Below are 144179 nucleotides of genomic sequence, written 5' to 3'. Positions count from 1 at the left end.
CAGAGCCTGCTTGGGATTCTCTCTCCCTCAGTCTCTCTCTCTCTCTCTCTATCTGCCCTTGCCCCACTCATGCACATTCTCTCTCAAAATAAATAAACTTAAAAAAAAAAAAAAGAAGAAGCTGTTTTTGGAGAAGCTATGCTGAGGACAGGTCCTCAGCTGTTCATCAGCCAAACTGCACCTGAAAATAAGTTTACTTTACAAAAACTCCAAGTCCTACCAAGTCCTGACCTCCTCTGTGCACACCTGAACTTTAACTTCATCAAATTTGCAGGCTCTGGCTACGGATGAACGTGTCTCCATTTTGTGCCATGGCTGGCCAGGTATGTCCCCCATCAGAGATGTCTTCTTCCCTCCCTCCCCCCGAGAGCCACACTTCCTACTCCACATGGCTCACTTTTGAGCAGTTGCAAAGGCTTGGATATAAGAACTCCAGATAAGTAGTGGTTGGCATTGATACTCATGCAAAAGCTAAGGTTTAGCTGCTCGGAAGGCAGCCTCCAAGTGGCCCCTCTCCTGTATGCTCTGAGTTGTATTGGTTAGTTATTGTGGTGTAATAAACAACTCCACAACTCAGAGCTTAGAACAACCATGAATTGTTATTGCTTATGTACCTGCATTGGGGCTGTATGGCTCTGCTCCATTTTTTTCTGATATTCCTCCTACCATCAGTGGGCTAGCCTAGACGTGATCTTCCCACAGTGACAGCGAAAGAGCAAGAGGGCAAGAGGAAACATGTGCAGCCTCTTAAGATCTAGGCTGAAATCTACTTCATTATCCCTTCTACCCATATGTTACTGGCCAAAGTAAGTTTCATGGCCATGCCGAAAGTCAAGGCTCGGGAAAGTACAACCTGCCCACCATGAGGCAAATAAGGGTGTAGATGTGGGGAAGGGTGAGAAATTGGAGCCAATAATGCAGACTACCACAGTCCCTCTGGTGATTGCATTCTCGGGCTCTTCTGATTCCCTCCTCCCCGTGTGCATGTGCCCTAATTAAGATGGAAACTCAGATGTCACAATGAGGCTCAGTTTTCTTGGATCAGGCTATTGAAAGTGTATCTATCGTGGGGCCTTTGTGTAGTGTCAACCTGGATAAAATGGAACTACATTTCCCAGAATTCCCACGCTGTCCCACAGTTCCTGGTTAGGGCTGGCTATGGGAAAAATGCATGCCTGATCTGGAAGGTCAGTGTTGGATTACCAGGCAATGTTGCAGCTCATGATCTGTTCGCTTGCCTTGTTGGCAAGGAGTAGCAACCATGCCTGTAGCTTCTTGAACTTGTATCAGATCTCTTCCGTCAGCTGCTCTGAATCTTGGCCAAGGTACACATGCAAGTCCATGGTAAGAGGCACCAATATTGCCTGACTTATTGAGGTTGGAGGCAGACGTCTGTACCAATTCGTCTTCAAGGGTTCCAATTTGTCCCTGTTACCCGCCCCCCTCCCCTCCACTTCATGTCCATTTTCCCTTCCTAACTGCCTGCACTGCTGACTTCAGCCCTGGCATCAGATGAAGAAGCAATGGCTTTACAAGGACCTGTTTAATCAGCTTTCACCATTGTGTGAGGTCAAATTCTTAGAATAAATCTCATATCCTGCATCGTTCATTGTGGCTCTGTTTTTCTGATCAAACCCTGGTGCAACTATGGTTAGAATACGTACTTTAAAGTAATTCGAAGGTAGATTGAGGCTGTGTCAGTTTACGTGTTCATTTATGATTTCGTTCATCTTTCCATGTATTTACTGAGTATATGCTACCTGGTAATCCTGTTGCTCTGAATGTTACAGGTCTATAATGTAGATTCCGTACAATGGGGTTGCCGTCCAAGAAACAGTGTATTCACAGCAGTGTGATAAATAAAGGATTATAATGCAATATGGTAACTGCTCTATTAAAGAAGCACCAAGCACCATTGGAATCTCTCATACTGCTTAGGGACTAAAGATTTTTTTTTAATTTTTTATTTATTTTTATTTTTAAAATATAATTTATTGTCAAGTTGGTTTCCATGCAACACCCAGTGCTGAACCCAACAGGTGCCCTCCTCAATGCCCATCACCCACTTGTCCCTCTCCCCCTCCCCCCATCAACCCTCCGTTTGTTCTCTGTATTTAAGAGTCTCTTATGGTTTGCCTCCCTCCCTCTCTGTAGCTTTTTTTTCCCCTTCCCCCTCCCTCATGGACTTCTGTTAAGTTTCTCAAGATCCACATATGAGTGAAAACGTATGGTATCTGTCTTTCTCTGACTGACTTATTTCACTTAGCATAATACCCTCCAGTTCCATCCACATTCCTGCAAATGGCCAGATTTCATTCTTTCTCACTGCCAAGTAGTATTCCATTGAATATATAAACCATATCTTCTTTATCCATTCATCAGTCAATGGACATTTAGTCTCTTTCCATAATTTGGCTATTGTTGAAAGTGCTGCTATAACCATTGGGGTACATGTGCCCCTATGCATCATCACTCCTGTATCCCTTGGGTAAATTCCTAGCAGTGCTATTGCTGGGTCATAGGGTAGATCTATTTGTAATTTTTTGAAAACCTCCACACTTTTCCAGAGCGGGTGCACCAGTTTAGGGATTAAAGATTTTGTTAAGAGGTATTAGATGAGCATCAGTTGGACAAGATTGGGAAAGGCTTCAGGAATCGCCATCATTATGTTGGTGGAATGGAAACCACTGCTGACAAGAGTGTAAATGTTTGAGTAATGGCAGTGAGCTTCCTTGCAGAAGGCCTTATTCAATTCATGACTTTCAGTGTGTTGGAAGGTTTAGAATGATTTAGCACCAAGGCATGTATTTATGCATTCCTTTGTGAAAACTAACTCCTTCCCCCCTCCATTCTCTGCTTAGCAATCTGAAGTGTCCCATGCAAACAGAAATAAATCTTAGGGAGTGAAATCACAATGGAGTCACTAATGCGGGTCCAATCATATGGACTCTGGCGCCATAATAGGGAATCCCAATCTGGTGGCCCTTTGGTCCGCAGTGTGAAATGGTAGCTACCATTTGACCTCAGCTGTCCACAGATTTAAGCTAGTAGTACTTCCATTGGAAAGCATTACTATCCCACTACAATGGCACATGCTTTGGGGTAGAAGACCCTAAACTTTGACCTCATATAACTGGTCATGAAACCGGCTTTCTGTCTTAGCAGTTCTTCTGCACTGATGTGTTCTCCTCCAACCCTTACAGCTGCCTTCCATATTTGACACAATCACCGCGCTGCCTGGGCCCTCCTTCACCAATACACGTTCTAAGTTGGCGGGAGCCCATTGTTACCAGCAGATCAACCTCTTGCAGACACAGCTGTGCACTTAATATGGCTTTTATGCCTTTCTTTATGTTCCATCTCTTACTGGCAGAGTAGCTCGAACAAGCTGCTTAAACTCAATGCCTCAATGTTCTTATAAATAACATTGGGATCATAATCATGCCCACATCACAGGATCATTGGTGGATAAAAGGAGTTAACATTCTTGGAAGGATGCCTGACTTATCTGGTGAAGCCTCTAGAAATTTTAGTTGCTACGGTTATAACTATCCTCCTCATCTCTTTTTGTCCTCTGGCTGGCCTGGAACAATGGAATCACACTGAGAAAAGCAGTGAGTAAGTAGAATAAGATATGAAAGAACACAAACGCCCGGAGTCCTGAAATACAGTCTGTCTAGTGAGACAAAGGGCTAATTAGCACTTGAGAGAACAGGTTGTGACACATTCCAGTTTCCTACAGAAGCACCGATTGTGCTTTTTAAATGGTGGCCAATCTCCTCTCTCTTGCCCTTTCCAAAATGCATTATATTTGCCTAAGTTCTTAGAGACCGAATACTCTGTGATCATAAAATATTATGGCATCAATAATGGCCCTAACCCAGAAGGAAACAATCAGTGCGAAACGTAGCATTAAACAGGAGCCCGAGGTACTGAAGGTAAAGCTGGGGGGAGGCTGTAAACTGTGTCAAATAATGGGTTTAACCAAAAGAGAAACCACATGATGAGAAAGATTATAGTGAAGCAGAAGTTGAACTGTGTAAAAAAAGGAAAGGAGAGAAAGAGAGTTTCCCTGACAATGAGGCAAACAATTTGTGGATATTAAAGAGAGAGAGAGAGAGAGAGAGAGAGAGAGAGAGAAAGCCAGGGAAGTGTTCAAGGGCAAACTGAAATTTGAAAGTCACTTGTGGGTATATAAAGGAAGAGGGAGGTCATGGATTTTTCTAGAAATCAGACTGGGAGGAACGAGAAACAGGTCAGCAACAGAGAGCGGCGTAGATGACAACAAACTAGAGGTGGCTTTTGACCCACAAGAAAGGTGAAAAGTGAGCCTTTGATGGAATAGTCAGCATGGAGAGCCAGCCTTGCAAACCCAGGGACTTAGGTACGTATATGGGAGGCAGAAGATGGTTCTAAGAACTCATAAAAGAGGTGTGCCTGGGTGGCTCAGTTGGTAAAGCGTCTGGCTCCAGCTCAGGTCATGATCTCCCGGCGAGTGTGTTCGAGCCCCGCATCTGGCTGTTCATTGTCAGTGCGGAGCCTGCTTGGGATTCTCTGTCTCCTCTCTCTGCTCCTCCCCCACCGGTGCTCTATCTCTCTCAAAAATAAATAAACATTAAGAAAAAAAATTTGACAAAGGAATAAAGTGCGGTGGGAAGGAGGATCTCTCAAAACAGTATCATGAGAAGAACTCCATGAGAATTAATGCTTCCACTTGGCAACATTTATCGGGCACCTGCTGTAGCCCATGTGCTGAGGGATGTGCTGGGCTCAGGAAGTTTAAACAACAATGACACCAACCACCGGAATCGTGGTTAGCGTCCTCAAAAATTTGTCATTGCTAGTGATGCCCAATGGAAAAGTGTTTACTCCTCAGTTGGTTTTCGGGAAGGTATTTGTTTCGGTTCTCCTTACAGCCCCCACAGATATGCTTTTAACTTCACAAACTAGGAAGTCCAAGTCAGGGGCGATGAAGTGAAAGGCCCACGAGGCACAGAGGCTAGACGCACAGTAGGACCGGGATTCAGCCTCCCGACTCCTCCTCCCAGGTCTGTGCCAAGAAGCCGCCCAGTAACTGGTTACCATTTGCGTTGATTAAACCCAGGGATTTTCCTGTGATACTCTTAAATCCATATTTCTGTTTTTACTTCTAGACCATTCTTCTTCTAAGAAGCCGGAGGCATTTTACACATTTTCAATTCTGACTCATTCAGTCCTTCTTGGGAGATAGAGAATGACACATAATTCCCAAATGGCAGGTGCTTAATGGAAAAACAGAAATACAACAATTTACATTTCCTTGTAAAACAAAACAGAACAACAACGACAAAAAACTATGACCTCCTGATAGGAAAGTAAATGCAAATTAGTCATGAAATGAGGTTGGAACTAATAATGCAGTCGGCACATAATGAGAGAATCCCAAAAAAGAACTGGAATATTTGTACTCAAAGCCGTTTGCCTGAAGGGTCCCCAGGCCAAGAACATGAAAGTGAGGCCTGACCACACAGAGCAGTCAAATAAACAGGATCAGAATCATGTCAAGGTTGGATGTCATCCTGGAAAATCTGTCTTCACAACATGGCCAGTTTTTTTCCCCCTTCTTTTTGTAATTGCATTTTTCATGCCACAGGGTATAAATTAATTGATTTGGTTTGTCAGAAGCTCATGTTTTCAGGGTTCTCTGGTTGTAACTTGCCTTCCTAAGTATATGTGTTTGTTTTCACAGGTTCGGTCTGTACTTTCTAAGAAGAACTTGATCTTTTTTCAGAAAAGAAAGTCACAAGAACATGAATATAAGATTCCTTCTTTTCCTGAAAACTCCTGTCTGTGGCTGACGTTGTTATTCCTACAGATGGCAACAGCAATCTGGATTGTTCCTTCCCCTCCTCTCCCCCTTCCCTGATCATCCCCTCCTTCAGGGGGCAGGATGGACCCCTGGATTTCTGCCTCGCTGTCCTCTGCGGGTAGAGGAGGGGCTTCAGAGGCATCTGGTTAAATTCATTCTCCACACGGCCACTTTCCTTAAAGTCTCTCAATGGTTCTTGATTGTCTTTAGGATAAGGCTCAGGTCCCTTCATTTGGTGCACAAAGTCCTTCAATTTCTGATCCCGCTTTTATTGACAACCCCGTTACAAATTCTAATTCATGTAGGGGCCCCTGGGTGGCTCAGTCGATTAAGCATCCGACTCTTGATTTCAGCTCAGGTCAAGATCTCACGGGTTCGTGACCACACCCCTCTTCCCTCCCCACCCCTCCCCCCCAACCATGAGTCAGGTTCAGTGCTGACAGAGCCTGCTTGGAATTCTCTCTCTCCCTCTCTCTCTCTGCCCCTCCCCTGCTCATGCTCTCTCTCTCTCTCTCTCTCTCAATAAATAAATAAACTTAAACAAAAATTTTAATTCATTTATGTTTTTGATGTAGGAACTTTTCCAGTGCTTCCTTGTCTTTACAGCATCAAGTTGTCTGATAGGAACGTCCTTTCCTCTCTTTTCTGCTTCCTTAGTCCTGCGAGCTCCTACACACCCCTGTGTGAGACACCCTGCCTGTTTGTCCCTCATCTCTCTATCATACACAAAACCACATGAGATTTTAATTTTTTTTTTTTTAATTTTTTTTTTCAACGTTTATTTATTTTTGGGACAGAGAGAGACAGAGCATGAATGGGGGAGGGGCAGAGAGAGAGGGAGACACAGAATTGGAAGCAAGCTCCAGGCTCCGAGCCATCAGCCCAGAGCCCGACGCGGGGCTCGAACTCCCGGACCGCGAGATCGTGACCTGGCTGAAGTCGGACGCTTAACCGACTGCGCCACCCAGGCGCCCCGAGATTTTAATTTTTAATGTCCTCATCTGTTTCTTCTTCTACAACACTACTATCCAATACAACGTATGCCATATATATGTAATTTAAAATTTTCTAAAAAAAACAAAAAAAACTTCTAGAAGCCACGGTTTAAAGAGTGAAAATAAAACCCGAGGTGATCAATTTCAATAATATATTTTATTTAACCCAATATATCCAAAGTATTGTCATTTCCACATGTAATAAATATACATTACTAATGGGACATTTTACATTCTTCTTTTCAGTCTGAGTCTTTCTTTGGGAAGACTTGAAGTCTACTTATCCTTCCTAACATTTAGAGTTCAAAAAGGAGACCCACGTTCTCAAGTTGTCCTAAGTGTACTTACAAGTTTCGGTAATGGAAGAGGATCTTCGTTTTTAAATTAAAGTTAACTGGAATGAAAGAAACTTACAAGTTCAGTCCCTCAGTTGCATTTCGATGCCCAACACCCACAGGAGGCTAGTGCTGGGTATTGGGGAGCAGTAGGTCCGGGCAGTAAGGTTCTGAGGGCAGGTGACCCTTCAGCTGTGCATCTCCAGGGACACCCCATCACTGCTTTGTCTGGCAGTGGGACAGCCTTAGGAAGTAAACAGTGTCTCTGCCGTGTCCTTGCCTCCAGAACCCGGGATACAGCCTGGCATACAGCAGGTGCTCAGTATGTGTTTGAACAAAGGGATAGACGAAAATGTGGGTTAGTGGTGAGTGGCAGGCTGGTCCCAATAGGAAAGGGGTTCCGGAAATGTGACAAAGGTTTTACGGTTTCTCTGGAAAGATATGAGAGCTTTGAGCAATTCTGTAATAAGCTTGGAAAGGAAGAATCCGACCATCAAATTGCTTTTGGCCTGGAAAGGGGTTGTGTCAGGATGATGTAGTGGCCGGTGGCAAAGCCACACCCACCTGACCTTCTCATCCCTTGTGCGGCAAGAGGCGTTCCCAGTGCGGTGGCTCCATCACTCCATCAGCACTGCAATCAGGGGACAAGGCAGAGAGGAGAGGAAAAAAATAGGACCGGAGCTTTGGAAAAACAGCGGGCAGTGTGTGGCCAAAAGGGCCGTGGCTCCCCTGACGGTTTATTCAGATCACAGGGTTTATGCACAACCGCACGTATAATTGGTGGGCAAAGACGGAGAGCCTGTCACTGTTCCAGGCGCTGCCGCTTGGATGAGGGGTTTGAACAGGACTGCGGGAGCACGTGGAATCTTGAAAGAGCCGGGCAGTGGGCTTGTCTCTCCGATTTGCCCTTCCCACCCAGCAGCAGCTCGGCGAGGCTTGAGGCAAGATCTCCGTGATTGTTTGCAACTCTTCGAGCCTCCCTGGCAGTCATTCCTGCACTTCAGCTGAGGACAAATCGCTCCTTCTAAGAACAGGAAAGGCAGCAAGGGAGCAAGGAGCTCTGGCCCACAGCACTGCTCCGAGCCACAAAGCTCTCCGAGACTCATCTCTGGTCACCACTCCTGTTTCTAAGGGCAAAATCATCCTCATGCTCTCACGTTTGGGAAACATCTTTAACTCTTTCTTGAAGGGACAGCACATTTCTACATGCCTCTATCCACCAGTCAGCACAAGTCGATGATGGGAAAGGATCCTGTTATGGGGAAGCAAGCTGGTGTCTAGAATCTTTTGCTGCCTCTTCTCCCTGGTCTCACCTTCAGGGCAAAGGCACTCATTCCCCAGCATCCCCGAGGGTTTCCTACTGACTGCTTACGGCTGAATTTCTCCCCAGGAAATGCCCTCAACCCAGTGGAGCTGCCTCGTGGAAGGTTGCTCCCAATCCTTGGGCCTCCTGCATCCGACGGCTGGTCAGTGTGGGGATTCAAAAGTCCGGCCCCACTGATAAACTCCAGAGAGGCATCACAGCTCTGGAGCTTTCCATGGGATCGGCCGAGGTCTTTGTTGAGACTGCATTGCAGCTCAGCTCCTCCTTCTTTTTTTTTTTTAATTTTTTTTTTCAACGTTTATTTATTTTGGGACAGAGAGAGACAGAGCATGAATGGGGGAGGGGCAGAGGGAGAGGGAGACACAGAATCGGAAACAGGCTCCAGGCTCTGAGCCATCAGCCCAGAGCCTGACGCGGGGCTCAAACTCACGGAGCGCGAGATCGTGACCTGGCTGAAGTCGGACGCTTAACCGACTGCGCCACCCAGGCGCCCCTCAGCTCCTCCTTCTGTTGAATCCTACTTCTAACGTTTTCTCCTGTTGGCCCTGACGTGGGTCATCTTTGCTGCAGTTGAGCACCGGGTGAAGAAGTTGAATGGAGGGAAAGTGCACGATTTAAGACAAATACCCATCTTCAAGTATGGGAATAAACCTCATGGGGGAAAGATGCTGGCAGGAACCCAGAGTAGCATATTTAGATCTGCCAAATCGTGCTGACATCCTGTGGCATAAAACATGACACATGGAATGTCTATTGTGTGTGTGGGTGAAGCACGTACGATCGAACCTGTGTGATTCAAAAGAGTGTATGCTATACATTTACACTTAGGTGTATGTTGCCCTCACTAGACTGTGAACAGATCCCTTTCCCTTGAGGGAAGAGATCTGGCTCAGGGTCTGGTGCACGTAGGTGCTCAATTATTTCAACTGGACCCGAGGTGTCCCTTCTTTCTTGCTTATTCTTCAGCATCAGTGACTTTCCCAATAACCTGCTTTTAACTGCCCAAACCCTCTCACTGCCGGTGTCCAATTTCCCCCTCCACTTACCCACTGCGATTCATTATTTTATTTATTTATTATTTATTACTTTTGGTTTTTAAAAGTTTTTATTTATTTATTTAGAGAGATAGAGAGCAAGCAGGGGAGGGGGCAGAGAGTGAGGGAGAGAGAGAATCCCAAGCAGGCTCTGCACATTCAGTGCAGAGCCCGATGTGGGGCTCAACTCAAAAACTGTGAGATCACGACCTGAGCAGAAACCAAGAGTCGGACGCTTAACCAACCAAGCCACCCAGGTGCCCCTCGCTCTTTATTTTCAAAGCTGCTTTTCAGGCATCTCCTCTGTGCCACGCATTTGGGAAACCAAGATGCACAAGATAAACAGTCTTTGTCTTTATGGAGCTTACCTTCTAGAAGGGACTATAGATGATATGCATTGCTATGTGGTTGCAGTTGTGGTGAATTCCTCTAACTACATGTACACTATGCAAGAAGGATTTATGAGAGTAAGACGCAAGCTGATCTGGGAGCTCAGCCAAGGCCTTTTCTGGGAAGTGACATTTCAGCTAAGGCTGCAGGATGAGTAGAAGTCAGCCTGGGGCAAGGGGCAGGGGCAGGAGTGCTCCCGATTGGTGCACACCCTGGGGAGCTGGGTGTGTGGCTGGGCCTGAGGACAGCAGACGAGCTGGCTGCAGGCTACACTGGGGAAGAAAACAGTGCTTTGGCTCTGCCTTGAATGGGACCAAGAGGGCCTCTGGGAGATGAATCAAGGCTACCACAGTTGCCTGAGGAGGGAGATGATGGTGGTGTGAGAGAGGGCAAATTTTAGAGATCTTCAGAGGTGCATTTGTGGGCATTTGAAACCTGGCTGGATCTGGAGAAGGAGCATCTGAAGACAAGCACTTAACATGGTCACATCTGGGGCCATTTTCTGCCAAATGACCGTGAACTTCCAACCCAGAACTTCTCAGGGTGGTGGCAATGACCCTGATGGACCACACAGTAACAAGTCCACATTCTTGCACATGAAGAGTGTTCCCTGAAATTAGAGAGACCTCAGCTTCAGGAGAACAGGGTGTCCACAAAGTTTGAATTACTACGCGGGCCGGAACGATGACCGGAAGAGCACGTGGGTCACGAAGGCTACCTCCGTTGGCTCGCGAGGTCCGTAGGCATGAATGCTAGGCTATGCGGTGACACTTTTGCTCAGGGAAAGACGATGCACCTGTGCAGAACTAATCAGAGTCCCAGAAGTCAGCTGGAGATCAGCCAACTTGCAGTTCCCGTTTTTCGTTTTTCTCATTAAAAAAAGGATTCAGCCCTTGTCTGTTTTCAATATCACTTATAGTCATGAAAATGGACAGGACAAGAGCAACAGTGAAATTCTACTCTGTGTCATTGAAAAGCAGAACCTTTGCCACCTCAAATATACAACTTGCTAAGCAGGTTGTAAAAGTCGCCACTCTGTAGCTCTCTAACTGTGGTTAGCGAGGTCACGTAGACCAAGATAAATATTAACAGTTTGATAGCAGCCTCTTATTCCAAACACTCTGCCCTGGTGCCTCGAATTATGTAGTACATTAATTATTACTTGCATTATTATTACATTAACAATGAATTATTAATTCCAGCGATTAATTATTAATTCAATAGATGTTTATTGAACACGTATGTAAGTGAAAATTTATGAAATGAGGCATAGCATGTACAAGTAAAGCTTCTGAAAGAGAATAATCAGTAAGAACCACACTGTAGGAATTCAGCTGGGGCTCTGCAGGATAAGGAAAATGAAGCTCAGAATGGTGGTAACTCTTGGATCCTTTGGTAAACGGTGGCAGCGTGAGAAGAGCCACAGAGGAAAATGCCTGAGTCCTGAACTGTGAGCCCGGCAGCAATTCCCTGAGACCCCCGTAAGGACCCTTCCATTTCTGGGATTCCGTAAATGTTACCATGAGGTTTGTCTCCTCCTCCGACACGGTGGGGCTTGCACGTGGCAGGGAATGTGCCCCACTGAAAGGCACGGTGGCTTTGGGGGCTGGCGGCACTCCCCTCTCCCCCCGCCCCCTGAAGTATCTGGCAAGGACTTTACAATGTACAAAATCACACGGCTCAAAGAGACATGGGATGGCTTCTATTTCAAACAGAACACAACTTCATCGACACAGCGCTTAGAGACAGTGATTTAAATATTAGGTCATTCCAAACAATCTGTTTGCAAGAATGCACATGATAAAACACTGCTGGTGAAGATGCAGAAAAAGTCTGTCACTCGTGGTTTTAAGGACATTGCTGACACAACCTGAGCTGGCCCTGGGGACACACTATAAACTTCCATCAACCACGGACAATGAGGAATGTAGGGCCCCTCCTGGGCTGACAAAGCCATCGAGCAGTGACCTGGTGTGACCCTCCTTGTGGGGTGGGGTGTGGCCTGGAAATCACTTTGGGGACACCGATACGTGCAAGAACACCCCTTGTGTGATGAGCTCTTAGAGCAAGCGTCCAAAATGGAGTCAGAGGAAAGCATCCCAATTTTCCATTCCTCAGTAGTATTTTGGAATGGACTGTTCCTCATTTGCTCCAGATGTCCAAACCCCAAGACTGATTTTCATGATGTCATGCTACCTGAGCCTCTCATCGAAGGCGGCCTTCCTTCTGTGGATCAAAGTCTGAGGGGGGGGGGACCCACAAAAACAAAACAAAGCAAGACAAAACCTCGTATTTTGGGGGCTGTATGTAGGCCAGGACTTAGCTTCCTCCATAGGCCCATCTGCCTCCAGGACTGAATCTTATCTGATCATTTCCATGGCAACAGCTGTGGGATTAGAATAGGCTGAAGGTTTAGGAAGAGTTGCTGGAATTCAGTCATACACCAGTGAGGATTATTTAACTACACACTTGAGTTACCATGGAAACGCAAATTTACAAATCAGGCAGGATTTTGGTAGCTCTGTAGCACGGTATTATATTCTTAGGGTCGCTTCAAATCCCCAAATTCCATCTCCTCTCCCATCGGGGGGGAAATACCCCACCAGACACATTTAATTATTCCCCAGACACTTTCCCTTCTGATTTTTAAAGCAGAAATATGAATAAGCAGAAGTAAGAATACGATCAGCACCGAAAGAATTGTTCCTAAAATGCCTCTTTATAATAAAGGGAAATTCAGCTTAGTCTAAAGAAAGAATCTCAAACATATGATGGTGGACATACTCATATAAGAGTCAATTAAATAGCACACTGAAATTATGCCTATTAAAAAAACCAGATATTTGTTTGTAGGGACTGTCACCCCTGGACTTCTAATTCATTTAACACCAAGCTAATTTCGGGAAATCAGTCATACTTCATCGTTGGCCACTGTGTTAGAATTATAAGCTACTTTCACCACCAACAGTCACTTGTTTGATCTGAACACAAGCCTATGCGGATGGAGGGGCAGGAATCAGATCCATATCTGGAGATGGGAAACTGTGGTATGAAGGGGTTCTCACTCATTTCCCCATTTCTTTGGTCTGTTGATGGAAATACCCATTATGTCTCCAGGGAGGACTTTATTCAACTCTTACAGGGTTGCTTACAGACTTCCTCCCAAATGGACTCATATTCTCTTTTCTCACCTGTCTGTCCTTCCTCAAATGGCCCATCTTCTTGGAGGAGCTTGTTCTTGGGGCTGGGAAGACCTGGAACCCCTCTCGCCTGTGATTTATGAGGCGAGGTAGCGGCAGTGTGGAATCAGTATGACAGCATCTTAGAACTCTCTAGAATGGGGGTCCCCTGAGTGTAGAAGAATTAGGCAGATGGAGATTGGCCGGCCTGAGTACTGTCCCACTCCCGTGGTGAAGCGGGGGCCTTGCGTGCACTAAGAGAAGGTCCAGTGCAGGAGCCAGATGATTACATAGCCGGCGTGGGGTGACGACAGGCTGGGTGGTGTGGCACGTGGGTTGGGGCCGGAGAGGCCCAGCTGTGGGAAGAAGGCATCCATATAAACTGGGCTGAAGAATGGGCACATTGGGGTCCCACATGTCCCTGTGGTTCGGGGTCTGGAGGCCCGTTAGACTTGCCTGAGATTGGTATCTAATTCTACCAACTGCTAGAAATGTCACGTCAGGTCAGGTACTGCATTTCTCTGTCTCTGTTTTCTCCTCCGTAAAATGGGGATAATTTACAGTTTCTACATCATCGGTTTGCTTAGAGGATTGGATGAGCTAATTCTTACTAATAAGCTAATTCTGATTCTTATCATTACTACTATCAAGTGCTTGGCAGAGTGTGTAAGCCTGCCAAATTGTTAATGAAGGCATAGCCGGTATGATTCTTACTTCATGCTATTTGGAATATAGTAGAGCATCAGAGTCAGAGCAGGGTGATAGAGAAAGTACCCCCACAAGCATGCAGACTTGTTTTGTTTGGCCTAGGGGTATCGGAGCCCTCAGTATTGCATGGCAGCAATCAGCTGTCACTGAGCAGTGGCCGCCCCTCCCCATAGGTTAGGTTTGAGGTCCCCTGAGAGCCCAGTCTCCCTGGCCCGCTGTGCACATGCGGGTAAGGACCCGGCTCCTACAGGCATCTGAGGTTGTGACCCTAAGCCAACACCCTCATTTTATAGCTGAAGAACAACGTGTCCAGAAAAGTTAAGTGCTGCCCCTCTACCCAAGGACCTCCCCCACCCCAGCCCACCCTTGCTTATCAATGTCAGAGCTGAGCCTCGAACCCCCATGTTGGCATGGAGGCTGGAACTTCGTTGGATCAAAACTTAAGGACAGAAAGTATTTTCTCTTCATCTGATGTCACTTCAAGGCCACTTAGGTTAACAAGTATCAAAACTCTAATCTAGCAGGGGCTGGAAATTTGACCCCAGAAGAAGGTAATGTGATGGAATTGGGGTCACTTTCAATAGCCTAGGAGTGTGATATAACTGGATCTGATTTTGAGACGTAAGTGAGGTGAGTCTTTGGTAGCTTGTCTTGCTCTAGTCCACACTCATCCTTTTTTTTTTAAATATTTTTTTTTCAACGTTTATTTTTATTTTTGGGACAGAGAGAGACAGAGCATGAACGGGGGAGGGGCAGAGAGAGAGGGAGACACAGAATCGGAAACAGGCTCCAGGCTCCGAGCCGTCAGCCCAGAGCCTGACGCAGGGCTCGAACTCACGGACCGCGAGATCGTGGCCTGGCTGAAGTCGGACGCTTAACCGACTGCGCCACCCAGGCGCCCCCACACTCATCCTTTTTAAGAGTGACAGACCCATATCAGAGCTGAAACCGCAATCGTTTCAGTTGTATCAGAGCATCTACGGGAGAATCAGAAACGTTCACACTATTATTCTACCCCTATTTTTACTGGGTGCCTGTGCACTCAAAAGTAGCCGTTTAGTTTTATGCCCACCTCCACGGGCCTCCCCGCGCCTCCCTGAACACAAATACTTCAAGCCTCACACGTGGCTCACACCACCTTCTGCCACTGTCATCTCCACCATCGGCATAAGTTGACGTAGCGACAGACGCCATCAGAAGTTAAGTGACTGTCCTCAAGGTTAAGCAGGGATGCGAGGGAGAGCCAGGACCATTAGTCAGAGAAGCATAAAGTCAGAAGATGAGCTGACATGGCCCTTTCTCGGACGGGGCGGTAATAGGCCGTCCACATATTCACCGTGTGTCTGGGTGTAAGTCATGGAGGCCCTGCTCTCCAGAAGGAAAACCGGAGAGAACGGAGGACAGTGGGCATCTCCCGGGGAAGTGGTGGAAGGCTGAGAATAAACCCTTGCATTACAACATTCGTGAAGGATTTCAGCCGGGGCAGAGCTTGGGGTGGTCAGCGCTCTGGACTGAGACAGGGTGGGACTGTCGCAGGCTAAGGGAACACACACTGGCTCCCCCATTCCCTGAGGATGTGGTTGTGTGTGGGGGGGCACAGTCTGGCTCCATTTATCCACATCCGCAGTCACATGGCTTTGACTCCATGAACACTTCCTAGTAATTATCCTACACCAATACACAAAGATGCTTATTGGAGTATCGTTTATAATAGCAAAACATAAAAATCACCCACATGTGGGGACAGCCTAAATACCTTAACAGGGAACTGATTGTATAAATATGGCATAAATATTCCATGAACCCCATGCTGCTGTTAAGTAGACATCATTGGTCTGTATGTGCAAACACGAAAAGGTCTCTGAAATACACCACGAAACGAGACAAACAAGATGCAGAATAAAGTGTGGTCCAAGCTGTGCAAAAATATAGGCACCATATGGACACGGGCTATGAATGTGTAAACTCTTTCCAAAGGGACCCGTAAGAAACTGTTGATTGCAGTTACATCTGAGAATGCAATGAGAGTTCAGTGACGACTAGATGCCTTTATGTCTCATCGTGTGCTTTTCAGTACTGATCATCATTTTCCCACTGTGCACGCGTGTTCCTTATTAGGAAAAATCAGTTTGTCAGAAGATACTGGAAGGGACTGAACTGGGCCAGCAGACCAACAAAAAGCTGGGGAGGGGAGAGAGGTAAAAGAAGAAAGGGAAAGAAAAAGGAAGAACCAGTTTAATTGGCAGGAGTGAAAATGATCTTTAAAGGATCTTTGTAAGAAGTATTTTAACAGCTTTGTTGACATATAATTTACATATCATAAAATTCCATACCATTTGAAGTGCAGAGTTCCAGGGTTTTGAAACATATTGATAGACTCATGCAATCATCACCATAATTTTAATTTTAGAATACTTCACCACCTCGAAAGAAAACTCTTAACCCGTTAGCAGTCACTCCCCACCACCTTCAGCCCTCCCCCTTGGCAAACACTAATTTGCTTTCTGTCTTTATAGATGTGCCTGTTCTGGACATTTCATGTAAGTGACATCATACCGTATGGGATCTTTTATGACTGGCTTTTTTCACTTAGTATAGCGTTTTCAAACATGAGATTGGATTTCTGATTATCTCAGTGTGCATTGGTGGCCACCAGCCCCATGAACCGCTCCAGTGAAAAGGAGGAGGATGATCCCATGGTCAGATAACCTTGGGAAAGGCTGCATGCCCTGTATGTGTCAAAGAGACTGAAGGCTCTGAGAAGTCCTGCTGCAAAGAAACCCACTCAGCTTTGTTGAATTCAGCATTTCTAAACATGTTAAGCAGGGTCCAGGGTGAAGAGCCTCTTGTGTGTGCTGAGGGCAGAGACATGATGGAGACAGGAGATTCATAGCAGATTGTAGAGATGGAAATTTGGAGAGGGGAGGTGAATCCCTTGGTCATGTGAAAGTTCAATTTCATTTTAATCCTCCCATAGAAGTCAAGCCTTGAAGATCCTGTGGGAGGTCAGCTGCTTTCCAATAGTCCGGAAATAAACTTACCTTGATTTATTTTTTAGCAGTTTTTTTAAGTTTATTTATTTATTTTTGAGAGAGAGAGAGAGAGAGAGAGAGAGAGAGCACGAGCAGAGGAGAGGCAGAGAGAGGTGGGGAGAGCGAATCCCAAGCAGGTTCCTTCATGTCAGCCTGGACCCCAGCAAGGGGTTTGATCCCACAAACCACTAGACCGTGACCTGAGCTGAAATCCAGAGTCAGACGCTTGACCGACTGAGCCACCCAGGTGCCCCCAATTTTCCTTCATTTAATAAACACCTGTCCCCTCCCTGCACAGAGCCTGTGAAGCTTCAGACACTTGAACAGACCTCTGCCATCATCTTTGCAGAGACGGGTCCTAGACACGCTGGAAAGGTGTGGGGCTCCAAGCCAAGCCTTTTGCGTCCCTCGGTTGGTTGAACAAACCGTGGGTAGGTGCTCTTCGGCAATTCTGCTGCAGAGAAATGCTTTAAGATGCCAGTCAGCTTGACTCTTGGCAGAAGTCTTCCAACGTGGTGTGTCCGAGATCCAGAGGAGGAATTCTGTACTCCAGATCAAAAATAATGAAGGCATTGAGTTCGAGGTGTTTCCTGCAGGGTGGTCAAAGGAATTTCTTTCCTTAGATGTGGTGTTGCTCTACCTCCTGCTAGAGATTTAGGCCAGGGAATAAACAGACTGCAGCCCAGTGGGCCTTTCTTTTTGTCCTTTTTCCTTTGATGCAGTCATTCAAGGATCATGTCTTATACCTCTCTTTCCCCTGATTGTGCTTAACACTCTCTTCGCGTCATTGGGCATGCTCCAAAATTACACTAGCACAAGTCGGCAAAGATGATGTTTGAGCGCACCCAGTGGGGGATTTCTGGATGTCTGCAACTTTGATTACATTATCGATTAGTAGGCCTCCTTAACTCCATGCCTAGTCATGCTATGATGTACTCCATTTAAGCCTCTTTGCTTTCAGCTGAGCTCTTTAGCACTGTGGTTCCAAAGCATTGCTGAGTGTTGCTAACTGCATAGACGGAAGTCCCTTCCCTCATGAGGCTTATGCCTTAATAAAGGAAAAATGACCCTGTGTTGTGTATGCAGCAAATAAGTACAGGGCCCCTGGGTACACAGTGGAGAAACAGACAACTAAGACTTAGAGGCTTCTTGGGGTGCCCGGCTGGCTCTGTCGGTGGACCATGTGACTCTTGATCTCGAAGTTGTGGGCTCGAGGAGGCCCACACTGGATGCAGAGATTTCTAAAAAATCACATCTTGAGAAAAATATTTAGAGGCTTAGGAAAAGTGACCTAAGGCCCAAGAAGAGTCCTGAGGAACAGATAGGAGTTCCTAATGCCAACAAGAGGGGAAAGGCATTTCAGGAAGAGAGAACTGAGTGAGTGAAGGCTTAAAAACATGAAACAACATGGGGCAGTTGAGGACCTCTGTGCCATTTGGTGCTGTTGGAGCAAAACTCGTCATGGGAGCAGTGACGTGGGTGACCAAAGGAAGCCATTCCTTAAAAACAACCGGTTAGCCTTGAGTTTACTCCTTTATTTGCTCATAATAGCTGTTGCAGATTTGAAGCCCAACCCGTAATAAGCACCCTTTCAGTATTTGTCACTATTATCAGTATTATTAATTTTAAGATTTGTGCTAGTGTCTAATTATATTAGACATTTCTTTTTTTTAATTTTTTAACGTCTATTGGTTTTTGAGGAAGAGAGAGAGAGAGACGATGAGCAGAGGAGGGGCAGAGAGAAAGGGAGACACAGAATCCGAAGCAGGCTCCAGGCTCCGAGCTGTCAGCACTGAGCCCAATGCGGGTCTCAAACCCACAAACCGTGAGATCATGACCTGAGCCCAAGTCGGAGGCTCAACCGACTGAGCCACTGAGGGGCCCCTATATTAGACATTTCTTTAATAAGTAGGAGTTCTGAAATTGTCTGCCCTGACACTGTTAAAAAAAAAAAAAAAAAAAAAAAACAACTTTGCCAAAATAAGTTCATACCACATAAAACGCTTTTATTTCCTTCTTCGGGAAGGTACATAAACACCTAAACGGTCAACATCTAGTCAGAGCTTCACTTCTGTCACTTCTGCCAAGTATTTTTCTCTATGTATTCGGGCGGGAGGGAGGTCTGGAATAATGCATCTCTGAGCAGCCATCAGATCCCTGGGCTTGCACAAAAATACCTGTCTTTTCCCACAAGAGGAAGAGAAATCAGGGTTCCAAATCTGTCAAGTTAATGCTGTAGCTGTCCTCCAGGGAGGTGGTGGGTGAAGCCCAGGCTCTGGAGTCTGAGAGCCCCAAGTTCAAGTCCTGGATCTGCTACTGATGAGCTGTGAGAGCCTGAATGAGTCAGCAGAGACCTCTGAGCCTCCCTGTTCTCATCGATAAAATGGGACCGAAGCCGCTAGGGTTGTTCTGAGAATGAAATAAGAGAATGCATCTAAAGCACCTGTCATGTCTGACATGCTGTGAGTCTTAAATTAATAATAGTTATTATTTTTAAAAGTTTTTTTAAGTTTATTTATTTATTTTGAGAGACAGCACGAGTGGGGTAGGGGCAGAGAGAGAGGGAGAGAAAATTCCAAGCAGGCTCTGAGCTGCCAGTGTAGCTGGCCCCATGTGGGACCCGAACTCACGAGCCACGAGATCACAACCTGAGCCGAGACCAAGAGTCAGACGCTTCACTGACTGAGCCACCCAGGCGCCCCAATGGTTATTGTTAGTATCATCATTCAACCAGTCTCTGCTGACATGGAATAAACTGCAGAAGAACTTGGAGCCTAATGTCCCCTCAGGTTTATTCTTCAGAGCATTCTTTATGGCAGGAAAGGGAGTGCCATGTGTCAGGACCTGTCAGCCGGCCAGTTCAGAAGTGTCTGTTCTTGAACATTTATTGAGCACCTTCTACGTGGCAGGTACTTTCGCAGATATTGTGGATATGTAGCAATGAACAAACAAGCAAAAATTACTGCTCTCATAAACCCTACAGTCCAGTGGAGGAGGGAAGACAATAAAAACTTGAGTAAGTAAAGCATGTAAGATGCCAGATGGTGATAAGTCCTATGCTGAGAAAATACAGGGAAGACTCGGGAACATGTATGCTAGTTTGGAGGAGGGTTTGTCATTTGAAAAGGGGTGGTCAGTGCCAAAAAGCTCTCCGTGGAGGCGATTCCGGATTTGTACTCACAGAACATCCTGCCTAGGACTCCCAAGGGCACCTACAACTCAGAGCAGAAATTAGGAGCCAGGAGGTAAGGGTTTAGGGGACACCCCAGGACAGACTCCTTGTGAGCCACCGGGCTGATGTTTCCCACTAGAGTTTTTTGTTGCACACTGTGGTGGGTCCCTTTAGAACGGGACTGTCACACGCAAGTCACAAATGCCACCCAAGCATGTCTGAGACTTGGAGAGGTCCCGGCTGCCATCTGGAGTGCGCCTGGAGAGGGAGATCCAAGACATGGGGACAGAGCTTCCAGGCACCGCCCACTGCCCTGTGGGATGGACTCCTGTGCCAGAAATCACAATTCTCGTTCCGCAAAGTCCTGGGGAAAGCACGGAACTGTATTCAGAGATGGATCCCGACAGCAGGCATAAGAGAGGAACAGACTCGTCTCTGGTGTATCTCAGTGGGGCTTTTATTCATGGTGGATTTCCCTTTCTGATGGGAGTCAGGCGAGCGGTTTTGCCAAGGAGATAGCACTGTGATGCCTGGCTTTCTGGGCTCACACACAGAAGGGACTTCATCCAGTGAAGAGATGTCTTTACAACATTCAAAACTGCCTTTTCTGCCCAAGGTATTAAATAGAATGTTACTCAAAGCTGTGATCTCTTTGGGGAGAAAAACACTTAGCAGGTAGCTCTTCCCCAGAAGTAGGTTAAATGAACAGGCTGCAAACCCTTTTTTTCCTTCTTTTGACTTTATCAAGGGGAACTATCACTTAGGATCTCCTACTAGGTGCCAGGTATAAACGTGACACAGATATCAGCTAGGAATTCATCTCGCCGCAAGCCACAGGATATCGGTTACCGGTGAATTGCGTGACAGATGCATTTAATTATGGAAAGGTAGACAGTGTGGGGCTGGTGTGAGGCGTAGTGATGTTATCAAGAACCTTGGATCTTCTGTCTTTCCACCTTGCTATCCTTAACCCGTTGAGCTTCTCGGTCCTCAGAGCTTTTGCCTCCGTCGATCAGCATTCAGGGCAGGAAGGAAGAAAAATGGGCAGCCTCAACTCCATCTGTCCTTTTAAAAAAATTTTTTTTAATGTTTATTTATTTTTGAGAGAGAGACAGAGAGACAGAGAATGAGGAGAGGAGAGGGGCAGAGAGAGGGGGAGACAGAGAATCCAAAGCAGGCTCTCGGCTCTGAGCTGTCAGCACAGAGCCCGACGCGGGGTTCGAACTCACAGACCTCGAGATCATGACCTGAGCTGAAGTTGGATGCTTAACTGACTGAGCCCCCCCGGGTGCCCCTCCATCTGTCCTTTTTATTAGAACACATTCTTCCATGTTTCATGGGCCAGAACTGGTACCACACAGTCATCCCTAGCTGTGAGAAAGGCTAAAGTTTGGTCTAAAGTGGTCATTTGCAAAATCGAATCAGTATCAGAATCACCTGGAGGGTTTCTTAGAGCACAGTTTGTTGGGCATCTCCCTAGACATTCTGGTTCAGTAGGTCGGGGGCAGAGCTAAGGATCTGCATTGCCAGCAAAGTTCCCAGATAAACTGTGGCTGCTGCTACAGGGACCTCCTTTGAGAACCACTGGCTTAAAGGAGGTCTTTGACGTTTTTATTGGCACTCTCCTAAGCAGATCCTTATTTGCTTTCTCTGAACTCTTGCCATAACACTTTCCCTATTCTTCCTTCCTTTCATGGCACATTTATTTATTCATATTTGCCACGTTTGCCATGTTTAGTTTCCAAATTCCAGGTCTGATCATATTGTATCTCTACTCAAAACCCACCAGGGAGCCCCACTGCTTAGTATTCTCTGCAATGCAAGGTGCTCCATGATTGAAAACCAACGTGGCTGTGTTTCCAACCACTCATTGTTCACAATCTATGCTTCGTTCACACATGGCCCTTAAGAAAGGTCTGTATAATGACTCAGTTGTATCAGAACAACATCGTGCCGAGAATCATTACAAAATCTGGTTACAAAAAAAAAAACAAAAACAAACAAACAACAAAAAAAGTTGTGTGAAATCATCACAAAGTAGCCAAGACAGCTGGATTTTAGAGGTCAAAATCCAAGAGAAAAGAGAAATGCATAGATCAATTTTTGCAAACGTTTAAGGAATAAAGAACCCCAATGTTACACGAAATCCTCCAGAGAATAGAAAATGGGGAGGGCATCGGGACATATTTTATGAAACCAGCATAACTTTGACACCCAGCCTGATGGGCATATTGTAAGAAAGGAAAGACATTTGCCAATATCCCTCACAAACATAGAGGCCAAAATCCTAAACAAAGTAATAACAAGTTGAAATCAGTGACCTGGAAAAACATAACAGACTACAGCCAGGTTGAAATCCAGGAGTGCAAGCTTAGTTTTAACACTAACAGAAAAAAGGTGAAAAATCTCAGGATCATGTTCATAAATGCATAAAAAGCATTTGATTAAATTCAATCCTCAATCAGGAAAACAAACAAAAAAATCCTTTTTAACAAATTAGGAGTAGAAGGAAACTCCCTTAATGTGGTGAAGCATCTCTACAGAAACTCTTCCATAAAAATCCTACACAAGGTTGAAAGAGAAGAATGCAAATTTGGATGTGAGGCAAGAATACTCTCTATAACCATTTCTGTTTCACATCACATGGGAGGACCCAGGTAGCACAAGAAGGCAAAAGAAAGAAATAAAAGGCCCAATGGTTAGAAAAGTAGAATTCAAATAACAATTGTCCACGGGTGACCTGAGCGTGTATATCAAAATTAAGAGCGTGACTAAGTATTCATGACACGTGTATCTAGCGAAAGATTCCTACCAAACGTACATTGAAAAAAGAACACCAAAAAAATCAATAAGAAAAAGATATCCTGTTGAAAAATGAGAAATTGAGGAAGAAAACTTTTTGGCAATATTGATGAGGATCTGAGGTAGCTGGAACTCATAATTCGCTCTTGGGAGTGATAAGTGGTGCACCTATATTGGATAACCAAGCACAGATACACCCAACAGAAAGTTCTGTATGTTTTCCAAAAACCACAGATGGCAATTTCGTGACATTATTGCGGTAGGTAGAACCTGTAGACAATCTAGAAGTCCGTCGGCAGGAAAATGGATACATGGAAAATGGATACATGGATGCGAACTAATCAGGTGACGGAATACTACACAGCAATGAAAAGAAATAGTCCTGGGTCAACCCCACACACGGGTTGAGCAGAAGAAACCAGACACAAAGGAATATACAACATGGTTTTATCTATATAAAGTTTGCAAACAGGCCAGACTAATCTTCGGTGATGGACATCTGGACAGAGGTTGCTTTTAGTGGGAACAGCTGGAGAAGGCAGGAAGGGGCTCTGGGGACTCGAAACACTCTCCTTTTGGGTTTGGGTTGTGTTAAAAAGGAAACATTTACTCCAAAGACCCATGAGATTTGTGTGCTGAACTGCTCTGTTTGTATCTCGTACTTCAATGAAACATTTACATGAAACATTTACATGAAACATTTAAACAAAACCAAAAATAACAAAAGAAGGAAACAAACGAAACTCTGGCTTATGTTTGCAAGGACTCTTTTGCCAAGTATGCCCTTCTCCCTCCTCTCCCTCCTCTCTCTCTCTTTCTCTCCCTTGCAGCCTTTTTATAACCCCATTCGGCAGCCTACTTCCAATCTCCAGGCTAGAATTGGCTTGGACCGCAATCCTCTCTGCGATCCCGTAGAACTCGGTTGTGATCTCCGCTGCGGCCCTTCCGTCTCACATGCCAGCTCTGTGTGCACGCCTAGTCTTCCCTGGAACATTGCAAACTTGTGAAGACAAGGATGGTAACGGGCATCTGCTACGGTTCTTGAAATGCGAGGAAAACAAAAGTTCCTGACAGTGCTTATGGTCTCAAGAAGAGAAAACATTTATACACATGAAAAAGAAAAAAAGGAAGAAAGAAATCAAAACAACAAAACAGGAAAGACTTCACAAAGTGTCAAAGCGTATGATACGGATCGTAAGGGCAATGGGTTGTCAGTGACAGACCCTGTCTTTAACCAAAGGCTTTCTGCATCTTCTTTCTGACTAGGTTTTGCCCTTGGGGTCTGTCCTTGGCCTGCTAAGTCCAGTTGCAAGGAGAATCCTACTAGATCAGTTTAGAGGAAATTTCCGCCCCCCTCCACCCTTCCCATCTGATCAAATTCCTCATCCTTCCCTCTTGATATTGGACCACCCAAGATATCGGATTGAATTCCATGTCTCCCCCGTGCTCCCCCATATCTTATCACCCTGGCCTGCCTTCAGCAAGAAGCCTACCAATTCAGATTAGCCAAAGTTCCTCCTCCCCTCTGGTGCTTCATCTTTTTCCATCTGGCACCCCCCTCCTTGCTCCTTGGCTGTGAATCCCCCCTTGTCTTTGTTGTATTTGAAATGGAACCCGGTTCTCTGCTGAGGTCTTTCTCCCACTCCTGCAATAGATCCTAAATAAAATATGCCTTTGCTGTTTTAACTTCTGTCTGGCTCTGGTTTTCTGTGACATCAGAAATAACTATGAGAGACAAACGGTTGGAAACGGGACAAGTATAAAGGCCCTGTGTCTGGGAAAAGGCTTATCTTGTTTTGAAAACTGTTGGAAGGCAGAAAAGGGCCGGCTCACCTGGGCCTTCTGGGTCCAGATACGGGGTTTAGTTTCATTCCAGTTGGAAGAGTTGAAGGTAGCGGGGCAAGGCCAGATTTCTTGCCTCTTGGCCTGAGGCCCTGAGCCCCCAGCCCTCTCGAAAGCTCTCAGACCTACGCTGATTAGCATAGATTTCTTCCAAAGAGGTTGGCAGAGCCCCCTATTCTTGAATGAATGATCTGGGTAAAAGCTGAGTGAGTACTGGAATAGAAATGCAAATGTCTGATTAACGTGGTCAATGGATAGGGAATATGCTGATTGCTGCTTTATTATTATACAAATGATTGCCTGCTACTCAATCTGCAAGTATTAATCTACTGCAGAAACACCATGACTTAGTAATTGAGAGCATTCTTGAGGATTCTTGGTCTAGACCGTCCTTACTCAAAATGAGGTCCCCTGGGGACCAGCAGCCCAGTCGGCGTCCCTTGATCTTCTATAGAATCTCAGGCCCCAGGAAGATAGGCTGAACCTGGCGTTGGGGGCCTAGCCCTCTGGGTTTTACCAAGCCCTCCAGGCGACTAGCACGCATTCCAACACTGATCTCGACTGCCTGGCGTTGCACTCTGGCTCGTCACTTAGCACCTACACGATCTACAGCAAATATTTCTATGCCTCAGTTTCCTCATTTGGAAATGCAAGATAATAATGGTTTGTTGGATTGCTGTGCAATATTGGGCACTCAATAAATATTGTTATTGTGGAGTCCTTGCTGTAAACTCAACACCACAAAGCTAAAAAGGTACAGGCTACCATCTCTGGCTTTCTGAGCCTGGCTTCTGTTCAGGGGGACGATACACCACCTTCACCTGGGTTTGTATGAATTCTATTCCCAGGCTCTATAACTCAGAGTGTGCATGGGCTCTCAGCCTCAGTCTCTCATCTGTACAATGGGGACAAAAACACTGCTTCCTGAATAAATTTGTTGGATGAGTGACTGAGATTATACACATTAAGCTCCTAGCAGAGTGCCTGGTATGTTTCAAGTGCTCAGTTACATTAGCCACAAGTATTACCATGTCCAGGGATAACTGGAATATGAACACGGAGTGTAAGGTTCAAAAAGGAGTTTTTAAAAGAACACATGTGGGGCACCTGGGGAGCTCAGTCGTTTGAGTGTCCAGCTCTGGATTTAGGCTCAGGTCATGATCTCACAGTTCATGGGATGGAGCCCTGCATCGGGCACTACACTGACAGCAGGGAGCCTGTTTGGGATTCTCTCTTTCTCTCTCTCTCTCTCTCTCTCTCTCTCTCTCTCTCAAAATAAATAAATAAACATTAAAAAAATTAAAAACACATATTTTCTTGAAAAGCCTGTGTAAGTTATTGCTGGGCTTTACTGCACATTTTTTCTTGGCTAAAAGCCCTGAATATGGATGGCAACCACCAGTTGTATAAATTAAGCATTAGGTTAAAAATAGCTTTCTTCACACACTTCTCGCTATCTGTAAGAATATTATTTATTTACTTGTTTATGATCTTTTCCTCTCCCATTCGATGAAGTGGTAACTCTTGTCCATCACCATAGCCCCATTGCCTATCTAAAATAGGTACTCACCATTTTTGAGAAAAGAAAGAATGACACAAATCCAATCCACATATCTTTTAAAGAAAATGTTTGTTTATTTTTGAGAGAGAGAGACAGAGTGAGAAAGGGAGGGCAGAGGGAGAGGGAGAAGAGAAAGAATCCCAAGCAGGCTCCATGCTGTCAGCACAGAATCTGACACAGGGCTCAATCCCACAAACCGAGAGATCGTGACCCAAAACAAAGAGTGGGATGATTAACACAGATCCTGTATGCAGAGGTAATATAGTAAACCTGGATTTGAGATTGGGAGGGTAGGAAAGGGAGGGAGAGTATTTCATATATTGATTTTTCAACAGAAAAAGCATTGCAGGGAATTCCAAAGTAACCAAACATATACCAGATACCTACCCAGAGCTCCCCATGAACACGGGAGGTGTTGTGGGCACATCAGAAGTATCAATGTGTGGAGGATGGTCTGGTCAAAGAGAGAGAGTAAGGGGCCATCTGATCAGTGGGGGTAGATATGGTGAGTGATCCAGAAGGGCAACCTGATGGCAAGGGTCAAGTTCAACTCTAAAGGTCAGGTAAAAAAAAAATAATAGTAAAAATAAAAATAAAAATTCAGGAAGTCTAAAGCCAGGGCAAAGAGTCAGTAATCAGGGACTGGAGAGTACCAGTAGGCTGGAGAAGATAAGAAGATACAGTCAATCCTTGGGCTTAAACTGTACCAGGGACAGTTTGTGGTCTTTTCTTACAGCAACACTAGGAGACAAATACAGCAGTCTTCAGAGTTTACCCCAGAGTCAAGGAGAGAATTCCAATGCCTAAGTCTGGGTCAGATCTAATCAGCTATGGCAGTGGTTCTCCAAGGATGGTCCTCAGCCAGCAGCCGCAGCCATACTTGGGGGTGTGTTTGAAACACAGATTCTCAAGCCCTACCCCAGTCTCACTGAATTAGAAGTTCTAGAGGTAAGAGCCCCTATATCTGGTCTCCCAAGCAACCTGTGGTGATTCTGATGCACCTTCAGATTTAAAATCCTGAGGAAGGCAAGAGGAAGGTGGGTGGGTTGTAGGAGAGTGGGAGCAAGTTTCATAGAACGTGTCCATGACTTCAGGGGCCCATTTCTCTGAGTGGGTAGGGCTTGATGGCTCTCAGGGAAAGGAACTTGGGCATGGGAAGGAATCCCAGGAGATGCCTTTTGTTCCTCTCCTCCTGAATCTTAAGAGAGGCATCTGGGATTCTAACAATTCCACTGGTGGGGATGGTATCAGAGATCTAATATTTTGTTACTGCTCTTATGAAACCATTATATTCCAGGGCTGGTCTGAACCAGGGCAGCAGAGATTACAGATAAGAATGGGTAACAGAGATAATACAGGAACTGGATAAAAGTAGCTTTACTAGAGTGTTCCTCGGTCTTGGCTACATATTGAAATCACCTGGGGAAGTTTAAAAAATACCGACACCTGCGTCTCACCCCCAACCACTCTGATTCAATTGATCCAGAACGCAAGCCAGGCATGAGGAGTTTTAAAAGCTCCCCAGGTGATTCTCCTGTGCAGCTCAGTTTGAGAAGCAGTAGGCTAAAAATCTATCATCAAGGCTGTGAGCTTTAAGTATCTTTTGAAGGTGATAAGGGATGTGATTTGCTCTAGGTGAGTTTTCTGAGAAGAAATGGCACGCAGTTTGCTTTGGTAAAACACGTTCCATCGGTTTACAGTAGGAGTTGAGGTTCAGCCCACGTCAACAAATATTAATTAAGCTTTCTGTGTCAAGCTCTCTGCTAGGTGCTAGGGATACAGTGCCAAAGGAAAGTTTGTGTTCAGCTCCCTCTTTAGGGCAGGAATCAGGTATACATGTGATCTGGGTTTTGTGTTGTTTACACATCGGTGCTTCTCAATTTTGGTGCTGCAGGGCATTGGTGAGATCCACCAGTTGCTAAAAGGCCGTACGTAATGTGTTACTGACCTTAGCGAAAGTCCCCAGATTTCCAATGAATTTACTCTAGATAAATAAATTATGGCGCATGTATTGCTATCCCCAAAATAATGTCACTCGTCCACTGAAATTCCAGCATTTAATGAGAATTAGAGACAGTTATGCCTGGGAATTGTTCATGACCCCCACAAAATAATCTACACAACCTTAAATTATCTATGGAAGATCCAGTTACATCTGTTGTTGACTAATTTTATCAGTAAATTCAGCTTATCCAGTCAAACTGGTGGAGCGATTTGTCTCAGGCACACCTATAATATATGAGGGGATATCTGCATTGTGAGGAGGAATTGGGAAATATGGATGGACAGAGTGGAAGTCAGTGATTCCACGTAGTTACGTGGCACTGAAAGTTCCATGGAAGCAGATTCTTCGTTTCTGTGTTCCTGGCAGAGCCCAGCACAGAAGGCCCTGCCTAGCACATAGTGGGTGATCCACCATGTTTATTAATGTTGAATTGACTGGCAGGTTTTCTGGGTAATCCGATATCACAGGATGGCCATCACTGTAGTGTATTGGTCAGGGCACTGGTGGCTGAAGATGGCAGAAACCTTCTCAGACTGATGTAAGCACAGCTCTGATTTACCAGTAGGCCATTATCTCTGTCTCTAGGATCTGTGGTTGGCTGTGTTGGCTCCAGATTCTTTCATTGTGAAGGTCATTTGGTCACCAGCTCCTCTGGGTTTATGTTCTATTAGCTCAGCAGCCCCAGGGGAGAAAGAATTCCTGTTGATTGCAGCAATGTCCTGGGGGAATGGGGGAGGGTCGATCCAGGTTGGCCTGGCTTGGGGCCCATGCCCCATAGGGATATGGTTATTTGATGGACAAAGCCATAGAACCAACCCATGAAGTGTGAGGTGGGCTCTGACTCATTGGCTGAGAATAAGGGAGGGGAGAGTTCCCCAAAACGAAAAGTGGGTTGCCATTTCCAACTCTACCAGGAGGTATTATTTGAAGTAGGTATCGTTTGAGGTAGGGATTGTTTCAAGAAACTGATGTTCTGAAAAATAAGTGATTTGCCTAAAATCATATAGGTAGTAAGTGACAGAGACAGACTTCCCCTCAGTCCGCTTAACTCAACAACCTGGCCTTAAGAATAGAGTATTCATCAAAAAAAAAAAAAAAAAAAAAAAAAAAAAATAAATAAGAATGGAGTACTCATGAGGCTAAAGCAAATTTGAGCATTAGGGCCCTCTTCTGATGGGCCATGGAAGGGCCGTATAATAAAAAAAAAAAAAATAGCTTGATATCCTTTTCTCAAATAGTGTTGTGATATCTGTACAGGCTTCCAGTCTTCCCCCAGAATGTGAATTTGATTCCTGCTTATCTCCCTTGTCATACCTCAGTGCCTCTGCTGTCTGCTGAAACAGTCTGCTTTGGGAAACAATTTCCCCACATTTCATACTTAACACCACGTCTGGACTGAAACTTTCTCTGGCTTCCGCAGAACATGATTACTCCCTATGCACGACACCTTCTTTGAAGATCTTCTAGGACATTTGTCATAGGCTCCCTGGTGTTGTTTTTATTGTTTGTGTGCATATTTTATCTTTCCTACTAAAATATAAGTCACTTTCAGGATGATACTTGCTTTCCTGGCCCCCACAGTGACAAGTATATTGCTTTCTCGAGTGTATGCTCCCACTCTATGCATGTTGTATGAATGGATGAAGGATGAATGTATGCCAAGAGCTTCTTTGTGGGATCTTCTTACAATTCCTGGCTTTTTTGTGTGTGTTTCGGGCAAACTCTTTATCTTAGTTTTCCAAAAATAGGAAATTGCTCTCTGTCAATGAGTGTTGAGGATTTTCTAAGTAGAAGCTTTGAAAGACCAGATATCCTTTTTGTTGTTCAGGGGTCATAAAGGATGCATTAAGGGAGTTGCTAGAAATGCTATCTCTTATAATTTTCCTGTGATTCTTCCCTGTGGGACACTTTTGCCACTCATTTGAATGCTTAAAAGGTGGTTGGGTTGTTATCAAGTCTTTCCTGGTAAATATTTAATCAGTAAAAGCCTTCTTTAAGCCTTTCTAATGGTGCATGCCCCAAATAATACAAGAAATAATAGACTTCTCTCAAATGTATCCTGAACTACCTCTAGAAAATGCATAAATCCCTAGATTCCAGAGTGCAATTTTCTACCCATGATAACCTAACAATTGTCTTCTTTGTTAGATACATTTCAAAGCACTCTTTTTTTCTATTTAATATAAATAAAACTTATTTTTACCTATTGAAAATGTAATGCACGCTTGTTGTGGAAAACACACAAAAAATACACGCTAGGGGGAGAGGCCTATATGTATCCTCTCTTTTGTAGATTTCTGAAGCATTTTCACCAAGGTATTTAGTAGAACATCGCTGGTAGAACATCAGTAATTCCACTCTATCTCTGCGTGTGCCCAGCTGAGATCTCAAGATGCTACTTTAGAACAATTGGAGAGGAAACATCACGTCACCAACCAGTAGGAACAGCCTTATCAATCTGTCAATAAATACGATTAAGATAAAGCTAGGAGGCCAGAAAAACAGGTGTACATATGTTAAAGAAGGGGAATCAGAGCCTTGGTGGACCATGCCTTCAGACTGATCTTATTTGCATTCAGGCTCTACTTAAAGTTCAATTTTAATGAGCAGATGATATTCCGAAACACCCATTGTTAGACTTTTGAAATTTATATCATTGTTAGTTTTCTCCAGTAAAAGTTGCTTTTGGAAAATACTTAAGTTTCAGGAGAAATCAGGGAGGTTCTACAAGCCAGGTCTGGTGTTAATGGAGCCTGGACCTGCTCCTGAGAGGTGGGGATCATGTGGGGTCCTCAGAAAGGATCCTGTGCCACTGAACATTTCCTTACCTGCTCTGCCATGGCCGTCAGAGATCTCTGCCATCTCACGGACCACTCACTAGCAATGTGTGGATGACACCCGCATCTCCAGTCTCAACCCCAAGTACCATGCCTGTACTGTGAAAAACCATCTCAATGTTGGCCACTTCCTTCAAACTCAATACGACTTATCTTACAAACATCCTTATTTCTATTGAATGTACCACCAACCATCCTCTTCATATCCTCAGGCCATAACTGTAGTCACTTTTGGATCTTCACTGTCATTTGCCTTCTACCAAAATCTCTCCTCCATCCCTCACCAAAACGAGTAACAGGTTCTTATTAGTCCTTATAGTCACATTTAAGTCTATTATTCTCTTGCTACATGTATTATCATGTCTTTCACATTGGACGGTGGCCATCTTTAGTGACCTTACTGGTCCCTCCACCAATATAACAACCATATTCACCACATTCTATCAATGTTAACTTGCTGTTTTCTTAACATCCATTTTTTAAAACATTCTACAGGCGCCTGGGTGACTCAGTCGGTTAAAACATTCTGGCCCTGCCCTAGCAGGACCTGGCCTCATTTGCCTCACCTTCGTCTTGGTCCTGTTGAATCCTGACTACTGCTCCATTACCAACAGACTCATCTACATCTTCAAGTTCACCAGATATCCCCTTTACGTTCTGACTTAACTGAGAGCTGCCTCCCCTGGAAGAGATCACTTCCCTCTGCTCCCTTCTTCTTAGTGGTGGCTGTTTAGTCTCTCATATCCCATGCAGCTCACAGTAATAAGGTGGGTTTTGTGTCCCCTGATTTCTGCTTCCAGACCCTTATTCCGCCTCATTCAAAAAGTTTTGTTTCTCTTCGCCTCGTTCATATGATCATAGCACCTCTCCCCCTCTTTTTCTATCAACTAAACAGCCTATCATTCCCCCTTGTTGAAGACATTGGCTCCTGGGCTCAAAATCTTCCTCTCCACACCAAGCTTTGCCATTATCCTAAAACGAAGTTGAGGCTGCACATGAAAGATCCATGTGAAGCCCTGGTATCTCAGTTTCTTGGACCTCCAATGGCTTTCTTTGCCTCTCAACCTCATCTGGACCTTCCATGGCCACTTAAAAGTGCTACACCTCCAGTATCATTAATTGAAGTATTCTCATTCCTAGGTTCATTTCAGCTTGCTTATCAGGTACCTACAAAAACCTAATGAAGCTTTCCAGCCAATGGAGTACTCTATGTCTCCAAATGCATCAGCCCTCTCTTTACCTTTATCCCGCTCATCTTTACAATAGAGCTCTTATAAATACTCTAAATACCTCTTTCCCTTTATCTTTTTTGCCTTCTCCATATGGTAAAAGCTCAGACTTTGATGAATCCATTTATCTGTTTCCCTCTATCTATATCTTCACATCTGTGGGAAAGACTATTCTACCATAAAGTCATGATTGCAATTTCTGATGGATGCTGATAACCAAATCAGAGTCCTCTAGGTAACTCTTTTATCCATTCTACAAAGGTACTTCTAGCCATCTTCACTCTCCTCAAAACTGTGACCCACTTATGTCCTCTCTACAAGCACTCACAAACTTCTTAGCATATGGTTTTGTCTGTCCCCTACCTTCCACAGAAAATGGGTGCCATAGATAGGGATGCCCTAAATATCCTACTATATGCCTACAACCCTAATTCTATATTTACCTAGCTACTTTCCTTCCCATTACAGTGGGATTCTCGCACAGAGATGCAGGACACTGAGGCTCTTCTTTCCAGGAAGCAGCTTTATTCGTGTTGGCATGGACTCAGTAGGCTAAGACCCCAAGCACAGTGGGGTATAGCCTTTTATGCAATTTCTACTTCTTTGTCTCTCATTTATGGTGACAGATAGTCTGATTGGACACAGTCCAAGTTATACTTGTGTCAGAGTTATGCACATGTGTATAGGAGTTGATTGGGCCACATTGCACGTTGCCTTCTTTTGTTTTGAGAAAGTCTCCACCACATTCCCTAGGGAGGGGATCTACCACACCATCACCTACAACAAAAGTGCTGTATGGCCTCTTCTCTATGTTCAACGACTCCACCTATGTTTGGGTGACCTCTATTCTCCCCATCTCCATCTTCTTAAATTCTTGGAGACCACTAATTACTGACATCTCCAACTTTCAGGGCGGGTATATTTCTGTATCACCTGGTTGTTTCCTTCCTTCAGCATCCAGACACCTGATGGTATTTTCAAAACCTTTCTACCAAGGTCTATTCACATATGCAAACAGCCCTCACAGACAGGCCCTAAGATGACTCTACTCTGGCTCTCCCTTGTAGGTAACCCACCTCTCACCTCTGGGCAACCCTGACTCTCCCTTTTTGCCCTGAGAAATGCTAAAAGCATGGGTTGATCTCTATACAGCTCCTTCCCATTGCCTTCATGTACTTTTCACAGTCTACTTCCACCAGTCTCTCAATCTTTAGATTTATAAGACATGAGTCAGATCTCAGGCAACTGTTTAATTCCCTACCCAAATTAAGGAGACACATATTCAGCTCTCTCTCTCTCTCTCTCTCTTATGGTGAAGAGGGGGCATCACTACACCTATGTCTTTTGGAAGAGTTGGGATTTCCAGCCTTCCAAAGCTATCTTTAAATATCTCTGTGCATCTTCTATTTGGATTCCTTATTGCCAAGCTTGAGTCTAAGAGACAGAACCCTCATACCTAAAACTCTTACGCCTTTGAGGTAGGTGAGGGGTTCAGGTGTGTAACTAGTTTTTGGTGATCTCCTTCACAATTCTGGATATGGTCTAACAATCTCTTTATAATATACAGTACTGATTGCTTCGTGCTGTTATCACCAGAAACTTCCATTTAACAAAGCAATAGTTATGTAAAAAAAAATTGGAGGGAATAATATGGAGGAAGAGATTCTGGGCATGCAGTCTATAGTACTCTACCCGTACAACCTACACATTTGTGTCTTTGGCCCCTAACTCTCCCTTGAGCATTAGACTCTATGATCTATCTGATGCCTTGACATCTTCATTTAGGTAACTCAAGGTATATCTAATTCAACAAGGCCCAAACCACCCATGATCTGGTTCTCTAAATCTAATCTTATCTTCCCTCAGTGCCCTCTAATGTGGTGGCTAACACCACAATTCAACTTTCTTTCATCCACTCAAACCCATGATCAGGACCAACTTATTTAGTTCCTAAAAACGTCCATATCTCTTGATTGATACTGCTGTCATCTGAGCTCATCCAGCTAACCATCACCTGCCACTTCACTGGTCTCTCTACCTTTACTCCTGACCAGCTCCAGACTGTTCATTGCACTGTAGCCTAAATTATCTTTATTAAATCTAGTTTTCCCACCTATATTAGGGTCCAGTCCTGGAAGAAGAAACCACACAATGATTTGAACAGGGAAGACTTAAATTTTTTTTATGTTTATTTATTTTTGGGAGAGAGGGAGAGACAGAGCATGAGCAGGGAAGGGGCAGAGAGAGAGGGAGACACGGAATCTGAAGCAGGCTCCAGGCTCTGAGCTGTCAACACAGAGCGGGGTTTGAACTCACAGACTGTGAGATCATGACCTGAGCTGAAGTCGGACGCTTAACTGACTGAGCTACCCAGGCGCTGAATAGGGAAGATTTAAAACAAATAACTGTTAACCATCTTTTGCTAATTCATTACTAAGAGAGCATAAATACTAAAGAATACCCTAAGGCTAAGGGGGAGTACCCAAACTTGGGAAAGAGCCCTCCTACCCAAGGTCAGGAATCCAGCTTCAGTGGGGAGGATGTGGGGGTGTGGTTGCAGCCCACTAGATGGCAAGAAGTTCACTGGGTTGCCTTGACCAGAGTTAATTCACAGCTGGGGGGTTGAGGTTGACAGCCAGAGAACTGTGGGTTGGGGCTGGCAAGCTAGAAGTCTCCTGGGGTACTGCCAGACTAAAGCTGGTGGGTAGGAAACCATCTACTGGTATGCTAGAAAAGGCTGTTCATGGTGAATTCTGCTGAACTCACCGGGGAATTGGCTGTGGCATCAGTAGGACTCACTGGAAAGCCGCCAGGAAGCCACCTGCAGATGATACTGCTGTAGATGTTGGGAAGTTGCCTGAAGCATCCTTGGAACCTGGTAAAAAGCTACCCTTGAGGGTCCCTCTGAAACTTTCTGGGCATGAATTCCACTGGTAGCTCTCATGCCAGATGAGTACTGCAGAATCAATAGAGAAATCGCACCATAAGGCGCTTGGATGGCTCAGTCAGTTAAGCATCTTGACTCTTTATTTCAGCTTGAGTCAGTTCATAGGATCGAGCTCCACTCCTACTTGGGATAAAAACTTAAAAAAAAATCTCACCGGTACCAAAAGCCCTTTCCTTCTGCAGTATCTGTCTGCAACCTCTACCAGCAAAGGAGAGATGTTTACAAGGTCCCATCTCTAGTATCCAAGCAAGGACATGAAGGACAGATTAGGAGCTGAGAGGCAACACACCGACAACTGCCATACCACTTGTGCTGAAAACTCCTCTGCTTCCCATTTTTATTGCTCCTTGGCTAAAATCTGAACTGTTTCATACACAGCGGTGGAATGGATGTGTAGATGAGTGAACACGTGGGCCCTTGCATTACCCTGTGGTTGTCATTAATGTTGCTCACGAAACATTCCTGGCTCTCTGCCTACAAGGCAATGGTAGGATGGGACTTCTCCACCCCTTCGGGTTTGGGTTGGCCAAAGAGTTGTGAATGACAGGTGAAGTGAGTCCAGTGGTGCGTTGGCAAATGTTTAACAACTGGTTCTTTGGAGCAGGGAGGGAGCCACGATTTGCAGGGCTTGCCAATTTCTGCAGTGCAAATAATCCCACCTCGGATGATCTCAAGCTACCAACTTGACATCGCTGAGTGTGAAGCTGAGAAAGAAAGGCCCCAACTGGCTCTAGCCCACCACTGCGTGATTCATTTCAGCGCCAAACCGTGGAATGGCTGGTGTGAGACCCTCCGGGGCTTTCTTTTGCTTTGTCAAAGTTTGAGACGGTGGTACCACCATCACTCTATCAAGTTAGATCCCTGTGTGAACATAAAGAACAGAGCTCCCTGTTTCCTGGCAACAAACAGGTCATATGAATACAAAATACACTTTTTTTGTTTGTTTCTTTGTTTTAAGTCGGGAGAGTTTGGGGGCTGCTCGTCTCTTTAGCATAACCTAGCCTAACCTGCCTGATAGTCTAGCTGGTTTGACTGGAGTGCTTTGTACTCCTTCCAATTATTCTTTTATACTACTGCCAAATGAAGTTCTATAATTATGTTTTCTTCATATTTCATATCTAATTAAAATATCTAATGGTCCCGCTCTGTCCCCTGCCTCGCGACAAAAATATAAAGTCCCAACTTTTTGGCATGGAGCTCAGATTTCTCCCAATGTGTCTTCACACTGCATTTTCTACCTTATTGATCATCATTACTTCGTACGAACGCACCATTCCTCAGACTTTTCTTTCCTTTGGCTTTTTCTGGGCTTCACCTTTGCCTCAGCCTAGTATTTAGCACAGTGATGGGAACGTGAGATGTTTGTTGAATGTTCTTTCAGCTTATCACCACTCGTCTTAATCAACCAATTCTGATTTTAAATGTAAGAGTAGAAACATAATTACACAGGGATCTAGAGAGAAAATTTTCTGGTTACCTTAAGATAAATGTGGAGTGTTTCCAGGGCCTGAGGGTGTTCGTGAAGCAGAAGAAATTTCTCTCCCTATGAGCGATAAATATATCTTAAACACACACCCCTGCACGCACACACACACACACACACACACACACACACAGAGTAATGCTTACAGAGAGAAAAGTACAGTGAAGATAAAGTTGGAGAGAAAGAAAGAAAGAAACCAACAAAAAGACAAGACAGAGGAGGAAAGGGAGTGACAGCCAACCTAAACTGAAAAGACTAGGGACAGTGATGAGAGGCAAACTCAATGAGAGTTCCCAAAACCAGTGACTGGGAACAGCACAGTTCACAAAGGAGTGAGTGGAGAAAGCATTAGCAAGGAAGGGTAGTGCAGACTGCAGTGAGACAAAACAAACCACTAACATTGCTAATGTGCCAGGCCCTGGGAAAAGATCACCTTTCCTTTAAAAATTTTTAAAAATGTTTATTTAGTTTTGAGAAAGAGAGAGAGATAGAGTGCGAGCAGAGGAGGGGCAGAGAGAGAGAGAGAGGGAGATACAGTATCCAAAGCAGGCTGTCAGCAAAAAGCCCGACGCAGGGCTGGAACCCATAAACTGCGAGATCATGACCTGAGCCAAGGTTGGGCACTTAACTGACGGAGCCACCCAAGCACCCCAAAGGTCACCTTTTCGAATTCTTACCCTTCTGTGAGGTGCGGGTGTTCGTTCCGTTTTTCAGAGTTAGAAGCGAAGCCTTGAAGATGTTTTGTAATGCGCCCAAGAACTCAAGCTAGTGGACCCTGGTTCCTTCTGCACCCTCCATTCTTCCTTCTTCTTATTTTATTTTATTTATTTATTTATTTATTTATTTATTTATTTATTTTTGAGACAGGGAGAGACAGAGCATGAACAGGGAGGGTCAGAGAGAGGGAGACACAGAATCTGAAACAGGATCCAGGCTCTGAGCTGTCAGCACAGAGCCCGACGTGGGGCTGGAACTCACGGACCGCGAGATCATGACCTGAGCTGAAGTTGGCCGCTCAACCGACAGAGCCACCCAGGCGCCCCCATTCTTCCTTCTTCTTGTAAATCCTCAGGTTTTGCTTGTCCTTCTTCACGGCGCAGGGTGCCTCAGTCCCAGGGGATGAATCCCCACTGGCCCAAGCGGCTCCTGATAATCCCACCCCTCCTGCAGTGACTGCTTAAGGGGTGTGCACCTGACCCAATTCCAATCCAGAACGCACAGGAGGGAGGCTCTGACACTGCCGGGAAAAGATTTGTTCCTTTCAAAAAGAGACCCAAAGAAGAGACAGTGTCTCCTTTTACCGGATGCTACTGCGGCTGACTGGGACATATGCTGTAATGTCCTGCTGTCTCCTAAAGACAAATGCAAAACACTAAGGAGGGCCAAAATGATAATGATAATCATAGTAATAATAATAGTAAGTTATTATTATTATTATTATTATTATTTGTATTACAAAGAATCTGGGTCTGTGATGACTTCCTCAAGTGACAAATTAACTGTCCCTCACTCCTGATTTCTTTAATTTCTTTACCGTGTGAGGTACATGAATTGCGGTTTTATGTTACTCGCACCCTAAAGCACACTAAATGATAAAGCAAAGACTTCAGTATAGGTTTTTTTATACTCCAAAGTCTGTGCTCTTTAGGATTATACATGCCTTGCCTGTATGGGCATTGTCTGATGTTCAACAATTACCCTTGGTCATGAACCCAAGGGTAAATTGTGTCATACATGCTACCTTATATTCTTAAGGGGAAACAAAATATGTGTGTGTGAGAGAGAGAGCGTACACACACACACACACACACTTTTAGAAAAGGAGTTTTTTAAAAACCGATCATGACTTCAAAGGATAAACTTCAATTTCTTAAGATCCACTCACTTAAAAGGGATTCCTCCTCATCCTTCAGGATTCCTCAGATGTTGCTGGGGATTATGACCAGCCCAGATGTATCATTCTGTGAAGACGCCACGGTCCCCATATACTGGATGTGAGTGAATTTTAGACATTTAGTAAGTACCGTGAAGTACGTCAGTTCCTTGCAAGATAAATGTGATGTGAGGTCAAAGTAACATCATTCATCAAATTGAATAACCTATTATAATGGCTTATAACGGTGATGATTTATTTTTAGTGCTCCCTCAGTTACTCTCCACCTCTGATAATAGTTCAGATGACAAGAGTAGAGTGTAGTTGATATAATGTATACATCCAAGTGGTTGACTTGATGTCTCTTAATGGTCAAGAGTCATTATGGTTATTGAAGAAAGAGATACTGAATGTATAAGCAGTATGAATTTTAATTTATAACTGTATGAGGGCACTGAAGTAGATGGGTGGCTTTAAAAAAAGTAGGAAAAGGGGTGCCTGGGAGGCTCAGTCAGTTGAGCATCTGACTTTGGCTCAGGTCATGATCTTGCAGTCTGTGAGTTCGAGGCCCCGCGTCGGGCTCTGTGCTGACAGCTTGGAGCCCGGAGCCTGCTTCAGATTCTGTGTCTCCCTCTCTCTGCCCCTTCCCCGTTCATGCTCTGTCTCTCTCTGTCTCTCAAAAATGAATAAACGTTAAAAAAAATTTTTTTAAAAAGGCAGGATAAAACCTGAGTTCACATTTTGAAAGAATCAACCTGTTTATACAACTCGATCTCTCATCCTAAATGTGAACACTGAAAGTTCCCTCGGTCAAAAATGTGGAGAGACTGTAAACCAAAGAACTAGTAGTGGAAGACAACTTTCTTCCTCAAGAAAGATACACAATTAAAGATATGCAAGGTGTGTGCATGACAAGACGTGGGCCATGAGAACCAGTAAGTGATATTGTGCCGGCGTTATAAATACGTTCGGAGGAAACGTGGGTCTGTTCAGTAATCCTTCACAACTTGTGTTTGTGGTGTCTTCTGGGGTGACAAGATTATCGAACTGATCTTGTAAGTAAGGGATTCATAAAGAGTTATGAGGGAAGACCGAACACACTTTTAGGTGAGAGAAATGTCATATAGGAACCCAGGAAGACTGACCAACTTACATTTTGGTAGCATTTAGTAAGACTGGTACCGAAGATGATATTTGGAGACAGACAGGAGGGAAGTTGGTGAGACGCGGAAGCGATACAGCGATGTGTCCGTGGAATCCAGGAATAGGCCATTCAGATTAAAATGTTATGCTGCCTTTTCCCTGAGAGGTATCACTATATCAGTGGAAAATGCCTTGGAGTCAGAATCTGAAGACCTGGGATTAACTATCCCATTGCTGCCTCCTCATTTATAAAATCGGAATGGTGACAGTATCTATCCCGCATTGCCACTATGTAAATTAAGTAGGATAAGGTATGCAGACGCATCCAGTTTCATTCTTGGCACAAAGAAGGTGTAACTTTTTGCAAGTTATCCCAAATTAAAGCATATACAACCCAAACATGCTTACTTCTGACCTATTTCTTGTTAAGACACTATCTACAAAGGTCATTATTAGAAAGTCAGCCTGTTTGTAGCAGATCTGCATGGATTTATTGAATAGCCAGAAAGCATAGCACATAGGTCTTCAATACCTCTCTTCTTAAATCCATTATTTGATTGTTGAAATGAATAAGTTTCAGTTGTGCTGAACTGAGGAAGTCCTGTGAGGCCAGCACCTTCCACAGAAACCCACCAGCCCCATACCAGCTTCCTTTGCTACACCCTTGTCAGTCAACAGGCGGCGCTGTGCTGGGCTGTCTGTAAATGGATTTCCTGTAGAAAGGCTCTTTTTCCAAAGTTTCTACTGAGCAGTAACCAGCACTGTAATCAAGCTGACATCACTATTTATCTTCCTCCCAACCACTGTAATTCTTCTCGTTGCCCACAGAGTGTTGTGGCCCAATTGCTTTCAAAGATCTTCTCAGGAAATGCTCTGTGAGCAAATTAAAGGGGAGGCAGAAATAACTGATAATTATTTATGCGCCAAACAGCACATTGCCAAGTTCTCCTGTGGTCACAAAGAGGAAGCGTTCAAAATGATTGAGGGAGCCTGAGTGCACACCCCACAGCCCCAGTGGCTGCAGCGGTAGAGACGGGACTTTGGTGGTGAGGATCAAGGCAAGTGTGGGTATCAGAGGCTCATGAAATGTAAACACAGACTAGAAAATAAAGTTTTTGTCCTTAATTTCCTCGTCTGTGAATTCAGAATAATTACCGTGCTTTTCTCAAAGGCAGAGAGAATTCTAAAAGGCAGACTCGACATTTGAGAATAACACTGTTCAGTAGAACTTTCAGCGATGTTGGAAATGTTCTGTATGCCTGTACCATCCAACATGGCAGCCAGTAGTCACATGTGGCTATTAAGTATGTGCAAAGTGGCTAACGTGACTGAGGAACTGAATTTGTAACTTTGATTTTAATTCAAATGGCCACATGTGCAAATCCAATGAATATTGGATAGCACAGAGAAGTTATCCAATTCAAACAACATTTCTTAAGCCCCATTCAAGTGTCCCACACCTATAATTCAGGGGAACGTTTGTCTGGAAACCTCCAATGATGAGAAAATCATGGTTTCCCATGATGGCCCCTTCCACTTCGGACCCTTGCAAAGAGAGAGGTGAACTTATTGTCTTCAAGTCAGTCTTTTGACACTGTCGTCCCAAAGCTTTCTTTTGGGATACCCATAGAGGTCATTCTGCAATCTAGCTGCAATGTAATGGGAAGGGGAGCTTTTGAGAACTTGAAAACGTTTAATATGTCACTGGTTAGTCTATATTCCAGACAAAACATGGTTTGAATACTATCTGATACTTAAGAGCACATCTTGTGGATGGAATTAGACTCCCTGGTTCTAAATATTGGCTTTATTATTTACCACATACACAACAGAGGACGTATTACCAATCATAATTCCATTTGTATTTCCCTTACCTACGGAGAACATAGTGGAGCTGAAAGAATGAAATGGGGCTGAACATGTAATACCATCAGTAGAGTGCATGGCCATTGTAAACTTTCCAAAAGCGTGAGCACCTCTTATCGTTATTGGTCTCCTCTGGATGTGCTCCCATTTATGAATGCCCTCTTATGCAATACCCAGAACTGTGAAGGTGTGTGCACAAGAGCTCCATAAACTAAAGGGCTGTAAAATACATGATGTATTGGTTTTTCTCTTATTGTTATGGTCACTGGGGCTTCCCTCTTACTTTAGTTGACATGGTGTTTTGAGATTCTTCCGTATCCTGAAGTAATGCAACTTCATGGCTGGAAGAATATTGGGACCTTTTATGGGTTCAAGCCTGACACACAGAGAAGCTTTCACAAACACTTGTGATTAAAATATTAACATATTTCCCAGTCTCTGTTTATGAGCTGTTCCCTTCCATCAGGCTAGATGCCAGAAAGAGTTGGAGGAGAAATGCTTAAAAGGGCATAGCCACAAGAATTTCTGCTCTTTCATATGGCAGAACTTATACCCATACCTCAGCCAAGAAGTAATTGAGTTACATTTTACATATCAGTGGCACTGGGAAAAATACTTATGGGCCACCAAAAACAAATAGAGCAACAGAATAGTATTAATGCAAGTATGTGATCACCAAAACCATATCCTCAGGTGGTAACTCCTAACAGGAAGGACAGGCAGAGCCGGCATTGTGCGGGAGTCTGCTCAGAGTGGCTTGAGAGGGCTAACTGTTGAATTTTCAGGAATTTGGCAAGCTGGTTGACTTCACAGTGGCAGTAGCTTGAAATTGGCCATTGTGGGAGTTTTCATATCATGGAAACCAGCAAATGTTGTATCCCCCGCCATCACCATCTTGAGCCCTCCTTTCCTCTTCCAATCTCCCTTGCTTTGTATGTATCTCATTTCTGCCTTAAATGTAAAACTAAGGGACACCCATTTATTGAGTTGAGCAAGACATTTTGGAAGCTTTCATATTACCGGATCATCTTGGACTAAATGAAATAATCAAGCACCCAAAGAGGAAAACCTTAAAAATTGTGTTTGAAATATCTTTGCTCACGTATCTAGCAGGCTAAAATTTCCTTGCATTAGATAGGTGCACCAGATTAGACACTGACTTCTAATGCTGCCTGTGACACGTGATTCGTGGTGGGATCCTGGGGAAATCATGTAGCTGTTGATTAGCTACCTGGGCAGTGATCATCTTCTCACATCTTTTCTGATATGGAGATTAATTGGAAATAGGGTCTAGATTACACTGGCACATATACAATAAAATTTCATGAATGTCTCCTTGATGGCCAACTTCACCAGCATGCTGGCCATGTGGATTCTATCAGGAAAGGCAAGTGCATTATGGAAGGCAATAGCCAGTTTTAGCTCAAAAGAACCAAGGAAAAATGCCAAAGGAGCAATATCAATCATTCCAGTGGGGGAAGTATGAGGCCAGAGGCAGTGGACAGAGCAGTGTTGAAGCCGAGCAGTGTCGTTTATGGTCTATAAGGGATCCACCAATTCACATCCGAGGCAAGAATGAGATGTCTATGGCAAGTGCAATCTTGGTCAAAGAGGAAAGCAGTCAAAGCAGTTCTGAACTGATATAAGAATAGATGGATCGGGGCGCCTGGGTGGCGCAGTCGGTTAAGCGTCCGACTTCAGCCAGGTCACGATCTCGCGGTCCGTGAGTTCGAGCCCCGCGTCGGGCTCTGGGCTGATGGCTCAGAGCCTGGAGCCTGTTTCCGATTCTGTGTCTCCCTCTCTCTCTGCCCCTCCCCCGTTCATGCTCTGTCTCTCTCTGTCCCAAAAATAAATAAATGTTGAAAAAAAAATTAAAAAAAAAAAAAGAATAGATGGATCAATGTACATACATTTGGGGAGTGTAGATATATAGTTGACCTTGAACAACATGGGTTTGAACTGTGAAGGGTCCACTTAAATGCATTTTTTTTACAGTACAGTTCTGTAAATGTATGTTTTCTTCCTTATGATTTTCTTTTTAATTTGTTTTAATTTTCAAAGTTTTTTATTTGTCTGCTTAGTTTTGAGAGAGAGAGAAACAGCATGGGAGGGGCAGAGAGACAGAGAGAGACAGAGAGAGAGTGAGAGAATCCTGAACAGCTCCACATATCAGTGCAGAGTCTGATGCAGGGCTTGAACTCATGAACTGTGAGAGCATGACTTGTGCTGAAATCAAGAATTGGATGCTTAAACAATGGAGCCACCCGGGTGCCCCTCCTTATGATTTTCTTAATAACATTTTCCTTTCCCCTAGCTTACTTTATTGCAAGAATACAGTATATAAGGCACAACACACAAAATACGTGTTCATCAACTATTTATGTTATTGATAAGGATTCCAGTCAAACAATAGGCTATTAGTAGTTAAGTTTTAGGGGACTCAAAAGTTAGATTTTCAGCTGCACAGAGGGTCCATGCTCCTATCCACTGCATCATTCAAGGGTCAACAGTAATTGTGAATTACAGAACCAAGCATCACTCCAGCTGCAAAAACAATGTGCAGGAGAAATTGAACCCAGACCAGAGCATCTTACACTGTCTGTGATGAGTTAATTTTGCCTTGTCCTGTCATAAGGGCCACGGCCCCTGTTCAGACTCGTCTGTTGTCCTGTTCACAGGAGCCAAGTGCTGTATGTCATGAGAACTGCACCCAGCCCACAGCTGACTTTGACACCTAGTGAAGCCGCTATGAAACACCCCAAATCATAGAAACCGTATCGCCTGCCTCACTGAGACATTCTGTTTTTCTTTGGTGAACTGAGTCCTCACTAGCTTGGTTGAGCAAAAAGCTTGTCTCTGAGGAACTCTCTCCTTGCCCATCCCTGCCCCCTTACATGGAGTATTCATTTTGGGCAGAGAAATCCATGTTAGACCTTGCATTGGAGAACATTTTTCTATTTTTTTCCCACTGCTTCTTTCTTGACAGAAGGTCAGACTCCAGAATACCAAGGTGTCAGGAACCGGAAGGCAGCAGAGGGTTCAAGAAAAAAGTCAGAGGGACCAGGGTTCTGGCTTTCTAGGTGGCATGTCAGTTGATCTAAGAGCACCTAATTGGGCTAAGAGTCAGGCTCAAAGGGACCACAAATCACTGAAGTGTTTTATCATTTTTGTAAGTCTGTGAAAATATATTTTGTATGCTGAATACTTGACCCTGGGCATCGTGAATAAAATTATATTTGACAACACTTAGCAAGTGCTGTATTGTTAGTGGGACTTTGGAGCCAATAATTTCAGAGTAATTACAATGTTATATGGGGTGAGATTTTAGTGCAATCTTTTATCCCATCTTCTGACTTCTCTGTACTGTCTGTCTGTGTAAGGCAGGGAAACTACTCCCTTCAAATCTTGCAAGTTCTGGCTTGTTATTCTGTGAGCTGTTACACAGAACTTTGTGTTCGCAAACCCCTTTGTAATCAATTATTAATCTCTTCCAGGATCACTCTTTGGTTATATGAATTCTTTCTCTTTTCTCTGCATTTTTTTTTTTTTGGTCAAAAAAGCTATATAGCGGCAATATTAATTTTGTAAAATAAAAGTCATCCATAATCCCCAAACCCTAATACAACTTGTCTGTCTTATTTGTATATAAGTGTCTAGCTTTTTGCCTTTATGAGCAAATGCTGCAACAGAACTTTATGCAAAATTTAATATTTTCAAGTTAGCAATGTATCATGAAAATGCCCTTTTTCCTATGTAATTTTGACATATAATTTTAATATTGGCTATATTTATGCAAGTCAGTGTACCATAATACATAAAATAACTCTCCATAATTGAACATTACGGTGGTTTCCAGTTTTCACTGTCGCAAAGAGGGCTGGCGTGAAGGGTTTTTTGGAATGAGTGTTTTGTTTGTCTTCTCCCCTGATCCTAACAGCATCTGATAGGCAATAGGCACAAATAAATATTTAAAATGTTAATTAATGAGTGATAGTTTTGTTTCCTTCTAATGAATTATTTCCTTAGGATGAATTTCCAAGAATAAAAGAGATTACTGAATCAAAGGGAATAAACATTCTGAAACTCTTTTTTTTTTTTAATATTTATTTTTGAGAGAGAGACAGAGAGTGAGTGGAGGAGGGTCAGAGAGAGGGAGACACAGAATCTGAAGCGGGCTCCAGGCTCTAGCTGTCAGCATAGAGCCTAATGTGGGGCACAAACCCACAAACCATGAAATCATGACCTGAGCCAAAGTTGGATGCTTAACCGACTGAGCCACCCAGGCACCCCACATTCTGAAATTCTTAATATGTTCTTGTATGTTGCCTCTTAAAAGACTTGTATCAACTCTTTAAAGCTTTCACTAATATTTCAAATTTTGGCTTGGTCATCAAAACGGTACCTCTAATGTTTTAATTTGCATTTAATTGCATTTAATTTGCACATCATATTGTTCATGGTTATTTTACATGCCTGTTTCCTCCACTGGATGTCTGAAAACTATCTTGATCTGTCTCCAATCCCTAGTGCGCAGCACAGGGCATGATATATAGTAGAGGCTAGATGAATATTAAGTCAATGAATTGCAGAACACTTTTGACCATTTATGCTGTGTAATTTAATTTTTTGGAATATCTAAAAGGAAAAACAAGACTAGTAGTTAGAGCAAAATTTCCAGCCTCTGCTTTCTATGTCTATGGGACCAAGTGGGGTAATATCTAGAAAATGGGGCTATTAAAATCTCTGGTCTCATGGAGTTGTGGTGAGGATCATATGAACTAGTGTAAGTAACTGCTTGGCTCAAACACTCAACAAATATTACCTGTTGTCTCTGGCCCATATATCTATATGGTCTTCCTGCTTACTTAATAAAATTGAATGAGCTTTTACCAGGTTGCAAATATTAATTTCTTGTATGTTTCATCAAATTTAGTGAGAATTTTTTTAATATTGTGTACTTTTAAATTTTTTATTTTTTATTAACAGATTAATGTATTTTTGAATATTTTATGTATTTGAAATATTTTATGTATTATTTAGTGATTTTTTTCCCTTCTTAAGTTGAAAAGGTCTTGATCATTTCCCCAATGACCTGGTTAATATTTTATTGAACTATGAGTATATCTTTAAAACAAAAATTTAGGGGCGCCAGGGTGGTTCTGTCGGTTAAGCGTCTTGTCTTCAGCTCAGGTCACGATCTCACGGTTTGTGAGTTCGAGCCCTGCTCCCGGCTCTCTGCTGACAGCTCAGAGCCTGCTTCGAATTCTGTGTCTCCCTCTCTCTCTGCCCCTCCCCCTGCTTGCGCTCTGTCTCTCTCTCTCAAAAATATTCATTTTTTTTTAGAAAAAACATTAAAATTTAAAATCTATTCTGCACTTTAGTGTAAACTTAAAGGTAACTTAAATGTGTTTTGGAGTATAGTGCCATATATAAGCCTAAAAACTTACTCTTTTTTCCTTCAATTTGCTATTTCATTATTATTAATTGATTCTTTATTTTCTTGATTTGAACGTGTTAAGCACTCATGCAATATTTCAGATATTGACCCCTTCCTGAGGACTTATACCTTCATTTTGGCGCCAGTGCCACACTGCTTAACTGACTTTGGTTTGTAATATATTTTAATATTTAGCAGGCTAGGGTCCTCGGTGCCCTCTTTCCACCATAATCTTACTTTGTGGCTTCTTTTAAGTTTATTTATTTATTTTGAGAGAGAGAGTATGTGTACATGTGCCGGGGAGGGGCAGAGAAAGAGGGAGAGAGAGAAAATCCCAAGCAGGCTCCACACTGTCAGCACAGAGCCCCACGGGGGGACTTGATCCCGTGACCGTGAGATTATGACCTGAGCCGAAATCAAGAGTCAGATGCTCAATTGACTGAGCCACCCAGGTGCCCCCACAATGACCCCCACAATGATCTTACTTTGAACTGGCTTTTGAACATCCTGTCTCACCAGTTTATTTATTTATTTATTTTTTAACGTTTATTTTTGAGACAGAGAGAGACAGAGCATGAATGGGGGAGGGGCAGAGAGAGAGGGAGACACAGAATCGGAAACAGGCTCCAGGCTCTGAGCCATCAGCCCAGAGCCCGACGCGGGGCTCGAACTCACGGACCGCGAGATCGTGACCTGAGCTGACGTCGGATGCTTAACCGACTGCGCCACCCAGGCGCCCCCTGTCTCACCAGTTTAAAATAAGTTTGGTTGGAATTTTGATTGGAATTGTTTTAAATGTATGAATTCACATAATCTGCCTATTGAAAAAAAACAAGAGTCTTCACTTTGGGGAATGATTAACAAAGAAGGCTCTGTTATATTTAAAATTCACATGCCACCTTTCCTCACATTTCCTTGTAAGTATCTTATGGTTTCTGATTTTGTGAAAAGTAACCTACTTTGTCATATTTCCTAGGTGAATTTTATACATATATTCTAATACTATCCATTTCTGAGCATTTCCTTTGTGTCTGATCATTTCAATAAATGCTTATTTATAATTCTAGCATATTGTATATTTTTCATGTGTATAATCATTCTGTCTAGCAGTAATAATACCTTTGCTTTCTTTCCCAATGGGAAGTTATTATTTAATGGTTATTATTATTGTTTAATAGATACAGAGTTTCAATTTTGCAAGATGAAAAAAGTTCTGGAGATGGACATTGGTGATGGTTGTGCAATGCGAATGAATTCGATGCCACTGGACAGAGTGTTTAAATAGTAAACTTCATGTTATGTATAGTTTGCCACAATTAAAAATAAATTTTAAAAATTGTAAAATTATGGTGAGTGTTGCTGTCCTTTTTCTTACCGAACTTAAGGTATTAAGGTAATACTGTCCCAGATCCATGTTGAGTTGAATAGCACTTTGGGTTGAAAATAGAAACCTGACTATGAGAGAGTCTATTCTCATATACGCTTTTTATTTGACATGGGTACTACGTTCTGTCCACTGCTTTTTCTGCATTCTCTGATGGGTAAATCGTATGGCGATAATAGACTTGCTCAGGTGAATTTGCAATCACATAACACTGCCCGAAGATCTGGGATAGACCAGACCCTCTGCTGGAAGCTTTGTTTGCCCTGGACACAGCAGGTGAATCAGGCCACACAGCACTGATGGCTGGAGCCAGGATTCCTTTCTCCTGACTTCCAGAGTAACTCTTTTATTTCACTACTGGCATTGCATCCTACTCATAGACACGATGGCCTTGATGAACAGGGTGCTTTAAAGAATGTTGAGCCAACATTTTAAAAACCTGCAGAATTTGCATAGCCATCCACAATGTGTTCCCCTTCTTAGGTAATAGATTTTCTGCACAGTCAGCTCTCCAAGGGAAGAAGCCATGCCCCTTGGGATGGAGCACCTATCCCCAGGGCTCTGCGGTTTCAGCCACCCTCTACTCAAAGAGGAGTGGGTCAATGGCCACTTGTCACCTGCTCACACTGGTGTTCCCTGTTTTCTCCGGAAATATGCAGATTTAGGGGGATGATGGAAGCGAGCACTTTTCTTTGTAGAAGTGAAGTTTACATCAAGGCATTTAGTATGAAAGTTGCCTACCCAGTCCTCCAGTGGGTTTAGAAATGCTGCAGGATATGAACAGCCTACTTGATCCTTGTAGGATTCTCCCTCTATGCATAACCAAATTTTAATTTCCATTACAGTAGTTTATAAAATGTTTGTGTTGCCAGGACTTGAATTATAAGGCAATTGATTCAATGGGAATAAAGATGCTTTGTGCTTTAGAGTTGCAGCTTGGCAATAACCACATTATTTTTCCTTCAGGAGTATCAAAAGTAAAGGTATTTTTATAGCTATAAAAGAATAGCTATAAAAACTCAACATCGCTGAGCAACGCAGTTTTGCTCAAATGGAGCTGGTATGCACGAGTAATGACTTTTCCTCTTCTATTCTTGCCAACACTGTTATTGGCACAAAGACTCTCATTCACTTTTCCCGGCTTTATTATCTGATGCACTAAACTCAGAGACACTCTGAGAATTGCCTTATAGCTAGTCTGGTGGCTCCCTACCCCCTCAGCCCGAGTTGCTGGTTCCGAATGCTAATTATAGCATTACCAATACAGCTCCAAGGGACTCAAATCACACCCCACACAGATCAATCAAGTTATTGATAAGTAGTGTTGTGAAAACCCATGTACAGAAGTAACACATTTAAAAAAAGTTTTTCTTAATGTCCTCCAATGAAATTATTTTAAGTGACAAAGGGAGAAAGAAAGAAAGAAAGAAGAAAAGAAAAGAGAAGAGAAAGACCTTGTATTTGTTTGCTAGGGCTACTTTAAAAAAGTACCACAGACTGAATGACTTAAACAAGGGAAATCTATCTTTTCACATTTCTGGAGGCTAGAAGCCCAAGTCCTAGACCAAGGTGTCAGCGGGGTTCTCTTTGAGGGCGGTGAGGAAAGAATCTGTTCCAGACCTCACCCTTGGCTCATACACGGCTGTCACCTTCCTACCCAAATCTTCCCAGTGTCTTTGTTTGAAAATCACAGTGAACTTAGCCTTATAAAAAGAATGTTATCATCTGATCATATCTTTGCTATTATTTTTTTATGCAACAAAAGATTATTTCCTCATTGAATGTCTGAAACAATTTAAGAATGAGATTCTGATTTCCTAGACTAGTAAACTATAACATCTTTGTGAATTTTTTTTGGTCATATGTCTGTTTATGTTTTTTATTTCATTAATGCATATTGGTATTTATGGTCGTTTTTTAGTATAGTTGACACACATTGGTTTCAGGTATACAACTTAGTGATTTGACAAGTTTATACATTACAACGTTTCTGGTTTTTTTAATAAGACATATGATTTATTGCCTTTTTCAAATTTAATAAATATTAATGTAATATTCATATGAAGTTAACATCTTTGATATTGGTTGTTTACCCTTTCTCGTTTTTAAATGGTCCATTTATTATTTTCACTATATTTCCATTGTTAGATTTACCAACAATTCGTTCTTTTATTAGAGTTTTCAAAGATGTAGTCATGATATTATCATTTCCACTGTTTTTGTACATTTGTCTAAATTTCTTTCTTCAGATGCATATATTTCCTTCTTTGAATTTTTCTTGCCATGTTTATTCATTTATTCTTTGAAAATCCAAACTCAATTCACAAATTTTTAACTTTCTCTAAACACATACACACACACACACACACACACACATCGATCTCAATATCATACTATCAGCTAGTCATGAGTCCTATAAAGGAATGTGGCAATCTTACTTTCATTGTTGATTCTTCTGTCCTTATATCTTAATTAACTGCTAAAGCACAAGTTGTGCAAGAGAGTAAGATTCTTTTTTTTTTTTCCTTGAGATTCTTTGGTCTAATCCTTGAGGAAGTGGCTAGTAATAGGTTGGTATTTCTAGATGCATCCAGGGCTTCTACAGAAGGTTGTACAGTTGAAACTCTGCACCCCCGCAGTGGTGCCACAATGTGCAACTCTGGGGAGGAGGGAAGCTCTGTGAATAGCACCATTGAGCTTACGCTGTGCACCATCCACAAGAAGGTATTTAGGAACACAACACACAGGTGCGTGCCTTTCTGTCAATAATTGCAGTCCCAGAATTTCATCTTGAGAAATAATTGCCCAGAAGAAAAAGAAATGTGTTAACCCTTATCCATGGTGATGACAAATTGGGAACATTTATCATATTTTCGTTTTTAGTATCCACAATTAGAAATGATCGTAGGGGCGCCTGGGTGGCTCAGTTGGTTAAGTTTCCGACTCTTGATTTCAGCTGAGGTCGTGATCCCAAGGTCATGGTATTGAGCTCCACACTGGGCTCCACGCTGAGCATGGACCCTGCTTAAGATTCTCTCTTTCTCTCCCTTCTTCTCCCTCCCTCTGCCCCTCTCCCTTGATCTCACATGTGCTTGCTCTCTCTCACTCTCTCTCTCACAAAAAAAAAAAAAAAAAATGATCATTACACTTCCATAAATTTAGATATCATGTATCTCAAATACACAAGCTATTACACATTTATTACTAATGTTAATTAAGAAAGAAAATCCAAGCAAATATCTGAACTGTATTATTAAAGCAAGAATTATAAATTATATCCTCTCACTTATAATACCTATATCAATATCCTTTCACGTGGCCCCAAATTAGGATATATTAAAAAATAAAAATAATTATAGATTATTTTTCCCTAAAAGTATTCCCCAGTGTTATAGTGACACATCTTTTTTTTTTTTTTACATGCAAGCAAAAAATAAAATAAATAAAAAATAAGAGCTGCGGCTCCTAGAAAATTAACACTTGGTGTTTTTAAAGTCAGAGTGCTATTCTTTGGACTGAAATGTGCTTTTTTAAAAGGGCATTTCAAGAGTAATGAGTGCTCCAGCCTGGTGTCCCCTCCCTGACTTACTGTAGAATACGTGGCTGTGTTCTCCATTGTCACAGGGTGTCCCCACCTCTTCCTGTCATTTTATGTCTTTGTACCCTTCTGAATTTTCCAAGACCCAGGATACGAAGCTCCCCGACCAGTTAACCACAGTCAGCAAGGGCAGGGGCAATTTTCTGTCTCCTACCAGCAGCGATAATCCGCGAGAAGACTGGTTTTCATACTGGGAAGTAGAAATTGGCAGCAGGTGGCTTTCTGTCATGTCGACAGCATCTCATCGAGCTGGCACCTCTTTCTAAAGCACAGCAGGAACATTGCTCACTTGCTGATCCGTACGTGAGGACATGCCGTTCTTTTTTAAGAATTTCCCTCAAATACTTGCCTAATTTATGATGAAATCATGGGCAGCCCTCGACCTTAGTTAGAGCGTTAAAACAGTGTAATCAGGTCACCCAGGTTTACCTAAATGTTCTTTGAATTCAGTCATGTTTTATTTCAAGAATCCAGGTTATATATAATGGAGCATCTGTTGTGTATGGCTTCAGGGAATTATAAAGCAGATTTTCCTGATAGGATCTGGGTAGATTCTCTTTTTGGATCTCAAGACCAGTACCCTGGTGAATGCTAGAACCCTGAAAAGAAAGAACACTCTATGCATAGACAGACAAGATTTTTTTTTTTTTAACTGTGCAGTTCCCTGCTTCGGTATAGACATCAGTGATAGTTAAGCCAGGACATAGCTGAAAAATGAATGTAAACATTTGATTCCAGGCTGATTTATTCCTCCAAAAAACAAACACACCATAAATGATAAATGATAAACACGACGTCTTGAATCCAGTAAAATCTCAAACCCTGTTATTTGGAACTGATTGGGTGCTCCATAGATGATGGTTTCGAGTGAGCTCAGAAAATAATCACTTGAAGAAATAATTAGTTTTTCAATTTACAAATTTGATGTAGTCGGTTGCCTCATGTAACCCCTGCGCTTTCTCTCTTCTATGGTTTTCATCAATTTTATACTTAGTATCTGTCACAAAAATGGAAAGACTTGGCCAAACATGATCTAGAGATGTGACACTGCCTTAACGAGAAGAGGCATATCTTAAATCCATGCTAATAATGTTTTCAGAAGTCTCTTGAAGGTTTGAACCTTTTTTTTTTTCCCTTTCATTTCCACTGCCCTAAATCCAGTCCTCACGCCTTGACCCACTAGGGCTCGAGATATCCCGGAACCAGGAGAAACAAGTGAGGACAGACTTCTCCCTGCAGACGTTAACACCTGAATCAGGCAGTTTTCAAGAGCAGAAAAGCATGAGCACTTTCACAAGCAGAAAAGCAAGGTCAGAGCTGGGTCAACAATCAACATGGACCAGCCAATGTGAAAAATTGGTATCTGGAGTTTTCAGTGTCTATTTCCCACCAAGATGCAAGAGGCAGGGAATTACTTAGATACAGGGGTGGGATTTGGATGCCAAATGGACAAAGAATGTCAAATATGTACTACAAGTCCCAATTATAGAACGGACTTTTGTTAGATGCTTTATATGTATCTTCTTATTCATTCTTGTAATAGCTTGTTATGATAGGAATTATTATTATTACCAATACAGAGGTGTGAAAATCAATGTTTAGAGAGAATGCAAACCTGGGTCTAACAGATGACAAAATATGTATAGAAAAGGGACTTTTAAAAAATGAGACTTTTTCCTTGCAGTCGATCTAGGGGACTAGCAAACTCATTCAGAGCCCAATCCAGAGCCTAAAGTTTATAGGATATAATTTTATGGATGGAGGGTCAAGAGAATATGTTCTGCAGCAACACATTTATTTCTCCTCCAATGTTTTTAATTGATGAATTATGTAAATGAAAATTATGGGGATCAGAATGGTTCTGGAGACTGACTTAAGTGATTTATAGCAGATTAATGTTCTGGAAAAATATGCTTGGCAGGGAAATTGGCCCAGGCTTCTCATGTGCTGGAGACCAAAATCACCCATTTTCTTGGCGAAGGTACTTGTAACAGAATGTCACATTTCTCTACCAAACAGCTGGTGCATGACACATGCTGTTAAGGAATGTAAACCCCACTGACTTTATTACAAAGTTATGTTTGAGTGGTCAACACGGTAAATCCAAGGCCAACAGCAGGGCACAGGACAAGATGCCAAATTCAAGGCAGGTGAGTCCACCTTCCTTAGGGGCTAACTGGTATGTGCTCCCACGCTGGACTCCAGCCATCATTTCCCATTGGACGTAACACCTTCAGCAATCAGTAACCAGTAAGCCCGTTAGTGCTTCCCTGCAGGACGTCATGATGTCCTCTCTGAATGGAGGTAGAATTCTAGAAAGCCTGAGCTTCAAAGATTCTGAAGAGCACTTCCCTGGCACATAACGAATTGTGACAATTACTCTGCATGCTGGTCTTGGACAGGCTGCTTCCACGTGGGAAGAAGGTGTTTCTATATGATGCTTTCTTACCCAGAGGACAAGAGATGTCAAGAAGGAGGTATGGCCTTAGTTTATGGTACAGAACAGGAGGTGCACCTGTGGGACCTCCCCCTTCTTTCGACAAGAACATTTGCCCTTACACACGATGCCTTTAGCGATATCCTATCGCATTCAAGACTTCCTCTGATGCCCGCTGAGCCTGATTATACATTTGCTAGTTGCATTCTTCCAGAAGCTAAGCCTGAGGACTGGATTTGAGTATAGGTTAATTCAAAAGTGACTCCACGGAGCGCCTGGGTGGTTCAGTGGGGTAAGCATCCACTCTTTATTTCTGTTCAGGTCATGATCCCAGGGTCATGGGATCGATCCCTATGTTAGGCTGTTTAAGATTCTTTCTTAGCACGGAGCGTGTTTAAGATTCTTTCTCTCCCCCATTCATGAGCTCTTTCTCTAATATTAAAAAATAATTTAAAAAAATTTAAAGTGACTTCAAGTGGGTAAAAGAAAACCAATAGAGGGAATGTGAATGTTAGATTATCTCAGCAGGTGACTGAGGCCCAGTCCTATGGGGGAGCCTCTGAGAGACGTAGAATATAGGATGTATCAGTTGATTTGGGCTGCTATAACAAAACACCACAGATGGTAGCTTAACAGAAGTTGTTTAAGAAAAATGTTAAAGACAACAACAGAGGTTTATTTTCTCTCAGTTCTGGAGGCTATAAAGTCCAAGATCAAGGCGCTGGCAAATTGAATTTCTTAAAAAAATTTTTTTTTAATGTTTATTTACTTTTGAGAGAGAGAGAGAGAGAGAGAGAGAGAGAGAGAGTAGGGGAGGGGCAGAGAGAGGGATACACAGTATCTAAAGCAGGCTCCAGGCTCTGAGCTGTCAGCACAGAGCCTGGGGCAGAGCTTGAGCTCACCAACAGTGAGATCATGACCTGAGCCGAAGTCAGACGCTTAACCAACTGAGCCACCCAGGCGCCCCTCAAATTGAATTTCTGGCGAGCACTCTCTCCCCAGCTTGGAGATGGCTGCCTTCTCGCTACATCTTTACATGGTATTTCCTTGGTGTCTGCCCATGGAGAGAGCACGAGGAAGCAAGCTGTCTGGTGTTCCTTCTTATAAGGACACTGATTCCATTGGATCTCCAAATACAGCCACACCAGGAATTAGAACTTCAATATAGGAATTCCGGGTGAGGACACAGAGATTCAGTCCAAACAGAGGTAAGGTCCCCACACGAGGCAGCCAGAGCACACCCTCTAGTACTGACATAGGAAACTGAGGCACCTTCACCAGATGAACTAAAGAGTGGGCTGAGGAGACAAAGGCTGTGAGGAAAGCAGGTCCTGCAGCCCGTGGGCCTCAGTAACCAGTCCTGGGCCCTGGACCCCTAGACACGGCCCTGGGCATTCATGCCTGGATTCTCCCAGAGTTTCAGGGGGATCTGCCTCTGATTGCCCAGTACATGCCCAGTACATGCCCCCAGAAATGGATCAAGGACAGAGTGAACACAGGGAGACCGTAAAGGAAATAAACCTTTATATTCCCCAAGATGAACTATGCCACTCCCTTCCATTTTTAGGACATATTAAGAATTCATGAATTGAAGGGGTAGCCATGAAACACCTTTTCCAGGGGCCGTTCAACATCATTTTTTTCTCCAAATACTTATGAAGCAACTACTATGTGCTTTTCAGGTGAGCTTTTTTGTTTGTTTCATGGTAAAAATGTGTTTCCCAGTGAACTTCTTGACCAGTGATCTGGACATACACTTATCCATTCTTGGAGCACCCGGGTGGCTCAGTCAGTTCAGCATCCAACTCTTGATTTCAGCTCAGACTGTGAGCTCGAGATTCGTGGACTCAAGCCTGTGTCGGGCTCTGTGCCCATAGTGGGGAGCCTCCTTGGGATTCTCTCTCTCCTTCTCTCTCTGCCCCTGTCCCACTCATGTGTACTCTCTCTCTCTGTCTCCAAATGAATAAACTTAAAAAAAATTATCCATTCTCTTCTTAAAGACTCACAGGGAAGACGGCATCAGAGCCCGCCGTCAGTTGGATTAGTGAGCTTAGCAGTCTGGAAGCTCTTCCTTCTGTCCAAAGTATTTTCTGTTTTCCAGTCATTTATTATTATCTTTATCTGCTGGCTTGTATGTAGCATGGCAATTTTTATTTACACTGTCCAAGTATCTGCCTCCTTGGAACCAGAAAGCAGCAGAACATCATTTTTATTACAAAAGCTGCAGAAGAAAGGAAGGCAGACAGTGCATATTCATTTAGCACCTTATGGTAATCAACACAGCTAAATTTGCAGGCTACTTACTAAGTCTCAGACATGTTCTGAGAGCTTAAATATTTAGACCTCATGAAAACACAAGGCGGTAGGTATTATGATTTCCATATTTTACAGGCAAAGGGACTGAGGCACAGAGAAGTGAAGCTGCTTTCCCAGAGTCACATGACTCTACATGGTAGAGTCAGGTGTAGCTCAAACAGACTGGGTCCCTGGGCCACAGTCTTAACCACTAGGGTGTCTTTCCTCTTCATGCGCAATTAGGTGGTTAGGGCAGTCGTCAAGGATATGTAGATAGGTAGTAAATGGTGTGGCCACCTTTCTACTGGTCTTTAAGCTCTTTCCACTCTGCACTCCAAAACAATAACCAGATGCCCCCTTAGGTAATAATGTTTACTTCTTTCATTTTTGTAGAGCATTTTCTTGACAGATCTTCCTGGGAACCTGTTTGATGGGAAAACTCTATATCCTGTCTCTATGCATTTTTATATTTGTACCTAGGTTCACTTTACAAAGAATTCGACGTGGTTAGTTTTCAGCATGTTTGCTTTCACAACTTAGATTTTTGGATTTGCTAAGCCTGGTCACACACAGGGAAGGAGGTGGTAAATTACTAAAACCAGCTTAAAGGAGGTAAATTTAGGCCCAATAAATGTAAAGTTGATATGGGTCTTGTTATCCTAAGATGGTGAAAATGTAAATAGGTTTAAGGATGGCTGAGATGAATTCGTAAATGACAGTCCTCAAAGATGTTATTAAGGAAAATCGGTACATAGGAGAAATACATTCCTATCCTATTTATGGAATTTTGTCTAGTTTGCACATTTTCTTATCTCATCATTGATGAAATGGCTCTTCCTTGTCTCATACCAGTTTCTTAATGAGCTAGAGACCCTTTTGGCCTCCTGGCTTTGCTGGGGTTACTGGGGGCCCTGTGCACTGCCAGAGCGGACCCCCCTTTCCACGGTGTGTTCTGAGACTCTCATGTGGTCAAACATTCCAATCCCACAGCGAACCCTCAAGGCTAAAGCAATGCTTTAAAATTTTATTTCCTGCTGCAATCTCAGTGCTAGAAGGAATAACACGATATTCTACCAGCGCACATTTATTTACCACTCAGACAAAACAGGCGAAATGTACATTTCAAGGGATTATCTGAAGATCGTAAAGAATCTCAGAGGCCACGGAGTCCGGTGGAATTCAATCTTTTTATTTTACAGGTGAGGATTCCGAGGGCCGGCATTCCAGTCGTCTACTGATGCGCAACAAAATACCTCCAAATTTAGTGGCTTACCACAACAATTTTGTTATAGCGCCTAAGGTTGTGAACCCTGCATCTGGACAGGGATCAGCTGGGTGATTCCTCCGCTCCATGTGGTGATGGCTGGGACTACTAGGTGATATTTGTCTGGTGGAGGGTCCCTTCTTCTCTCTAGACTTCAAACCAGACAACTCCCATTGAGCCACAGAGCATCTCCCCCAAGAGGAGTGGATCACTTACCAAACTGCTCCCCAAACATGTTTACTAATGACCCAGGCTACGTCATGGGGTATGTGACAAAAGGTGACAAGGGACATTCTCTTGCCTTCAGTTCTACATTCTACTCGGTCTTGCTTCAAGTTCTTTTAAATAGGGTGAGCGTCTGTTAGCTCTTAGCTGTTTTCTTTTTGTTATTATTTTCCCACACATCCTTTGTAGACTCACCTTTGCTCCTTTCTGGTGGATGAGTGACCTAACTTGCTAGGGACTCAAGAGCATTTGTCTTGCTTGGTATGTAGTCACGTTAGAAGGAAGTAAGGGACTTTGGGGCTGGATCTGAATGAGTTGGAGCTCTGCCATTCAAGCTAGCAACTCTGGTGTATACAGTTTCCGAAATCACGGCTTCTGTTTACTGCTAGGCAGTGAAAAGGGGGACCAGGTGTGGAGGGACTGCAGCAGCCCGGGGTATCATTATTTCTGGACAAACCAGCCATCCTGATGAAGGGTACCTGATGTGAATCCGGCACTGGGTGCTTCTCGGTTCTTCTTGGCATCTTCTCACTTCCTTTCAAAGATAAAACGTGGGAAGCACATGCTGTCATAAGGTAATTTCCAGTGCAGACACTACAGAAAGCACATCAATAAGTTACTGCTTTTCTCCTTAGTTCCACGTGGCTATGAACTTGATATTTAATTTACTTTCCCAGATCCACATTTTCATTTTCTATTCCTCCTGCCACCCCCAGAATGACAGAGAGACAGAAAGAAGCATCTGTAAGGATCTGCTGAACAGCAGATGCCTACTCAATGGGGCTTTTTGTTTACATTTTACAATAAAAAATTGATTGAAAGAGAGAGTTACCGAGGTTACTAGAAGGGGAATATGTTTGGCATCAGATTGGTCTGAGTTCAAATTCTAGCTCTGCCACTGACCATGTAAACTTTAGCAACAACAACAAAAGTATCTCTGAGCCTCAACGTTCTCATCTGCCAAATGGGCATACCAGTACCTGTGTCATAGGGTAATGTTAAGGACTACAGGAGATGACGAATGTGCAGGAGTATAATACATGCACAAGAACAGTCCTGCGAGTGAACCTGACATATAAAAACTCAAGGGGATATATTTTTGTTAATACAGAGTTAGAAATGTGAGGTCATAATAAACATATTTTTTCAGCATTTCACATTTTAGACACTGTGCTAGATTCCATGGGGACCACGTGACAAGCCAAGTTCCCAATCCTCAGGTAGTGGAGCAGGGGGAGAGGAGTGGAGGTCAGGAGGACCACAGGACAAGAAGACAATGACTTTTGGGGGGTGGGGTGCGTGCAAAGGTTCTCAGGGAGACCGGAACTGCAGTGGTAGGTGAAACGAAACCCTTTCATAACAAGAACAGGTGAGTTGTATAATGACACAACGCAGCTCACCTTGAACTCTATCGGACTTTTCATTTGACTTTGAATTTTGAATTCTCTATCAAAGGAAATCAGTGCTCTAGAAAAATTGCCAAGAAATTACAAAAAGAAGTCAGATTCCCAGGGACGCCTGGGTGGCTCAGTCAGTTGAGCGACTTCGGCTCAGGTCATGATCTCACAGCTCGTGAGTTTGAGCCCCACGTTGGGCTCTGTGCTGACAGCTCAGAGCCTGGAGCCTGCTTCAGATTCTGTGTCTTCCTCTCTCTCTGCCCCTAACCCACTCGCATTCTGCCTCTGTCTCTTTCAAAAATAAATACACATTAAAAAATTTTTAAATAAAAAAAAGAAGTCAAATTCCCAGAAATTCGGGAACCAGGAGAAACTGAGATAAATCTTTTTTTGTTGGCCTGTTCAAGGATAAAAAAAATTAGAAATTTGGCAAAATTTAAAACATGTACAATGTGTTTTTAAAGTAATCTTTAATGATTATATAATTTAGGAACATGCAAATATATGCTTTTTTTTTTTACACCAGAGGGTTTTTCCCCCATTTTAAAGTTTTGAATAATTTCAGACTTAGAGAAAAGTTGGAAAAATAGCACTTAAAATCCCTATACAACCTGCACCCTGGTTCCTCGAGTGTTAATATTAACAACTTTGCTTTATTCTCTGTGTCTCCCTCTATCCTTTGTTTCTGAACTAGTTTGAAGGTATGTAGAAAGCATTATACCCCTTTACCTCTAAATACTTTAACATATATATCCAAAAAACAAGGGTATTCTCTAACATGACCACAGTACAATTATCAAAATCAGGAGGTTAGCTTTGATATTCTACTATTAATTATCTCCAGGTATTAAAACCTCGTCAGTTGTCCCACTAATGTCAGAAAGAAAAACTTCTCTGGTCCAGGATCCAATTCGGTATCACACATTACATTTACATGCCCTGGCTCCTTAGTCTTCTTTGACCCAAAGCAGTTCCCAGTCTTTCTCTGTCTTTCATGATTGGCATTTAAAAAGAAAATAGACTTTCTGTTTTAGAGCAGTTTCAGGTTCACAGGAAAACTGAGAGCAAGGTACAGAGATTTCTCATATACTTCCTACCCACTGCATATGACCAGCCTCTTCATTAGCAACATCCCCCCAACAGTGTGGTACATTTGTTACACCTGATAAGCCTACGTTGACACATCATTATCACCCAGAGTCCATAGTTTAGGGGTCACTTCTGGTATTGAAAGTTCTGGGAGGCTGGACAGATGTGTAAAGATACGCATCTACTATTCATACATACAGAGTGGATTCATTGCCCTGAAATCCCCGTGTGTTCACCCTATTCAACCCTTCACCTCCCCACCCAGCTTTTGGGAACCATTGATTTTTTACTCTCTCCATAGTTTTGCTTTTTCCAGAATTGGGCATATCAAATATGTAGGCTTTTCAGTCTGGCTTCTTTCACTTATTAATATGCACTTAAGTTTTGCACCATGCCTTTTCAGGGCTTAATAGCTCATTTCTTTTTAGTGCTGAATAATATTCCATCGTCTGATGCATCACAGTTTATCTACACACTTACTGAAGGACATCTGGGTTGCTTCCAAACTTTGGCAGTTCTAAATAAAGCTGCTACCAACACCCCTGTGCACGTTTTTGTGTGGACATGTTTTGAACTCCTTTGGGTAAACAGCAAGGAGTGCAATTGCTGAATCACGTGTTAATAGCATGTTTGGTTTTGTAAGAAACAGCCTGAGTGTCTTCCAAAGTGGCCCTACGAATTCTCACTCCACCAGCAACAAATGAGAGCTGTTGTCACTCTGCACCCTCACCAACATTTAGTGTTGCCAGGGTTCCGGACTCGGGCCATCGTAATAGGTACGTAGTGTTAGCTCATTGTTGCTTTAATTTGCAATTTTGTGTGTGTGTGTGTGTGTGTGTGTGTGTGACTTAAGATGTGAAGCATCTTTTCGTCTGCTCATTTCCACCTGTATATTTTCTTTGGTGAATGATGGGCATTTTTGAAGAGTACATACAAGCCTTTTGTAGAATGTCCCCAATTGGTTTTGTTGAACATTTCCTCGTGTTTAGATTCGTGGTGTAGATTTTCATCAGGATACACAGGAGTGTTATGCTTATTCTTCAGCACATCATATCGGTGGGCACATGGTGATGAGTTCTCTCATTATCAATGATGCTGACTTGGACCACTAGGTTAAGGTGATACCCGCCAGGTGTCTCCACTGAGAAGATACTTTTCCTCCTTTGTAATTAGACAGTATCTTGCGAGGAGATACATTGCAAATGCACACGTGTGCCATTTCTTGCCACATTTCCCCCACTAGTTTTGGCAGCCTTGATGATTCCTACACAATTATTACCGTAGTTGCTGCCAAATGGCAAGATTCTAATTGTTATTTCTACATTTTACTGGAATTTCTCTGGGAGAGCTTCTCTTCTGCAACATGGTCTTATTTATTAATTTACATGATCATCTCGGTGAAGGCGGATGGGTTCCTATTTTATTCTATGGGTTACTATACTTATTTATTTTGTGGCTCCAATTATCCCATAGTTGATTAGCGGAAGCACTCTCAAGTTAGCTTCTGGACCCCCTTTAGCAAGATACTCATTTTGTATTCTATTTGCCCAGCCCTGGAATCAGACATTTTCCCAAGGAGCCCCGGTTCATTTTATTAGAAAAAAAGTGTGTTGGTTAACTCTAATGTACGGTTTATGCTTTTTCTTTTTTGGCCATAACTCATCATCTATTATAGTTAAGGCACCGAATGTGTTCCTGGAGACTAAAGATGTGACTCTTTACCCCAAGGAGTTTCTCACTAAAGGAAAGATAAGGCAAACACACAAATCCCCATATAAGATAAAGTGATGCATCACAAGAGGCTAAACGTGAGGTGCTGTAGGAGGCTGAAAAGGAGAAGATCCCTGCAGGCTGTGAAGACTTAGGAAGGTTCCACAAGTAGTATCTGAGCTCTATGGGAGGATTTAAATAGGGAGTAAATGAGGAAGACATGGAAACGGGATCCGGTGGAGACAGATTGCTCATTACTGACACAGCAGATAAAAGTTTGCGGAATTTACCTGTAACTATTTTAAAGCTGTACCTCTTGTAAAATTTGGAAGATTTGCAGTTGCCTCCTCTATTTTAAAGTAATTTCTGATATCACAAAGCAGGCGCACAGATTTCTTTTGCATGGAATGTCAAGGAGGTGGGGGTCAGGGGTTTCTCCTCGGGCCTGATGTAGACCTGTCCCTGGGCCTGGCCCAAAGCAGAGCCTGCTCTGATCAGTTTCTGGAATCAGGCAGGGCCAGGGGGCCCTGTCTCACTTCACTCCAGCCCCTCTTGGCTCCTCCGGGAAGCCCCGGCTGTGGCTGCTGAACACAGCTCTGTCCTCAGATGTTGCTGGGCTTTGCCTGGATGTATGGTCCCATTGGGGCCTCCATTTTTGCTCTGAGTCTGAGGTCCTGGTTCAAGGGTGTGTTGCAAAGAATAAAGGAATGTGCAAGAAAACACATGGTAAAGCATGTGAATTTTTAAAGTATGTGTCTCCTGCCATATTTGTGCTACAAAATTATCCTTTGTGTATCTGAAATTCAAATTTAACTGGGCATCCTGCATTTTATCAGGAACCCACACTGTCGGGAAGAAGTCAGTACTGACCTCCTGCCCCACGATACCTCCCTCCTAAGTGCCCAGAGCAGCCAGCAACCCTTCTGGAATGCCCAGCAGATCACACCCTGCTTGCTCAATAATTGTGCGGTGTGAGATTGGTGGGTAAATTGGACATTGTGGGAATTTATAATCAGATGGTTCATACAAACACCATGAGACGAATTACCCATATTAGTTTTTATTTAAACTATAATTGAATACGTGAATAGAAAATTAGTATAATGTATCGATACCATCTGGTGCTCCAATCTTATACCCGTTTTTTCATCCATCTTAATTTAAACAGGATTGAATTTTTTCCCTACACATTATTTTATTTCATTAATTACTCTGTTGTCATTTAGATGCCATTGCGTTGCCCATCATCACGAATGCATTTAATAATTTGTAGACAACAGAACAGGTGTGTTGCCTTCAACAAGCCAGTGTTTTTCCTAGCGATACAGATGCTGACCCTTGATAGTCACCCCCATCCCAAGATTGAGTAATTTCCAATTTAACATGGCATTCTCCAGAAACGTATATAAATAGTTCAAGTTCATCACTCATGTATTCTTTCCGTACCTCCTTGTTAACTGCCTACTATGTGCCAGGCATTAACTGGGCACTAAAGATAGAATGAGATCTAAGACAGAGTCCTACTACTCACAGCATCTCCCTCTGGTGAGACATTCAGATCCATACTCAGATAACAGTAGTGTGATTCAATAAGGCACAATGGCAGTGCTCTGGGGACACAAAGAAAAGGGTCCCTGATATGTAGAAAGAAGGGAAATGGGTAAAGAGAGAAAGAAGCAAAGGAGATTCAGCCGGAGAAATGGTCAGAGAGGCAGAAGGGAAAGGCGCTTAACACAATCCTGTTTTCTTTTTTTTCAACGTTTTTTTTTTTTTTTTTTATTTTTGGGACAGAGAGAGACAGAGCATGAACGGGGGAGGGGCAGAGAGAGAGGGAGACACAGAAACGGAAACAGGCTCCAGGCTCTGAGCCATCAGCCCAGAGCCCGACGCGGGGCTCGAACTCACGGACCGCGAGATCGTGACCTGGCTGAAGTCGGACGCTCAACCGACTGCGCCACCCAGGCGCCCCCACAATCCTGTTTTCTAGCCCAGTTGTTGAGCTAAGAGCATGATAGACTAACATGGGACTTTCTGGTTTAAGAGCACATCCACGGACTCACACACACACGTGCTTGCGCTGTGCAAAGAGTAGTGTGAGGTTGTCTTTAAGGGCAAGGAAGCCCAGAGGAACGGAGAGAAGAGGCAGGTGGGATCTGGGTCCTCGGAGCTCACCGAGGATAGCGGAGAGGTGAGAAACAGCCAGCCTAACTGGTTGGAGGTCTCCGCTGACAGGTGGGTTTTTCCTTTGTGTTTATCTCTATTTTCTGAGTTTTATGCCTTAAACTTGTGTTGCTCTGGTGTCGTTCCTTAAAAGGCATTTTTATCAACATGCAAATCAAAACCACAGTGAGGTGATCACCTCGCATCTGTCAGAATGGCTAAAAATCAAAAACACAAGAAACAACAGGTGTTGGCAAGGATGGGGAGAGAGAGGAACCCTTGTGCCCTGTTGTTGGGAATGCAAAGTGGTGCAGCCATGGTGGAAAACAGTGTGGAGGTTCCTCAAAAAGTTACAAATAGAAACACCATAGGATCCAGTATTTCCAATAGTGGGTATTTATCCAAAGAAAACAAACAAGCTAATTTGAAAAGATACATGCACGCCGACGTTTATTGCAGCATTATTTACAATAGCCAAGATACGGAAGCAGCCCAAGTGTCTATCCATAGACGAATGGATAAAGAAGATGTGGTGTATACACAATGGAGTATTACTCAGCCATAAAAAAGAGTGAGAGCTTACCATCTGCAACAACATGGATGGATCTAGAGCATATTATACTAAGTGAAATCACTCAGAGAAAGACAAATACCGTATGATTTCGCTCATCCACTGAATTTACGAAACAAAACAAACGAAGAAAGGAAAAAGAGACAAACCAAAACCCAGACTCTTAGATGTAGAGAACAGACCAGAAGGCAAGTGGTTGGGCAGGTGGGGGAAATAGGTAACGGAAATTAAGGGTACACTGAATCATGAGAGCACCGAGTAACGTATAGAACTATTGAATCACTGTGTTGTACACCTGAAATTAACATAACCCTCTCTGTTACTTACACTGGAATTAAAAAAAAATTTAAGGTATTCTTATGAGACAGAGAAAGGCTATCTATACAAATGTCCCAGATTAAAGGGGGGTAGAGACATGTAACCAGCTGCACAGCCTGACCCTAGGCTGTGTCCCAGAGCAGAGGGGGAAATGCTGTGAAGGTCAGAGCCAGGTCAGCCGACGGAGCTGGATTAAACTATTGGATCCTGTTGAATTCATGCAGTTGGTCACTGTGCTGTAGTTATACAAGGGAATACCCTTATTCTTAGGAAATACCGGTATTAAGGATCATAATGTATGTACCTTATTCTCAAGTGGTCAAAGTTTTTTTTGCATATATTGACTGCAAAGCTTACCTATTTAGAGAGAGAGAATGAGAGAGAGAGTGCAAATGCCAAATGATGCAGCAAATAAGGTAAAAGTCGACCACAGATGAAATCAGGCGAAGGATATACACGCGTGCTCTCTGTGTTATCTTCGTTCTGGCCACTTCTCTGGATGTTTGAGATTATTCTCAAAAAGCACTTTGAGGGGCGCCTGGGTGGCGCAGTCGGTTAAGCGTCCGACTTCAGCCAGGTCACGATCTCGCGGTCCGTGAGTTCGAGCCCCGCATCAGGCTCTGGGCTGATGGCTCGGAGCCTGGAGCCTGTTTCCGATTCTGTGTCTCCCTCTCTCTCTGCCCCTCCCCCGTTCATGCTCTGTCTCTCTCTGTCCCAAAAATAAATAAAAACGTTGAAAAAAAAAATTAAAAAAAAAAAAAGCACTTTGACATATCATCACTGTGGTCCTCACAGCTAAGTAACACAGCCTTACTTATTATCCCCACGATACAGGTGAAGGCGCCACAAGGACATATGCAGAGTCACACAGCCAGTAGGTGACAGGCTGAGGAGCAGAGCCCAGGGTTTCATGACACAAAGCTTGTGTGCACCTCCTCAGTCTACTCAGACAGCCACATAGCTGACTTTATTTAGGTGCATGGGAAGGGGGATTGGTTTTTTTTGGAGAACTTTTGCCAATGACACACATAGTGCCTCAGGTCCGCCCTGGGGGAGGCGTCATCCGCCACCTGTATCAACCCTCTCCATCTCTCTGTGGGCAGCGTCCCGCTGGCCGGACATCCTGCACTCTCCTCCCATCTGTGGAACTTCTGTCCCATGCAGACAGACTCCCTTACACGGTTCATCTCCCTCTAAATGTCCTTTTGTGCTCATCACCTTACAGGAAACCCGACTCTGCTGAGATGGCATGGCTCCCCTGCCTCTGTCCCTCGTGCAGACCTCAGGGTCGGGATTTGGGTCTGAATTTTCCTTACCCCCCAGTGTCTGCTCCCCCCTCTAAGTTCTCCACCTTGTGTAAAAATCGTTGCTCTTCCGAGACTTGATCGGTTTGGCTAAATCATTGTATGCCAACCTCCGCATCTTTTTCAGAGTGGCTGGTTGGCCACTTTCCCTCATTTTCTAAAGTTTGACATCTGGTTTACCATATTCCTCTTCTGCAAATCCTACCATTATTATTCATGACATCAGTCTTCCACACATGGCATGTCCAAAGCTCTGGCCTTTTCCTCGACCACCTCTTCTCCAGTGACATGTATCTTCACTGCACTTCCTCTACTCGCCCCAGACCTTCCTATTGGACAAACCACTTGTTCCAGGCAGGGATATTGGTTGTAAACAACAGAAATCAATCTCATCCACTAAAACAGATGGACCCGCCACTCATCCACTGAAACAGTGTACAGAGTGACAGGGAAAACCAGAACACCAAGTCAGAAAACTGTCAGGGCCCAAGCAGTTCTGGACAGCTAGGAGCACGGGCTGGTCCCTGGTCCTGGGACCCAAATCATAGACCATTGACCTGTAACTGGCACTGCTGGCCCCCCCTGTAAGCACACCACTGGACTTAGCTCTACACTCACTCAAGTAATCACCCACGGTCCCCTCTTCTTGGCTGCCCTCCTTCGAGAGTAAGGGTCTGGGTGAGAGTTCTTGATTATCCAAGCATAGCTCATGTGTGCACTCCTTCCTAACTCTAGGGACCTGGGAAGAGAAAAATGTCTTCCGACTGTGCAGCCTCCCCTGTAAGGACAGGGCTGTGTTATGGACTGTATGCATGTATCCCGCAATGATTAGTGCCCATATTAGAAAAGGAAGAGAGAAAGATCTCTCTGTCTGCCCATGCTTGGGCACCAAGGAAAAACCACATGAGCACACACATACAGCAAGAAGGCAGCAGTCTGAACGCCAGAAAGGAGGTTCCCACCAGAACATGACCGTGCCAGCAGCCTGACCTCGACTTCCAGCCTCCAGGACCGGGAGGAAATAAATATCTGTCGTTTAAGTCACTCAGTCCATGGTATTTTGTTGTAGCTGAATGAGCAGAATAAGGCAAGCAGAGTAAGTCCCACGTCTGTGATTATCCTAAATGGGAAGAGCATGGGCTACCGAGAAACCAAAATCAACAACGTCCCACACTGTACGTCTGCTGTCTGCTTGGCGACCCTGCATTTTCTCGTACTCTTCTCATGATTACCTTTCAAAACAAAGCTCTCCCCTTGCTACTTGCCACTCACTTTTATATGTTGAAAACTCATTCACTCCCCCACTGCCCAACCAAGGAGACATCGCACACATCCCTCCTAGAGGCTAAAGCGTCCAGCTGAGTCCAGGGTTTCTGGACAATGTCTGCTCCCCCTGATTCTCCCTTGATCCAGTCGCAGTATTTTGAAACTGTAAACCATTACAACCTATAAACAATAGTGTGAGGGGGAAACAAATGGATGGAATGAAAGAAATAGCAGGTAAAATTTATGTTTGTATGTGTATGTTTATATGTATATACTTTGTGTGTGGATATGTTATATATATTATAATATTAACTTAAATTTATATCAATATATTAATATAAATATATAGTTGTTAATATATAATATAATATGAATATATTTATATTAATTATAAATTTATATCAATTCTATTAACCTATAATAATATATTAATTTATATTAATCTATACTACTAATTTATATTAATTATATATATATATATATATATATATATAGTAATATCAAAGAAGGCCATGACCCTTGTATTGCAACTGGTTTCAGGGCCACAGTTGATACATGCAACTCTCTCCAATATCCTATGCTTTCCTTGTTCCCTAGACCTTCAGACCCCACCATGGTGACTGGAAATGTTTGCCTAGTGAGATGACACCAACCTTCCTTCCCAGAGGATATGAGCCCTTGGTGGTCTCACTCATTAGCATCGTGGGAGTGGCTGAACTAAGAGACACCCAGGGGAACACCTGTGTTCTATTTATAACTCTTCCCATTCGGCTGCTTAAATCAACACTCTTTCCTCTTGGTGGGGTTAAGGTTCTCAGCCAACACTCTAGTGCCCGTTTTTGCTGATGGATTGAATGGCATGAGGAGCTCCATGGGACTCCAAGATGGCAAAGCAAGGTTTTTGCTAGTGAATCATTAGGTTTAATTGTGTCATGTTCCCCCTCAATTCTAGACCTTGTAATGGACCTTTGTAATATTCCTGAAAGGCTATATTAGAAACTCGTTCTGAGCATATTCTTTATTCTGCAAGGCTTCATCCCCTCCAAGGAAGGTATTATTTCTTAGTTGGATCAGGAGACTGGTTACACACACACACACACACACACACACACACACACACTATAATATACAATGACATGTACAGGTAATTAGCAGAAGTGCGACTAGCAGAGAAAAGAAATTAAAATTCAGAATGTATCTCTTCCACTGAGAAGGAATTTATGTTTCTCCATGGTGGAAGGGGGTTGATGGAACCAACCAAACACCAGGTGCCAAGATGGTCCTCCAAGATACTATACTAAAGGCTTGGAGTTAGTTGTTGCTGTTGAAAGTTGACCACTCAGCAATGGGATAGCCAAATAAGCTTACGCAAAGAGGGACCCATGTTGTCAGGCCCATGTGTGGCCCTGGGGAAGGAGGCTGGTGGATGGGTATTCCCAGACTCAGTTTTCCCTCCTGATTAGTGAGAAGTCACTATGTGGTGGCTTTCATATGAGATTCAGATATTTTTGCATTCTGGGGCCATTCCAAAATTTCCACAGACCTCTTTCCTGAGAGTCTTTGTCACTGATGCTCTAGTATTGCTTCTTCCAAGTCCCTGACCAACTGATCAAACCATTAACCACTGCCCATGAGCAAGTATAAATACTCAAGTCAAGCTTGCTCCTCTTACAGATAAAATGGCGAAAAAGACAGGCTGTTAAATTGTGTTTGCTGAGCCAGTTTTCCTTCTATGTTTTTTCAGGACCATTCTTGAGTAAGCCTAACATCGTATCAGTTAGTGTGGGCCATTGTTAGGATGCCACACAGAGCCATCCAAAACACAGGCTTAATTTTTCTTCCTCAGTCAAGTGGCATAGGGAGCCATCTATGAAGGCACAGGTGTGGGTTGAGGGAAAGGCAGACCCTGTGCTGATATGTGTTACACCTGCATAGCTCAGAGCACCTGGGCTTCTCATTTTTTTCTCCTGAGAGAGAAAGAGAGAGAGAGAGATTGCACAGGCAGGGGAGGAGCAGAGAGAGGGGGAGAGAGAATCCCAAGCAGGCTCGCACTCTCAGCGTAGAGCCTGAGATGGGGCTCTATCACATGAACCGTGAGATCATGACCTGAGCCAAAATCAAGAATCAGACACTTAACCAATGGATCCACTCAGGTGCCCCTGGGCTTCCCACGTTAAAGGATGTATAGGATACCTAATTGATATATGTGTCCATGTGCGTATTTTCCATACATGTATGTATATAATTCTTACACACATGCCTGTATTATCCCAAATCTTATAAGCTTTTGGAAGGGCAGCCACCTTTCTATCATTCTTTCTATCATTCCCAGCCACCGTCTTTAGCATCCAACACAATGCCTAGTCATAGTTGTGTGGTTGTTATATTTGACAAATAAAAATACAGGACATCCTGTTAAATTTGAATTGCAGGCAAATGATAAATTATTTTTAGTATGAATACATCCTGTGTGATATTTAGGACCTCTTTATACTAAAAAATGTGTTATTCATCTGAAATTCAAATTAACCTGGCTTCCTGTGTTGTATCTGGAAACCTTAAGAGTAGGTTCTCAATAAATATTTGTTGCATTCATGAATAAATAAATGAAGGAAATAATGAGATTTACCTAGGACTTTCATATGTCCTCCTCATCTCTTTGGACTTTTCTGTAGCTACATAATAGATTGAAGTGCCAACCTTTTCTCTCCGCAGCTGCTACAGATGGCCACCTCTACCCCAGTGGAAAGTTGTCCTAGTGGAGCCAGAGAACATAAAATGTCAGGGTTCAAGTGTGAGATGGGGATGTTGGGGGAGAATCGCTGTGACACCAATGGTTTCTCCTTTGTGTAGTCTACTGTGGGCACAGGGGTTGGGAGGGAGTCTGAGAGTTGATCCTGAAAAGATGATGCTTATTTTCTGACCTGGTTGAATACTGGGCTCAGAGAAATGATAGAATTCCTGGATAGATCAAGAGATCCAAGAATAGAGGAAACTGCTTTCCAGCTCTCTGTCCATTTCCCTGGGAGACTGGATTCATCAGCTATTGCTAAGTAACAAAGAGTCTCAGAATCTTTTGACATATGGCACTGGGCATCTATTTTTGCTCATAGGTTTGCAGATTGGTTATGGTGTCCCTGTTTCAGACTGCAGGTTTCCTTCATGGGTTATAGTCAGGAGTCCGGGCCGGGGGACAGTGACTCATGGCAGGATCAGGGAAGTCCCAGAATGATGAGCAGAAGCATGCAATGACTCTTCAGGCCTGGATTCAGAACTCAGACACTGCCTACATGCCATTTGGCCAAAACAATACAGGGCCAAGCTCAACTCAACATCAGTGGTGAAGAGGTAACCTCCTTGCACTCCTTGTATGGGGTGACACCTCACTGGATAATAACTGAATTTCCCACCAGGACTGTAAACTCTATGAGAGTCACACAGGGTGTTGAAATGGAAGAGGTAAGGCCGCCTCTCTGAGACCTTGAATCCTCTCCTGAATAGAAGGAGCAGAAATATTGTACGTGCTCACAAATATTTGCAACGTCTTGGCAGCTCTCCCATAGGCCGTGCGCACGTTAGGTGTAACAGTCACCAGTTGCTGAAGGCTTGATGGGTGCCACTTTTTGGTCTCAGTTAATCCTTCCAATAATCTAATAACATAGAGAGTATTCTTTCTGATTGGTATATAAGAAGGCTGAGGCTGGTAAGCGGAGTAATTAGCCCAGGGAGCCCGATGAGAGCAGAAGAGCTGGTGTCAGAACCCCGGTGAGTCTGGGTACAAGGCCTGTGCCTTTCCACTGCTCTGCCCGGTGGTATGTGAATTCCAGTCTCCTCTCCTTCACAGTCGTTCTCTTCTGTCTTCTTCCAGGGGCTGCTGAGAGCGCTCAGGAATCAGCTTCTAGCCACAGCTGTGCAAAGTCCAGGAGGAGAGATTTATGGAGTGAATTAAGCAGCCTTCCAAGTAGGAGTTTGGTAAAGGATTCACAACCAAGACCAGTGGGGTCCAGAAAAAGTCTCTGCCAAGAGGTTTTGAGAACGCACAGCTTGCCTGCCTCCAGCAAAGACCCCACGGGGTCCTGGAGAAGGGGAAGAGGACTAGGGCCCTGGGGCCTGGCCCCAGACAGGGATGGCGGGCTCCAGCCACGGCCTTCGAGATTGACCACCTCCAGCAACACTCTGTTTATCAGGCTCCTGGCTCTGCACTTGGCTTTGTTAGCCACTGCTGAGTCAGTAGGGGGAGTATTTAATTAAAATCACTGTAGTGCTGCGAAATGAGAGATTGGGAAGACGGCCAAGCTCTGCAGCCCTTCCCGCTAGCTTGGCCTTCTGTGTGGAGCCCCACTGCCAGGCCTGGGGCCTGTGATTGTCCCTCTGACCCCTCTCCTGTGAGAGGTATGGCCTGCCCTGAGCCTCCAACCTTCAGAGGGGGGCGCTGGAGCTCTTAGAGCTCCACGTGGATGGAGGATACGCAGCTTCTGTTTTATCCGATAATCATGTGCAGAGGCTGGTGGCAGTGGTGGGAAGCAGGGGTGTGACGTTACCGGCTTGCATCATGGACCAAACCCTACTTCCAAGGAGTGACGTGCATGGGGTCAGACGTGGATGGAGAACCAAAGTACCCTTTCATTAGGACGTAGCTGGGACTGCGGCCCAGACACCGCCGATGGGCTCTCTGGGAAGCTGGGCCCGAGCAGGTGGCCTAGGCTAATGTGAAAGGGTGCTGCTTGCTTCCTGGGCCCAAGAATCTGGGACTCGGTGATTGCACAGCAAGCCTGTGGGAGAGGCGAGAGTGCCTGGGTATGTGTGTCCTGGAAGAGAGGAGAGAACTCAGCTGGGGGATGTGTTCAGGGAACCAGCCAACTAAGGTAGCTGAATGAGTGTAAGATGGGGAAGAGGCTCGAACCATAAGGTGTCACTGCAATGTGCCGGACACGTGGGCTGCCCGAAGTATGAGCTGTGTGTCTGGAATACAAGGCAGAGAAGGAGGTGGGGCAGTGAGGGGCAGGAAGTTCCAATCCCTTCCCTCCACTGCTGGCCCACACCTGCTGTGCTCCAGACCGCAGGTCCACTCTGAGCGCTCAAATGTGAATAAAGCCCAACATCTGCCTTCAAGCAACTGACTTTCTATCACAGGAGATAGATGCTTTTTCAAGTCGTGATGAAAAACCTCATGGTTTGGAGAAGATTGCCCTCATCTCCTTTCTGTACTGGTTCCCTCCTCTCCTACCTGCTTAGCTGAGAGAGTGCTGGTAAGAGGTACTCAATACTCAAGGCTCAGGACTTATGCACAGGACTGATGGGAATAATTTTGACCCCCAAGGGGAGGCAAGAAACCAGCCAGCAGTTACCTTGATGCTTTTGTACATTTCTAATCCTGAAGAGCTTGTTGTTAAACTGCTTCTTGAGTCTAACCAGCCTTAAGATTGTGCATAGACTATTTCCGGGAGGGTCTATCCCCAGATGTTCCTCTTTCTTCTCCCAAATCCACTCATCCTCAGCTTGTGCCAACTGGTTGGAATAAAAAAGAAAGAGAGATGGCTTTTGCAGGAAAACAAAAGGGTCCTGTGCAAAGGTCCTGGGGCTTGAATGTTAAGTATCCTCATCACTCTCTCAGCTAAGGGTGGATTTGGGGGGATGGTCCTCCTTGGTGCTCAGACTGCATCCTGAGTCTAACTTCCTAACATTCATTGTGGTCTACTGTTACGTTGTCCTCCATGTCCATTTTTCCCACCTGGCCATGAGCTCCCATTTAGTACCTGGTGGAAAGTACATGCTCAGTGGGTACCTGTTGAAGCAATGTAAGGTTGATAGAGTTACAAGTGGGTCCAAGTAATAAGAAGCATAGAGGAGGCGGGACCTTTCTGCTATGGTAAGAAAAATCCAGAAAGCTTCATGGAGGAAGTGACTTTTGAGCTGGGCTCAGTACCTCCAGTATTTACTAACTGACCTCATGAACCTCAATCCTTTCATTTGTAAAATGGAAATCATAAGTTTGGGGTGGGGGGTGGTAATTCAATACGAATGTGAGAATCTAGGGCAGAACCTGGTATTCGGTAGACGCTCAAAACCATGATAGTTGTTTTTATTAAAAATGTATACATTACAAGGTATTCAATGTAACACAGGGTGTGCTGGGTAGAGGAGGTGGGACACGATGAAAACAGGGTCTAGAAAGGTGGCTTGAGTCCTGTTGACAGAGGTTACCCGGCCAACCCAAAGAATTTGGCCTCGTTTCTGGAAACAGGCTCGTGGTACCAGCGTGAGGTTCTGAGCACAGTCTCTGTGGCCAAATTCTAGCTCTGGCTTGATCTCTTGGTAGCTGTGTGAATGGAGCACTCTACTTAAGCCTTGTAAACCTCAGTTTCTTCATCAATAAAATGGAGATAATAAAAGTGTACTGATTCTCTAGAGCTGCTGTAACAAACTATCACCAGCTTGGTGACTAGAACCAACATATTTATTCTCTCACAGTTAAGGAGGCCAGAAATCTGAAATCAAAGTGTTGGCAGAATCGTGCTTCCTCTGAGAAGCTCTGGAGGAGAATCCTTCCCTACATCTTCCAGGTGATTTCAGGTGGCTCCAGGTGGCTCCTGGTGGCTCCTGGCTTGTGGCTGCAGAACCCAGATCTCTGCCTCTGTCCTCACATGGCCTCTCTTCTGTGTTTGGGTCTTTTCTGCTCTTTTAATGGTACTTGCAAGATTTAAGATCCACAGGGGTAATTCGGGGTGACCTCATCTCAAGGTCCTTAATCTGATCACGTCTGTAAAGACCCTCTGTTCAAGGTCACATTCACAGATTCTGGGAGGTGGACACATCTGTTTGGGGAGCCACCATTCAACCCAACACAAAGAGTGCGTGAAAATGAGACCTGCAAAGTTTCAGTAAACTTGACTGCGTGAAACTTGACCGCGTGAAACTGCTGACACTCTCGTGCACGTGTTTTGCGCATTTGGTGCGCACGAGAGTGTCAGCAGTTTCACACGGTAAAGGAAATTTTCAACTTTGAATGTTTGTGGGCCCCGCTCCTGGGCTGCCAGAAAAGCTATACCTTAACTTTTAACCAAGGTCAAAATGACTCGGCAAGACTTCCCAGCACGGGCTCTGTCTCTGCCCTGAGCACATACTGTACATCTGGGAAGAACAAAGGAACCCAAAAGGAGCGTTCCAAACCTAAAGATGAGGAAAACAAAAAAGACCTCCCTGGCTCCCGTAAGACGAAAGTCACACAACTTTGCACACACAAAAAAACGTAAGTTAAAGCCTGTAGCTTTCTGCAATGCCTTTCGTCATGATGATTTGTAACCCTTTATGTAAAAAATATAGATATCCCGTGAGCACTCTCTTCTTTGTGAAGATTGTGTCTCCCGGACACCTGCCCTAATGGACTCGAATAAAAACGCTTTTGCTTCCTCTTTAAAATGTTTAGAAAAGGCTTGTTCATGTGAGCATCTACCTGCTAATGGAATACAGGTCATGGTGGATGCGTCTCTGGGAATTCTGCTGTATAGTCCACAGATAGGCACTATCCTAGGGTCCGTTCCTAGACCACATTGGCTGGTTGTTTCCATTGTTGCTTGGCCTTCCTTCTCCTCCCAATGGCCATCTCACTTTCTAGTTATTCTTCACGGTGCCTGATTGCCTGGTCTGCTTCTTTGGTCAGTCATGACGGCATCCCCAGGCCCCTACCAATATTTGAATTCAGGCACTAACAAACATCACCGGGGAGGCATGGGAAGAAGGTGGGTTCAAGAAGACCTGCATGAATTCCAGCCCTGTAACCTTTCTGTGCCTCAGTTTCCTCACCAGGAAAATGGACACCTTATTCCAACCTTGAAGACGATTGCAAGGAACAAACTGAAATTATCTGCTATGTCACTTCAGATTCAGTCTTGTGCCTCTTAATCCACTTACCCACAGTGTATCTATTTTTAAATGTACCCTTCCAGAGAATATCATTCAGGCTTTCAATTCATTGGGGGAAAAAATCCCAGGATTTCATCAGGTTAAAACCAATATTTCATCCATTTAATGTTTTGTTAAGATTGATAATATATTTCTTTTTCTTGAAGTTTATTTATTTATTTTGAGAGAAAGAGAGAGGGGGAAAAAACAGGAGTGGGGGAGGGACAGAGAGAGAGGGAGAGACAGAATCCCAAGCAGGCTCTACAGGGTCAGTGCAGACCCCAACACGGGGCTCGATCTCATGAACGGCGAGATCATGACCTGAGCCGCCATCAAGAATTGGTTGCTTAGGGGTGCCTGGGTGGCTCAGTCGATTAAGCATCCAACTCTTGGTTTTGGCTCAGATCATGATCTCAGTGTTTTGTAGGTTCAAGGCCCCCCCATTGGGCTCTGAGCGCTGACAGAGCAAAGCCTGCTTGGGATTCTCTCTGTCTCCATCTCTCTCTGCCCCTCCCCAACTTGGCTATCTCTGTGTCTGTCAAAATAAATAAACTGAAAGAAAGAAAGAAAGAAAGAAAGAAAGAAAGAAAGAAAGAAAGAAAGAAAGAAAGAAAGAAATTGGACCCTTAACCAACTGAGCCCCCACGTGCCCTGACAAGCTATTTCTATCTGCTTTTTTTATTAATCACCAAAGAGAAAAAATTCCCATAGTATTGTGAGTTTAGCTTACCCTATTTATCCAGAACTGAGATAAGTAAATAAGGTAGCAAATTGGACACTAAACCACTGGTCAAAATCACAGCAGTTGCCTCTGGACACCTTGTGTTTGGACATATTGACATTTCATTTAAGCCTTAAGTGGCTCATCTCTTAAGTGAAAGTACAAATAAATACTATACTTACTGAGCTTAAAAAAATGCCATTTCCTTCTCTTCTTCAATGCTGGACAAAACGGTGTGCCACTAGAGTTCCCCGGGAGAAAATGAACCATTCTCAACAAGGAAAGTAGAGTGTGCTGCTTTGTCTATAATCTGCAATCTGTGCGTCAACGGTATGAGAGCTTTTAATTCCTGGTTGGACTACAGTAGAAGCAAGAGCAATTACAGGTCCATTTTCCTTATTCTCTGTGTTGGAGGTTTGGGGAGGGCTATGCCACCGAGGAGCGCTTCTCTGATTTCAGAAACACAGTTCCCACAAAGGACAGCTCTTCAGTAGAAGCTGGAAAGCACTTTAGCCTTGTGGCTTTTTCACCCCTTGAGTGTTTCTGTTTTATTTTTCTTTTACATTTATTTGTTATTTTATTTTTATTTTCTAAATATGAAATGTATTGTCAGGTTGGTTTCCATGCAACACCCAGGGCTCCTCCCGACGGGTGCCCTCCTCCATGCCCATCACCCACCCTCCCCTCCCTCCCAGCCCCCATCAACCCTCAGTTTATTCTCAGTTTTTAAGTCTCTTATGCTTTCGCTCCCTCCCTCTCTGACTTTTTTTTTCTTTCCGTTTTATTTTTTTTTTAAGTTTATTTATTTTTGTGAGACAGAGAGACAGAGCATGAGCAGGGGAGGGGCAGAGAGAGAGGGAGACACAGGATCCCAAGCAGCCTCCAGCTCTGAGCTGTCAGCACAGAGCCCAACACGGGGCTCAAACTCACTAACTGCCAGATCATAACCTGAGCTGAAGTAGGATGCTTAACCGACTGAGCCACCCAGGCACCCCTCATTTTTTACTTTTAAGTGTGGTTTGGATAAGATACAAAAACCAGTGGCTCTCAAAACTGGCCTGTGAATCAGAATCACCTGGGGAGATATTTTACTTTTAATTAAGCTTTTATGGAAGTTTTCTGCCATATCACATACAGGCAGAAAATTGTAGCAGTTGGGGGGGGGAGCGGTTCACAAAGTGAACACACCCATATAACCAGTTGGGTTGAGAAATGGCACATTGGGAGCTCCCTGGGAGCTTTCTAAAGCCCATATTCCCAGGTCCTAAGAGTGGCTCACTGAATGAAAAGCTCTAGGGTATGAACCAAGGATCATTGTTCTTAACAGGCTCCCAGGTATATCTGACCCAGCCAGACTGACATTATCATTTGGACGCCTCCGAGGTAGACAGGAATTTGTTGTTGTTCGACCAAACAAAAAGGGTCTGATCATCTCTATGGGACGGGACTCTGGGCACCACATCAGATGTGTTAGCCTGAGGCTTGGTGTGTCAGAATCGATGTCGGCATGGAGTAACTAGGCCACAGGGAAGTGGCTCCTTCCCAGGCTGGCCATTCTGCTCAGAGCTTTCTGTGTGTTCTTTCCAAACCCGTGATGACCCTGTGATGGTTGTATTATACTCTCACTTTGCCGATGAGAAGCTCAGAACGGTAAAAGAAGGTGCCTGTCATCACACAGCCAGTGATGGGTTGAAAACTCAAGTCAGTCAGATGTAGAAACCCACAGTCTTTCCACATCCTTTGTCATCTTAAGATTAAAACCAGTTCCAACACAACCAACAAACAACTGAATCTGTGTTGGGAGACATGGTGCCTGGCACCAGTTCGCATCAAATTTGTCAAGTATTGCCTCAATTCCAGCACAGGCCAGTTCTAATTGCACCGTGGAGGTTCTAGAAAAAAACTTGGATAATCCTACCATTAAAAAAAATGTATTTATTTATTTTTTGAGAGAGAGAGAGAGAGAGAGAGAGAGAACAGGGGAGCGGCAGAGAGAGAGAGAGAGAGAGAGAGAGAGAGAGAATCCCAAGTAGTCTCCTGGCTATCAGTGCAGAGCCCCACATGGGCTCAATCCCATGAACCATGAGCCGAAATCAAGAGTCAGATGCTCAACTGGCTGAGCCACCCAGGCACCCTGCTGTCATTCTTTGTGATCAGACAAAAATGGTTCTTCATATATAGCATTGACAGAGTGATATCTTCATTCTAAAAAGGTAGCTTCAGGGAGGGGGGGAGCACCTGGGTGGCTCAATCAGCTAAGCGTCTGACTTTTGATTTCAGCTCTGGTTGTGATCTCACAGTTGTGGGATTCAGCCCCCCATGGGGCCCTGTGCTGGGCACGGAATCTGCTTGAGATGTTCTCTCCCTGTCCCTCTCCCCTTCTGCCATTTGCATGTGTGTGCTCTTTCTTTCTCAAATTAATAATAATAAATAGATAGAAAAATTAATTTTTTAAAAGATAGTTTTGGTCATATGGAAATGCAAGGAGCTAAAAATATTTTTTTATTGATTTAGAAATTTTGTTATAGGTAGATCTTGGGAAAAAAAAAAAACACCAGTGATCTCCTAGGGCTTACAAGTGTTACATAAATTTCCCCTCGGATGTGTCTAATTTTGTGGTTAATTGTTGGCACAGGCAGAATCAATATTCTATAAAACTGTGTCCTGTGGAATCCACATTAGTCTCTCCATGACTCCCTCTCCTATTTTATTTTATTTTATTTTATTTTATTTTATTTTATTTTATTGTGCCTTTAGTTTTCATGTCTTGGAGCTGGGAGGTGCTAGTGACTTCCATGTGACATGCATACTTTCATAAAAAAAAAATAGGGGGTGTGATAATGAAAAGCTGTGACAGAGACGGGAAATGACTGAGGCCAGAAGACAGGTCCAATCAACCTCGAGTGAGGATCTTGCTGCTATTGTGATACTCACTAAATTATGTGCAAATATATCATAGTTCCTTTTAATGGGCATTCTGGGCATGGGCTCTCATGCACTTGGAGTATCGGTTATCTAGTTTAGGAAGCTAAAAGCGAGGACTGATAAAGGGAGTTATTCATGGGATCACATGAAAATGAGTTATTCATGGGATCACACGGCATTTCTCCTTTAGATAATAGATCTCAACTGGAGTCATTTTGCATGCCCCCCTCCCCCGGGGATATTTGGCACTGTCTAGAGACTTTTGGTTGTCCCAGCTGGGGGACCAGTGGGGTGGGGGGAGAGTGGATCTACTGGCATCTATTGGGTGGAGGCCAGGGATACTGCTAAACATTTTACACAAGGCAGCCCCCCCTCCCCCAATTATCCAGTCCAAATTATCAGTGGTGCCAAACTTCAGAAACCCTGGTAGGAAATGGTAATAAATCTCACACAGAGACCAGCTTTTCTGTAAAAACAATGGGAAAAACTAAGTTATTTCTACTTGGATTGAATAACACGGTACTAAGGAGACCATGTATTTGACGGGGCTTGCTTGGATTCTAAATTAGTTCCCCTCAGGGCTATATGGGAAACTGGAGCTAAGAGAAAACCACTTCCTCTTTGGGATTCAGGTTATTAAGCCTCTCTAATCTCTACCCCCCCAGCTCTCTCCCCTCCCAGCCAACTCTCCTCTGAGGGTGGAATTTGCTATTCTAATGAGAAATAGCACACAAACTAAAAAAATGATAGCAATGCAAAACGTATCTCTCTTGAGCAAAGTTAATTTAGGTGTATAAAATCTCAATTGAAATACTGTCAGTTTTTGTTGTTGTTAGAATCCCGACTTTGAATAAACGTGGCTGCCATGGTGCCCCTAGGAGAGAGTTGCTAAGGAAACCAAAAGCCAACCCCACAGCCAATGTTCTTCATCCCCATGGAATAACATTATGGCCCATCAGTCATTTTGAGAGTTAGAGACACCCCAGCAAACAAAATGACAAGTATCTGTTTATCCCAGGAGAATAGTTTCAGGAAACAGATCTACCCGACACCATCAGAAGATTATCTAACGACCCCTCCCGCTAATGAGACAGAAAACGGATGTCGCTCAAAGAAACGCTACCTTAGAATACCTCAGAATAAAGAAATCCAAGTCTTTAACATAGTGATTATACAAACGCAAAGTATATTTTCTGATAGCTTGAGTTATAGCTAAGGTGAGTTATATCTGCATGCAAGTGATTATTGCTGGGGGCACAATGCATTCACTTAAACACAACCTTCGGACAGTTGCTAGAAAAGCTAGCAGAAATTCCCTGAAACTCTTCGACATCAGCACAGGAAGTTTGCTTGTTTGCTTGTTTGTTTGTTTGTTTTGGCTATTCTTTACCAGTATGATTACATCTGGAATACCACAACAAAAGTTAGAGAGGGAGGAAGCCAAACCATAAGAGACTCTTAAAAACTGAGCATAAACTGAGGGGGGTGGGAGGGGGGGAGGGGGGGTGATGGGCATGGAGGAGGGCACCTGTCGGGAGGAACCCTGGGTGTTGTGTGTGTTGTATGGAAACCAATTTGACAATAAAGTTCATATTAAGAAAAAATAAATGATACCATAAAGAAAAAAAAATGGAACACCACAACAGACAATAGCTAAGGAGAGTTTTCTGTCAATGTGATCAGGAATAAATGCTGTAGAAGGAAGAGTTGTCAGGAATTGGGATAGTTCATCTAATAGAGAAATAGGAGAGTGAGATCTGTCTCCTAATGCCTCCAGAATTCCCCTTCCTGGGAGCCCATGGCCCCACCTGAATCCGGACCAGCCTAAGCCATATGCGGAGGTGTTTTAGGTTTCTGTAGAGAGAGGGCTCTCCAGCCCCCCTCCATAGCAGCACCCCTGTTGATTCCTTTTGCATTCACACCCACTAGCCCTGCGCGTGTTGTTTCTTGTCCTCCTGATATGGACACCCTGCACTCTGGGCCAAGCACCCCCAGCAGGGTCCCTGACTCCCTCTCCATGCCCGCCCACCAGCCTTGACCTGGGAGCCGTTTCTGTTCACCCATTGACGGGTGCGCCAGCTGGGGCTCCTGCAAGCCAGCGAGCTCTTTGGCCACCCACTGGCCTGCAACCACAGCTTCTCCAATGAGATGAGAACCTCTTCTAAATTTGTCCTTCTTAGAGCATTCCCCCTAGCCCCAGGGTATCCTTTAGACATTTCCTCCCAGCCCCCGCCATCTTTATAGTTACTCTGCTGTCATAGCTGAATGATCACTTATATTATACGTGCTCCAAATTACTTCGTGATGTCTGTCTTCTGGTTAGACCCAGATTGATACATCTCTTTCCACACCCCTTGCCCAGAATTTGTGTCAGATCACAAAAATAAATGCTGATTTCTTTCATTTTGTTAGCATAGGTGAAAACTAAAACTACGTCCACATTTTCCAGAGTGGCTGGTCTCTGGGAGATGAAAGTTGGATTTCTCTGAAGAGGCTTGAACGGAAGCAGGCACAAGTTTCCTTTTCTCCCTTCTGGAAACACCTACCCTCTCCATACAGGAAATAGCCCCTTGTTTCAAGAAACCACAGTGATCTGTAACCTAATATGCATCAGTGCCCCGGTGCTGTGTTCCTCAGGAAGGAAGAGCCACTTTCTCCTCCACCTGAGTGTTCATCCCCATCCCTCATACACACCTCTCCCCATCAGAGTGTGTGTGTGTGTGTGTGTGTGTGTGTGTGTGTAAAAGATACAAGTGCATAGTGCTCCCTATGTGTCAGCACTATTGCACCTCTTTATGTATCAACTTATTCAATCCTAGTTACCCTGTTAGGTGCTGTTAATCCTCCCATTTGCAAAGGAGGAAATCAAGGCCAAGAGAGCTTAGCTTGGCTTGCCCAACATAGCAAAGCCACTTGATATTTTTCAATTCACCTGTGCTCTGCTATTCAGGTTGATGGTATAGGTCCCCAAAATAAGGGAGGGTAAGAAGCTAATGAGCCAGTGACCCTAGGGAAGTATCTCTTCATTATACATGATTAATCATGGAAAAATGTAAATCATAAACAAGACGAGCTGTGCTCTCTCATCTGCTTTTAGCCTGCTGTGTTGGAGGAATGAAAATAAAGACCAAGCTGGGCTCTCCCTCTCCCTCCTCCCTTTCCTAGATATCCAGCCTCTCAGTTCACAGGAAAGACTGTAAGAGATTAAGAAGACTCCAGCCAGAGAGAAGGCCATCTGGAGAGATTGATTTACAGGCATAGCAAACAGAACCAGGGGATCAGAGGTAGGGTGACTATATAATTAATCAAAACTGGAATACTTTGGGGAGTGAAAGGGATGCTATTAATAATTACACTGGTACAAATCATGTAAGCCAGAACTGTCCTGGGCACACCTGGACATATGGGAACAGGTGCACCTGTCGGCAGGTAAGACCACCAGGGACCAGGCATGAACCAATGGGTCACTCAACTGAGGAGCTGATGAAGGGTTTGCTGGATGAGGTATGGGCAGAGATGTGAGAACCAACAAAGATGGTGATTACCAAGGGATCAGCACAGGCAGAAGAGTCACTGGCTCTTGATCAGCATGAGATAGAGCCATAGAAGAGGGGCTGCCTACAGAGCTGGCACTCAGAAGAAGGTAACCATTGCCACGATTGCTAGGAGGCAGGGAGAAAGCAAAGAAAAAATACTGTTTCCTCTCTCTCCTTTAGCCTTCTGATCTCCTGCTAGAGCTTCCCACTAGCCAGGGAAAACTGGAAGTCAAAGGAAAAAGTAGCCTAAATGCTTCAACTGCATGGAAAGTAGGCTTCAGAGAAGGGCAAAGAAGGGCAGGGAATGGGTTTGGGAGCACAGTCAAACACAGATGCCAAGCATTTTGTGACTAATTCAAGAATCCCCTTTTCTCATTCTATGTCAGCTATCAGAAGTCCCAACTCCCACTTCTCCATTACATTGACTCTAATACCTATAAAGATCAACACATGCCCTAATCTAACCCCATTGCCACCCCACAGCTCCTGGCCCCTTCCTCTGTGCTTCGAGAATTATGGGCAGCCATTAGCAAAGTCTTCCTCATCACAAGCCTCTCCTGTAATGTGCCCTTCATCTTTGTCCAAAAGAAACTTAGTTCTCTGTGGACTCTAATTTCTCTACAGATCTCTCAAGTAGTGCCTGCTTTCTTTCCCCTTCCCTCTACTCTGCAGACTGGTGGTGGGAGATATATATCTATCTATCTATCTATCTATCTATCTATCTATCTATCTCCTATATCCATCCTTGGATATATCTAAGGATATCTATATATCCTCCTTAGATAGGTGGTAGATAGATAGATAGGAGATAGATTACATAGGAGATAGATAGATAAATAGATATCAATAGATAGCGAGATAGATATGGAGATAGATAGACAGTAGATAGATGGATAGATACATGATAGAGAGATCGATGATAGATAATAGATAGATAGTAGAGAGATAGATAATAGATAGTAAACTGATAGATGATAGTTAGATACATAGATAGATATAGATAGGGAGCTAGATGATAGATAGATAGATAGATAGATCTAGTAGATGGATAGTTAGATGATAGATAAATATAGATAGTAGAGAGATAGATAATAGATAGAAGATTGATAGATGATAGATACATAGATAGATATAGTTAGGGAGATTAGATAGATAGATAGATAGATAGATAGGTGATAGATAGATGATTGATAGATGATAAATAGACAGATAAAGACTTCCTCTAAGGAAGATATATTATAAATCGTTAGTCCTCATTGACACTTTACTATTCTTCCCTCTCCCTAACAACCCACAGTTTTGAAGACCACCCTTCAGACTCCACTATTTACTACCCACCATCTTGAAATCACTTCAAATGCTCTTCTCAGGTACTGTTTTTCATTCTTTGAAGATGTAAGCACTGAGCTTATGGCCACTCACTGCAACTGTTAGTATAATTCCAACAGTTACTGTAATCCCTGATTATCCCAATATTAACAAAGACCATCTTTCTAACACTCCAGAGTTTTAGTTTCTCAACTTTTGTCCTCAAACTACCAGTTTTCCATTTCCTTGATCACACCCTAGACTTTGTCATCATCAATTACAGTACCACCCCTACGATCTTACAGAAAACATCCCACTTTCTGACCATTACCTCCTATCTTTCCACTTTACCCCCTCAAGTACCCCACTCTCTGGACTCTTAGATCAATTTAGATCTACAGTCATTAACTTTATCATATTAAACAGTTGTACTGCCCTTCATCCCACATCATTATTACTTCCTTTCTCGCCTAATCTCGTTTCCATGGTCTGTGGTCATAACCATTCTCTTGCACACAACCCTCAACTCCCTAGGCTCTCTTTCCTTTATCATACTCACCTGATGTTTTAGCTCAGGCTACCATAACAAATACAATAGTCTGAGTGACTTAAACAACAGAAATCTATTTCTCACAGTTCTGGAGGCTGGGGAGTTCAAGACTAAGGTGCCAGCAAATTTAATTCTTGGTGAGAGCTTCCTTCCTGGCTTCCAGACAGCTGCCATCTCAGTGTGTGCTCATATGGCCTTTTCTTCATGCATGAGCATGAAGACGGAACTCTCTATCTTTTTCTTTTTATAGGACCACTAATCCTATCAGATTTGGAATCCCCACTTGTGACCTTATTTAACCTTAATTATCTCCTGAAAGCCCTTTCTCCAAATACAGTCTCATTGGAGGTTAGGGCTCCAGCAACTAATTGTGGGGGGACACACTTCAGCTCATAGCAGCCAACACAACCTATGCCCTGTTTAAATCCAACATTACACCTATTCCATGTAGGTCAATGTTATACTGATTGATTTAACTTTAGATCCTCAACCACTAACCTGCAGTGGACCTTTAGTGCTTTCACTAATTCCACTGCATTTCCCTAATCCATTCACTTGTCTACTCTCCTGGTTGACCATTTCCTTCTTCTCAAATCTTCATGGTTCTTCTTTAATTTTCACTCCCAAATAGTTGCTTTGCTTCCTATTTCATTGTACATCATAAAAGCAATCAGAAAGTAATTTCCATACATTTCCATCACCATATCTATCTGCCAACATACACAAACATCTCACATTCTCTTGTTTCTTTGGACTGACTTCCTTTCTCCTTTCTCTGGCCAACTCCTCCTTTGGGGATGTACCTGCTGTTTCCTCTCTGCCTTGCATCATCAACCTCCCTCACTCTTCTTCATTAGTGCACATTTTATATTTTCTCATGTTAAAAAAAAATCCTCACTTGCCCCACATCTCTCTTCAGCTACTGTACCCATTTTTGCACCCCCTTTCCAGGAAAATTATCCTAGAATAAAGTCATCATCCTCATTTCCTTTTCTCCTACCTTCTCCCTAACCCAATGGCATCCAGGTTTCATCCTTTTTCCACCCCAGAAATAGCTCTTGTCAAGGATGCCAATCAGCTTCTCATCTCCAATTGCAGCAGGTAATTCTCAACATGCATCTTCTTCCATCAGTGTTTCAAGCAGTTGATTGCTCTCTCCCTCTCCAAGCACATTTTTATACGTTTCTACATACCACTCTGTTCTGCTACCTCACTGGAAATACTCCCTATAAATTTTAGAAATTTCCATGTCTCACTTCTTTTTAAACATTTTTTAATGTCTATGTATTTTGAGAGAGAGAGAGACAGAGTGCAAGTGGGGCAGGGGCAAAGAGAGACAGAGATGGAGACACAGAAGCAGAAGCAGGTTCTGGGCTCTGAGCTGTCAGCACAGAGCCTGACGCGGGGCTTGAGCCCACAAGCCATGAGATCATGACCTGAGACGAAGTCGGACGCTTATCCAACTGAACCAACCAGGCGCCCCTCTTTTTTGCTAATTCTTAAACATGCCGCCCATGCTCACAGACCAGGGACTTTGCACTTGCTGTCCCTTCTTCCTGGGACACTCTTCCATGCTGAGCTATATGGCTAACTGACACATTTCATTCAAGTCTCCCGCTTCCCTCCTATATTATCACATGCTGACACACTCTATTTTATTCTTTGTTTAGTATTTGTTCCTCCCACTAGAATATAGCCTCCTTGCTCATAGTGGACCCTCAATAAGTGCATTTTTGAGGAATAAAGAATTGAAGATGATTGAAGAGAGCATGGAATTTGTATTCTCTCTCTTTCTCTCCCTCTGTGACTGCAGGTGAGCCAAAAATTAGTCCAACAGCACCTGATAAACACATCTTTGAGACTGTGACTATTTCAACATTAGCATATTGTCTTGGCGAAAAGCACCCTTGTGGAGTAGTGACTACTGAGGCAGAGTCACCTTCAAAGGAGTCATGAACTCACCGGACAAGACCCCAAACCTGTTTAAATTCTACTCTGCTCCTATGCCATCCATGCTTGCCTTTCTGTAGCTGAACATGGCTGGGGGAAAAAATGTCACAATGACCACCTAACCTTAACATGTGTGACCCCTAATCTGAAAGGGACCCAAGGGCCAGTCTTTGATAACCAGCGAAGGAAGCAATTTTTGAAGTGCAACCTGAATTATAAACGGAATCCAGATATGCCAATCCCCAGGGAATAGCATTTGGGCAGAAGGAACGGTAAGAACAGAGGCCTTGAGGTCAGAACAAGCCCTGTGGGTTCAATGGAGAGAAAGAAGCAATGAGCACAGGGCTGACGAAATGGGAGGGGCTGTCAGGGGCTAGATCACGCACAGGTTTGGAGACCCAAGTAAGGATGTTGGAGTTTCTTCCCATGGCACAGGGAAGACACTAGAGGGTTTCAAGCAAAAGAGTGATGGAGTTCTGGTTCCCAGTTCTGTGTCACAAACCTCCCCTAAACTTAGTGTCTTTTTTTTTTTTTAATTTTTTTTTTTTTCAACGTTTATTTATTTTTGGGACAGAGAGAGACAGAGAATGAACGGGGGAGGGGCAGAGAGAGAGGGAGACACAGAGTCGGAAACAGGCTCCAGGCTCTGAGCCATCAGCCCAGAGCCCGACGCAGGGCTCGAACTCCCGGACCGCGAGATCGTGACCTGGCTGAAGTCGGACGCTTAACCGACTGCGCCACCCAGGCGCCCCAAACTTAGTGTCTTGATACAGTGACCTCTTTCTTGGGCGGAGATCTGTAACGTGGGCAGGGCCTGGTGAAGTCGGCTGGCGTCTCCACCATTTGGTGTGGAGTCATCTGAGACTTGCTCACTCATGTCTGGTGGCTGATCCTGGATTTGGGACCTCAGCTGGATGACACCTGGCCCTTCCGTGTGTCTGCTTAGCTTCCTCAAAATATGGCGGCTGGATTACCAGGGCAGCATCCCGGGAAAGAGCCCAGTGGTAGTCTGTATTGCTTCTTCTAACTTAATCTTGGAAGTCTGCTGTGTTCCACCCTTGGAGGCCAGTCCCCCAAACCTGCCCAGCATCAAAGGGAGAGAATAGAGACTCTACTATTCATGGAGGAACCTCCACATCCCCTTGTAAGAACATTTGGAGTGAGATGGACCAGGGTAGCTGACTTTGGAAAATAAAATTTGCCCCAGACAGTATGTGATTTGTGTCTGAAATGACACTCTGGCTGCTTTGAGGAGAATAAATTATGGTGGGGGAGGGGATCGGAATGGAGCTTGGTCCCTTGGGGCAAGCAGTCCTGGCGAAAGATGATATGGCTTCAATGATGGTGGGGGAGTGGATATAAAAAGAAGGACTGAGGGACGCCTGGGTGGCTCAGTCGGTTGTGTCCGACTTTGGCTCAGGTCATGATCTCACGGTTCATGGGTTCAAGCCCTGCGTCAGGCTCTGTGCTGACAGCTGGGAGCCTGGAGCCTGCTTTGGATTCTGTGTCTCCCTCTCTCTCTACCCCTCCCCTGCTCATGCTCTGTCTCTGTCTCTCAAAAATAAACACTGAAAAAAAATTTTTTAAATAAATAAATAAAAAGGAGTGAATTCAGGATTTAAATGCCAGTTTGGACAGAGGTTAAATTAAAGTTCTAAGGGGGCTCTAAAGACAAAGGAGAATGAGCAAGGGGTGGGGTCACAGAGACAGGTCTCTTACCTTCAAGGTGCAGGACAGCCTGACCCTCAGGGAGAGAAACATGTTTATATTTCCTTTCTCGCTATTGGAGGTTACCTAAGGGTGAGTTTGCTGTTTTGTTTATATTATGATCATTATTTTAAGCACTCATATTTGGAATGGCTGCTTTGGCAGAACAGAAGTGCCGTGCTAAATAAAGAACCAAGACAGATTAGGAGAGTGCACCTCACCTTGGTGGTAGAGGAAAAATCTGGAAAGCTGTGTCTGTTTCTCCAGAGTGCCTGCAGGCAGCCTGTTTTGAACTGATATGACTGGGGTCAAGGTCGAGGCACTTGACCTCCTTCTTGGCAGTTGTGACAGCATCTGCTCCCCTCCAGCCACGGCAGGCTGTGTTCTTTAATAATTAAGTCATTAGGACTCCAGAGAAACCCACAGACCCAAGCATATCTATAAGCCAGATTTCATCTTCGGGGTCCCACATCCCAGACTTCTTTCATTAGAGTCTCCTCATTCCTGGGGCACCTGGTAGCTCAGTTGGTTAAATGTCTGACTTTGGCTCAGGTCATGATCTTGCAGTTCATGAGTTCAACCACCGCATCAGGTTCTGTGATGATGGCTCAGAGCCTGGAGCTTTCTTTGGATGCTGGGTCTCCCTCTCTCTCTGTCCCTCCCCCATTTGCCTCTCTCTCTCTCTCTTTCTCTCTCTCTCTTTCTCTCTCCCCCCCTCCCCCCTCTCAAAAATAAACATTAAAAATAAAAAAAAAAATTTAAAGAGTCTCCTCATTCTTGCTTCAAGTCACAGAGGAAAGAACCAGCATTGAAATCAGGCAGCACTAGGCTCCAATCCCAGCTCTGCCACTTAGGAATTATTTGCCCTTGAAAAGTTATTTAACACTTCTGGGTCTGTTTCCTTCTCTCTAAAACGATGATGATAATCCTATCTCATGAGATTTATTGTAAAGATTAAATGAAACACCGAGCGAGTAGCTAACGGAATCTATCACGTATTAAGGGCTCAATAAAATGTAGTGATAACTATTATATATTGAAGGATAGGATGCCACAATATTTAGGGGTCCACCCCCAAATTCCCCACAGCTAGCAGCACGCACACCAACTGACACTGCCTGTGGTCATGTCACATCTTTTTATGGCTCGGTGACTTAACATTTCGAAGACGGAACTTTCACAGCAAGAGCAAGTTGAAAAATAAGTAAAACCCCAGAGAGCATTTAGGCACAAACTAACTTAGATGAACGTGGATTTCTCAGCTTGGTCTGCCAGCTGGATGGCTTTTACATTCCGCCTGAGCAAAGCTATGCTGTCCCAGAGGTTGTTGCAAATTCACCAGCACTACGTGCATGTCAAAAAGTCCGGAAGAGATCAGCTTTGAAAAGCTGACACGTTTCTACATATCACCAAAGCCAGGAGCAAATGGGGGTCTGAGAAACACTTTGAGCGCCTTTAAGAGGGTTAATAAGAGAAGCTGTCACTAGACTTAACTTTCTGGGTGACGCTGAGTGTATAGGTCATTCAGATCACCTGCACAACACCAAGTACTCAGACGTTGGGAATCCCCAGATGATTTATATTTAATGCATTCTAACGGATGCATCCAAAAATTAGTCTTGCGCTGGGAGCCTCCCCTTGTAGGAGACTTCCTTTTAAGGGCCACCTATAGCTGTTCTTTGATGAGGGCCCGGAAGTGCCAAGCATCATACTGGATTTTATACGCCTGATGTCATTTGCTGCTGACAACTAAACTCATTTGTTCATCCACGTGACAAATGTTAACTGGGAGGCACTGATGTCAGGGTTCCATTCCAGAAGGGAGGCACTCAAGTTTCAGAGAAGCTCAGTGGCTTGCCCCAACCCACCAAACTGGTGAGTAGGAGAGTCAAGATATGAGTAAACCCAGTTCCCACCTTGTCCCTACAAAACCATACTTCTCCAGGGGTACTAACCTAGAGACAACTTACTGGATGGCTACTGGTTATAAGATCTTGCTGAAGTCACTTGATCTCCTTGGGGTTATTTCCTTATCTCTATGACAAACTGCTGATCGCTTCTTTTTTTTTTTTTTAATGTTTATTTATTTTTTGGAGAGAGAGGGCATGAGCAGGGAGGGGCAAAGAGAGAGGGATACAGAGAATCTCAAGCAGCCTCTGCACTGTCAGCATAGAGCCTGACACGGGGCTCGAACTCATGAACCATGAGATCGTGACCTGAGCTGAAACCAGGAGTCAGATGCTCATGTGACTGACCCATCCGGACACCGCTGCTGACCAACTTTTAACCTCCCTTTTGGTGTTTCTGTGAGAATTAAATGCGATAAAGTAACAGTATGCAGAAATTTCACAAACATCATGTTGGGTGAAGGAAATCACACCCAAGACAGAGTATACTGTGTGATTCCATTTAGAAGGACTTACGAACAGGCCAAAGGAATAAGAAATAACTTGGTTATTGGTTTCTTCAGGGAGCAAGGAGGATATAATTAGAAGGGACAATAAAGGACTTCTGGAATTCTGAGAACGTTCCACGTTCAATAAAACACTACATTAAAAAGTATACAGGTATGTAAAACTGCTTTTGAAAAGAGTAGACTCAAATGGAAGGTAGCGTTCTGAGCTCCCCACTCCCTGCCCGCCCACACACTGCTCGACTGCGGCTGCCACCAGCAGTGACCTGTCTGGACATCCCTATGTCTCCAGGTTAGACCTCGCCCCTACAGAAAAGCTAAGCTCTGGGTTTGGTCCATGCCTGGTCTTCCAAACAACCCCAGACCTCAGGGTTGGTGTCTCTTAGGCAGCCTTCAGTTTCTTTTTAAGAACACCCGCCTAATGGAGTCAGCCAGCCTCAACTCAGATGACTCCAGAGACAGGGAACTCCCTCTTTGCAAAACTCCTGCCGACCTAGCACACGCTTCTCCAACATTAAATCTGCCCACTGCCCTCTCCTGCTTTTCATCCCAAGCGGATTCTCAGCCACACTTCATCCAAACCACCCGCAAATGAGCTCTTAGAAAGGTCTACTATTTACCCACCATTTACATCAGTGTAATTTCTCAAATTTCATATATTTCTGTTTCTCAAATTTTCTACAGTGAACATATGTCACTTTGATAATCAGAAAGAATTCTTTTTTTAATTAAAAAAAAAAGTTTTTAAGCTTATTTATTTATTTTCAGAGAGAGGGAGAGCACTCAGGTGGGGAAGGGGCAGAGAGAGAGAGAGAGGGAGAGAGAGAATCCCAAGCAGGCTCCACACCAGCCGTGTGGAACCTGAGGTGGGGCTCAAATTCAAGAATTGAGAGATCGTGACCTGAGCTGAAGTTAGACACTTAACCCACTGAGCCACCCAGGCATCCCTAGAAAGAATTCACTTATAAAACTAGTCTTTGTCTGAAAAATATTTAGGGACCTTAATAAAAAGTAACATTCTCATTAGGCTTTACTGCCAGAATGTTGTCCCCTGATATGTCCCTTCTCATAGACATTTGGGTGTGTCCCCTTTTGGAGAATAAATTACATGGTCACTCCATCCATAATCTTACTAACCAGATAAAACCTTTATTAGCATTTTATTATAATCCACTCTGGTCATTTTTATCCGTTATTTTACACCTTTGATCTCATTCCACATATAAAACTTTATACTCTAATTTTATATTTTTCACTAAAACCTAGGCATCTTACGATCTTAAAATATTTCACAGATATTTGAGTGGCTACATTTTGTTATTCTGATTTGTGTAATATCACTCTTATTTTTGGGAAATTTAGTTTATTCCCCAATTTTAATATTATAAACAGCAGTGCAATGAATGTCTCTGGCAGAAAACCCCTTTTCTCTGTTTTGGATCATTTCCATCATTAGAATCCCAGAAGTAGACTTTTGGAGGTGAGCGTTACAAATATTTTCAAGGCTCGCACACTGCACGCCACATTCCTTGCCGAGGGCTGGAACCGCTTTGTATTCCTTCCAGCTGAGCTGAGCTCCTCTGTGTCAATACACTCCATCTCCGCATTCGAATATTCTCTCTCTCTCTCTTTCTTTTTTAGTGTTCTAGTAATCTGATAGGTTAACAGTAGCATTTCCCTGTTATGCAAATTTCCGTTTCTTTGATGATGAGGGAGGTTGAAAAATGTTCAAATGTTTCTTAGCCATCAATGTATCTGTGCCTTCAATTGTCTTTACTCCCTTCCCCCCTTTACTGATGGGGAACTTAATGCTTTTATTATTACCTTTTGGCAGGAGCTCTTTTCCTGTTAAGGATATCACCCTTTGTCCTGTGGAGAGCGAGTATTTCCTCCGGTTTATTTGCCTGTTAAGCAATTTTGAGAGAAATCGTAATTCGTACATGAAGTTCTTACTGATCTTCCCCTTTGTTATTTCTTTTTTTTTTTTGAATGTTGTCCATTTTATTTCTTCCTTTTGAAATCATTTATACATATATATAATCATATATATATATATATATACATACATAAATGGACATAAAATGGACAACATTAAAAAATGTGTGTATATATATATATATATATATATACACACATTTTTTTTTTCTTTTTTTAATTTGAGTTAGTTAACATACAGTATAATCTCGGCTTCAGGGGTAGAAGCCAGTGATTCATCTCTTACATACAACAGCCAGTGCTCATCCCAAAAAGTGCCCTCCCTGAGGCCCGTCACCCATTTACCCCATCCCTCCTTCGTTATTTCTACCATTCCTTGTCAGCTTAGAAAATTCTAACTTCATTCTACATTTGATCACTCTTTATTTCCATTTACCCTGACTGCTCTTTACAATTTATAAATGTTTAAACAAGCTCGATTCTCCTTGGTCTGGCCACACTATATACTGCTGGGGTTTAATAGAAAACATTAATTTATATTTTGTTTTGTTCTTCTGCTTGGGAATTCTACTGCTACTACTCATTGTCCCTCTTAATAAGGTGCTTCTATTCCAAGGCAGTTATGCAAAGGACACAATTGGATACATAAATAATGAAGAAAAAATGCTTTTTTTTCTCTTACTTCATTATTTAAGTAGAGAAATGCTAATTTTTCCTCAAGCGTGGGGCACACCCCATTTTTCACCAATAAATGTGCTAAAAATATACACTTCTTTTGTCTGGGATAATGATAGAAATAAATTGAAGTTTTGAATTATTAAAGTCTGTTGTATTCCAGGTAACTATGTTCAGATGGTGGCATCTAGGAGATTCATTCTAGTCCAAAGGGTTTCTTTGAGTCGTTAACCAAAAATTCAGTGACAAGGGCGACAGTGATTTTGGAATGCAAAAGAAAATGCCAGGCAACCTCTCCAGACAACAGACTATTTATCACAATTTGCAGAGGTGGAGCAAGTACATAATTTTTTGATCCAGCTGACACATTCAATTATCTTCTAAAAGTTTCTATCATTGGACTTCTTTCAGCCATTTATTGGGTACAAAATGTAATCCATAATTACAGATATTTCATGCGCCTTCTATCAAAAGCCCAAGAATCCCTTCCTGGGGCTTTCTGTCTCCCAGACAAACAGGAAAAAGAAACTAAATGCTTGGCAATCAAGACTTGCAAAGTGGCTGTGAGGGGCAGTCAGGGAGCTGACATAGGAAAACAAGGGGAAAATATATACAATGTAGCCTCCAGTTTGGGCTTGCGGAGGAAATAATTTGCTGTATATCATAGACTCACAGATGTCTGGGACTGAAAGGGACTTTGTGAACATTAATTTCATCTGTCTCCTTGTTTTTAGCTAAAAGCAATAAAATTTTCAAAATCTGCATGCATATCTTAAAGATCAAAATGTAATATGGTGAAAAAAATCAGAGTCTAGGTCCGAGGTCAATTCTCATTTTCTAATAACGTTTTGGAGGGTAGTAATGTGTTTAACCCAAACAATCCTGGATTCTTTTTTGAAAGTATGAGGTTATTGTACTTACCTGGCTGGATTCTTGTGGTGTTTAGTGGGACTGCAGTTCCTTCTTAACAATAAATGCCTGTCAATTTTTCTCCCCTTCATTCTCTATACAAAGAGAGTGAGAGAGGCAAGATGTCAATGAAATCTTAAGATATTTCGATATTTATCAATCAGCCTTCTAAGATGGGAAACCTTCCTGCATGCCCAAATTCTATTTTTCAGGTTATAGCTTTTGCTCTTTTCCTGTTTTGTTGTTGTTGTTGTTGTTGTTGGTTTGTTTGTTTGTTTTGCTTTTTGGTTTTTTTTGTTTTGTTTTGTTTTTGTTTTTAGTCAGTGGAATCAGACAGCACAGGTGATGGAACTTGGTAAGGCAATCTTCCATCTGATGTTTCTATAGAGTTGATAGCTGTCATCCACGGATAGTTCATAGGTCTTTTTCTTCCCTTAGGCTTGAAAAATGAATGGGAAACAGCAAGAAGGTTGTATTGCTAGATAACATCTGACAAGTATCTTCTCTTTTCCTTCGTATCTCTTATCCAGCTTCCCTTCCTCTGCTCCACGTATCTCACTCTGTCTGATGGGGAATTCCTAAGATAGGACACCTGGTTTTATGTTAGACTATCCACTTCTTTAAGTTTATTTATTTTGAGAGACAGAGATTAGGAGAATCCCAAGCAGGCTCTGCCCTGTCAGCAGAGCCTGATGTGGGGCTTGAGCTCACAAACCTGAGATCATGACGTGAACTGAAATCAAGAGTTGGATGCTTAACGAACTGAGCCACACAGGCGCCCCTAGACTATCCTCTTCAAGTTGCCTTACCCATCGCAGCAAGGGCCAAGCAATACATCCTGCGAATCCTTTCCATTGTCTTTGAGTTACTCCATGGCTGAACTGAACCTGGCATTTGATGCCAGCCTTCCCTCTAATGAACATCAACTGACTATGTTTAATGTTTTTCTGTTCTGCTTAAAATGCATAAGACTGACTGGTGGAAAGCAAAAGTCTTTTTCTATGTGGAAAATACTCAGTAAAGTAGGAGGAACGTAAGAGAACATCTTTCCATTTCTTAGATTAGAAGAACCGATGCTCAGAGACGTCCAAGGAGTCACCAAAACTGTGAGTTAGTCCGTGTACATTGCATTTGGCCACTCGTTTAGCTTCTGTTTGTCTATTTCCAAGCTGATGGAAATAATCTGCACAACTCAGGTCATTGTCTTTGAGGCCATCCTTTAAGCCACACATCCAAGGCACTAAATGGTTGGGAAAAGCTTAACATGACCTGGGAGAGCTAGACAGCCCCTGGCACAGTTTGGCAGCCCAACAAAATCAGTGGAAGGAATCAATGATTATTTTTCTTTACTATTACTACTCATAATATTACTACTACCACTAAATTAATTTAGCATCATTATTGTAGGATGGTCGTTCAAATTATTGTTTATCAAATATTCACTTCCTTCTCTTTCCTATAGTGGGTGAGAGTTGCCCTACCCCATTATGCTGGGGTTGCCATGTGACTTGCTTTGACCAGTGTAATGTCAGTAGATGTGATGTAAACAGAAGGCTTCAATGTGTGTCTTTTGGCTTGGCATGGTGCTCCAGTGACCCATCATGAGGAGAGCACAGCCTGTAGCTATTGATCCTTAGCCTTGACCATGGAATAAAACACATGGAACAGAACTGAACCCAACTAGCACCCTGGCGCCGAGCCCAGCTGAACCCCAGCTCAAGCAGAGCTGCCCAGTCAAGCCCAAGCTGCAAACAACCTGCAGAGTCTTGGACAAAAGAATAAATGTGGACCACTGTAAGCTACTGAGTTTTGTGTGGGTTGTTATGCAGAATCATTGTAGCAATAGCTGCTAATAAATACAACCAGCCTTTGCATATGAACTATTTGACAGACTCTATACTCAACATTTTAATAATCTCACTGCAATCTGAGAATAACACTGTGAGGTAGGTGATATTATTGAACCTTGTATTTCTTATAAGGGCGTGGAGCTTCAGAAGGGTTAGGAAACTCACCCAGGGAGATATGGTAAGAAGGGGCTGGGACATGACTGGAATCAATGAGTCAGTGTCTTTCTGATTCCAACATCTTTGTTATGCTTTAACCATGTATTCTTTTCAGTTTTCACTAATATGGGGGAAATGAAAGCTATGCTTGGTACTTACCGGGGTGGTTATGTGGGCACGGAGCCCAACAACTGCTGCTCAGCTCTTCTGTTTCATTCCCAACCATCATCACAAATGAGTTCGTAAGGGTTCCATTCCAACTTTTGCCAAGAATTGGGCTGATTCAGCTCTTAGAAGTTCAGTTTATGAGGCAATAGATAAAGACTTCTCTGAGGGAGACAGACCGGTAATTTCTCAGATAACTTCCCCAGCAAGATGCCATCAAGACTGGGAGACGCATTTTGGGGCCATGACAAAGGTGAGTGATAAAGCCCTTCTGATCTTCAGGATCATCTCTTGAGCTCTCTGGAGCCGTGGATATTAGACTGTATGAATTTATTCCAGCTTTGAGGGTGGGGAGAACAACTCAACGTATTCTTCAAACAAAGGACAACTCTTTTTTTAGAATTAGCTCCTTCAGAGTTCTTCTGTCTTTATAAGTGTTTGCCTGCGGGCTTCAAAACAACCTCTGTGTGTTCCATAATTAATTTCAAAACGGAGGGAAATCCTCTGCTTAAGCTCTGGCTGTATCCTCCTATTTCTCTGATTCCTTCTACTCACCTCCTTTCCTCCAAACTCTGGCATCAACAAGACTTGGACAAAACCTTGAGGAAAGGGCTACCTCACCTCTGCACCCTCATGAGGGTATTTTCTTCATATTTCCAAAAGGGACGGATAGAAGTTCTTGGAATGGTGAGCTGGACATGGTATCTGCTAAGGGGGGTTGATCTTCCCCTGAGAATGGGGAGGAGGTGGGCAATGAGTAGGAGAGATGGGAGTCCAGCTAGAATACAACATCCAAATGAGGTGGCATCTGTAAATGTTGAGTCTAGGGTTTGTGATTTTTGTGAAAGATATTTCTGAGGCCTAGGGAGATGATCAGTGGGAGCTGGAATCCATGCTCAACAGCAGTATCATGTAACCAAAGGTGCGTAAGTGTATCAGCCATCAAGGACCTGATTGTTAATTTCCTGGCTCCACATAAGGCTGGGAATCTTGTCTGTAACCACAAAAATAACTCAGGTACTCTGTGAGTGTAGGATCCTCACATAATGCCTCATTCAATCATTCATTCATCCATCTATTTGGCAAATATTTATTAAGAGTCTACGATGTGAAAAACATTGTCTTTTTTCCAGGAATACAGCAATGAACAAAAGAAACAAAGTCTCTTATAAATCTTCCATTCTGAAGTGACAGATGAGAAAGAGATAAATATAGAATATAAGTTGGCACTGTGAAAAAAAGTAAAAGAGAGTAAGAGGATGGAATGGAATAATTTATATAGAGTAGCCAGATAAAGCCTCTCTTAGAGATGTTTGAATAAAGACCTCAATAAAACGAGGGCATACACCATGTGAGTATCTAGGGGGAAAGTGTTCTGGCCACTACAACAGAATTGTATTTGCTTGGTGTGGTCAAGAAGGTCAGTATGCACAGGGAACAGTGAGTAGGAATCACAGTGGTACATGGCGAGGTCTGAGAAGCAGGCGGGAGACAGATTGTGCAGGGTCTTGTAGGACCTTGTTTGAATTTGGATTTTATTCCAGTAAGATCAGATGCCACCAGAAGGCTTTGAGCAAGGAAATGACACGATCTGACTTTATGTTTACAGAAGGTCTCTGACCACTGTGTCAAGAGACGACAACATGTAAGAGTGGAGGTAGAGAAGCCAGATAAGAAATTATGTAATAATTAAGGCGAGGCATGATGTGGTTGTTTGAAGGAGCCTGATAGCAATGTAGGAGATGACGAGTGGCTGCGTTTTGGATATATTTTTAAATTGGAACCAACAAGTTTTGATAAGGGGTTGGATTTGAAATATGAGAGGAGAGGATTCAAAGATGACTCCAAATTTTGACCTTGACTTAAGCAACAAGATGCAGTGGGAGGTACTGGGTTTCTTGTCAGCTTGGGCTGCTATAGTAAAATACTGTACAGCAGATAGTGTAAACAATGGCCATTTATTTCTCTCAATTCTTAAGGCTGGGAAATCCAAGATCAAGGTGTCAAGGCAGATTTCGATTCTGGTGAGGGCCCTCTTCCTGACTTTTGCTTTATCCTCACAGAGGGGGCTCTGGTCCTTTCCTCTTCCCATAAGGACCCTAATGGGGGCTCTTCCCTCACGATCTCATCTAAACTAAATTACATCCCAAAGGCCCCACCTCCAAATACCACCGCACTGGGGTTTAGGGCTTCAACGTACTAATTTTGAGGAGACACAAACATTGATTGCTCACAGCCCTGGGAGAGGGGATGGTTTGTGTGAACAGGAGAGAACCCAAGGGCTCTGTATGAGATACCTATGACACATGCAAGAGGAAATGTTACATGGAGATTTGAATACCCGAGTCTGGAGTTCAAAGAGGTGTTGGCTGGAGACAGAAATTTGGGCATCATCAGAGTATCCACCAGGGGAACAAATAAGTGGAACATTTAAAGGCTGAAAGAAGTAGAGTCAACAAAGGAGACTAGAAGGGAAACTGAGTTATGTTGAAGGTAAAGCAGGAGATGGATGTTTTAGAGACCAAGGGGAAAAAGAGTTTCAAGAAGAAGGGACTAACTAGCTTCCTAAAATGGTGCTTAGTCAATTAAGAGGAAGACTACGCACAGGTTGTGGGTTAAGCAATGTGATTTCATCGATGACTACTACAAAAACTTTTTCTCTGGAGTGATGAGGGGAAAAGGCGTTAATGGAGTTGGTCCGAGAGAGTGGGAGCACGTGAAAGAGGCCGTCGTGAGTGAGAATGGGGAACTCTCAACAATTTTGCAACAAGGGTGCAAGGCAGGCTGGGGGTTAGAGGAATCAAGAGAAGTTTGCGTTTATCTTTTTGTTTGACACAGGGGAGACAAAAGAACACATTTTTTGTGATATTGAAAATGATCTGGATGGGAGGAAAAACTTGATGACATAGGAGAGAGAGGACGGGATTGATGGGTGGAGCTAACGGTAATGAGTGTTCTGGGGCCACAGGATCCAGTCACATATGGAGGAGCTGGTCCTGGCTCACAGTCTGGATACAATTCGTGTAACAGGGGAGGAGGCAGGCAATCTATCCTTACAGATGAAGACAGGTTAAGAAATTGGGTGGGAAGATGAGGAAATCCTCTTTTTATGGGTTTTGTTTTCTCAGCAAAATGAGGACAAGTGAACAGTTGAAGCTGAGGATGAGGAATGTTCATCCTCATATTGGAGATTTGAGGAAGCGGGGTGGGAGGGGTAAGTGGTCACCTAGGAGGATAGAAGAATGTGGCAAGGACGGTGTGTAGGGCCCCTTGGCAGTGATGGGAGCTCAGTAAGGTCATGAACTGGAGTGTGGCCACTAGTCCTGAGTGTGTTGTTTTCCGAACCACATTCATCCCGCGCATAGAGGGCTGGGAGGACAAAGGGGGAGGGGCCAAGGATGTTGAGTGAACAACCCACTTGACAGGCCTGTGATGTCAAACAATTCATTGAATAATTTGAGTCATTTTGAAAAGTCTTCTCTCAAGAACAATGTTTTACAATTTAGAATAGAGTAAGCTGTACTGTCTCAGAAGTGAAAGTAGCTTATGATTAATTATCAATATCAAGCACATGTACAATCATATTTCACAACATCATTAGTAGCAAGCCATTGAAGACAAAATGGAAGAAATCTTACGTTAAACTGATGATAACGCAGTTGTATCCAGGTAAGTATGTCTTACAATAATACTCATCCAGATGTGCTCAGAATAACAATTAACTCCTCTATCAATCTTCATAAAACACAAAGGTCAAAATCATAGAGAATCAAACCTCCTTCTCTCAGTTTCCACTCCATAGGCAGCTCTTTCTTGCTACTAAAGATATTTATTTAGAATAAATTATGTTTGAGTTTTCTTCCTTATATCTTTCCTTTCTTTTGTCTATTTTGCTTTATTTTGTTACCTTTCTCTTTCTTTCTGTATCTTTTTTCCTTTTTCTTTCTTTCTTTCTTTCTTTCTTTCTTTCTTTCTTTCTTTCTCCTTCTTTCCTTCTTCCCTCCCTCCCCCCTCTTTCCTTTCCTTCTCCCTCTTCTTTTTTCTTCTTCTCTTCTGTCTCTTTCTTTTTTTCTTTTCTTTCTTTCTTTCTTTCTTTCTCCTCCCTTCTTTCCCTCTTTCTTCCCCTTTCTTAATATCGAAATTTACCATAAAAGAGAAAGAAAAAGCTCTACTTGTAGAATTTAGCTGTTCATGTGTGCTAAATCCACCATCTACCCTCTGCTCTCGAGAGCGTTATCTGATTACATCACTTCAGAACTTGGAGAGTTACCATGGTAACAGCTTTCCAACCTCTTCCTTTGAAAAGAATCCCTCCTTGCCCTGAGAGAAATCACCTGCAGGTAGCTGTCCAGCTGCCTTTGTTCTGCTTGCCATCTTCACCCATTGTCCGCAGTCGGACTTAGGTCAAGAGCCTTGCTAATGACCCCTGAAGTGGAACAGCCTCCAGAGTGCTGGTTCAGGGCTGGGCTGGAGCCTGCTTTCCTCCACACCCCTGCCTCCCCTCCTCCACTTGCCTCACGATATGGGTACTGAGTCCAGAGGGAGGGGGCACAGCAAAGTCTCTTTTCGAAACCACCTGGATTCCTTTCAGCTGCTGCCCAGCCGCTAAGGAATTGAGCCCCTGCCCTAGAATCTGACAGATTCCGTCCTCCATGAGAGGGGAGTTTTCCTCTTTTTTGATTTGCCAAAAGCAAAAGCAGCAACCCCCACCACCTTCCACTTATGCGAGAGCAGATTTATTATATTTGTTCCCAAGGATGTTTGTTACAATTAGAATATTGTGTCAATCAAGAGGAAGTTTGGCCATGATGATTCGTGCGCTTAACGGACGGATGCTGTCCCACTTACCCCTCACTTGCCTTCCAACACGCCTTCTTCCCAGTGATGTGGCATGGTCTTCCTTCCTGGTCAGTTGGTCTCTCATTTGCCCGCTGACTATAATCATGGAAACAGATCAGATTAGTCACTTAATGTGAGGTGATATATGAACTTAGTCCCTGACATGAAGAGTCCTGGCAATGTCTTTGTATGGCTCACTTTCTGCAACACGGAGGGGCTGGCATTTATTCCCTGTCTGAGCTGTGTCCCTCCCACCAACAGTCAGGAAGAGGATATTAAAGCCAGCCAGGGGTACCACTTCAAGCACTATCCACATGTCTGTGACTGGTCTGTCTCAGACCCAGAAACATAACTTGTTGGCAGGGCGTTGGAGTAGCTTGGAGAACAATTTTTCCTTTAGCTTTGGTTTTAGAAAATAGAACTATTTCTTGGCTTTTGGGGACCTTATTCTTTAAGTGGAGCTATTGTAATTGGCCAATAAATAAGAGATTACAACTCAGAGGTATAGATTTGTGTACCAAGTCTGATTTTTTTTGATGTTTGACAGCCTTTTAAAAGAATAGTTTTTAAGTTTATTTATTTATTTTGAGAGCAGGGGACAGGCAGAGAGAGAGAATCCCAAGCAGGCTCTGTGCTGTCAGCACGGAGACCAATGTGGGCTCAAACCATGAGATCATGACCTGAGCTGAAATCAAGAATTGGACGCTTAAGTGACTCAGCCACCCAGGTGCCCCATGATGTTCGACAACTTTTAAGCCTCATCTCTCCTTCTTCCTCTTCTGCTCTGCATCGTGGAAAGTTGATAAGAAAGCCTGGGTGCTCCCTCCTTGGCACCGGGTGGGAGTTTCAAAATCTACATAAGCCCATTCTTGTATATAAAAGTCCTTTCCCTGGCCTCAATTCCCACCCACAGTAAAAACCCCAAATAAGTTGGGGCGCCTGGGTGGCTCAGTCGGTTGAGCATCTGACTTTGGCTCAGGTCATGATCTCACGGTTCATGGGTTTGAGCCCTGTGTCAGGCTCTGTGCTGACAGCTGGGAGCCTGGAACCTGCTTTGGATTCTGTGTCTCCCTCTCTCTCTGCCCCTCCCCCTCTCATGCTCTGTATCTCTCTCTCAAAAATAAATAAACATTAAAAAAAGTTTTAGGGGCGCCTGGGTGGCGCAGTCGGTTAAGCGTCCGACTTCAGCCAGGTCACGATCTTGCGGTCCGTGAGTTCGAGCCCCGCGTCAGGCTCTGGGCTGATGGCTCAGAGCCTGGAGCCTGTTTCCGATTCTGTGTCTCCCTCTCTCTCTGCCCATCCCCCATTCATGCTCTGTCTCTCTCTGTCCCAAAAATAAATAAACGTTGAAAAAAAAATTAAAAAAAAAAAAAGTTAAAAAAAAACCCCAAATCAATTTCCTTTTCTTGTTCTCTCAAGTCATTTTTAGACCAGCATGAGAGACACTCCTTCCCCTTCCCCCAAAGGCCTCATTATGTAGTTAAAAACTCTTTCATACCTTCTTAGTGTGTGGAGTCACGAGACTTGATATCTAAGCCAACTTTCCAATGGGGGTCCATCTTATTTTTGCATATGTCCACAAAAATTTGTACAATAATTTGTGTATAGGAGGACTGAGAAAAGAAACTTTCCAAAGTAAGAATAGAGAGCTACTCTAATCGGTAAAATCTTGTCCATCTTTCCATCCAGTAGGGAGAAGTTGAAGGGCTAGACCCTGACTTAGGTTCTATGTTCTATGTTTTCTGAGCTTGTTTTCCTAACCAAGTATCAGGCAGGGGGCAGGCTGATACAATGATCAGCCAAGTCTCATGAAGGGGAGAGTCCAAACTCCATCCTTGCAAACTGTTCAATATGCATGGCCTAAAGGAGCTGGTAGAATAGAAGCCAAGGGGGACATGGTAGGGACAATGGAAGGAAAATAAAATAAAAGTGGTGACTTGAGTGAAGCGACTTCAAGTAAACACACTGGGGTTGGAGATAGAGCTAGAAAAGTTTGAGCTGTAGGAATGAAGCCACCAATGACTTTTATAGGGAACCTGCAGGTTCAAGTCTGGGTAAAGATGGAGCCAAAGGTTTTTAGAAGCTCCTCTTCTAAGTACAAATGTCACGTCTGGAACCTGTGGCAGCCTATCCCCATTTCATCTGACAGGTACAGCTGGTACTTGCCACAGATGTTGTGGAAGGCAGCAAGACAAGTGAAAGTCTTGCTCAGGTGCTGATGCCTGGAGGTGGAGAGATTGAGCAGATGGTTAGGAGCATAAGCTCTAGCCCCAGACTTCCCGGGTGTGAGGGCATGAACTCTGCCTTGCCACATGCTAGTTAAGTGAACTTGAGCAAGCTACATAAAATGAGAAGAAGTTGAGTTAAATTTTAAAGAGCATCTTTAGGAACAACAGAATCATTTCATAATATGCTCAATTCACCAAAGAGATGGATACGTAAGCACTTAATAACATAGGCTCAAAACATACAAAGCAAAATTGATAGAAATAAAGAGAGCGGAATCTATCTGTCACCCAAGTGGGAGGTTTCAACACACCTCTCTCACTATTGATAGGTACAATAAGCAATACAAATAAAACACAAAGAACTTCAAAAACACAGTTAATATGCTGACTTTTTTGTCAAGCAGGATTGGGTTCAATGATTCAGAAAAGACATTTTTCTCAAGCAGACATACACCATTTACAAAAATTATTTCTCTACCAGGCCATAGAACAGGGAAAATACCAAAGGACAAGTAATATATAAATAAAACATATTTTCCAGACAAACTGAAATAAAGTTATAAGTAATTTAAAAATATATATATTTAAAATATTCATGTATTTAAAATTTTAGGAATGATTTCTAAACAACATATAGATCGAAGAAGAAATCATAATAGAAGTTAAACAATTCTTAGATAAGAAGATCACATAGAAAATCTAGGTGAACTTGCATTCGGGAATGACTTTTTATTATTATTATTTATTTATGTTATTTTAGAGAGAGGGAGCATGAGCCAGGGAGAGGGCAGAGGGAAGGACAGAGAATCTTAAGTAGGCTCCATGCTCAGCGCAGAGCCTGAGGCACGGCTCAATCCCACGACCCTGGGATCATGACCTGAACTGAAATCAAGAGTCAGACACTCAACTGACTGAGCCACCCAGGCACCCTGGTAGTGACTTCTTAGATAAAACACCAAAATCATCATTCATAAAAGAAAGAAAAATGATACATGAGACTTCATTAAAATTTTAAAATTTTGCTCTGCAAAAGACACTGTTAAAAAAATCAAAAGACAAAGCCAAAGAAGAAAGTTTTTGCAAAACACATGCCTGATAAAGGAGTAGTGTCAAATATATATGAATAAGTATGAAAATTCAACAATAAGAAAGCAAACAATCCATTGAAAAAACAGGCAAAAGATCTGAACAGACACTTTACCAAAGAGATACACAGATGGAAAATAAGCATATGAAAAGACGCTCAAGATCACACGTCATTAAGGAATTGTGAATTAAAACAACAATTTTAGAATGGCTAAAATTCAAAACAGTGACAAAACCAACTACTGGCCGGGATGTGGAGCAACATGAACATGAACAATGTTAATTGCTAGTGGGAATACATAATAGCATAGCCACTGTGGAAGACAGTTTGGTGGTTTCTTACAAAAGAAACTTACTCTTACCATATGATCCAACAATTGTGCTTCTTGGTATTTACCTAAATGAGTTAAAATTTCCACCTACACAAAAACCTGTGCATTAAAGTCTATAGAATCTATATTCATAATTGCTATAACTTGCAAATAACCAAGATGTCCTTCAATAAGTGAATGGATAAACAAACTACGGTATATCCATAAAATGGAATATTATTTAGAAAAAGAAAGAAGGAAAGAAAGAAAGAAAGAAAGAAAGAAAGAAAGAAAGAAAAAAGAAAGAGGAAGGAAGGAAGGAAGGAAGGAAGGAAGGGAGGGAGGGAGGGAGGGAGGAAGGAAGGAAGGAAGGAAGGAAGGAAAGAAGGGAAAAGAAAGGATATTAAGCCATGAAAAGACATGAAGAACATTAAATGCATATTGCTAAGTGAAAGAAGTCCATCTGGAAAGGCTATATACTGTATGATTCCAGCTATACGACAGTCTGGAAAAGACAATGTGATGGGGACAGTAAAAAAATTAGTGGCTTCCAGAGGTTCAGGGGGAGGGAGAGATTAGGGTGAAGCAAAGGAGAATTTTTAAGGCAGTGAAACTATTCTGTCTGATACTATAATGGTGGATATATGTCATTGTGCATTTGTCAAAACCCACAGAATGTACATTGCAAAAGGTGAACCCTAATGTAAACTATGGACTTTAGTTAATAGTGTATCAATACTTCATCAATTACAATAAATGTATCTTAATGGAAGATATTGATAATAGGGGAAACTGTGGGGGCGGGGGATTAAGGATGTCTATGGGAACTCTCTGTAATCTCCAGTTTTTCTGTAAACCTAAAACTGCTCTCAAAAATAAAGCCTGGGGGCGCCTGGGTGGCGCAGTCGGTTAAGCGTCCGACTTCAGCCAGGTCACGATCTCGCGGTCCGCGAGTTCGAGCCCCGCGTCGGGCTCTGGGCTGATGGCTCGGAGCCTGGAGCCTGTTTCCGATTCTGTGTCTCCCTCTCTCTCTGCCCCTCCCCCGTTCATGCTCTGTCTCTCTCTGTCCCAAAAATAAATAAACGTTGAAAAAAAAAAATTAAAAAAAAAAAAAAATAAAGCCTGTTGGGTTTTTTGAAAATTTACATCTGGAGCTTACATTATATTTCTATTACACAGTATCAGTATAAAGGCTTTAGTCAGTGTAATAAGAATTTAAAGGTATAAGAATTGGAAAAGAAGAAATAAAAATTTTATCGATGACAGAATTATTTGCATAACTTTTCCAAAAACAGTAGCCAAATTATTGGAAATAATCAAATTAGATGAATGGAAAATCACAACACAGAAGTGAATTTCTAGTCCACTACCAAGGAACAATTAGAAAATGTAATAAAAAAGAACACCCCACTTAAAATAGGAGCAAAAACTTAGAAAAAATTTTTCTCACAAGACCATTAAAAAAGACCAGAATAAATAGAGAGATACACCTTCTTTGTGTAGAGAAAGACTTAACATCACAAAGATGCCAACTATATTAGCTGCTCTCATTCTTGATGCCCAAATATATGATTAGTACTGTTAGGCTATTTTCAGCATGCTGGCATTTACAGTTAATCCTTGCAATAGTATCTTCATTTTATAGATAATTGATGCTCAGAGAGATTAAGGAATGAATACAAGGACACACAGTGCTAACGAGGGACTGAGCTGAGGGTGTATCCAAAAACTGTGCTCTTTTTCCAAGAAATCTGCAATGGGCTTTTCAATAAAACATGTCATCGTGTCACTAGACCCCAAGACCTGGCCTTTACCACCCACCTGCTTATATTCACTAACCTTTGTCTTAACATTTTCCCCTAAACTCTTCTTTTGGGTTTTCCTCTTAACTCAGGCAAATGAGACCCCAGACCACCCCCCAGGTGATGGCAATGGCCTGGACAAGACCTCCCGCTGGCCCAGACCGCCCAGACCATTTGAGCTAAACTTGACTTGCATCTGCGCGGATAGACTATGGAGTGACCTCTGGAATGACCCACAGTCACCTTTTACCTCATTATAATACTAAAATCTCCACCTAGGGAGGAGCCTCAGCCTCATTTACATACCATACAATATACATAGGCATGTTTCCTTAAGACACATTCACTACCTTATGCCCACCTATACACAGGATTACAAGGCTTCCCTATCTAAATATTCATCCTAATTCTAAACAAAAGACGCCCATTCATTCACTTTCGGGAAGTCACGGCTTTGGAAGCCATTCCCTATGACCTCCTCATTTGCTGCAAATAAAAGTTTTCTTTATGGGGAATCTCAACCTGGTGCAGTTTCTGACTTACCAAGGAATGAACTCACGTTGGTTCAGTTACAACCGCAAAGCTGGAAACGTGGAAATCATCCTTGATTTCTCTCCCCATCTCATGCCGCAGCCAATATATCCCAAGTTCTGACAATTTTTCCTTTTCATCGTTTTCAAGTCATTCGTGGTTCTCCATCCTACATAGGCAATAGCTTTTATTAAACCAAACCTTTATGTCTTGCCTGGAGTACTGCAATACCACTTCCTAACTAGCCCTTAACCTACTCATTTCCCATGCTGTAGCCAGAGTGATCTGCAATCCAGTGTGGTCCTCTGCATAAAGCCTCTTAGTATGTGTGGTACTCACTGTCCTCAAGGAAATCCCTTAACCTGTAGCCTCTTAGCACTATCAGTACTTACAGCTCAGTATTCTCCAGACTCACGTCTGCATGATTGATCATCCTTATATGTACCAAGCTATATTCTGCCTCCAGATCTGTTCACATTCCCTTTTCTCTGCTTCCCCCAATTCTTACCCCTCCAGGTTCTCAATATTAATCCTCAGGAATTACCCTGAAATGAATAATGTCCTCCAGGAAGCCTTCCTTAATCCCTCATCTTCCATGAACACCCCTCCTTCGCCTTCACCCTATCTCACTATGTGTAATTCATTCTTTTTTTAATATGAAATTTATTGTCACATTGGTTTCCATACATACAACACCCAGTGCTCATCCCAGCAGGTGCCCTCCTCAATGCCCATCACCCACTTTCCCCTCCCTCCCACCCCCCCATCAACCCTCAGTTTATTCTCAGTTTTTAAGAGTCTCTTATGGTTTGCCTCCTTCCCTCTCTGTAACTATTTTTCCCCTTCCCCTCCCCCATGGTCTTCTGTTAAGTTTCTCAGGATCCACATAAGAGTGAAAACATATGGTACCTGTCTTTATCTGTATGACTTATTTCATTTAGCATAACACTCTCCAGTTCCATCCACGTTGCTACAAATGGCCAGATTTCATTCTCCCTCATTGCCAAGTAGTACTCCATTGTATATATAAACCACATCTTCTTTATCCATTCGTCAGTTGATGGACATTTAGGCTCTTTCCATAATTTGGCTATTGTTGAAAAAGCTGCTATAAATGTTGGGGTACAAGTGTCCCTATGCATCAGTACTCCTGTATCCCTTGGGTAAATTCCTAGCAGTGCTATTGCTGGGTCATAGGGTAGATCTATTTAAAATTTTGAGGAACCTCCACACTGTTTTCCAGACCGGCTGCACCAGTTTGCATTCCCACCAACAGTGCAAGAGGGTTCCCGTTTCTCCACATCCCTTCCAGCATCTATAGTCTCCTGATTTGTTCATTTTAGCCGCTCTGCCTGGCATGAGGTGATATCTCAGTGTGGTTTTGATTTGTATTTCCCTGATGAGGAGTGACGTTGAGCATCTTTTCATGTGCCTGTTGGCCATCTGGATGTCTTGTGTAATTCATTCTTGACTTGATCACATCCCCATTGGACTTAGAAGGCAGGGGGCATTGACCGGCACACAGTAAGAGCTAAATAGTTATGTATTGAATGAATTCCCTTAGGTTTCACTAGGGAGACACATTGAAAGGCAGATGCCACAGCCCACAATACATACGACCATGGTTGCAGGTCATTTAATACAAGGTTGGGCTAGTAAGTTGCAATGTAAGAAAATGCACTAAAAAATTAAATTAAAAGTCTTCAAAGAACCAGAGCCCAAGGTCATATTGATAATGACTGATAATCATTCATGACAATATTTATAAACCCTGAAGAGCATGTGAAAGAGACTGATTGGGCAGCTTAGAGTCTTTATAGGACATGAAGTCCAGAGAATGTTTTAGCCTGTGTCTGATTTTGACGATGAGATTTGAAATTAGGGCAGTCTTCACCCCAAGAATAAGGAAAATAAAGAGTGGTAATCATTGTTAGCCACATTATCTGCTTTTTTTTTTTTTTTTTTTTTTTTCCTCAGAAAAGCTTTATGAGACACTAAAAATGAAACAAAACACTTTGGGCTGTCAGATTCAAGTGCTTCCCACAGAGAAGATAAATGCCTGGGACACCGTAGGAAGGTTTGGGGAGAGGGCTTGTTGAATACCTGTATGGCTGACAGGAAGTGGTTAGTGCATTTCCCCCTGACATCTGCATTGCATTTAGCCTCATTATATGGAGTTTTATGAGGATAAAAGGCTGGTGAGGCACTTTAGAAAATTGGGTGACATTTGTGGATTCAAATGTGTGAGGTTTTTTTTAAAGAGGCACAGGTGGGTATGTATTCCTGCCTATTCATCCCTTTGTTAACACCAGAAAACTGTATTTGGCTTAAATATTATAAAACCATGTAATGGAAAAATGTGACCACTCTGTAATTTGGATAGCAGGCAGCATTTAAAAATTAGCAAGGTTTCTTTGTGCCCAAGAAGAGATCTGATTAGCATACTCTTTGGGATTTTTCTAAACTCGGGTTGCTCGCCCCTTCATAAAAAACTGCTGCTTTCGAAAAAGGGGAGGGGAGCTTGGGGCTAGGCTTTGTATCCCTCAGGCCTGGTAAATTGATGAACTCAATTTAAAATCTTCAGACTAGATTCACAAACATGATCTAGAGGTGAGAATATATCAGCAAAAATGGAACAACTGGGAGATTCATTTTTTTGTAACTTTCTACTTGATAAAAGAAAAACACTTAACAAGGAAAGCACAATTGTTCATTTCTGTGATCCTTGTGCTTTTATAATTTTTTAAGTTTATTTATTTATTGGGGGGGAGGGGCAGAGAGAGGGAGAGAGAGAATCTCAAGCAGGCTCTGTGCTGTCAGCACGGAGCCCAACTCGGGGCTTGATCTCACAAATAGTGAGATTGTGACCTGAGCCTAAATCAACAGTCGGACGCTTAACTGACTGAGCCACCCAGGTGCCTCTGTGAACCTTGTGTTTTTAATGTGAAAGGAACCCTTTAAATTCAAAACTCTTGGTATATATTATGATGTTTCTCAACTGCAGATACAAAATGCAAGTGAGTCTCAGGTTGTTCATGCAGCAGGCTTTCAGAGTACAAGGCAATTCATTGGTATCTTACAGCCTCCCTTCTCTTCTCTACGGAAGTGGCAATTATATGAGTAGCTATTTAAGAATCCTATTATATTTTATGGATTTGAATTCAATTATATTGTAAACTCAACAAAGACAGAAATTGGAGAAATCAATTGCTTCCCAAAAATCAGTTAGAAAATGTAAAATACAAAGATCCCATGACAATAGCAAATTATAAAATATTTACAAGAAGCTTGAGGAAAATAACCTAGATCTATGTGAAGAAAATGATAAAGCTCTACCTACCACAGTCATAAAACAACTTCCAAAAAAATGACGTAAATTGTATTTCTGGGTAGGAATACTCAATATTCAGAGATACATGGTTATCTCAAATTAGTCCATAAATTCAGTTCAATTCTAATAACACTCCCAATGGGATATTGCATAAAATTTAAGTTAATTCTACATTTATCTGGAGGAGTCAATGCATAGAATTAGCCAACATATTTTTAAATAAACTTCCATGATTAATAAAACCACCATACTGGTAAAAAAATATATATATATACAAACAAATAAATAGACTAAGCTACAAATTCCAGAAAAAGACCCTTTGAAACTTAGTGTAAGATAAAGATAACAATTCAGTTTCAGTGCAAAGATGGAAACTTAATGAATAAATGGTGTTAAAACAATTTACTGTATCAATTATTAGATTGGTATAAGGCTACATTCTCATCTTGCCACACATTTAACTAAATACTAGGTAGAATGAAAATCTAAATGTAAAATGTATACATGTATTAGAAAAATAAGACCTTATTTTCCTAATCTTGGAATAACAAAGGCCTTTTGTAAACGATACCTAAACCTGAGAAACAGTCAAAAAAAAGATTGACATAGTTACATTAATAAAAAAAAAAAACCCAAACTTTAGAACTAGTAAGTTAATTAAGCAAGGTTGCAAGACACAAGGTTAATATACTGAATCCAAAGTATATCTATGTACTCTTAGCAAACAATTGGAAAATGAAAGTGTAGCAAATTCGTTTACAATACTGTCAAAAAACATTAAATACTTGGGGAAAGCTAACAAAAGATCAGCAGTACCTATACACTGTAAACCATATAACATTGCTGAAAAAAAATGAAAGACCAGAAAGTAGAGAGACATACTGTGTTCATGGATTGGGAGACTGAATATGATTATGCTGTCTGCTTGAAGAGCGCATTTGGAGGACTTAAACTACCTAGCATTAAGACTTACTATAAAGCTATACTAATTAAGACAGTGAAAAAGTTCGACAAATAGATTAATGAAATAGAGTATTTAACCCAGAAATAGACCAGCATTTACACAGTCATTTGATTTTTGACAAATGAACCAAAGCAATCCAATACGGAAAGGAAACCTTGTTAGGAAACGAGTGGTGAAATAACTGATATCCATGTGTAAAATAAATGAATTTCAACCCCTATCTCATGCTATACATCAAAATCAACATGAAATGCATCAGAGACCTAAATGTAAATCTAAAACTTGATTAAAGATTTGATGAAAATTACTAAAATGCCATCAACCAAAAGAAAATATTTGAAAAACATATGTCTTACAAAGAGCCATAATCCAAGAAAATAAAACATCCACATCAAACAATTCTCTAAAAATTGGCCTAAGACTTTAACAAATACTTAGCAAAGGGAGATATAGAAATGGACAGTAAGCATCTGGAAGAGTTTTCATCATGATTATTCATCAGGAAAATGCAAACCAAACCATCCTGAACTATCACTCTACATCCACCAGAATGGCTAAGATTAAAACTAACACCAAATATGAGCAAAGATGGGGAGTAACTGGAACTTTCATATGATATTGGTGGAAATATGAAATGATATGACCACGTTAGAAAAAAATTCTCAATTTCTCATAAAATTAAACATATACCTCTATTTGACCCACCCCTTCATTCCACATGATATTTACTCAAAGAATTGGAAACATATAGCTACAAAAATACAGGTGTAAAGCTGTTTCTGGCAACTTTATGCATCATAGCCCCAGGTTGGAATCCCATGTCCATCCCCAGAAGAATGGATAGAGAAAAACTTACAGTATGCTCATACAATGAACATTGCCCCTGCACAGCAATAAAAAGCAAGAAATTTTGATACAAGCAACGTCAGGGGTGAACCTCCAAAACATTATGCCAAGGAGGAGAAATTTTACACAAAAAAGTACATACTGTGTGGTTCCATTTATATGAAGTTCTAAAATAGGCAAAACTAATTTATGGTGGAAAAAAATCAGAACAGCGGTTACTTCTTGGGAGAAAAGACTAGGGGTGGGTGTTGACTGAGAATGGACATGGGGTCATTGCAATATTTTATATTTTGATAAGGGTTTAGGTTACATGCATTATGCATTTGTCAAAATCATGGAATTAAAATGTGTGTATTTGGGTGTATGTTAATTTTTTTAAATTACTGTGAAAGAAAACAAACAAATAATGGGTTCTAGTTAACAAAATACATGTTGAAGAACTCACTGGGAAGTGCGCCGTTATCTGAAACCTACTTTGAAATGCATTAAAAAAATAAAATTTATTGAAGATGGATGAAAGGACAGCTATGTAATAAAGCACATATTGCAAAATGTCAGTTATAGAACCCATGCAGGAGATAATATGATTCTTTTTCACTGTAAAATTCTTCCAACTTTTCGGCATGCACAAATATTTTCATAATACAATGTTGGAAGAAAACGCCGCTGAAAATAATAAAGAGAAAGAAACAGAAAATAAGTATTTTTGACCTCAATAAAACAAGGAAAGGAGTACAACTACAAACCACAAGTATGAAACATGATTGAATCTGTGAATCGAAAGGACAAAAACTTTCCCAAGAACTGATACAAAAAATAAACACCGAGACATAGCGTCTTGAACCTGAACGTCAAGGACAAAAAATATATCTTATGGTCAACTGGGTAGAAAAATCCTGTCACGTCAAGGAGAAAAGAATTCAAGCTGACCTCATACTTCTTCCCCAAAACAGCTAATGCCAGAAAACAGTGCAGTGATGTTTAACACGGTCCAGTTAGCCTTTCAGGAAAACAGACCAGAGCAAAATGAACAACTCAGACATTCCCAAGCAAATAAGAACTTAGAGTTTCCTGGATCCCTGAACTCTTAAACTGATTGAATCTAGTTAACAAAGATAAATCAAAACATGGATGGAAAATAAAATCTCAATAAGGGAGAGGAAATGGTACAAGAACTGGTGGGAAACCTTGAATGCATTATGATATGAAACCAAAAGAAATAAAAAGTAGTGCTTGAGAACAACTCACCTGACTACCTTATTCAGACTTACAATTTCATTCAATTTTTTTTGTATTGAATGGTAAATATGGTCATGAGGGATAAAAATTGAAATTATATAAAAGGTATCTATTAAGTTTTCCTTCTACCACTTTCTCCATCAATCCTATCCTGATTCATTTAGAAAAATCACTTGTGTTAGTTTTTTTTAGTCTTTCCAACCTTCCGTTGTATGACAATTTGGAAATACAAAGATTACTTGTAGCCATGAGACAAAGGTACACCTGTGAAATCATCACCACAGTGAACGCCATAGATTTATCCGTCACCTCCAAAAGTTTCTTCCTGACCCTTTGGTTTTTGTATGTTTTTATGTTCACTTTTGTTTTTATCTTTGTGGTAAAAGCACTTCACATAAGATCTACCCTCTCAGTAAATTTTTAGGTATACAAAACAGAATTGTTCATCATAGACCCTATGCCATATAGTAGATCTCCAGAACTTATTTATCTTGCATACTGAAACTTTCTACCCTGTGATTATCGCCTCCCCTCTACTCTCTGCTTCTATTAGTTTGACTCTTTTCAATTCTTCATATAAGTGAGATCATGCAGTATTTATCTTTCTATTGTTCATTTCATTTAGCATAATGTCTTCCAGGTCCAGCGATACTGTTGCAAGTGTAGGATTTCCTTCTTTTTTTAAGGCTGAATGACATCTCATTGTAGGTACATACCACATTTAAAAAATCCATTCCTCTATCATTGAACATTTTAGATTATTTCCATGTCTTGGCTATTATGAATAATGCTGCAGTGACCCAGGGAGTGCAGCTATCTCTTTAAGATTCAGATTTCAGTTCCGTACAGATTTCTGATTTCAGTATATATCCAGAATTGGGATTGTTATAGCAACTGGTAATTCTATTTCCAAAGTTTTCGGGAAAATAATCTTTGAATTGCTTTCCCTAGTAGCTGTACCAATTTACACTCCCACCAACATTTCACAAAGGGTTTCTTTTCCTCCACACCCCCGCCAACACTTGTCTTTTTATTTCTTTTTTTTTTTTTTTTCAACGTGTATTTATTTTTGGGACAGAGAGAGACAGAGCATGAACAGGGGAGGGGCAGAGAGAGAGGGAGACACAGTATCAGAAACAGGCTCCAGGCTCTGAGCCATCAGCCCAGAGCCCGACGCGGGGCTCGAACTCACAGACCGCGAGATCGTGACCTGGCTGAAGTCGGACGCTTAACCGACTGCGCCACCCAGGCGCCCCGAGTCTTTTTATTTCTTTAATAATTGTTATTCTAATATGTGTGAGGTGATCTCTCATTGCAGTTTTGATTTGCATTTCCCTATTGATTAGTGATGCTGAGCACCTTTTCATATTCTGTTGGGCCTTCATATATCTTCTTTGGAGAAATATCTGTTCGGTTCCTTTGCCCCTCTTTTAATCTGGCCATTTGGGTTCTCTGCTCTTGAGTTGTAGGAGTTTCTTACCTAGTTTGGATAATTAACCCCTTATCAGATGTATGGTCTGCAAATGTTTTCTCCATTCCATAGGTTGCCTTTTTATTTTGTTAATTATTTTCTTTGTTGTGCAGAGACTTTCTAGTTTGATGTAGTCCCTTGTTTATTTTTCATTCTGTTTCCTGTGCTTTTTGTGTCATGTCTAAGAAATCATTCTCCAGTCCAAGGCCTGCAAGCTCTTTCCCTATGTTTTCTTCCAGGAGTTTTACTGTTTCAAGTTTTACCTCCATTTTGTGTTGATTTTCATATGTGGTGAGACAAAAGGGTTCAGCTTCATTCTTTTGTATGTGAATATCTGATTTTCCTAACACAAGTTATTGAAGAGACTGTCCTTTGCCCACTGTGTACCTTTTGCATCCTTGTTGAATATCGGTTGACCATATATGTGTGGGATTATTACCGGGGTCGCTATTTTCCTCCATTAGTGTCTATGTCTATTTTTAATGCCACTACCATACTGTTTTATTACTTTAGCTTTGTAATATGTTTTGAAATCAGAGTGTGATGCCTCCAGCTTTGTTCTTCTTGCTCAAAATTTCTTTGGCTCTTTAGGGTTTTGTGGTTCAAAATAAATTTTAGGATTGTTTTCACCACTTCTATAAAAAGCACCATCAGGATTTCAGTGGGGATTGCATTGAATCTGTAGATCACTTTGGGAAGTATGGAATGATTATAATCTTCTTAAATTTGGTGAGACTTGTTTCATGACCTACCATGAGGTAGGTGATCTATCTTAGAGAATGTTCAGTGTGCACCTCAGACACGTCTTATGAATCACTCCAGATCCTCTGAGCCACATTTGTCTCTGGGACCATTATCCACTTTTTCCAGGCTCACCGTTTTGATAATTAGTTGTCATACAATCAAATTCATGAGTGCGCAACCTAGAGATGCCTCGCCTACCACCCTCTCTGATGTTTCCTGCCCCAGTCCTCCAGGTTAGCTGGGACTGGGATGCTGCAGGAGAGGTGGGTGCCCAGGAATGCACAGCCTATAAATGCCTGGAATTAAACCCTGTGGCATGAACCTTTGCCCAGTGGGCGACAGGAGTCTACAGATAGATTCTTACTTCCTCCTTCACTTATCCCCTGGAACTGACCTGAGATGCAGGCATCATAGTTGAATTAGAGGATTGTATGGGCATTATAGGATCCAGCACCCAGAAAACACTCTTGACACCGAGTGGTGCTGGTTTCATTAAGCTCCTTCATTTGGAATGTATCTTCTTGGCCTCACTTCACATTTTTGCAGCAGGTTTCACTCTCTGGGGAACTCAGTCTAAGATTAATAATTTATTTAATAATTCACTTAACCATTTAACTGGGCTGCCCCTGGCCACATGTGGCCGTTCAATGCCTGAGGTCTTGCTAGCCTGGATTGAGATGTCTGTTGCGTGTAATAGACATTGGCTTTGGAGAACTTAGTATGAAAAAAAGTCATGTAAAATATCTCATTGATAGTTTTTTATATTGATTACATGTCAGAGTGGAAATCTTTTGTCTCTATTGGGCTAATATGTTATTAAAATAAAGCATACCTGATTATTTTTATTTTTTTTGAAGGTAGACACCGGAATACTAAAAATTACAAACTGACTCACATTTTTGTTGGACAGCACTGAGCAAACATTTGATAAGACTTGGGCTTTTGCTATTTTTTGCTGTAACAAAAAAAAAAAAAAGATGTGTATGGAATAAATTCCCAGAAGTAAAATTTCTGAGTCAGCATTATCTAGGCTGAAATTTTTCTCCATAGGAGTAATACCATTTCTGACTCCCTTATTGTATGTTGGAGCCTGTTTACTCGCAGCTAATCAACAGAATGTGTTATCAAAGTGCTGGATTTTGCTTGTCTAATTGGTAAAAAATGGTACCTCTTATTTGCTTTTTCCTTCTGTTTGGTTATCCTGTTTTGTGCATTTTTTTGTGTTTAGGGACCACTTCTGTGTCTTTTTCTGTGAACAATCTGTGCACCTCCTCTGTCCATCATTTCATGGGGAAGAAGAGGCTTTTATCTTTGATACAAATTGTACATATTTCCCTGTTTTGACATTTTTCTTTTGACTTTGTTTATGGTGTTTATATATACTTTCTGTGGTAGAATTTATCAGATTTTTAAAAATGACTTTTGGATTTTGGAAAGGTGAGACTGTCCATGACAAAGGGACTTTTCATGTTAGATTTTCACGAATCCACAGTTTATCTGTATGGTTTAGAAAAAGGAATTACAGTGGGTTTTGTGGGTTTTTTAAGGGCACACAGAAATCTCTCACTATCAGCTGGGAAATTAATAAGCAGTGCCCCATCCTGAGACAGGGAGTTTTCTTAGATTTCAAGAGCCACAGAGCTCTCAAGCCACTTGGGATTGGGGCAACTGAGCAGTGTGAACCATATTCTTTATATATCTGTGCTATTATTCAAACTAGTAAATTTGTACCACGTCCATGCCAGAAGAGCTCGTCTTACCCAAATTTCTCCTTTTAAATTGTTCACAGACTTTTGGAGGTGAGACTTTCCTTAGTTTCCTTGCCTAGGGAGTAGAAAGAGGCACTCTCCAGAGCAGGAGTCTAGAAACCTACTAGTAGCGACCCTCTTGTTGACATCTTGCTGATCACCTTAATATCCTTATGGAAGTATGAGCAGGAGCCACCCGAGGCCAGTCTTGGAATATTCATCTTGTTGAAACTGGGTGAAGCCAACTGCTGTCCAGGACAGGGATCCAGTCATTCTCACACATGTATTTACAGAATACAACATTAATGTCTGCAACCTTGAAAACACAAGAGAAAAGAAAGGAAGTCAGAAGAAGTGGACAGGTACACATTATCCCCATCTTTCATTATAGGGAGTAGGTAGATACAACCTAAAATAGGGGCACCCGGGTGGCTCAGTCGGTTGAGCGTCCGACTTCGGCTCAGGTCATGATCTCGCTGCCTGGGAGTTCGAGCCCCGCGTCGGGCTCTGTGCTGCCAGCTCAGAGCCTGGAGCCTCCTTTGGATTCTGTCTCCCTCTCTCTCTGCCCCTCCCCCACTCATGCTCTGTCTCTCTCTCTCTCTCTGTCAAAAATAAACATTAAAAAACTTTTTTTTAAAATAAAAAAAACCCTAAAATAAAAACGTTCTGTCTTTCAACTTATTTGTTTCTTTGTATAGGTTTACCATAGATGTTGATTTCCCAAATAATGGTTTTGTTGGTTTTGCAAATTTTTCAACTTCCTGTAATTATGTGTGTGTTATGGTACTCCATTATTCTTCAGTCACTTGGCTTTTTTACTAAATAGTGAAATTTTCTCCAAGTCCATTAATTAAGTATCTTAATTGTGTTGATCAAAACTTTCAGTCTTCATTGGTTTTTTTTTAATGTTTATTTATTTTTGAGAGAGAGAGAGAGAGAGAGAGAGACAGACAGACAGACAGACAGAATGCTAGTGGGGAACAGGCAGAGAGAGAGGGAGACAGAATCTGGAGCAGTCTCCAGGATCTGAGCTTTGAGCACAGAGCCCGACATGGGGCTCAAACCCACGAACCGCGAGATCATGACCTGAGCTGAATTCAGACTCTTAACTGTCTGAGCCACCCAGGTGCTTCTTCACTGAGTTTTCTTCACTTGACCCATCAGTTACTGACAGGGTAGCCTGGTTTTGACGATTCTCCTCATAGTTCCTTCAATATTCTCTATCGAATACATTTTGAAGTTAAATTGTTGGGTTCATACTAGTTTATGTTTTAAATATCTTTTCTGTGAATTCAACCTTTGATATTTTGTATATTTTGTAACTGTCAGATTTTTTTTTAAGTAGGTTTCGTGCCCAGCGCAGAGCTCAACATGGGGCTTGAACCCACAACTATGAGATCAAGACCTGAGACATGAGTTGGAATTGATCGACTGAGCCACACAGGTGCCCCCTTAAATTTTATTTATTTTTAAAGTAGGCTTTAGAGTCCAATGTGGGGCTTGAACTCATGACTCTGAGATCAAGACCTGAGCTGAGATCAAGAGTTGGACACTTAACCAGCTGAGTCACCCAGGTACCCCGAAACTCAGTTTTATTTCCATTAGTGCTGTTGCCTTAAATTCACCTTAAGCTGCTATTAATATAGGTCAATTTGCTTCCTATTGTTTAGTACTTCACTAATTCTTTTTAAAAATTTTTTAACATTTATTTATTATTGAGAGACAGAGAGAGACAGAGCATGAGCATGGGAGGGGCAGAGAGAGGGGGAGACACAGAATCCGAAGCAGGTTCCAGGCTCCGAGCTGTAAGCACAGGGTTGAACGCAGGGCTCGAACTCACAAACCGCAGATCATGACCTGAGCTAAAGTCGGACGCTTAACCGACTGAGCCACCCAGGTGCCCCTTCGTTAATTCTTTCTAAAAAATGTTTACTGATTTTGGAATATGTATCTGAAAATTTAGATGAATCTAATGAATGCTAATATTTGTTGGCTGCCTGACTGAATAAAGCTTCCTTTTAAAAAAAGCTTTTATTTTAATTTGTTAGGTAACAGCATAATATTAGCTTTGGGTATATAATAAAGTGATTCAACACCTCCATACATCACCCAGTGCTCATCACAAGTGCACTCCTTAATCCCCATAACCTGTTTCTCCCAACCCCCCACCCCCCTCCTCTCTGGCAATGACCAGTGTGTTCTCTGTAGTTAAGAGTCTGTTTCTTGGTTTTCCTTTCTCTTTCCCCCCCACCATGATAGTTTGTTCCGTTTTTTTAATCCCATATAAAAGTGAAGTCGTATGGTATTTTTCTTTCTCTGACTGACTTATTTCATTTAGCATAGTACTCTCTAGCTACATTCACATTGTTACAGGATTTTCTTCTTTTTTATGGCCAAATAATATTCCATTATATATATATATATATATATATATATATATATATATATATGCCACATCTTCTTTATCCACTCATCAGTCGATGGACACTTGGGCTGTTTCCACGATTTGGCTATTATCAATAGTGCTGCTATAAACATCAGGGTGCATGTGCCCCTTCAAGTTAGTATTTTTGTATTCTTTGGGGAATTACCTAGTAGTGCAATTGCTGTATCATAGGTAGTTCTGTTTTTAACTTTCAGAGGAACCTCCACAGTGCTTTCCAGAGTGGCTACACCAGTTTGCTTCATCCTTTAACTTCACCTTTTCAGAATTTTTATGTTCTATTTCTTCTTTAAACAACATTTAACTACATAATTTTTTTTTTTACTTTTTCTCAATCTTTTTAAACTAGGGAGGGATTTTTTTTGTCATTTTATCAATTATAATGACTGATATATTTGGATGTATTTTTTTAACCATCTTATTTTGTGCTTTTCATTTGTCCCAACCCTTGAATGTTAATTTCCTTCTCCTTTCTGGATTTCAATTAGACTGATGGATATTTTCTCTCATGCCATGTTTTCTCTCTACTTGTTGGAAGTTATATACTTTCTTTATATTTTTAAAATTCTTTTCCTTAGAAATGTTGTGTGCATGCTATGTTAAAAACTGCTTTGGAGTCCCGGGGTGGCTCAGTCGGCTGAGCGTCTGACTTCGACACAGGTCATGATCTCATGGTTGGTGGGTTCGAGCCCTGTGTCAGGCTCTGGTGCTCACAGCCGGGAGCCTGGAGCTGCTTTGGATTCTGTGTCTCTCTCTCTCTCTTCTCCTCCCCTGCTTGCACTCTCTCTCTCTTTCTCAAAAATAAATAAAAATTTAAAAAAATTTTTAAAGACTTCTTCTATCCTCTAGTGTCCATTACATCTTTTTTCCTTTTATTAATAGATCCCCTGCACAATTCTGATAGTCGTGTGTCCATACCATTATTAACATTTCTCAGTTTTCATCTCTGCTAATTAAATTGGCCATGTGCCTGGGTAGCTCAGTTGGTTGAATGTCCGACTTTGACTCAGGTCATGATCTCACTTCAAGCCCCTCATTGGGCTTGCTGCTGTCAGGGTAGGGCCTGTTTTAGAAACTGTGTCCCCCCCCCCACCCTGCTTCTCCTCCCCTCATGCAATCTCTCTCAAAAATGAATAAACATTGGGGCACCTGGGAGGCTCAGTCGGTTAAGTGTCCGACTTCGGCTCAGGTCATGATCTCACTGTTCGTGAGTTCGAGCCCCACGTCAGGCTCTCTGCTGTCAGCATAGAGCCTGCTTTGGATCTTCTGTTTCCCTCTCTCTCTGCCCCTCCCCAGCTAGCGTTTTCTCTCTCTCTCAAAAATAAATGAACATTAAAGAAAGAATTTGTCTCCTTTTTCTTTTTTTTTTTTTTTTTAATTTTTTTTTTCAACGTTTATTTATTTTTGGGACAGAGAGAGACAGAGCATGAACGGGGGAGGGGCAGGGAGAGAGGGAGACACAGAATCGGAAACAGGCTCCAGGCTCCGAGCCATCAGCCCAGAGCCCGACTCGGGGCTCGAACTCCCGGACCGCTAGATCGTGACCTGGCTGAAGTCGGACGCTTAACCGACTGCGCCACCCAGGCGCCCCTGTCTCCTTTTTCTTTATTCATTGGTTTTGTTTCTTAAATTCCACATATGAGTGAAATCATACAGTATTTGTTTTTCTTCACCTGATTTATTCACTTAGCATTATATCCTCTAGAGTCCATCCATGTTGGTGCAAATGTCAAGATCTCATTCTTCTTTATGGCCGAGTAATATTCCAGTAATATTCTATTATGTCTATATATCTATATACCTTCACACACATATATGTACACACCACACATACACACACATATATACGTATATACATATATATATATTATTCATTCATCTAAAGATGGACACTTAGGTTCTTGGGTTGCTTCCATATCTTAGCTATTGTCAACAATGCTACAGTAAACATAGGGGAGCATGTATGTTTTCAATTTAGTGTTCTCATTTTCTTTGGGTAAATACCCAGTAGTGGGATTACTTGATAATATAATAATTCTATTTTTTTAATATTTGAAGAACCCTCAAAAACCTGTTGAGGGAAAACCCTGTTTTCCATAGTGGCTGCACTAGTTTGCATTCACACCAACAATACGTGAGGGTTCCTTTTTCTTCACATCCTTGCCAACCCATGTTATTTCTTGTCTTTTGATTCTAGCCATTCTGTGAGGTGATACATGTTGTGCATGATTCTTGATTTACGTTTCCACGATGATTAGTGATGTTGAACATCTTTTTTGTGTGTCGGCTGGCCATCTATATGTCTTCTTTCCAAAAATGCCTCTTTAGGTCCTCTTGCCATTGTTTAATCATGTTATTAATTATAATTAGTCACTTTAACATTCCGTGTTAAGTAGTATTTAGTGTATTCACAATGTTAGGCAACTGCCATATTTTTTGGTTTCAATTTATTTTTAATCTTTATAGAAACACCCTACACCTCTAAAGTAATTACACTCCATTTTTCCCTTCCCCCCAATTCTAATCTGTGTGTCTATGGACTCATCTATCTTGAATATATCATAAAAAAGGAATCATACAATATGCGATCTTTTGTGTCTGACTTCTTTCACTTCACATAATGTTTGTGAGGTCTCATCCAAGTTGTAGCTCTTCTCACTACTTCCTTCCTTTTCATGGCTGAATACTATTCCATTGTACGAATGTGCCACATTTTCTTCTCCATTCACCTGTTGATGGACATTTGTCTCTACCTTCTGCCTGTTATGAAAAATAATGCTATGTGCATTCATCTACAAGTTTTTTGATGGCAAGTTACCCTCTTCTCTCTTGTTTCAAACATTTTCTAGTTGGTTCTTATGCATTTTTCTTCTAGATGAGCTTTAGAAGAACTTGCTAAGTTTCAAAGAATCATGCAGGAATGTTAGGACTGGAATTTGAATTGTGTTAAACCTGTATTTGGGGGGAGATTGATGCTTAAAATTTTTTGTTTTCCCTCCTAAGCAATTATTTGTGTTCTACTGACTTCTTTTTAGTTTCACGATAAAGCTCAGTGCACTGTTTTAATCTAGGTGCATATTCATAGAAACATTCGTAGTTACACTTGTCTTGGGAAGGCGGCTATGCTTTGGGCTGGGAGAATCTACCTGTTAACATCTGGAAAGCTGTTGACCTTGGTGATGCTGTGGGCAATGCATGATCAAACCGTTGCCTGTTGTACTTTGAAGGTCAGAAGGTGTCTGCCACATCAGGGAAAATATAGGAAAATGGTAGCTGTTGGCATGTGTTAGGTACTCACTTTATTTAATATTGTCCCATGAAAGAGGCAAACTCAGAATGGAACCAGTGGGGAAGTAACCCCCTGGAGCACAGAACTTCCAGATAAGCTAACGGCTCTGCCAGAGCAGGAAGCCTTGCTAATCTTGCCCAGCAGGATTTCATCATTGCTATGAAATAGTGACTGATACATCTGCCCATTACCCCTTTCCGAAAGGAAGAGTTCAACCATCACGATCCTGTTTCTTCATCATAATTGCACCGGCAGCAAATAATTTTTTCTATTTTTATACATTCCTGGACATAAGAGACCACACTTGGACCTGATACGGAGGGCCACATTTCTCTCTCTGGCCCTTGAGTGAGGTGCCTTCCCTGGATGAGGACTTGGGCTGTCTCCTTAGGAAAGAGGTGATGTGTTCTATGGAAGAAAAGAAGGACGAGTATAGATGCTGAGAAATAAAAAGGGTAGGCTGCAGCTGAAGCTGTTAATTACTTGCCAGGTAACCATGATCTTCTTTGCTTCTTTCTTTTTTAAAAAAAATTTTTTTTGTTTTTAACATTTATTTATTTTTGAGAGACAGAGAGAGACAGAGGATGAGCAGGGGAGGGGCAGAGAGAGAGGGAGACACAGGATCTGAAGCAGGCTCCAGGCTCTGAGCTGTCAGCACAGAGCCCGATGCGGGGCTCAAACTCACAGACCGCGAGATCATGACCTGAGCTGAAGTCGGACGCCCAACTGACTGAGCCACCCAGGCACGCTCCTACTTACTTCTTTCTTATTGATAAAACTCTGGTTTTATTACAGGAAGCAATATGCTCAGCTAAAATACTATTTTTCCAGTCTCCTTTACAGGAAGGAGTGGGTAATGAATGGCAAATGGAAATCATTGGTTAAGGCCTCAGGAAAAGCTTTCTAAAGCCAGCTGATCTCATGGGAGAGGCTGTCTTTTGACGCTCCCCTTTCCTTCTCCTGGAATGTTTCAGCGGGTTGGAAGATTGGCTTACTGTCTATTGCAACTCCCTGCGAGCATTGTCTTTCAACATTTCAGAGATGAGAAAGCTAAAAATGATTTTCCGCAGGGGCGCCTGGGTGGCTCAGTCAGTTAAGCATCCGACCTCAGCTCAGGTCATGACCTTGCAGTTTGTGAGTTCAAGCCCCACGTCGGGCTCTGTGCTGACAGCTGGGAGCCTGGAGCCTGCTTCACATTCTGTGTCTCCCTCATTCTCTGTCCCTCCCCTGCTCATGTTGTGTCTCTGTCTCTCTCTCAAAATAAATAAACATTTTAAAATATTTTAAGAAATGACTTTCTCCAGATTTCCTTGCAAGTAAGGTTCTGGACATGGTAAATGTTTGACCCCTCTGATGCATGCATGAAAGATCTGGAAGGCAGGAGTAAGCAGAATGCAGATGTGCTCGTTCTACTGTTTATGCCGGCAAGCCTCACTGTGTGGGATCCAGTTAGCCGGGGAAGCATTAGCTGAGGACCCCATTTTCGGTCACTGAAGTCGTGGGTGCAGACTGAAGCAGAAACACCTTGGTTCCGAAAACCCCAGCAGTGACTCCGACTCTCCAATCATTGTAGCTTTGTGGTCAGGTGACTCCAGGGATTGGGTGGCTCTGACTGTGCAGTAGCCGTGTGGGTCTGAATCCAGCAAGTGAAGGGGCAGCTCTCTCACCAGGCAACCAGCTTCTTGGTCGCAGTAGGGACAGCAGGACCCTCGGTGGCCTGGTTTTTTCATGTGACTTGGGAGTTCATTCCTGAAAGCTTAGACGGGAGGTTGTTTTTTCAGCCTTCTCTGATTCTATAAGCCCTTTAGAATGCGGGGACGCAGTCATTTTTGTGTGCAGTGGCTAAAGGCTAAAGTAGATTCAATTCTCGCCAACTGGAAACTGACGAATGCAAATGTGACATGATGGGAACAACAAATGGTTATCCTGGACCCTAAGGTCACTGTAGAGTCGGAAACTGTGGCCAAGGAAGGTGGAATAGAAAGGGAAAAGGTAACTGGGTGCCTATGGAACCACCACTTTAATTAGCCTTTTGCTGCCTACCTTGGAACATTCTTTTTTTAAAACAGGTAACAATACTTCCTTAATTTAAGTTCTCAGTTTCTTGCAGGCAAATGACCTTCCTTTTGTACAAAAAGAATGTTGTACAACATTCATTCTATTATTTATTTTTGTATTGATGCTATTTTTTAATGTTGATTTATTTTGAGAGAGAGAGAGCGCGCACAAGCAGGAGAGTGGCAGAGAGAGAGGGGGAGAGAGAATCCTAAGCAGGCTCCTCACTGTCAATGCAGAGCCTGACGTGAGGCTTGAACTCCCGAACCGTGAGATCATGACCTGAGCCGAAACTAAGAGTCAGATGCTTAACCGATTTAGCCAGCCAGGCACCCCTCCATTGATTTAATTAATCCTATCTGTTTTCTACCACTTTCATAACTGATCATTAACAGAAAAAATTTCTAATCTTTATTGTTATATCCATCTACATTACAGAGCTCTCCTACTCATATGAGTAATTTTACGGTGAGTTCTCTTGGGTTGTATGTCTTCTCCAATAAATCAGGATGTTGAAAAGGAAAGAGAAACCCCAAGATGGCTGGATAACAGGATATCTTTAACTTCTCATATAAATCTGGCTAAAACAAGTCTTTGACTTTTATATAATTTCACATTTATTTTATTATGTGAAATATATCCAGAAGTTTTTGTGCTTATTTCATCAAAAAAGATTCCCATTGTTAGACACACTGAATATTTAAAAAAATTTTTTTTCTACTGTTTGTATTTATTTGTTTTTTTAATGTTTTTATTTATTTTTTTTATTTTTTATTTTTATTTTTTTTAAGTGTTTATTTATTTTTGAGACAGAGAGAGACAGAGCATGAACGGGGGAGGGTCAGAGAGAGAGGGAGACACAGAATCTGAAACAGGCTCCAGGCTCTGAGCTGTCAGCACAGAGCCCGACGCGGGGCTCGAACTCACGGACCGCGAGATCGTGACCTGGCTGAAGTCGGACGCTTAACCGACTGCGCCACCCAGGCGCCCCATGTTTTTATTTATTTTTGAGAGGAGCAGGAGAGGAGCAGAGAGAGAGAGACAGACACAGAATCTGAAGCAGGCTCCAGGCTTTGAACTGTCAGCCCAGAGCCCGATGGGGGGCTTGAACCCTAGAACCACGAGATCATGACCTGGGCTGAAGTCGATGCTTAACCGACTGAGCCACCCAGGCACCCCAAGACACACTGAATATTTATAAACTATTGCTTTTGGTTACAGCTGTCCTTCTACATCAGTAACACAAAAATATTCCCAAACTTCTCTTGCCGAATTACAGACGGTTCATCTTCCAAAGAATTAAGTGCATGTTTCAGCTCTTCAAAATAAGGGCAACACTGATGGTAAAGAAGCTTTTCATGATAAAATGACTGCTTTAAATGCACATCATCTTTCTTTGGATAAAATGTTGTGAACAGAAAGGCAGAAAAACTGCATATTGCCTATTGAGTCATATCCGGTCCTGTACCCTTGCAACATCGCTGAAGTCTTTGAGCCCCAACTTGTTAATAAGGAAATTCACCTTGTCTAGCTCTAAAATTCTACTTCTCGTAAATACATATTGAATATATAATAAGTTTGCACCAAGGTATAAGGTAGTCTTTTTTCAAAATTTCTTAATGTTTGCTTATTTGTGAGAGAGAGACAGCGCACGAGTTGGGGAGGGGCAGAGAGAGGTAGTCACAGAATCAGAAGCAGACTCCAGGCTCTGAGCTGTCAGCACAGAGCCCCATGTGGGGCCCAAAGTCATGAACTGCGAGATCATGACCTGAGCTCAAGTCGGACGCTTAGCTGACTGAGCCACCCAGGCACCACGGCAGGGTTTTTTTGGAATAAAGGAAATACAAAAGCAAATTTCCCCAAAATATCTCCTGCCTCACCCCCCAAAACCCACTAAATTAGATCTCTTTCTTCAAGTTTAAGTTTGATTTTTTTTCACTTTTGAAAGTTTTTGAAATTGAGATGCACCTTAGAATCAAAAGTATTTATAATATGGTAGTTCTTTTTCCCAGCCCTCCCCTACAGCTGCCACCACCACCACCACAACAACCAAAAATAAATCAAAGAAAGAAAGAAAGAAAGAAAGAAAGAAAGAAAGAAAGAAAGAAGAAAACAGCTCTTGCTGCACCAGTGATTCTAAGAATCTAGGAACAAATCAAACAAACAAACAAACAAACAAAAAAAACCGGGGCCAGTTTCCCGCATGAATCTAAACTGATATGTACACATAGCTGTGTGTGGGGCCAGGGACACACAAGTGTCGATGTCACTTGATTCACATTTGGAATGTAGGTGAGGAAAGATGACTGCCAGGAGGAATTTGTTGGACGGAGATGCCTGTAGACAGGGTCAGGAGAAAGATGGGTAAGCTGTGAACCGTACGGGGAGCTCCAGATGAAGAGCTATGACACGGCGTCTGGGAGATGAGCTCTTGGCCCACCTTTAGGAAGATCACATCACTGCTGTGCTGGGCCTGTTGCCACCATGTTGGTGATGATCTCAGGAACTGTGGCAAAGTGCCAGGAGGGGCTCTAGGGACCGGAAAACATGCTAACCACCACTGGAAGCCCCATGGATGTGGAGGGCCTCTGATAGAATCACAGCAGCATCCAATAAAGAACATTTATTTGTGTGATGAGACGCCCGGGAACCATCATCATTGGGGCGGCTGTGAGTGAGGCCCTACAGAGAAGTGGATGTTGTGAGCAAATGAAATTTGGGTGTTAATGTTAATGTGATCTCATCCAAACCCACAGGCTGAGGAAATGTTTTGGAAGAAATATAGAAATACATACACAAATACACATACACACATATGTATGTATGGACATATGTGTGTGTGTGTGTGTGTGTGTGTGTGTATAATATCTATATGGATGTATAGAAGTGTATATGGAAAAACAAAACCATCCCCATCAACCACACATAAATTAGGAAAAAAAAAAAACAGTATTTAATTTGGGACTTCCTTATAAGTCCTAATTTGTCTTAAATAAGTCCTAGTAAGTCCTAAAGATTTGTCTCCACTCAGGATGCCTGGAGCTGAGTTTGAGTACAAATCCAGTGAATGTTAATCACACTATGTAACAAAAATTGTATAAATTGGATGGAGGGAGGGAGGGGTCCTGTGAAGGTGGTGCCAGGAGGGCAAGAATGGATGAGGGCATGAAAGAGGAATTTGAGAAGCGAAGAGACAGAATATTCAGTTTTAAGTCACTTGGGACATAAGGTGTTTGCTCCTCTTTCAATGTCCAAATTTGTCATCCAACAACCAACATCCAATAACATCTGCCACAGAAGTTGCTGCTTTGTAGAAATCAAAAAAGGAGTTGAATTTCCTTTGATGCCAAAATGTAAATTAAAATAGAAAACAGAGGTGTGAGGGGCGCCTGGGTGGCGCAGTCGGTTAAGCGTCCGACTTCAGCCAGGTCACGATCTCGCGGTCTGTAAGTTCGAGCCCCGCGTCAGGCTCTGGGCTGATGGCTCAGAGCCTGGAGCCTGTTTCCGATTCTGTGTCTCCCTCTCTCTCTGCCCCTCCCCCGTTCATGCTCTGTCTCTCTCTGTCCCAAAAATAAATAAAAAACGTTGAAAAAAAATTAAAAAAAAAAAAAGAAAACAGAGGTGTGAACAATAATTCAGAAGAATCAGAAAGTTAGGGCCAGAGGTAACCATGACAAGGCAAGGCCCTGGTAGCCACAAACATTTTGGAAAGGGCACTGGGCACTTACAAGGCAAGAGGATGAGCCCATCTTACCTGGGTCTTAAGAGAGCAGAGAGACATTTATAGACAGAAATAGATGTGGGTGTGGGTGTAGGTGTAGGTAGGGTGACCATGTGACCTGGTTTTCCCAGCTCAGTACCACTTTATCTCCGTTGCCTTCAGGTCTCGTCAACTTTTGCACTTGCCCATTTTCTAATCGAGCATCATGATTAACAGTTCTATCAAAATAATGCAAGCTGGGTTTAACAGGTGTTTCACTTTGAAGTTCCAGCTTCTCTTACAATCTGGCAACATGTAAGACACATATGCTAATGGCTAAACCTATATGCTACCCCCAACCTTTTCCAGATGTAACAAACGTAACGTTTGTCTCTCAAATGACTGCAAGCAAGTCAACTGATGATAAAATGAAGTGCGCTTGAACATGAATGTTTGGGAACAGCTAATGCCATTGGTCTTAGGAGGAGGTAAGAGAAAGATTCTGTGCTACTGTCTGTCCCTGGCTGACCCCACGGTCTGGGCTACAGTCTGCAAGATGCATAAAGTCTCTGAACTCACGCTGGCAAGGTCAATGGCAAAGGAGGGAGGCTGCAAGTTAAGAGTGTGCCAAATGTGCAGACGGAGAGACAGAGCTGTCCCATTATAAATTATACAGTGTGCAGAAAGGGTGTTCTTGCTTTAGTGGCTTTGCTATTTATTGTATGGTGTCCAACTACAGGCATTACTTCATTTCAGTTTTTGGTAATTTTTTTTTTTTCAGATTAAGCCCTGTAGGCAGCAATAAGCTGACAGTGAAAATCAAAAGATAAGGGTCTGCTGAAGAAGTATCCCCATCAGTGTCAAAAGTTATCACCTACTGTTCAGGAAAAACTCGTCGTGATTTTCGTTGACCCTCACTCGTAACACCTCTCACACCAGATGTGTGGGTTTTTCCCACACTGATTGGTTCTCCAACACCAGTTCAGTATCCTGTAATCCTGGTAACACCATCTGCCTGGAGATAGCATCAGACCTCACAGGTTAAGGACTCAGTCTCACAAGATGGCCCCACTTGAGACTCAGTTACAAGCCCCAGTTTGTCACTCATACTGATCAACCAGCTGCAAATCAGAGTTCTCAGGACCCCTACCTTAAGTTAAATAATTTGCTAAAATGGCTCACAGAAGTCAGGGAAACCCTCACTTACATTGATCAGTTTATTATGAAGGACATAATAAAGGGCACGGATGAACAGCCAGATGAAGAGATACGGAGAGCAAGGCTCAGAAGGGTCTCATGTGTAGGAACTTGTGCCCCCATGGAGTTGGGCTGTGCTACTCTCCAGGCATTTAGATGTGTTCACCAACCCAGGAGCTCTCCAAACCCCATAATTTTGGGATTTTTATAGAGTCTTAATCCTGTGATCATGATTGATTTTTAACTCATTTTCCAGCCCATCTCCGCCCTGGAGAATGAGAAGTTGCCCTGGAAATTCCATGATTCTTACCATGGCTTGGTATTTCTGGTGACCAGGCCCTATCGAGGAGCTCCATCAAGAGTCACCTCATTAGAACAAAGAATGCTCCTATCACTCGGGGAACTACAAAGGTTTTATGAGCTCTGTGTCAGGAACCGGGAACAGAGATGACAAATTAGCATGAACAGGGGTCAGAGACCAATATACCCTGTTATTTCAGAGTTATTTAAAGAACATTGTGCCTGAGGACAAGTTCATGCATGCAGTTATGCAGAAAGTATATTTACATATCCCTGTGAAACATGACTTGTCATCTAGATCAAATGAAAATAATACAATTGAGATCACTTAGACACTTCTAAAATAATTTTTCTCACACTTATTCCAAGTTTCCTTGTGCCTATAAAAAAGTAAAGCAACAGCTGTTCATGTCCCAGTACAATTAGAAAAACAAGCACTTTGCAAGCATGAGATGCTTCAAGTAGAAAATTAGGTTGATTCCATAAGTGGTGCAATTTTTTCACCCAGTTTATGAAATTCTAGCAAAGCTTTCTGAAGCTCATCCTGTCACAAAAGTGAAACACTTCTGAAATTATTGTAAATGTGTTGCAAATTCAATGATAAAAACTCAACATTAAAGGAAAAGTTGTTTGATTGGGGGATGATAATACAAATACAAGTTTTGGTGGAGGACAGCATCATGAAAAGATAGTGTTCTAAATTAAGAAACCCACGGGACAGAAGTACTCTTGAATTGGGTGCAGTGAAAATAGTCCATAATTGCTTCTAGATAAGCAGTGATAATCAGGAAGAAGCAGGAGTTGACAAAATTTATAAATATTTTTACATACATTCAGGGCTAATAAGTCACATAATTTTGAGGCTAAGGCTGATGTTGAAATATTTTTTTAATTATTTTCACCACAAAAAAGAAATGATAATTATGGGATGTGAGAGAGGTACCAGCTAATGCCTCAGTGGTAATCATATTGAATATAGAACTGCATTACATCAATACATTGTATACCTTAAATATATTTTAGGGGTGCCTGGGTGGCTCAATTGGTTAAGCGTCTGACTAGGTTTTGGCTCAGGTCATGATCTCATGGTTCGCACGTTCGAGCCCCGCGGGCTGACAGCGCGGAACTTGCTTGGGATTCTCTCTCTCTCCCTCTCTCTCTGCCCCTCCCCTGCTAGCACTCTCTCTCTCTCAAAATAAATAAACATTTAATAAAATAAAATAAAATAAAATCTATTTTAGCATGGAGATCATGCTTTCAGTCTTTGATGCTGATTATGTCATATTTTAGAAATGTTTGAATCTTGGAAGATTTTTTTTTAAGTTTATTTAATTATTTTTTTAGAGACAGACAGAGAGAGCAAGGGGAGAGGGAGAGAGAGGGAGAGGGAGGGAGAGGGAGAGAGAGAGAATGAATCCCAAGAAGGCTCTGCACGCTCAGTGCACTCATAGACCGTGAGGTCATGACCTGAGCCAAAACCAAGAGTCTGATGCTTAACCAACTGAGCCACCCAGGCGCTCTTTGGAATTTTTGTTTTTTAATTAAATGAGGTGATACGAAGTAGTATGAAGCATTTTTGTAAATGAGTTTCTTAATTTTGTTTCTATTACTTACGAAGACTTACAACTTGCTCATCAGGTCTACTTCAGGTTGTCATGTTGCCCCAGCCCGTCCAAAGCTCTTACACCGTGAACTGTGCCCAGTCCTGACCAGTTTGCAATCTTGCAGACCTGCCCTAAAAGTATCCAGCTCAGGGGCACCGGGGTGGCTCAGTAGGTTAAGCGTCTGATTCCCGGTTTCAGCTCAGTTCGTGATCTCGCGGTTTTGTGAGTTCGAGCCCGACGTCAGGCTCTGTGCTGGTAGTGTGGAGCTTGCTTGCAATTCTCTCTCTCTCTCTCTCTCTCTCTCTCTCTCTTTCTCTGCCCCTCCCCTACTTGCACTGTCTTTGTCTATCTCAAATAAGTAAAAATAAATTAAATAAATAAGTAAATATACAAATAAATAAATAAAAGTATCCAGCTCAGACCCAAAAGCCTGATAAAGATCCTTCTCCAATTTCCCCACTCAGAGACACCACTAAGACTCTGTGGCGGTGGTATTCTCCCTCACTGCAGAAGGTGTAATAAACTCACCTTTGCAATTTTAAATTGATTGATCAGTTTAAACCAAACGGGCCCTGATTTTTTTGGTACTTTGCCTCTCTTCACCTATTCTGGTATCATCGGTTTGACCCACGTTTTGATTTCTGTTGTGAAAACTGTTTTCTCTGAAAATTACTCTCACTCCTTTTCCTGCCGTTTTGCAGGATCAACTGTAATGTTAACAGTTTTCTTTCATCTTTGCCGTTTCCAGGGCAGGTAAAGGGTTTTGTTTACAGGAACAGGCTTACGATCTACCAGCGGCTGAGGTAGGGGAAGCGTAGAACTATTTGGCCTTTATTCACCTTTTTTTTTTTTTTTTTTCTCCTTACTGCTCTCTCCTTTCCACTTAGATTGAGAGTAACTGTCATCAGTCTACAAGAATAGGAGAATCACTGGGAGGGCTTATTAAAACACATATTCCCGGGCCCTTTCCCAAGGTTCAGACAGCAGTGTTTCGGATAAAGCCAACGAATTTGCATTTCTAGCCAAACTCCCAGGTAATGCTGATGCTGCAGGCCTGGGGACCACACCTTGAGTACCACCACATCTAACACATCTCCAAGTAAGTAAAGCAGCAGATATTATCTGGTTCTTCTCCCTCTGAAATAAAACAATACTTAAGCAGTAGATACTGCAACATGGTTCACAACAGCCAAGACCCAGAAACAACCTAAGCGTCCATCAATGGATGAATGGATAAAGGAAATGTGGTATATGTATACAATGGAATATTATTCAGCCACCAGAAAGGATAGCCTGTCATTTGCACCAACGCGGATGGACCTGGAGAGCCTTGTGCTAAGTGAGATAAGTCAGAAAGAGAAAGACAGATACTATGTGATGTCGCTTACACATGGAATCTAGAAAAGCCAAATTCATGAAAACAGAAATAGAGTGGTGGTTATCTGAACTTTATATCCTATCATCAGGGTGCCCAGGAGTGCCTAGGTGCTGTTCTAAAGACGATGATAAGAATGATTTTTTGGGGGGGTCCCTGGGTGTCTCAGTTGGTTGAGCGTCTGACTTCGGCCCAGGTTATGATCTCATAGTTTGTGAGTTCCAGCCCCACATCGGGCTCTCTGCTGTCAATGTACAGCCCGCCTTGGATCCTCTGTCCCCCTCTCTCTTTCTGCCCCTCCCCCACTCGCACATGCTTCTTCTTTTCCTCTTCCTCCCTCCTCTCTCTGTCTCTCTCTCTCAAAAATAAATATCTAAAGAATGATCTTTCTTGGAGTTGCATAGTGGTGTTGTACTGTAATGTCAGGCCTGAGATTAAGGCTTGATACTGACATCTGGTAAAAATGGGAAGGAAGGTCCCAAGTGGTCTAACAGCAAATTCTCCCCACCCCCAACTCTGTTCCCACAGATAAGGTCTTCTAGCCAACAACCTTCCCTATCCAAGGGACCAGGCACAGTGCCTGCTTATTCTTTTTTTTTTTTTTACATTTATTTATTTTTGAGAGACATAGAGAGACAGAGCACAAGTGGGTGAGGGACAGAGAGAGAGGGAGATACAGAATCCGAAGCAGGCTCCAGGCTCCTAGCTGTCAGCACAGAGCCTGATGCGGGGCTCGAACCCATGAACAGTGAGATCATGACCTGAGCTGAAGTCAGACGATGCTTAGCCAACTGAGACCCCAGGTGGCCCGTAGTCTTGAGCATGGGCTTTTGTTTCCTACTATCCCATAGAATTACTCAAACAAGCCAATCCCATACTCCTACAGGATCCAAGAGACAACTCATCCTCTTTATTCTACAAAGCCTCCCTCTCTCCGCCCTTGGTTGTTCAAGCCACTCCCCAGAGCAACCCCTGTGTGGCCCTGCATGGCCTGTGGTGTGAGCACACCACAGCCTGTGGCTGTGAGCACATACAATTAAAGAACCACTCCCAATCTCCTCTGTACCGTGTCAGATATCATGTGTCCAGCCATCTCCACAACCCTGGAGCAGAAAACACCCCCACCCCCTCACCAGGATAAAGAGGAGGCAACTAAAATATGGATTTCTCATAGCAGATAAGGTTTCCTTAGAGGGGAAACGAGGCTGAGTCTGGGGTTCTGAAGTGAAATCAAACCCAAAGGTACCGCACCACACTGGTATCTAATTATACCCAGCCAGCTCCAAACCCAATACTGAAATAGACAGTAGTCTTGAACGTAAATACCACAATTTCAATCACTTGAAATCCATGCCCCATGTTAATTGCAATTCTAAAAACGATCCCAGAGATAACAACAGGCTTTCAAACCAGGCAAGGAAGCAAAATCTTCTGGTGCAACACAGGCTTCTGCAGCTCATCCGCGTGAGATTGTCTTTAAGGAGGGACCCTCTGGGCTCAGCATGCCCCTCTGCCCACCTTACCCTTTCCTCCTGTCCACCACACGCCCTCTGCACCCACATACACATACTCGGTCCCCGTGGCACATTTGAGGAGTGAGCAGACCTCCCAGTGTGGGAAGTAAGCCACGAGAGGTCTTGATTTCAATTATCCTTGCCACAAATTCTCTCTGCCATGGTGGGTATGTGACTGAGAGCAAGGCTGTCTTGCACAAACACAGAGGATGCACAGCTTCGTGAAACAGGTTCCCATGCTCTCCCACAATTGGCCTCCCGGGTGTCCCGCTCTCCCTTTCGGTGCCCGAGATGACTAAGGGCAGGGCACGAGAACTAATGGACGTAAATATGCTTCCTCTGTGTCAGAGATGCTTGAGAATGAACTAAAAAGCAACGTGACTTCTGGCCTCAGATGTGCTTTCTGGAGATTTCAATGCACTCACCAAACATGGGCTACGGCATCCAGCAGCAGTAAGACACCAGCAGGTTCTTTCCCTCCGCCCACTGCTGTGCTGCCTGTGGCCCAGCGAGGCCTAGGCCGGGAGCTCACTGTTTTCTCACAGACCTCCAGCAATCGCCCAAGGGCATGAAACCTCTCGGCAGGATAAGCCTCTGAAGAGCTGAGATAAAATCATTGAAACTGTTCTTGCCCTGGGGCACCTGGGTGGCTCCGTGGGTTAAATGCCTGACTTTGGCTCAGGTCTTCATCTCAGGATTCGTGAGTAGGAGCCCTGTGTCAGGCTCTGACAGCTCAGGGCCTGGAGCCCTGTTCAGATTCTGTGTCTCCCTCTCTCTCTGCCCCTCCTCTGCTCATGCTCTGTCTCTGTCTCTCTCTCAAAGATAAAGAGAAGAAAGAAAGAAAGAAAGAAAGAAAGAAAGAAAGAAAGAAAGAAAGAAAGAAAGAAGGGAGGGAGGGAGGGAGGAAGGAAGGAAGGAAGGAAGGAAAGAAAGAGAAGAAAGAAACTGTTCTTGCCCTGAAATGTGGGAAGATCGCCCCAGGGCTAAGCCCCAGTAGTCTCTACTAAAATTCATTTTGCTGACACAGCAGTCCTATGTGAACAAGATAAAGTGTTTACCTCCACTAGCGATAGACAAGGAGGAGTCAGTTATAAGACAGGGGGACAGTGCTGTGATAGCCAAGGACAGTGTGCTGTGGACCCCTTCGGAGAATACTTTGTCCAGGCCTTGGAGCTTTAAAACCTGGAGATGGAGCCCCCACCCCCTATGTCAGTGACAAACTACCACCTGCAACTCCTTCCAAAATGGAAATCATCACTCCCCAAATCTGTTCCTCATCTTGTGTTTGGAGAAAATTAAGGGTACCCACTAGTAGAATGAAAAGTAATAGGATGTAAACCTTAAGGACCATAAATAAGAGAAAAACTAAAACAAAGGGAACTTGAATATTTAGAAAGTAATTAAGTAGAAAAAGGATGAAACGTAAGAACTCGATGGGGCGGGGAGGGGGGAGTACATAAAAGACAGCAAGAATAATACCCCACACACCAATGATGACAACAGAGTTTCAAAAACAAATTCTCAGGGCGCCTGGGTGGTGCAGTTGGTTAAGCCGCCAACTCTTGATTTCGGTTCGGGTCATGATCTGACAGTTCGTGGGTTCGACCCCTGTGTCAGGCTCTGTGCTGATAGCACAGAGCTTGTTTGGGATTCTCTCTCTCCTGTCCCTCCCCTGCTCAAGCTCTCTCTCTTTCTTTTGAAATAAATAAATTAAATTAAATTAAATTAATAAATAAGTAAAAACAAATTCCCTTAGATTGAGTAAAAATAAAATCCTACCATAAGCTGTTCATAGAAATATACATAAAGTAATTTGATGCCAAGTTTGATGCAAAATTAGCTGACCAAAATACTCCAAACTAATATAAACGAATCTTAAATGTGAGCAATGCATCATTAAGCGAGGTAAAATTCAAGCAAAGCAGGTGCAAAAAGAAAAGAGAAACATTTTAAATTCATCAGAGGTACATTTAACCAAGATCTCAAAACCACAATGAACCCCGAAGCATCGAACAACCTTTCATCAAAACGTGTAAAGCAAAACTGTTAGATATACAGGCATTCTACAAAGCTGTAATTAAGGTGGGAACATTTGAAACATCTTTCTCTAAATCTGACAGATCAAATAAACAAAATTAAAGAAGTTTGAAGATATACATAATTTAGACCCAATTACTATGAACTGAAAGCTTATTTAAAATTAATTTGTCCTGAAAAACAAACAAAAAAAAACAATCCAAAAGTGAGCAAGGCACTTGAATAGACATTCTTCCAAAGAATATATACAAATAGCCAAAGAACATGAAAAAATGCTGAACACACTAGCCATTTGAGAAATGTAAATCAAAACTTTGAGATACCATTTCACACCCACTAGAATAGCTGTAATAAAAATAATCAGTGAATAATGTGTTGCTGTGGAGGTGGAGAAACCAGAACGCCCCCACCTTGTTAGTAGGAGTGTAAAATGGGGCAACCACAATGCACAGCAATTTAGCAGTTCCTCCAAAAGTTAAACATAGAATGACCACATGAGCCAGAACCCTACCCCTGGGTATGTCCCCCAAAGAATTGAAAGCAGGGACTCTCACAGATACCTGTTTCCCCTTGCTCCTTGCAGCATGGTTCACAATAGCTTAAGTAGAAATAATCTAAGTGACCATTGACAGACGAGTAGATAAAGAAAATGATTCTACTTATATAAAATATCTAGCAGAGGCAAAATCATAGCAAGAGAAAGTTCATGAGATATGACCAAGGGGTGGGGGGGAGGGAAGAAGCAGCAATGGGGAGTTACTGCTAACAGATACAGAGTTTCTGTCTGGGGTGCTGAAAAGGCTTGGAAAATAGTGATGGTTGTACAATACTGTCCATGTACTTAATGCCACTGACTTGTCCAATTAGCATGGCAAACTTTATACTATATATTTTATCACAGGAAGAAACATTTTTTAAATAGGCTCCACCTCTAGCGTGGAGCCCAGTTCAGGACTCGAACTCACAACTCTGAGATCAACACCTGAGCTGAGATGGAGAGTTCGACGCTTAACCAACTGAGCCACCCAGGTGCCCAAGAAATATTTTTTTTTCATTTTTTTCCATTTTACTTATTTTAGAGAGAGTGAGAGCATGAGTCGGGGAGAGGGTCAGAGAGAAAGCGGTGGGGAGGGAGAGAATCTGAAGCAACCTCCACCCTAGTGAGGAGCCTGACGCAGGGCTCGATTCCACAATCCTGGGATCATGACCTAAGGCGAAATCAAGAGTCAGACACTCAACTGACTGAGCCACTCAAGCGCCTCCCAAGCAATATTTTTTAAAAAGTAAATTAGTCCTTTTGCAAGAGATCGGTTATTTTCTGAGAAAAGGATTAGAGGTAAAGAGTAAAGAACAAAAAAATGGAATGGCTTGATTTTAACATTAACTCAAAATTTGCCATCATGTGCCATAAATTAACTTTCCCAGGATCAAGAGCTTCATTTTTCTTCATTCACTCATTCATTTGTTCATTCTTGGACCACAACAACTTATAAGCATTTCATATGTTCCAGATCCTAGACCTTTCACACTTAATTATTGGACTTACTAATAAAGGCAAAATAAACAAACAAACAAACAAATAAAACATCCGTCAATAAAAATACTATTTGAATGTATGTCAATTCTTCGGAGGTCCCTGGGTGCTATAGCTTACTAAATTCTTAAGCCCCTGGGAATTCCCATAAAGGACAAGGAAATGAGCTTTCATTTCATGCCAACCACAGCAATGAACGCTTTACCAAAATCTTCACAACCTTTTACTCTTAGGAATCATCGCCTTTTCTTACAGGTGAAGAATTACACACAGAGGAGTCAAATGAGTTGCCCAAGGTCCCCTGCTCAGTGAGCAAGTTTTAGAGTCAGGGTGAATCCAACCTTCATGGACTCCAAAGTCCAGGCTTTTGCAACCACATCATGCTGCTACCCTTGGCCAAAAGGAAAATCAAAGAGACAAAATTTGTTAGATGTGATTATAGATGATAATAGGAATAGTAATCACATTAAGATAAAGAGAGGGAGGACGAGGGGGAGGACGAGGAGGAGGAGGAGGAGGAGGATGAAGACAAGGAAGGTCGCACCTTGCACATCACTACTGCACATCCATGCATCATCTCATTCCATCCTCAGAACAACCCTTTGAGATAGAACAACTATTATCTTCATTTTGTAGGTGGGAAAATAGAGACTTACGAAATTCAAATAACTTCCCAAAGTCTCACAGCTAAAAAGCAGGGGACCCAGAACAAAATATTCTCATCATACAAAAAAAAAAAAAAGTTGGCAATATTTAGAAATCCCTTAGACCTTAAAACAAACAGGACGGAATTAAGTTTTTCTTTGTTTTGTTTGTTCTCTTTTCTTCTCTCAGAGACCAGCAGCCCTAGGGTGGCCTTAGCACTGTTTTTCTGGGTCACCTGTCCCTAGATGGCCACTGTGTAGAGTGACCAATAGCCTGCGTCACCTTCGGGTCTGTGAAGGCTTTGGGTAGCAAGACAAACTAGAAGGAAACTTTTGACTTTGTTCTTCTCCTCCAAGTACACTGTAGGAGCGCCAGAACCTTGACCCAGTGAAGTGAGCTTAATAGTAACAATAGCTACATTTATGGAGGCTGCCACTGGAACTGGCTAAGACTGCAAGAGCCTTCCAGAATCTGTGCTCCATTTGTCTTCTTAGGTATATAGCTAGACCAACTTTTCCAGGCCCCTCACATCTCAACATGGCCATGTGATGAATTTTTGACGATGGAACAGCCACAGAAGTGATGTGTGGTTGAGACTGGTGAGCCTTCCCCACGCTTCCTCTTTTCCCGGCTGCCTTTTCGATCTGCAGGCTGAATTCAGAGGATGATATGGCTCTAACAGATAATGGAGACAAATACTGGCAGGCGCCTGGAACCTTGAATGACCACAGGGTACTGAGCCCCTCCCCCACAAGTCACATTGGACCAGACATGAGAAATTCCCCCCTTTGATGTGTGGCATGACTGTATTTCTGGCTGGCCCATTCACTGTTATTCTAGCTTTCTCAACATTTCTGCTAATGTTGAAAATTATAATAATTCTTAGAACTGTTGACATTGCTTACAGAGAAAAAGTCAACAAATGTAATCCTGGCACTTACCAGTTGTATGTTCTGTTCCAAACTCATAAACTCTGGCTTCATTTTTCTCCTAGTGAAATGGGATCGTTGGTGTGGATCTCCAAGGCTGCTTCATATCCAGACAGTGGATTTATACCTGAGTATTAATGGAGGATATGACAGAAAAATGTAATGGAGGTAGAGAGTAGGTGGGAGCCCAGTATAGGGAAGGTTCCAGAACACAGTTCATACAGATTGCCTGCCTAGGGTTGGCTCTTCCTTCCACCAGTCTCATGGGATTATGAAGAGTTCCCGCCAGTTCAGTGATTACATAGTCCTTCTCTTTGGAGTATGACATTTGAGTCATTAGGCTTTTTCAAAAGTCATCTAACAAATTATTTGAGAGACCAGAAGGGAACAATGCAGGTAAAAGTTTGGGGGCTCTCTGTGCAAGATTTTCTAGCTGAGACCTTGACATCAACCATACAGATCCTCCTTGCAGGCCTCGTACTTCATGCTATGATGTGTGACTCTGAGATTTATTGTATCTTTTCTCCAGGTCCTTCCTGGCTTCCGTTGATAACATATGTAATTAGCTCTTTCTCTCCCCTATTAAACTCTGCATATTATCACCACCATTCTGTTTCAATCATTCACGAGAGGCCAACATTAATGAAACGAGGATCTGGGAGATCAGTCTTCATTAAACGAGAAACAGAATAACTGAGAGAGTCAAGATGGAAAAATAAACTTCAGTGTGGGGAGGCTGATAAGAATCAATTGCCCAGACTTACAAGGCAGTATTTCATTAAAGGCACGCCATATTTTGCCATTTCAAATTCTTCTGGAAAATGTTTCCACTTCCATACACATCCCATCTCAAATTTTGACCACGATCCATCAGTTTCATTGTTTTGGAGTTGGGTGTCTGAATTTCTAAAATTGCATGAGAAGGGCTTCCATTTAATGTTGCAAAAATAGAAGTTGACTCAATAGCTTTTTCTAATTCCACATCAATGGATTAGACGGTCCCCGTCCAAGCGTTATTTGCCTCCATTTGAAGCTGCTATAGAAAGTTGGTTTCATCTGAGATGAATAGCTCTAGACTACAAACTTGTGCTGGGAAAAATGGGCTGTTCGTGCTTCTTCCCTAGTTTTAAAAATGTTTCCGTGTTGCATTGGTGACATGTGCAAATATAAAACATGTTACCCATCAAATCGGTTCCCATCGTACAGCTGCTAGCACTGCGAAAGTGACTAACTACTTGCCAAGATATAAAGGATTAAAAAGGCCTTAACTCAGGGGGAAATGTCCAATTTGAATGCTTCTAGGTCTTATCCCTTTTCACTTGTCTTGGCTTCAGACTTGAAGCATCATCAATGAGTGATGTGTTTAATTGGAAGAAAGGGATATTATACGGATGCACACAAATTAGCAGGAGAGGGCAGTTTAATTACAAAGGAGGCAGGATTCTTATCAAGAAATATTGATGACTGTGTCCTAAAAGTTTCCACCTCATCTGACATGTATTGGAACTGAAGAGGAAATACAATGAATGTTCTACTGTGGGCTTAATTTGGAAAACAGAAAGGTAGTTCAAATGTGTAATGTAACCTCTATTTAAGTGCTATTTCTGCTCATGAACTAAAGACATTTTATAATCATTTTCTCAATAATGTTCCTTCGAAGGCACCTTTACTAATCAGCTTAAGGAGAAGAAAAAGTCAAGATCAGTCCCCATGTGCTACTAACCAGCTCTGTAACCTTAGGAACGAAACTATAATCCACTGATCACCAAAGACAAGCCAAGTATTGTGCTAGCTGCCATCATTTCAGCGGACACGCATTCATTTTCCTTTTATGCCAGGCACTGGGGTAAGCCCTGGAAATGAGCAGGTAGGAAAGACACAACCCTTTCTTTCAAGAGGCTCACAGTCTAGGGACAAACATAACATCAGTCGGGGGATCAGCGCTATACTGTAGATAGAGTGTAAGTTATGTGGGGGTTCCAAAGGACAGGGTTGTCACGCATCATCTCTTTGAACCCTCCTTAGTTGATTCCTAGCCCACTTTAGCAGACTAGGAAACTGGACGTACGGGAGTTACATAATGTTGGAGATAATTGCACACTTCCAAAGCTTAGGCTTCTTGTACTACACCAAGGAAGGGAAGCTTGAAACCTCATTTTCTACAGAAACTGGTGAGAATACCACCTTAGGTTGGGTAAAAAGGAAGAACATGAATACTTACTGAGCACTTACTAGCTTCCAGACACTGTTCTAAGCCCTTCCCATGTATTCAATTATTTAACCTTTCACTGCCTGTTAACTTAGGTGACGTACTTATCACTCTCACTTTCTTAATGAGGGAAAGGCAGGCAAAGTACCTTGCTTTAAATGACACAGATGATGAGAGATGGTAGTGAGAGGTTGGGAACCTGGGCAGTCTGGCTGAGCACCAAGGAGCTAGAAGAGGTTGCAGGGTTTTCCAGCAGGAATGCTTTGGGTGGGGGCAGGGAGACATGAGCCAGGTTCTTTCTGAAGCTAGGAGACCACTCGGGGCATTCAGTCCCGACTGCGTAAGGTGGGGAGAGGTCACAAACTCGCTAGTCAGAAGACTAAGGAACACCCTGGAGAGACAGCCTTCTAAGGAAAGAGCGAGTTAGAGGGACATCATTCGAAAGCAAGGCTGAGCATAAACTGCAAAATACCTGCATTCTTGGCTCTTAACTCCCGGCAGGGCTCTCCCTTTCATCCTGGAGAAGACTGGGTGTTACGGCGGGAATGGACCACCACGTGCCTGTTAGCCCAGGGAAGGGGAAGAGCCCACTGCCAGAATGCAAGAGTTTGGAGAAGAACAGGTGGCCCACCGATCTTTCAATGCTGCGGAAAACGCACCCTGTGCGTCTGCTCTTCCGAGGGGCTGGACAGATGGCATCGTTGGAACAACAGGGCTGCCATGTCCTCAAAGCCCAGCTACCGTGGGACGATTTCCCTTCTGCTTTTAAACAGCCGGTTCACACGCACTTCTCGTTAAGAAGCCAATTTTACCTTAACCAGGGCAACCACTTCATCTTGGTTTGCTCAGGATCTTGGTTAGCACAGAAAGTCCCATGTCCCAGGAAAGCCCTCAGGCATGGGCAAACCAGGACTTGACCGTATCTTACTTGGACTCCATGCCTACACACAGCTAGAGCCTCAGTATGTATGTTTCATCCCCGTATGCCTCTCCACCAGGTGTGCAAACCTCCAAGTTTCTTGTCCCCGAGCCTCACTAGACGTGCCTCCCCCCTTCAGTCTCCCAGAGGCTCAATCTATGACACCCCATGTGTGCATGTGTGACGTATAATGCGCAAAGCTCTTTCTCATAGGACTTTCCAAGAGACGACAGAATAGGCCGGGCAGGATTTAGAAATATCCTGACTATAGACAATAAGATGACGGTGCAGGCGGAGGTGACTTACTGTGAAGATGGCACAGCCAGGGTGTGGCAGTGGTGGCTGGTGACCTCCTTCAGAGCTTCCAGGTAGAATCTGAAACTGGCCCCCATTCTCAGAGGTCAGAAAGAGACCAACGAAAGAGGCAGGCCACTCCGGATCGGAAGGTGGCAGGTTCAACGAGCAAGGGAGCTTGCAGACAAGACTTGTCTTGGGTGGCCTCAAGAGGAGTAGATCTTCTACTTGCC

This window comes from Lynx canadensis, chromosome B3, assembly GCF_007474595.2.
Source record: "Lynx canadensis isolate LIC74 chromosome B3, mLynCan4.pri.v2, whole genome shotgun sequence".
Classification (NCBI taxonomy): Eukaryota; Metazoa; Chordata; class Mammalia; order Carnivora; family Felidae; genus Lynx; species Lynx canadensis.
Note: the sequence above shows the minus strand (reverse complement) of the source record.